General features: G+C 39.8%; 10 protein-coding genes across 23 annotated transcripts in view; 8 read left to right on the top strand and 2 right to left on the bottom strand.

The window, feature by feature from the left end:
* slc17a8 (solute carrier family 17 member 8) overlaps positions 1 to 3,305 on the bottom strand; it is a 10,158-nt gene extending 6,853 nt beyond the window's left edge. The window contains exons 1-3 of the mRNA XM_068723135.1: positions 3,140 to 3,305; positions 1,151 to 1,406; positions 785 to 903 (exon numbers count right to left, since the gene is read on the bottom strand). Of these exons, the coding sequence (XP_068579236.1) occupies positions 785 to 903; positions 1,151 to 1,406; positions 3,140 to 3,240 (476 nt within the window). The 5' untranslated portion in view covers positions 3,241 to 3,305. The remainder of the gene's footprint in view (positions 1 to 784; positions 904 to 1,150; positions 1,407 to 3,139) is intronic.
* Positions 3,306 to 12,710: 9,405 nt separating this feature from the next.
* On the top strand, positions 12,711 to 26,173 carry bmal2 (basic helix-loop-helix ARNT like 2). Of its 3 annotated transcripts, none has more exons than XM_068722682.1 (17): positions 12,711 to 13,058; positions 16,276 to 16,399; positions 16,497 to 16,556; positions 16,674 to 16,715; positions 16,908 to 17,065; positions 18,305 to 18,384; positions 18,731 to 18,823; positions 19,329 to 19,446; positions 19,589 to 19,738; positions 20,229 to 20,472; positions 20,728 to 20,834; positions 21,201 to 21,351; positions 21,461 to 21,531; positions 21,624 to 21,738; positions 21,928 to 22,018; positions 22,795 to 22,894; positions 22,990 to 26,173. In XM_068722682.1, the coding sequence occupies exons 1-17, from the start codon at positions 13,001 to 13,003 to the stop codon at positions 23,145 to 23,147; spliced, it is 1,920 nt and encodes a 639-aa protein (XP_068578783.1). In that variant the 5' UTR covers positions 12,711 to 13,000; the 3' UTR covers positions 23,148 to 26,173. The 3 variants fall into 3 exon arrangements, with proteins under 3 accessions (XP_068578783.1, XP_068578781.1, XP_068578782.1); XM_068722680.1 differs by having other exon boundaries at positions 16,273 to 16,399; XM_068722681.1 differs by having other exon boundaries at positions 12,712 to 13,058; positions 16,273 to 16,399; positions 21,627 to 21,738.
* Positions 26,174 to 26,378: 205 nt separating this feature from the next.
* Positions 26,379 to 29,117, top strand: si:ch211-245j22.3 (uncharacterized protein LOC563798 homolog). 2 transcript variants are annotated; one of them, XM_068722685.1, is made up of 5 exons: positions 26,379 to 26,561; positions 27,215 to 27,347; positions 27,523 to 27,672; positions 27,760 to 27,865; positions 28,243 to 29,117. In XM_068722685.1, exons 1-5 carry the CDS (start codon positions 26,443 to 26,445, stop codon positions 28,377 to 28,379), a joined length of 645 nt encoding a protein of 214 aa, XP_068578786.1. In that variant the 5' UTR covers positions 26,379 to 26,442; the 3' UTR covers positions 28,380 to 29,117. The 2 variants fall into 2 exon arrangements, with proteins under 2 accessions (XP_068578786.1, XP_068578784.1); XM_068722683.1 differs by having other exon boundaries at positions 27,520 to 27,672.
* Positions 29,118 to 29,703: 586 nt separating this feature from the next.
* Positions 29,704 to 51,018, top strand: ppfibp1b (PPFIA binding protein 1b). 7 transcript variants are annotated; one of them, XM_068722718.1, is made up of 28 exons: positions 29,704 to 29,882; positions 35,544 to 35,625; positions 36,362 to 36,567; positions 37,453 to 37,542; positions 37,646 to 37,759; positions 38,004 to 38,135; positions 38,846 to 38,938; positions 39,540 to 39,632; positions 40,343 to 40,460; positions 40,645 to 40,689; positions 42,070 to 42,131; positions 42,214 to 42,298; positions 42,968 to 43,107; positions 43,646 to 43,743; positions 44,580 to 44,640; positions 45,074 to 45,239; positions 45,668 to 45,700; positions 46,338 to 46,479; positions 46,686 to 46,817; positions 47,063 to 47,213; positions 47,359 to 47,470; positions 47,640 to 47,728; positions 48,012 to 48,134; positions 48,264 to 48,389; positions 48,478 to 48,666; positions 49,386 to 49,550; positions 49,874 to 49,939; positions 50,042 to 51,018. In XM_068722718.1, exons 2-28 carry the CDS (start codon positions 35,562 to 35,564, stop codon positions 50,123 to 50,125), a joined length of 2,979 nt encoding a protein of 992 aa, XP_068578819.1. In that variant the 5' UTR covers positions 29,704 to 29,882; positions 35,544 to 35,561; the 3' UTR covers positions 50,126 to 51,018. The 7 variants fall into 7 exon arrangements, with proteins under 7 accessions (XP_068578819.1, XP_068578821.1, XP_068578820.1 ...); XM_068722720.1 differs by lacking the exon at positions 40,645 to 40,689; XM_068722719.1 differs by lacking the exon at positions 45,668 to 45,700.
* Positions 51,019 to 51,941: 923 nt separating this feature from the next.
* On the top strand, positions 51,942 to 54,667 carry endouc (endonuclease, polyU-specific C). The gene is made up of 8 exons (XM_068723132.1): positions 51,942 to 52,045; positions 52,279 to 52,329; positions 52,428 to 52,527; positions 52,608 to 52,719; positions 52,832 to 52,953; positions 53,627 to 53,739; positions 53,914 to 54,064; positions 54,178 to 54,667. The coding sequence occupies exons 1-8, from the start codon at positions 52,035 to 52,037 to the stop codon at positions 54,454 to 54,456; spliced, it is 939 nt and encodes a 312-aa protein (XP_068579233.1). The 5' UTR covers positions 51,942 to 52,034; the 3' UTR covers positions 54,457 to 54,667.
* Positions 54,668 to 55,208: 541 nt separating this feature from the next.
* Positions 55,209 to 77,993, top strand: polr3b (polymerase (RNA) III (DNA directed) polypeptide B). Its single transcript, XM_068723517.1, has 28 exons — positions 55,209 to 55,374; positions 55,696 to 55,728; positions 56,180 to 56,236; positions 56,320 to 56,384; positions 56,508 to 56,583; positions 57,062 to 57,162; positions 57,907 to 57,998; positions 58,109 to 58,226; positions 59,331 to 59,439; positions 60,277 to 60,399; positions 63,207 to 63,323; positions 63,407 to 63,541; positions 64,676 to 64,837; positions 65,443 to 65,643; positions 66,275 to 66,437; positions 67,958 to 68,111; positions 68,411 to 68,485; positions 68,589 to 68,687; positions 68,800 to 68,927; positions 70,599 to 70,808; positions 70,962 to 71,120; positions 72,056 to 72,173; positions 72,319 to 72,461; positions 74,697 to 74,800; positions 75,937 to 76,103; positions 76,848 to 76,961; positions 77,082 to 77,255; positions 77,591 to 77,993. Exons 1-28 carry the CDS (start codon positions 55,303 to 55,305, stop codon positions 77,718 to 77,720), a joined length of 3,399 nt encoding a protein of 1,132 aa, XP_068579618.1. The 5' UTR covers positions 55,209 to 55,302; the 3' UTR covers positions 77,721 to 77,993.
* Positions 77,994 to 81,248: 3,255 nt separating this feature from the next.
* On the top strand, positions 81,249 to 99,848 carry rfx4 (regulatory factor X, 4). 2 transcript variants are annotated; one of them, XM_068723769.1, is made up of 18 exons: positions 81,249 to 81,521; positions 83,853 to 83,939; positions 84,177 to 84,237; positions 87,675 to 87,798; positions 89,142 to 89,203; positions 89,706 to 89,919; positions 90,391 to 90,468; positions 90,625 to 90,788; positions 91,599 to 91,699; positions 91,810 to 91,868; positions 91,976 to 92,120; positions 92,478 to 92,572; positions 93,170 to 93,287; positions 94,698 to 94,817; positions 95,495 to 95,656; positions 95,806 to 95,926; positions 96,009 to 96,144; positions 98,549 to 99,848. In XM_068723769.1, exons 1-18 carry the CDS (start codon positions 81,479 to 81,481, stop codon positions 98,819 to 98,821), a joined length of 2,163 nt encoding a protein of 720 aa, XP_068579870.1. In that variant the 5' UTR covers positions 81,249 to 81,478; the 3' UTR covers positions 98,822 to 99,848. The 2 variants fall into 2 exon arrangements, with proteins under 2 accessions (XP_068579870.1, XP_068579869.1); XM_068723768.1 differs by having other exon boundaries at positions 95,767 to 95,926.
* Positions 99,849 to 102,817: 2,969 nt separating this feature from the next.
* Positions 102,818 to 114,699, top strand: ric8b (RIC8 guanine nucleotide exchange factor B). Of its 2 annotated transcripts, none has more exons than XM_068722763.1 (10): positions 102,818 to 102,974; positions 103,400 to 103,447; positions 103,532 to 104,161; positions 106,320 to 106,414; positions 107,906 to 108,056; positions 108,421 to 108,516; positions 108,775 to 108,919; positions 109,146 to 109,290; positions 109,675 to 109,794; positions 112,117 to 114,699. In XM_068722763.1, exons 1-10 carry the CDS (start codon positions 102,891 to 102,893, stop codon positions 112,220 to 112,222), a joined length of 1,620 nt encoding a protein of 539 aa, XP_068578864.1. In that variant the 5' UTR covers positions 102,818 to 102,890; the 3' UTR covers positions 112,223 to 114,699. The 2 variants fall into 2 exon arrangements, with proteins under 2 accessions (XP_068578864.1, XP_068578863.1); XM_068722762.1 differs by having other exon boundaries at positions 108,418 to 108,516.
* A 1,661-nt stretch (positions 114,700 to 116,360) lies between these two features.
* si:dkey-103i16.6 (uncharacterized protein LOC557125 homolog) lies at positions 116,361 to 125,912 on the bottom strand. 2 transcript variants are annotated; one of them, XM_068722764.1, is made up of 8 exons: positions 125,668 to 125,912; positions 120,437 to 120,665; positions 118,715 to 118,933; positions 118,312 to 118,544; positions 117,838 to 117,938; positions 117,577 to 117,738; positions 117,271 to 117,483; positions 116,361 to 116,971 (listed from the first exon to the last, which is right to left on the bottom strand). In XM_068722764.1, the coding sequence occupies exons 2-8, from the start codon at positions 120,655 to 120,657 to the stop codon at positions 116,774 to 116,776; spliced, it is 1,347 nt and encodes a 448-aa protein (XP_068578865.1). In that variant the 5' UTR covers positions 120,658 to 120,665; positions 125,668 to 125,912; the 3' UTR covers positions 116,361 to 116,773. The 2 variants fall into 2 exon arrangements, with proteins under 2 accessions (XP_068578865.1, XP_068578866.1); XM_068722765.1 differs by lacking the exons at positions 120,437 to 120,665; positions 125,668 to 125,912 and adding an exon at positions 119,647 to 119,733.
* Positions 125,913 to 126,746: 834 nt separating this feature from the next.
* tmem263 (transmembrane protein 263) lies at positions 126,747 to 131,036 on the top strand. Of its 2 annotated transcripts, none has more exons than XM_068723875.1 (3): positions 126,747 to 126,896; positions 128,312 to 128,382; positions 129,409 to 131,036. In XM_068723875.1, the coding sequence occupies exons 2-3, from the start codon at positions 128,316 to 128,318 to the stop codon at positions 129,708 to 129,710; spliced, it is 369 nt and encodes a 122-aa protein (XP_068579976.1). In that variant the 5' UTR covers positions 126,747 to 126,896; positions 128,312 to 128,315; the 3' UTR covers positions 129,711 to 131,036. The 2 variants fall into 2 exon arrangements, with proteins under 2 accessions (XP_068579976.1, XP_068579975.1); XM_068723874.1 differs by having other exon boundaries at positions 126,747 to 126,901.
* Positions 131,037 to 133,091: the final 2,055 nt, after the last annotated feature.

Raw genomic sequence — 133,091 nt, 5'->3', positions numbered from 1 at the left:
AATATCTGATGGCCAAAGCATCTCAGTCAGCCTTGTAATGAGACAGATCTCATGCCTCTGCCTTTCACGCACTGAGATAAAGACATCCCATTCAATCTACAAGTTTTTGCTTCATCACCACTGTGCCGCTTAGCTCCCATCTACTTTCTTCTTCACCCCATCCCTCCTTCCTCCTCTTTTTCCAAAACAGTGTGTAAGTGACACTTGTAATATTCCAGTGGCTGGTGTTTCAGAAAGAAATCAGAGGCAGGATCTTTCATTATTAACTCTGTCAGTGGCGTGTCCTCTTTTCCTGTGAAGCTTTTATTACAGGGCTGCTATCTGCTCCATCAGCAACGCTCACCACAGCGTACAGCTTTAACCCTTTAACCACGCACACTCCCCCCCAAACCTTTCTTTTCCTATCTTTTTTTTGTCTCTCTTGTGATCCTTTCTTAACATACCTGATCATGGCTGCATTGACCATGACCTCACTCAAGAAAAAACTTAAAAAGACACAAAATAGAATCTGTCTAAGCGTGTCACACATGTAACATCGAACAGTTTTCTTTCTCATGGGTTGTCTCTGCACTGTGTTTGGGCTGCAACTGATGACTCTGTCCTAATTAATTAATCTTTTGGTTTTTATTTAATAAAAGAGAAAGGTTAAAAGTGGCTCTCACAAAACATCATTATCAAATTACTTTTCTTACCAAAAATCTAAAATCCAAAAGATATTCAATGACACAAAACAGAGATTACAGTGTCACAGTGGAACTATTGATAGTCATGAAGTGCATGTCACCTGTTGGCAAACAGCTTGTTGGAGATGAAACCACCAGGGATTTGAGTGACAATGTAGCCCCAGAAGAAGGAGCCGTGGATCAGCCCCACTGTCTCTGGGTCCCAGTTAAACTGAGCTTGCTGGAGAGAGAGAGAGAGAGAGAGAGAAAAAACAAACATTTACCACTAAACTGCATTCATATGGTATAATCCACCTGGCTGCATTACAGATACATCCCTTAAAGAGTTGAATGAAATGGTTATATTGTAATCTAATATTCTTCTGTAAGGTCAGACTATCTTCTGAGCAACAAGAGAATATATCCATATTATACAAAGTCCTGCAACATCAATATCCCAGGGGTCCTGTCTGATTTGATTCAGCTACCTGAAGCACAGGAGTCCCATTGATATAGACGGTGTTGTTGTTCACCATCTCCACAATGGCCACACCAAGGTTGCAACGGATGCCAAAGGAGATGCAGAAGCCCAGGCCGCTGAGGATGGCGATGATGTAGCGCTTGGGCAGACCGCCGCAGCTACAGTCCAGCAGGGGAGCAGTACGTGGAGCTGATGCCACCGGACGCCCATCCTCTGTCAGCTCAATGTGGTCCTCTTCTTCTACATTACTACCGTCTATTTTCCTATGACAAAAATAGCAGCAAAAGAAATCACAGTAAGAGCATGTGATCGTCAGCAGTGCTAGTTGTTATCTGTTTAGCTTGAAATACTTTTTTTCCATATTTGTCCTTCTTCTTTATTCTTCCATCCACAACATATCAAAATGTTGGCTACCTAGAATCTTTGATTTTTTTTAGGTTAGAATTGTCTACAAGTCATAAAAATATATACAGAATGTATATAATTTTACAGTCCTCCCACTTTTGTCTGTAAGTTTGTAAAAACTGTGGCAACAGAAATAGCACAGTAACCCAAGTCTAGGGGAAGGCAAGACTAAGAAGGTCACAGCAGTACTGTTATCAGGTTGCTTTCAGGTGCATCACTCTCCACACCTGTTTCACTACCCAGAATCCATCTCTGTCTCGCTGTCTCCCCGATCCCATGAACTGCTTTCATCTGCCTGCAGCAGATCTCTACTGCAGTTCTCTTCCAGCAAGACACAAATCAACCATAAACTGGGATCCGCTTTTGATATCAAGCACTCAAATTTTCCCTCATTTCTTGACAGTTGGAACACCTGGTTTGTCCAATTATATTATGTATTACAAAATAATACACTGCTATGGAAAACAGCATATTTTATATTTATGTTTTTGTCATGAAAAAAAAAAGAATACATAGTCCAATACCAGACTCATTGTGGACATGTGTCATGTCATGAAAGAATAGTTAATATGGTTGGTAGGTGTCATCAAGAATTCTGAACTGCATTAAGATACAAAAGTCCTTTTTACTGTTAATGTAATGCAACCAGTCTCAAATGTATAAGTTGTAAGATGACAACAAAAAAACAACAAGAAACAACAAGGGATGGTAAAGGGTTCATGTCTGGTCACTAATTCCATAGATAAAATGTGGCAAAACATTTCCATTAACCAAAAGAGGCCAACACAAAGTAACTTTCCAACTCCTGAATTGTGAAGCAGGACGACATGATCAAAAAATAAGTAACATATTGATTGACATTAACATTGGATTAGTTTGTTCTTCAAAACGGGTATACAATCCAACTGAAAATGTTGTTACAGCAACAGGTCCTTAAACCCAAACCTGAGGTTTAAGGACCGTGATCGTTGGATCATGACCAAAATGTTATATGTGAACCCCCACACACACATACAGACAGACAGACAGACAGACAGACAGACAGACAGAAAAATATAGTTTTAATAAAAATATCTTAAATTCCCATTTTCCACTTGATTGTAATGTCAGTCAAGGCATTCCTATTATATATGACAAAAATACATGCTCATTAACCATACATTTTTCCAGGAAATTGCCTACTTAGCCGTAATCTTCTTTACAGAATGGGGGCTCCAACACCCCACACACATCTCACTGTTAAGGATGTATCAGATATGAAATATATATTAAGGTCTTAAAATAAAATCTGTGATTACATCACTGGCATTGCCTGGCAGCAAGCAGAAGAATCAAATATTTATTTATCGTCAGGATCTCGGAGAACACGCTGGGCTTAATATGTTCGCTTCCAGGCTCTCCACTACAGGTGTTTCCCTCTTAGTTACAGAGCAATATAAAAAATGAATCTCAACAATACAACAATAACAGTGACACGCTCATTCCATGTAGTCTAAAACAACATCTAAAAAACTGTGGAATGTGGATCAAACACCCTGCACACACAGTTTTTATGTCTCCTTCCCACCTTTCTCCATACAAACCCTCTCACCTTTGCAGCTTTCCTAGAGAGTCCCCCACTGTGCTTTTCACTTCCTCCTTCCCAGGTTTAAGCACCTGTTCCTTCAAACCTGCTAACCCAGCAAAAGGCATTTTTCTCCGTGTATTTTTTTCTTTCCAATGTTATCTGAAAACAGTGTCTTGATACCTCACTAACACACTCTGTTCGGACAACGAGTAAAAAAGAAATCCACTAGAAGCTGTTCATCATCCTGAGTTTGTGGCACCGGGGGTTGGCTCCACCGTTCAGTGGTGCCACGGGTCCCTCAGAAGTAAGACAGAATTTTCCTCTCCACTTATTTCTGGTGTGAGGATTCACTGTTGAAGTGGAAGAAGAGGTGATATTGAAGTATTCCTCAATGTCCAAAGTACCGTTCAGCCAGAGCCTCTGAAACTATTTTCATCTTCTAAAGATCCAGTGAATGAAAGTATAGAATCCAGGTTTTAGTCTCTAGGCATTGTGAGTCCCCTCCTGTCTGCAGCTGATCCGAACGAACTGCTTAGATCTCCTCTCCATCTCATAGCGCATCCATTCGTGGTGATGAGGGGCAAGTGGAGCTGGTTTTCAAAAACCCAGCCCCCTCGCTGAACACATCATCATCATCATCTCCCCAGCTCCACCCCTCCAGCTAGTAAGGCTCATCTGATAGCAGGCGGAACAGTTAAATATGCATGAGCTTGACAAGTGGCATTGAGAAGAGACAGGATAAGCTAGACTGCTGTGGTGTAAAATGGGAGCAGATGAAACCTAAGACAGAGCCATCAAGGTCCAGGTTAAGACTCCCACTTTTTTTCTGGGGGTGTGACAGCAATAACTGCTGCCATGAAGCTGTATAGTTCATGGACTTACAAACAACACCAATCTCTTACCTTTTGACACAGATGGGCATTCCCCTGAATAGCTTGTTTTGCCAGCAGGGCCGAACTCGTCAGTTTTCACAGTGTTCCCTTCATTCCAGATAATCAAATATGCAGCATTGAAGTGAGATTTTAAAGTTTAAACAGAGCGGATGGTGTGGGCCTGAGCCCCAACTGTCTCTTTTAGGGGTGGGCTACTGCAGAGCAACTGCTCAGGGTGATGCTGGTCCTCCAGCTGTTTATGCACTGCATAAATGAACTGAGAGCTCAATTCCCAGTGGACACTCTTTCAATAAATACGTTTTTTTCTGCCAGGAATATCACAGCTCCATTACAGACAATCTGAATGGAACTGCCTTCTTTTTTCGTATGGCACCGGATACATCAGAAATGACTGAAATTAGATGTACTGCATATTCATCTCGTATACTTAATCTATTTAACCATTTATTTAACAAGGAAGTCCCTTGAGACAAACATCTCTGTTTCAAGGGAGACCTGGCCAAGATAACACACCATTACAAAGTTACAAAGGTAAAAGTATGTACTAAACAGATACTTTATGAGGTGTGTATTTACCAGTCACGACAGCAACGCTGGTGTTGTTGTGTGAGTCTGTGTGTGAGGCGTCATGTTAAAACGTGGTCCTGGAGACACCTACTGTAGCAGGAACTACCACAGAGCTGGTTGTCAGTACTTTAACGACTGTTGCTGTCTGTCTGCAGACAGATTTTGTAACCTCAATAGCGTCGCAACCGTATAAGATGCACTTTCAGATGAAACGCTCAACCAAATGTATATCCAACCTGACAGTCTTCTTGTTTCGGTTGGACTCTGCTCTACTGCTTCCCAGGAATTGTAACATTACCACAGTAGTGCGATTACTGAATTTGGCAAACAGTTGGTTTAAAGTAACCTAATGCCTCCTGATGCAACATTATTTCTGAATGTAATATCTGAACATGAAGCCAAGGACGTTTTGAACATAGTCCCTATAGTCTCTCCTTTTCTGAGTGAGTCGTGTCTACCATCTAGTGTTTGGAGGAGAAAGTAACATGTGATCGTCAGGTGATTCTGCAGAGAGACACAGATCAATACACTGTATATACCTCAGTCGTCTACCACTGAGGAACTAAAACTAACTTGAGAAGAGATTAGGCTTTGGCAGTTTGAGATAGAAGGGAAGGGCTAAACACAATAACAGTTACTGCACCGGCACATCTGTTTGTAGTCAGGAGGAGACTGGCTCAGGCAGGACTCACTCGACTTTACATGAGAGTGGATGTCAAAGTTAATCCATCCAAATGTAACTGGTTTTCCACATAAGTGGACTACCTCGGGTATGTCATTCTTGCTAAGGGGAGGATGGCAGATCCTGCTAAGCTAGAGATAGGTAGGTATTGATTGCAGTTACATGAGTTCTGCGTTTTGGTAAAACTCCCAGCATGCACTGAGGTAATAGATTAATGAACATAAGTCTAATTTTATGTTGTCCGGCATTGTTTCTGGTTCTACATTTTGCTCCACAATATTTCCACACTTTCATCACCGTTAAACATTAGATAATACCAGTTAATATGGTTAAACTACAAGTTATGCCAATGTATGATTGGTGCATGATTGTAACGGAGACTTTCAAGTGACATGTGTCAGGTTTAATAACATGAACACTGTTCAGGTATAGAGCCTGATTTTAAAAGAAAGACACAAATTATCGCATCAGAAATAACAGACTCACTATTTTTTCTTATTTATGCAGGGGTGTCTTATGATGTATGATTACCTTATTTAAGATTGTTTGATTGTTTTTTACCAAAAAGGACATCCACTTAAAAAACGTGTCCCATCTGTGCTGGAATAAAAATATTCGTTCCTTAACAAAAAGTAAGATTATGTTATAATCATGAATATTTTGGCCAGAATAATCATGACATGACTGGGATCAAAATGAAATCTTCCACAAAGTATTATGCATAAAATTATTAGCATTTAGCTTGAGAGTTATATTTCTGAGCATATTAAAAAAAATTGGGAAAATGGAGGCTCCACGTTCTGTATTGAACTATTTACATTTTCACAACCTTGTCCTTTCCTCAAATGCACTGTGTTCAGCAGCCTGCAATTCAGTCGAAATTTCACAGAATTTTTGTCACATGACTGTTGGTCTCAGCAAAATCAATCATGGCTTCTAAGTTGCGCTGAGGAACGCAGAATTTAATGGTTTTTACAGGATCTGGTTAAAGCAAAGGGATTTTTCCTGGTGAGATTTGAAATGAGACATGTAGAATAAAATGTTTTTGATGAATTACCACAATTTTACTTACCAAACACTCCAGGAAGAACTTTGTTGGGTCGTCACGGACAAAAATGGGCAGGTCTCTCAGTGCTGCTGTCTTTCACTGAGTCACAATGTCCGATGTCTAAGGAGTATTCAGTGGAAAACACAAAAGCACAACAATTAGTATAGTGCCTTAGTGAAGTTACACAAAATATGACATTATTTATAGTAATGAGGAGGATAAAGCTCAGGTCAGACCCAAGTATCATGAAGAAAAAAAAAAACTCAGGCGCTTCACTCACCTGTTCATCAAGCTTTTCCAGGAGGTCTTCCATCTTCTGACCAAAAGCTCCCTTCCTCATCCGGTAAAGTCTCAGCAGGCGAGACACATATTTTTCAAGGGATGCATTTAAAGTCCCCAGGAGGTCTTTGCTGGTGAACCGATGGAATTCTTCAGATATCTTAACAGAATAACAAAACAAAGAAATACCATGTGTACATAAAATTACTGGGTAGCAGTCTTGTTCAAAGTATGCACCATTTTAAAGGGATATTTCAGATTGTTTGAAGTGTGTTTGTATGAGGTTCTTCTCCATAGTCTGCTGTGGATGTATTTTAGACACCTAAAGAAAATGTTAATCAGTTTAAATGTACGCTGTATTAAGAATATTTTCGGCTCTTTATCCTGCTGTCAGACAGACCTTACTGTAGGGGAAATTAAGCCTTTATCAATGCTCTACTCAAAGCTAGTAGACAAATACTGTAATTTATCTCACGGAACACAGGAGTTGCTGGCCTACCACTGCCTTGACCAGTTAGTTTACTGTGACTTCATAGTTCATTTGGATTAACCAAAGTCACAACAGTTCCCCAATTCTACGAATAACCATTAATAATGACTTCTTTAGATGTCTAACATAAGTTTTGCTGCTGTCCTGTCCACAGCATTACATTGCATTTCTGTCTATACACTGAATTAGCATATATTTGCATATAGAAAACTGTTGGAAGGGCCTGTAGTTGAGTGATAGGACAGTGTATAGTAGAGTTTGCCACTCTATCTGTCCACCACTAACAGCAGATCCTGTATTTATTCAGTTAGAGTCAATGTAGTATAATTACTCCACACACCACAATAAGCATTAAATGAAAACAATAAATGAGGACAGCCTCACCTCCTCAATGGAAAAAAGTGCAGGCCATCTCTCCTGGACTTCTGATACCATAGGCTGCCCCTCTACTACCTCTCTCCGTCTGAGGGAAAAGGTCAGCTCCATCTTGTGCCGGATCAATGTGATGTTCTTTTTCTTCTTCATTTCGTCGAACCATGAAACAAAAAAGACACATATAGGACATATTCTGTTTTTTAAAAAGCATTTAAGCTGCAGACCTTGTAATTTGCAAATGTATAACAACTACCATGATACAGCTTTATCTCATCAATATGAGACATACATGTATCCCACTGAAGCCATAACTACCCCATCCATGTGACTGAATAGATAATGGCCAGGTTGAATCTGTCATACAGGGGGAAGAGGACGTGCAAAATAGCCAACTGAAAACTTAACAGTAAAACATATGCCTGCTAGAAAGGATGGCACTGCAGTATTGAGTGACAGTGATTTATAATTTTCTTAATGAACACAAAACAAACACACCTAACGAATCTATGACATTTTATATCATATCAAATCATTTTAAGAGACAAAAAAAAGGTAAGAACATCGTGTTGATAGAGAAAACCTGCCACAAGTTGTTCTATTTACATGTTTGGGGATTATAAAAAGAAAGACAATTCCTTTACAGATGTTTTAGAAAAATCTTAATCTTCAAAATCTTAATTTGAGTATATATTTTGACAGCCAAATCAAATTGTTTAGGATATTAAACCTGTGTTTCTTAACTTGTATGTTTACAGAGCTTGTACAAAAGGTAATGTAGTCCATGAATAAGAGATATGAGATTACAGATAATTACAATTCATCCTCTATAGTGGAGGTTGTTTTAAGGCTTTTTGCCCCGGTTACACCTACAGTCTATGGGCGTATCTATGAGCTACACTCGTTGTCTTTTTGATTCCTCACAGTTAATTATATTTGTACGTACTCTGGTGTTTCAGAGAATAACGCACATACAGTATAAACGCCTCCGTTCTTGCTCGAAGCTCACACGCGATCTGCGGATGCTCGCGCTACGGCGACAAGCGCGAGAATCAGACCTCGTACATGACAGCAACACGCATGCGCAACGGTCGTTACGCGGTTTTCATCAAGAAAAATAAGGCTCCACTCAGAAATGCTTGTTAACCCGTTTTGAAATTACTTATTAGGGCAACGATAGGGAGGAGTTTACTGGCCAGGCACGTTTTTGTTTGAATATGGCAAAGCTTTGTTTCTGAGTCAGGTTAATCTGAAAACATGTATGAGATCAACGATTGCTAGTTGGCTTTTTTACAGTGTATGCATAATAATATCAACCAGTATATCCCAACAGGTAGCCTATTAAAACCTGTTCTGCACGACGCCCCGAATTCGGGGGCTTGAGGGCTCAGACGAGTAGCATATACCGTCGAAAAAAATGCATTTATCCAGAGCGAATATAATGCATGTATACATATTATATACCAGATTGAAAAAAAGTCTGGGCAATACTATCATGTAAGCCATTTTTACAAACTCCAAACACAATTCTACACAACTAATATAATCAACTAGAAGATTTACCACAATATCACGTATTTTTCGGTTATCAATTGAAGACACCAGAGATATTACTGATATCCATGAGACGCTCAGTTACAATATAGCTTCCCACCACTTGGTGGCGGTAATGCGTCAGTCAGTTGTTTAACAAGCTCCAATAAGCAGAAGAAGACACTCAGCTAGCCGCTAGCCTGTAGCGAACGTTATGGAGAAGTATTTAAAATAGTGCTGGGCAAGTTAACGTGTTATTATCGCATTAACGCATTAATTAAGTAACGCCGACAATTATTTTATCGCGCATTAACGCAGTTTTTTATTATTATTAAGCGGACAGTTTTAACACAAGAACCGGTCAGGGGAGCGGTGAACAGCTGTTTGTGTGGCGTCTCTTCCTGTATATTTCAAATTGCATCTATTACACACATGAAAATAAAGCTGTGAACACCGGCTGAATATCTATGATCAGAATCATTTTAACTGCTACTGTGTAAAGGGAATACTGCTGTTAAAAAGAACCTGATTTGTTTAAAGTGTTTGCAAACCAAATGTTATTGCACTTTTGTTCATATAGCAGTACTTTTAAAATAAAAGTGCACAATACACTACTTTTGAATTCATTATTGAACATTGCGCATAAATCATGCGATTAATCGCAATTCAAATGTTAATCATCATCATGGATTCTTTTTCCCTTTCTAACCTCTGAACTGATCACTTTGAGAACATTTTTTTTCAGACTTCGGGTTAGGTTTCCTGAAATCAACTCAGCAGTGGGAGTTTTTTTTGTTTACTATAGAAGAGTTTACTCACTCCTTTATGAAGAGTTCTTGCAATTCTCCCTCTTCTTGTGTTTGCTGCTGGTCTGAATTTTCTTTCACTTTTTGTGTGTGTCATTTTTCCTCTTTGTAAAACAAAGATCTTCACCAGGGTCTCTCCCACTGGCTCCCTTTTCTTTTTGAAGAAGTAGTTTGCACTACAGGAAGGGAATGTAGAAACTGCAGTGATGTTTAAATATGGACTGTTCGTTTTACGGCTGTGAGGAGTTTTGATATACTGGCTCTTGAAGGCAAGGGTACAACAGGGATTCTTCTTTCGGAAACTGTTGGGCTCCTTTCTGCAGTGACATATTTTAGTCTCTGTCTTCTGCCCCTTTCTCCCTGTCCCTGTTTTGTTCTTCTTGACCTTCACTCTGCAGTGACTCTGATGGTTTGTTAGTCTCACCATTAGATTTTTTTCTTTCCATTACCTGAGCTTCTTTATTCTCCAATGACTTTTCCTGTGGATAACTAATCAAATCCCTCACACTATTTCGATTTCTGGTCCATATGACCCACAGCAAATGACGATTTTTTTTATTATCTTGACCAAATAGAGTTATAGAGAGCTCGTACCACATTTCTGAGGAGTAACCTGTTTCTCTATTTGTAATGTTTGCACTCTTCATTGTTTTGACCAAGGCTGTCATTCCACCAGACATTACCAATAAGTCTTTCCTCTGAGCTCTGTTTCCTTTTTTTAATCTTCCCATTTTCTTCAAAAGGCCTCCAACCTACAGAAAGGGGGACAGACAAAGTTAGAACATTTTATCAAGATAAAGGGAGGTTTTGAAGTAAACTCTTTTGGTAGTAAAATCAAAAAAGATGGCCCAATAGGTAATGCAACAGTTGGCACTTTAAACATAATGCAGTATTTAAACATATCAATACCTAACTAAGACTTAAAAAACAATTAAAACAAAATAACATTTGCCGTTTTACAAAACAAAATATTCCTTACTTTGTAATTTGAGTTATATTTCAACACAAAGGCCAGCATATTACCTTTTATATTTATGCTATATATTTCTCTTGTGGTCATTTTACAAAAGTATTCTTTCAATACAAGCATATTACAGATACATGGTGCCATGGTGTGAAAAGTCCCTCTCACACCCCACAAACATACCTGCCCACGTACACCCACCCACATAGTGTGGTATGATTTGTGTGTGTATATATGTATATTTCAGTTAATCAAATATGCACAAGAACTAGCACACAATATATGTTAGAGTATTGACAGGTATACAAGCATAGCTCAACTAACTGTTAATTACTACAATGAAAAGACAATAAAAAGAAAGGATGACTTACATATAACCATGGACCGGGAGTGTAGGCAAATTGTCAAAGGAATCCAAACGCATTAGGCATTGAAAGATGTCTTTCCCCATCATGGTGGTTTGCATTGAAGACTGACAAACTGAAAAATCACTGCAGGCATAACTTAATTGAAACTTAATTAGTCACCCTAGGCATCCTTCATTTGATTGGTTGAGGGGCTGATGCCATGAGGCAGTCATGAGCTGATCATTAAATAACCTTCTAAAAGTCTGGTGAAACTACAATGCATAAAGAAAGTTAGTCAATATTTTTCATTGATGTATGAAGTGATTTTGGTCATATAACAGTAGAGTTATTGAACATTATTTCCAACAATAATTAACTAAAATGTATTAAAAACATATTTTACCAATATAACAGTTGTAGTACAATAAGGAGGAACCCATTGATGTTGAAGTGATTTTGGTCACACTACAGTATATAACAGTAGATTTATTGAATATTATTTCCAATAATAATTCACAAAAATGTATTAAAAACATATGTTATCCAAATAACAGCTGTAGTACAACAAGGAGAAGCCCATTGATGTGTGAAGTGATTTTGGTTGCATTACATTGCATGACAATGAAGTTATTGAATATTGTTGTATGTATTTTCCGCATTGCACTTTGTAGACGGTCCCTGCGCACTCGTCTCGCAGCTGGCCGCTCATTGAAACCAACGCCGTTTGTCCAGAGGAGCCCGGAAGACGTCCCGTTTTAATTAAATTAATGTTGTAGCTTGTTGTCTACCTCACTACGGTTACAGGGAGGTATCGTTTGTATTTTAGCAACGTTTCACTAACGATGTATTGAACCGGGGAGTCCGAATCTTTGAATATCTTTCCAACTTTACCTAAGTGCTCAGGTACTCATGATCGCACTCACAACCCAACCGCACCAGATACCACTACGGCAAAGTGACATTGACCTTTCCTCAGTTCAGCCTAATAAACTGCCCAGCTGCAAAGATAACCTGATGTACAAAGAGGTTAAATTCAGCATGCAATCTACACTTAATTTATCTTGGAGAAGCAGCCCCAAGGTTGCATTCATTGTTGTGGACACATGCAGTCAGTTTAGTCTCCACTGCGTCAATTAGTTTAGCTGTGAGGATGTCAGGTGAGGTGAGGAGCATCTGATGAAAATAAAACATGTTTGCGAAGTTACTCATATCAGTGCTCGGTATCGGCAAGCACTCAAATGTAATTGCTTGTACTTGGTCTGAAAAAAGTGGTGTCAGTGCATCCCCTCTCTGGAGGGGCGCCTCTGCAATGTCTCAAAAAGGCCCTGCCACAGCAGGCGGGTTAATTCAACACAAGTGCCACAAGAGAGAGTCCATTATTTTAGTTTAAATTATAAGAATAAACTTGATGAGGGAGAATAGCTTTATATTGTTTACCTACTTATTTATTTTACGTTATTGTTCCCAATTCATTTTCTTTATTATTAGAATTAGTGAATTGTTCAGACCCCGGTGCATCATACCACTTGGTGGCGGTAATGCACCACTAAGTTGTTTGCCAACCGACATAAAACGTAAAGAGGAAGAAAGAGAAATTCCATGGAGCTGCAGCGAGCTGCAGTGGTGATTTAGTTGCGGTTATAGGAGGAGACTATTTCCTGTTTTCCGCATTTCCCCCAGTTCTCTGCTCTGTCCTGATTGCACCGCATACGACCTCGTCGGTGCTCCCTCTTCTTTTCTGCATATAGAGGATATAAAGCAGTTGTGCAACATTCTGCCGCCGTCTCGACTCCCCCACAATATGTCCTATTAACACAGCAACATCCCGGAGTAACGTCAGTCGACTGTCTCATCCATGCATTGGAGTCCTGGGCCCCAGCGCTCCCCCGGCTCCGACTCCAGCCATGTCGGCCTGGAATACAGCGGCTGGCGGCGGTGACAGATCGAGAGTTGAACCGGCAGGTAATTAAAATCCTACTTAAGCTGGTCACCAGTTTGAATATTGAAGCTGGGTGAGGCAACGTATGCGCGGCATTGAGATGTATCAGATTAAAGAGAAGCGCAGTGGTGTGTTTATGTTTTTAAAATCTCTCGGTTGACTGTAACTCCGCGCTACTCCAAAACTAGGTCAGTAGATCAGTAGAGCAAACTCTCCATCAGCGCCATTTATGTAACACTGCGCGATGTTTATCATGTCAACCGCGTATTGTGCATAACATGACTAACGTTACATCGCGACTTGTTATCAATGACAACATGAATGACATGTACATCGTATATGGAGAGTTAGTCTTAACCTAAACGACTGAAACACGCAAATGTTAGCCATGGTAGCAAGAGCTGTTTACCAAGTCTGTCAGAGGCGGTTTTACAGGCCATGGTGAATGTCACTGTATATTATTCTTGCTCATGCTTTCCGTACCTATACACAGTCCATGTTTCCGACACAGACTAGTGTCAAACTAGTGCTTGTTGCATGCAATTTCTACTTGTCAACATATATTGAGCTGCCATTTAATTATAATGACTGAAATCACTAAGGCCAAGTCCAACTTCATCTCACTTGTCGAAATAAACACAAGTTATAGTTGTAAACATAAATCTATGGTAATCTGTCAAAGGACCATCCTATATTTATGACCACATATCAGACTTCAGGTTAACAGAGAAATCAAACTGTGCGAATCTATGGCCTGAAGGTTTTCAATGTCCTGTGATCACAATCAGCAATCTTATCCATTATGCATGTTTTAGACATGCATGTTACATTTATGAGATGTATTCAACGTTACAATATTCTTCCTGCAGAAAAAGGCTAAGATACTGTATTTTGCATTAAGACAATGATTAAAGGCTTAATGGTATTGCATGGTAGTTACAAATGTGTAGATTGAACAAAAGGATCATTAACTTTAATTTGATAATTGCTCAGATGGCCCCTTTTTATATACTACTGCCAATTGATTTTTTAAAAACCTCTGACTGACAAAAAAAAAAGCTTGAATCAATAGTGGATAATGTTTTTTCAAGGTCAATGTGCGTACATTCATTGTTAAGGAGTTAAACTATGTATTTTTGTAAATAACACATTGTAAACTACAAAACAAAGCTTAATATGGAGACTGCTGAAATACTTGACAAAATATTAGTCTTGATGGACTAAATGTTTTTGTCAAAGGTAAACACCAGTTGCTAAACATAAAATTGTGGTTAAGGGTACTGATTGAAACCATTTTTGAGTACTAGTCTATCCTCAGAGAGATGAATAAAGTATTCGTGCTTTCAGTAAACTTATGGGAAACTACTGGAACATCAGCAAGCAGACAAAAAAAGCAACAACTCCTCATAATTGAGAAGCTGGAATCAATTAATATTTGACATTTTTGCTCAGTCAAATGACAAATTGATTCATTGTTTTAGAATACTCCATTTTAGTAGGCTTTTAACATATCGTTGCTCATAAAGCAAGCGGTGAGGAAGCTTTGCTGTTAGAGTAATAAGATGGCTGCCACTTTTAAAAGTGTCTGTCAATTAGAGAAGGGTATGTTAGGTGCCCAGTCAGGATGCACCAGTGGACCTTTCAAAGTGACTATATGGAACTAGTAATCTAAAGAGGATCTTAATTTGTATTTTTATATAAGCAGTTCAACACAAATAATCCTATACCATGTGAACAATGTGTCTACTAAAAAGAAGAATATAGTCAATTCTTCTCCTTGTCCATATTGAGATTACTTTTCCATACAACATGGTTTCTCTGTATAACAAAACACTAATTGGTATTAACTAAGCATGCCGTTACTGTGTGTTAAAATAGCGTAAATGTGTTATAGAATCAAGCTATTGTGTTGGCAACCATGAAACACTCTGGTCTTACTGCCCGGATCCCAGATGTTTGTGTGATGCTTAAATAAATATAGATATGTATTCATATTTATATAAATAAATTCCTTGACACTAGTATGTGTAATGTTTAGTGTTGAGAGATGAGAGATGCAGCCAATAAATATCAGCTTTTAGCCGAAATCTACTTCCATTTTCATATATATATATATATATATATATATATATATATATATATATATATATATATATATATATATATATATATAACTTGAAATTTCAGCCAATCAGCCTTTTTGTTGTGATGCTGTTACTGTGTGACACATACAGTATAGCTCATGGGTTTATTCAAGTGCAGCAGATGCTCATTGATGGGTTGAGTTAATGAGCAAGTTAATTAACACGTGAGAACAGGAGGGAAGGATTATGGGAGTTGGCAGAGGGATGTCCAGCCATCTAGTTGCCTTCACTGTGAAGCTTAGTTTATACTTGCGGTAGTGAAATCAGCGCGAGGCGTGCGCCAGAAAATCTTGCTCTAATACATGTAATACTTGACTTTTTTCTTTACAGGCCTTGTACAAAGACAATAAAGTAGGTATTGAATATGAGATATGAGTTTACAGTTAATTACAATCCCTCCTCCGGATTGTGGAGGTTGATTTATGACTTTTTGCCGGTTTCACCAAGTCTATGGGCATATGGGTTACACTGGTTGTCTTTTTGATTCCTCACTGTTCATTTTGTTTGTACGCCCTTTGGCATTTCGGAGAATATATAGTATAAACGCTTCCGTTCATGCTCGGAGCTCACACGCCGTCCGCTGAGGCTCGCGCTACAACTCCGAGCGCGAGTGTAAACAAATCTTAACCCTCTAATCCAACAGATCTTGACAGGGGAAGGGGGATTAAAAATCAGGTTGTTCCTGATCTGTTAATGGCTATTTGGGTCACAGGGTCTGTAGAACAGAGAAAATAGGTGCCATTGGTATCAGCTGTATTTGGTCCGTCTTGTGCCGTTCTCTCGAGTTTCTCTCCCAACCATTCTTCTGAGGCCATGACTAAATCACAGTCACGGCAGCTCCACATTAATCAGAATATACACTAGGCTGCAGTAAGGGAGACAGCAGAGATGCAATGACTTGTCTGTAGTCTCTGACCAGCTCCACCACAGCAGCTTGGACAAGCATCAACATTCAGGCATTGACAGCATGCATGTTTTTGTAGCATACATGGATTGTTTTTAGCTGGGCTGAGACATAGGGCCGAAAGGATTAGCTGAGCAGCTGAGATGACAGCATCGAGTCCTACTGTTCATTGTGTCTTGTGTGTTTCAGAAGAGGTGCTGGTTAAAGAAAACCAAAGTTCAGTTTCTTTGCCCAGCGCGATGACCCCATCCTCAGCTGTTGATATGCCCTTCAGCACAGAGATACCCCGGAAGCGCAAGGGCTGCATGGACAACCAGTAAGTAGTGTGATTGCTCTAATTTGGCTCACAGAAAATCTTTTGAATCAGGTGACCTTAATTGTTGCAAGTTGCCATTGATGAATTTTCTTCCTAGGGATACAAAATCTGTTTCTATGGATATGGATATGGAAGATATGGAAGATGAGCAAAACGGGTACTGTGTGCTAATAAAGAAGTTTCAGAGCTGACCTGTTTATTTTGGGCCTTTCTGCATTTACATATTGTTGCTTTGCATAAATACATTTCAAATGTGTGTTTTTCTGCACTACAGGTCAGATGGAGAGGACCGACATGGCAAAATTAAATGCTTCAGGTCGGTTAAATGTGACACCATCACATTTATAACATTCCTATGTTCTTCTAATATTATCATCAATCTTAAAATATGATATATTTATATGTATTTATATAATATCATGCAATATTTTACAGGTTGAGATAGTCTGTAAATTGAAAGGAGAAATTATTAACTGTCTGAATTATTTCTTATTTAATGTCTCTGCAGAGAGCCGCATAGCCAAATTGAGAAGAGGAGACGGGACAAAATGAACAATCTCATTGACAAACTGTCAGCCATGATCCCTTCTTGTAACCCCATGTCCCGTAAACTGGACAAACTCACTGTGCTCAGAATGGCAGTGCAGCACCTCAAATCTCTTAAAGGTATAAAGAAAATTAGTTATTTTTTATGTGGATGTCCCATCAGTGGTGATGATAAATGTAGGTTATTGTAAAATAGTTAATTCCCCTGTGCTGCCCCGCCTATTTTTTCCCCTTCTGGTTCGAATGCATTTGTGTTTGTTCCCGTTCCAGTTGAGCGCTTATTGCGGTTTAGACAATGTTCATATTTGGGAACTTTCAGCAGCTACAAAGCGGCAATCAGATGGTTTTACAGTACCACATCCAACAGCGACTAGGAAGATGAAACATGAAAATGGCCTGAAATCACATATGAGAACATTTTGAATTACTTTATTGTGTCTCTTGGTGTAGATGCGAGCAGCCTTCCTCTGGCTGAATAGCTGAGTCAGCCAAAACAGACAGGCGCATTTCAGAAGCAACCCAAAAGCGTCTTTCTGTTCTGCTTTGCTAAAAGCGCTATTTCAGTCCAGAAACGACATGTGCCTGAGGTTAGCACAACAAGCCCAGTCCGCTTCTACACACACACACACACACACACACACACACACACACACACACACACACACACACACACACACACACACACACACAGAGACAGAGAGAAAGAGAAAGAGAAAGAGAGAGAGACGGTGTGTCAGCTTTGCTTCACCTTTTTAGGTATATGTATGTGAATGGAAACACTCGGTTAGCCCGTTTATAAACAAACATCATGGCAATTACATTGTCGTGTGGGTTATTATTAATGCAGTATTAATACAGATTTAGCGCCGTGACATCGTCTGCACAGGTAGCTAATATTGGCAATTTTTTTAATTTGCCAAAATATGTCAAAATGACAGATGCCGATTCAGCTAGTTTGCGTAAAATGAAACCGGTTGAAGTTCTTAGACCTGACCGGCAAACCGGAAATCAACCCAACTCTATTTGGAGGAAATTTGAAAGTGAGCACACACACAACTTCATAATAATCTCTGACTGAACAGGAAAGGTATGGCAGGTTCAAGTTGATCGAGGAAGTGTGTCTGTAAACAGTGACGGACAGTTTGGGTAATCATTTTACGATTTGTCTTAATGTTTTGTTTTCACAAATTAAGTTTGGCTAACCCAAAGGTTTCTTCAAAACCTGTCTAATCGCATTAACTGCACGTGTTTCTTGCCCTGTCTAACATGTTTTTTAGCAATTTTATAATAATGCTGAACTGTTATATAGTAATCTCACCTTTGGACCGGCCGTGTAACAATTATTTTCCATGTTTTCAGGTTCAACAAGTTCTTTTTCCGAAGCCAGCTACAAGCCTTCATTCCTCCCCGACGAGGAGCTCAAACACCTTGTCCTCAAGGTAAACAACCTCAGACTTTAATGCCATGCTAGTGACAACACCCCTGCTTTACTGTGGGTTCTGTTCATCTGATACCAAAAAGCATATTGATAGCATGAGATGATACATTTTTTTTACATGCATTATATTTTTTGTTTTAATCACTGTGTAGACTCTTGTCTTTATAATTGATGTGCTGATTTTTCATGATAAGAATTTTAAATGATTCTGTTTAGTTTAAAAACTATATCAAATGCAATAGAATATATAAATAGAACAGAAATCTACTCAATGGCTTCTTACATTTGTCTTGACCATGTCATCACATTGGATCCCCTTATTTTCTCTCATGTTTTTTGTTGTGCAGGCTGCAGATGGGTTCCTGTTTGTAGTGGGCTGTGATCGTGGGAAAATTGTTTTTGTCTCAGAGTCCGTCACGAAGATGTTAAATTATAGTCGGGTAATGCTTTTACATTTGTTACTGTATCAGCAACGTCTTTGTTCATGTAAAACCCCAGACACACCAGATGGGTTGTGTTGTCGTGGCACCACTGTTAATGGACTAGAACCCACCAGGGCTATTATCATAAACTAATACCACCTGCACGTGCATGGGCCTGCAGCACCACATTTAGCGTTGTGTGAAAGTAACCCTCAGCAGACACACCTGGCTCCTTTGATGATGAAAAACACAGACGTTGGGCACAAGAGCACAGTGTACACACCATATTGTTTTGATTGACAAGAAAGTTTTGAGTGAGCTGTTGTATTTTCTCCCTCAATCTTACTTAAATCTAAATCCGCTACACACAGTATCTGGTGTGCTCTGGGGTCGACAGTCCTCAATCAAATATTTTGTTACATTTTGTATTTGTCAGCGGGAAATACCTTACATGCAGAATGGTTTTCACATTTATTTCCATGAGCATAGGCACAATGTTTAGGGCTGTTTGTTCTTTCTACAGGTGGAGCTGATTGGACAGAGCCTGTTTGATTACATACACCCAAAGGACATGGAAAAAGTGAAGGAGCAGCTGTCAGCTTCTGAATTATACCCTCGTGAACGCCTGATAGATGCTAAAAGTAAAGCAATTATTTCTGCTGTCTGTGTTTGTGAGAGAGAGAGAGAGAGAGAGAGAGAGAGAGAGAGAGAGAGAGAGAGAGAGAGAGAGAGAGAGAGAGAGAGAGAGAGAGCACACATGTAACACTCCTGTCATGTCTCCAGCGGGCCTGCAGGTCCAGGCTGACCTCCCAGTCGGTGCAGTGCGGCTGTATTCGGGTGCACGCCGCTCATTCTTCTGCCGCATGAAGTACAACAAGATTTCTGTCAAAGTGGAGGAGAAGGAATTCCAAGCAAGCACCTCCAAAAAGAAAGGTGGGAAAATGATCCAGTGGTCTATTCAGCAGATCACTTTTGTACAGTCAATATCTTTGGTTTTGGTCTAATATGATATTTATCGTACAGTTCTATTCACGAGAAGTATTAGTGTAAAGCAGAGGTTTTCGAACTGTGAGGCAGAGGTTTAGTGGAGGGAGCAGAGGGAGAGATGTGAGGCAAAGATAATTGACTTCACTTTCCAAAGTGAATTGCACAATTTGAGTTAAAAATCTGACGATTCCTCAGTCATCAGTCACTTTGATCAAATCTTTATACACTATGGGATGTCCGTTGTGAATAAACGTCCAGAAAATCTACAGAGAAAACAGAAAAATTTGCTCTATGGCTCTATTACCTGAGAATCATCGTGTTTTGAAGTGATCTTCAGTATCAAAGTAGTTCGCTGATTGCAAAGATGAGCTGCTAATAGCTATATATATATATATATATATAAAAAATTGTGATTTATGTCTGCGTGTTCCTACAGAGTCGCAGAAGTACTGCACGGTCCACTGCACAGGCTACATGCGCAGCTGGCCTACCAGTCAGGTTGGAGCAGAGGGGGAGGGCGAGGCAGACAAGCAGGATAGCTCTCACTTCAGCTGCCTGGTAGCGATGGGACGCGTACACTCCCATTCATCTCCCCAGGTTAATGGAGAAGTCTGCGTTAAACCCACGGAGTTCTTCACACGTTATGCTATGGATGGCAAATTCACCTTTGTCGATCAAAGGTAGAATTTAATTTCAATTAAGGGGTTGTAGAGGGTTGTAATGTCTTGGTGCATAGCTTTGAGAACATGTACAATTATTGAGACATTTTAAATATCTTCCATTTACATTTCAAAATGTCTTTGATACTGATGTCAATATGAAAGCAATTATTTCAAGTATTTTAGATAATACAGTGGTTGTCTAAAAGCAATTCATACGAGCATGAAACGCTTTTATGCTCTTTTAACACTTCCATTTCAATTTTCTTCCTGCAGAGCCACAACCATTCTCGGTTATCTTCCCCAAGAATTGCTTGGGACATCATGCTATGAGTACTTCCATCAAGACGACTTACCGCATTTAGCTGACAAGCATCGAAAAGGCAAATAACACTTCATTGACCTCACACCGTTTATCTTTTTTGTAATTGTCTTGGATCCTTTATTATTATTTTTAAATGTCTGCCAAGATGATACCTACATTCTTGAATTATCTAGGTCTATTTAGGTCAAATTTGAATTCACAATTTAGCTGATGTGTTGATGAAGAGGCAAATCACCTATTGAATTTCTGCACATCTGACGTTTACTCCAGGAGGTCAATATGCTGCAAAATTGTGATGGGTTCCCTTTTGGTGTTTGGCAGAGAACACCTTTTGGTTTGGTGTTCTCTGCCTTAAACAGATCATATTGATGCTTCACTTTATGTTTAGTCCTCTAACTCTCCCTCTCATTGTTTTCCTTCACAGTGCTGCGGAGTAAAGACAAAATAGAGACAAACTGCTATAAATTCAAAACAAAAAATGGCTCTTTCGTCACTCTGCAAAGTCAGTGGTTTAGTTTTGTAAATCCCTGGACAAAAGAAGTAGAATACATAGTTTCAACTAACACGGTTAAATCGTGAGTATATGCTTCAGTCCCTTTGTGCGTTACCTAGATATCTTTGTTCCAAAGATAGACACATTGTACATTAATCTGCACTTCACCTGTGTTTTCGTCCCACGACAAGGTGCGATCACAGTCGAACCAGTTGTTCAGGAAACAAGTCTGAACAGCCGAGCAATTACACGACTTCTGATGGTCAGTTAAAATGAAGAAAGATCTAGTATATATAGTTGCACACTGCAAAGCCCATGTCTGTTCATTTCACTCTTAACTGTCTTTTCTGCTAGAAGATGGCAAGAAGTCCCTTCCAGTTATACCAGGCATCTCCACCACGTCTGGAGCTATGATTTATGCTGGGAGCATTGGGACCCAGATTGCCAATGAGCTGCTGGATTACAACAGGTGTGGCCTCGCAAGAGAGCAAGGCCTCTTTACTTTATCTTACAGCGATAGAGATAAGTAAATCTGACAATTACAAATTAAAGTAATTCAGTCTTTTTTTGCCACAATTGCTGTGCTTATAAGTTGTTGACGATGTTACTTCTGTTACTACTGCAGTTTTTAAGTGGATTTGTGTCCGTGTTTCTTTAGGATGAACTCATCACCTTCCAGTGGTAGCGTCAGCCCATTCAGTCTACCACGCGATAAGTGTCCGCAAACTCACAATCAAATCAGCAACAATGTAATTTCATGTACAAGCATATCTGTATTTGGTGCATCAGTCTCAAATGCTTTTCTATTCACAAAACTGCAGGATGCTTTTCAGACTAGCTCATTCCAAAACTGCTGAGTGTAATTTATGAAATAAAAAACAATATATGTGTTTAGTTGTAGGGGTTTAGGCCTACATTAAAGTGTAATTTGGACACTGCTACTTGTTGGAAATCCACTTGAATTGAAGTTCAGTCAAACAACTTACTACTATAAGTTGAAATGACACCAAATCAATGTGGACATTATTGTTTTTGCCCCATTATTTTTTGCAAAATGCAATAGAAATACCTTTCACTACCTGAATAAGGTGTAAATTATATCTAAAAAAATTGTTGTAGAATGGGAAGTATGCCGAACATTTGATATGAAATGCAGAAATCTAATCTTAAATCCCTCCAATGATTTACACCTAGCTGATTTTTTCTTTTCTTTTATATATATATATATATTTAATAAAACCAAGCACAAAAACATGTTTCAAGTTGGCATTCTGGCTAAAGAAGCTTTGTCTGGTTTTGATGTTTAAACATCTCACAGTAATGGCAAAAGATTTCCGTAGAAAAACCATAAACTAATACAATTACCGCTGTATGTACTGGGGAATTATGGTGAATTTCCTGCAAAGGTTGGAAGGCATAGTTGGGCCTGCACAGAATTTAGTTTTTCCTCTTTTTTTACATCATGACTTCACTTCTGCCATGTTCCTGCTATAGGGTTATAATTTTCTCTTCTTTTGGTCGTAAGGTGCCAAATGGAGAGGCAACAGATATGGAGATTCCAGGAAAGTCCAGCTCAGAAGATGAGCCCCAGGGAGCTGCATTCTCAGGGGCAGAATCACTCATGGGTACTCTCACTGCTCCGGTTGATGTTGAGATTTTAGTTATCTCCTCTTATAAATCCATTCATTTTCTTCCTTTCTTTCACCCTATCTCACATCAGAAGAGAACTCCCAGCTGGATTTGGACAGCGTGGTTGGACCGGGCCTTAGTAGCCTTAGCAATGACGAAGCAGCCATGGCAGTGTTCATGAGCCTCCTGGAGACGGACACAAACTTGGGCGAGGCTGTGGACTTGGAAGAGATGCCCTGGTCTTTATAGAATCTGCTCTTACAGTGTGACGCTGTAGCACTGTGAAAAACACCAGGACATAATTTTTGTGATGGGAAATGCTTCAATGCTTTTCTGTAAGACAGCATTCCTTTTTGTTGATAGTTTTTTAACCTTTTTCCACCTAAGCTGTGTAGTCTTGGCTGCTCTAACAGGGAGCGGGATCGACAACAACAAAAGACACCTTGTTGTTGGAAGGAGGATGTGCCTCTAAAGCCTTACAGCGGTTTGCCTTCCCTGAAACGCTGTTCTTCACCGCTCTCCTCACATCTACTGGCATCCTCTGTTTAACTGAGGAGGGCTCATAAGGTTGAAGAACCCATGAACACAAATGGCATGACGGGACTCTCCTCCACCTACAATTGAACGGGTTAGGAGTGATGACACAAAAAAACAAACACCAAACAATTGCACTGAATCGATTTCATGTTTTTTTTAAAAGGTTGTATTTCGATTTGACCTGGCCCATCTCTGTTACCCCTCAGGATCCAAGCCGTTGGTAGCCAGTGTGTACCACGGCAGACCACACTTCCATAACCTCTAACTTTGAGTCACCTAATGGTGTGACGCTCAGAGATTTTCTCTTGTCAGTATCTGAACATTCGCCATGAAAACAATACAGCAACCTCCTACCTTGTACACTGACTTGAAAAAACTGTATATGTGTGAATTTGGTGTGGTTGCAAACACCATGTCTTCAAACTATATCTGTCTTAAAGGGATAGTTTGTATGAAAATAATATTTTAGTATGTACCCTTGTATAGATATTAATCCCTCAATGTTGGCTGCCCTTGATTGGATTTGTCCTAGCTTTGAACATTAAATATTTATTGGCAGAGATGATCCACCTACATACATTTGTCAGAGAGCAGCCAGTTTTGATGGTTGACCATTCATGAATCAATAGGGCTTTCTGAGCACTATAGTAATACTTCATGTAAAGTGAAACTTTAGAGGTGCTACAATGGAGGTTTGGCATCAAACCCCTTTCACATTTTAGCCATTTTATCAAAACATGTTTGAGGTTGATCTCTGAGTCTGATGGTAGAAGTGTTAACTCAGGGAGTGATGGAAACAGAGCCGCCCCGTTTAAACATAGAATGACACAGTTCTGAGTAACTGTAGCAGTATTTTGTCCTCCAGTTCAACATTTTACATACTTACCTCGAACTGTATATTGATAGAGTCTGTACTTGTTCACCTGTGAATCTGTGTTCTTACATTTATTGTCAGCTTTATACTCTTGCAGGTAAGCCATAACTTTAGCTGTTTTTTCATCATATATGTACTGACAATTTTTAAAAAGACATGGTCCTTTTTAGTTGCTTTCTAACTCCATGCAAGTGTCCCTCCCATAACATGCATGACTCTAAAACTCCAGAAGGCAGACGATTATACTGCTGGCTTGAAATATATCACATTTGGTGAGAACTGTGGATCCCTTTTGCAATTTACCTCATGCAGAATTGTTTTGTTTTTTTCCCTCATTTTTACAATTGTACTTTTTTTACTAACAAAACATTGACAGTCATCATGTCATGATTAATATGTTAGTGACCCATTGTTGAGAATCATGTGGTAGCCAGATGGCCTTATGGGTGAATATAAGGTACAAATGTAGAATTACCCAAGTATGTCACATACACATTTGTCACATCAGCCTTGCTGATGCCAAATTATACGAACATTATATACATCGTTTAAGTTGAAGGAAATTGTTGTATTGGTTTGTTTAAAACTATTTGATTCTGGGCTTATTTGATACCCTTTTGACTGTTTGTTGCATTTATCACATTTCTTTTACCTGAATGATTTTGAGTTTTGTACATTACTGGAGTCTCAGTGGGAGTGTACTGAAAAAACTGAGTACATGTAAGCTTCATTTTGAGATTTTGTAAAAAGTGTTTCAACCACATACCTAAACCAGTCAGTCAAAAATATCTGTTGTATTGCTACCAAAATATACAATACATGGAACTGTGTAGCTTTCATGCCATCATTCATATTGGTGTCTCGGGACACGATTTATAGTCACCTCATGAGGACTGTTAAGACTTTACCAATAAGAACTCTTGAAGACAAGAGTTGTGAATTGAAGAAAACTGTCTTTTCTTTATCTAATGCTTGAATAATGAGCCAGTGGATGGACCAGCTGAGCTCACAAAGACCCTCCTGCCTGTGTCCGAAGTGCCTTTGGACATGTCTGCTCGGACACTCGATAAACCTGTGTTGCTTATGGAGACCGCCTCGCACCTGGTAACCTCCACAGACTGAAAGGAGGGCTAAAATGTATCATTGGATTGACTTGACGCATACTGTGCACATCGTGAATGAAGCGGAAGCCTGTTGACGGATAAAACAGAAATTGTACTGTACATGTTGGCTTGGTAGTGAGCACTCTCTCACTACCTAACCAAACAAACAGAGCTACGGAGTCGTGCCATAGACACAGGCTGGTCTTTTTAAAGGCAACAAGTCCATTTTGTATTGTTATTTTTGTCCCTCTTGTTCCTCTGGTTTAATCATTGTACTGTATTGGTTGTAATTTCCCCCTGAAATCTAAAACATTGCTTCCACTTCGGCTTAATTGGTGGTGACAGAGATAATACACCTTGCTGAGAGGTCACATATGTTTCCCTTCTCTCTCTGTTTGAAATACAAGCGTTTTTAAGAAAGGGAACATTATGTTTTGAATTGATGCCTGGCTTTGTTACTAGTTGCATGAACATTTTTGTACAATGTATTAGTTGCATCAATAGAAATGGAAAGTTGAAACAGACTGATGACACAGGCAACTATCGCTGCACAGGAGGGAGGACATTAATCATATTTTGGGCTGTTGGCAGCTTGTTACTGCCTCCATTGTACCACTTCCTGCCACTCTAAATTTATTCGTGTTTGATTTTTTTTGGCCCCAGAGGAAGCCCTTACTGTATATGTCTATTGCTGCTATGCTATCAACATGTCTGGACTTTCTTATTGTCATGTTGTTAATAAATATTAGTTTAACAAACCATCAACGGGAACTTGGGGCATATTTTCAGATACATACAGTATATTTGAAATTGAACAGAAAGACGGCACACTTTGTGAGCAGCCTCACTGAATTCAAAACATGAGGCCAATTGAGAAGCAGCAGTCTGCTTTATGAGTAATCACATTTGCCTACTTACAGCCTTCCTTTCTGTTCCACCCTCTGAGGAGATTAGCGTGAAGTAATTTAACAAATGTGGTACGGCATTGGTTGGTGCAATTAAGAGAGCATGGCATAAGCTGGGATTTGTTATGTATATAAAGTCAGTGGTAAATACAAAGCTGTTGCTCCTTTACAGAATGGGCCAAGCTGCTACTCTGCCTGGTAGGAGAGGGGGGTCTTATGTCACTGAGCTGTACGAGTGGTCCAGGTAAGATGTTCATTTGGCTTTTAAAATTGCCTACAGAGACGCTGTTAATTAAGTGTATATTCAGGTAGAAGATGCCTGTTAAAGTAAATGAAAGTTTGGAGGGAGTGGAGACGTGGCTCCACTCTGAGCAGTGAAAAGTTGTTACATGGGTAGCTTCAACTATAGATGTAGCTTAAACTGCAGATTTTTGAAGTAACATTCAAAAAGTATGCTACTAGGTCTCCTTTTGTTGTGTAGAATATGGTATTTTCCAGACAAATCTACAAAGCACATCCTTTGCCTTTTGTTTGTTTCGTTCTTTTTTTGTTTGTTTCTGTATTCAGTTGAGGAATAGTGTCTCTAGCCCTACTTTATTTCCGTGACTACACAGTGCTGATTTGCTTCACTTTGCCATGTTGTAGTGAAGTGGTTCAAAATCATTTGGCCTAATTGTCTTTGCACTCTAGTCTCAGGGTGTAAGCAAGCTTTCAAACACATGTAATCCCCACAGAGAAGGGATAGGTTGACCTTAATTCTTTTAATATCAAAGGACATGTTTCTTCTACAGGTCTGACCTTTTATCCAAACTGCCCCATGCTTTTTGTGTATTACAGCAACTGACATTGTTCTTCTCTCTTTATGAAACAAATGTGTTGTTTGTCTTTTTGTTATAGAAAGTTTATTAATGAATGTCCAAGTGGGCTGATCACTCTTCATGAGTTTCAAAGGCATTTCTGCAATGGAACAGTGGGCAGTGAGTCAGCTGAGTATGCAGAACAGATATTCCGCACGTTGGACAATAATGGGGTGAGCGAACTACACTGAATGACTTTACGCTGTATATCCCGTGAGTCTGGAGGGAATACTACAGCTGCAACAGGACAATAATAAATGCTGTATCGTAGTAATGCGACATAAAGTGACAACGATCAGGAACAATGAATAGCCAAACAAAGATGTTAATTGGGGCGCTTCTCAGCAGGACGGGGTGGTTGATTTCAGGGAGTATGTAGTGGCCATCAGCATGCTGATCGAGGGCTCGGCTGTTGAGAAGCTGCGGTGGTCATTCAAGCTCTATGACAAAGACAGAGACGGAGCCATTACCAGGGAAGAAATGCTGGACATCATGCAGGTACATACGATACGATATACTGATCATGAGATGGTACCACAGATGCATCTTTCTGTCCCACTGGTGTGTGTTTCCTTTTGTTCATAGGCTGTGTATAAGATGAGCGTGACAGCTGCTTTAACCAAACCCAACCCTCTTACAGCTGAGGAATGTACCAACAGGATATTTATGCGGTTAGATAAAGACAATAACGGTAAAGAAATGATTTTTCCTTTCTGTATGAAATCATGTTATGTATAGCATATGTATATATGTATGTATGTATATATTATTTTAGCATGGAACCAAATTCATTCACTTTGTATGTTTTCTCTCAATAAGCTGAACTCTTACAGATAATGGTTATGTTAAATGTACCTAAAAAATACCCCAAACACTCCATTATGAAAAAATAAAAACTCTGAAACTCTAAATTGACTTCTAAAATGTTTTTAACAGTTATTAAGTTCAAAACATTTAGCATGTATGCTAAAGCGTAGTGACTGCAAGTAGGGGAGTGAACCAAATGATACTGATAGTCTGTCCTCTGCTCTTTGTCTGCATCACTGTCTGTCCTTGTTATGTCTGTAGCCATCATCAGTCTGGAGGAGTTCATAGAGGGAGCACTGGATGATGATTGGATCAGGGAGATGCTGGAATGTGACCCCAGCACAGTGAAGGTGGAGAGGCCCCTGAGGAGTGACACCGCTTTGGGGGCCCATGGGTGACCCGGAGTGGGTTATTCTATTCACTGGAAGCAGAGGAATTGCCCAGTCAATGTTTGGAGTGAAATTTCGAGGAATCGTTACAGCATCACATCTTCTCTTCCCTATTACATCACAATAACTTAGAGATGGAGTTGAGGAACACTAGACATTTTAGACGTTGTCTTGTTAAGTTATCACAATATGAAAAGCATTCGTTTCTGCCTTGTTTTATTTTATATTATTTACTGTATTTTGGATCAATGTTTTGTTTTGTTCTTTGTTGTTGTTTTATTTGCTGCATTATTTGATTGTAGTTTTGATCGTTTCTGTGTCTCATCATCTCTCTTATAAAGTGGCCATCACGTGACAATGAAATTGTACTTGTCCTACTCATTTTATGTTATTACATATCCATTCTGCACTTGTGTCCAGATTAACTTTCACAAGGCTAAAGACCATAAATCAAATATAAATAAACATATTGTAATGTTTACTGCGCCTCTCAGTTTACCTTGACTGCCCTTTAACATCTGCCCTGATAGACTTGGTAGTCAACACATGTCTGCAGTAATTATCATTTCAAATGGAAATATTGTGCTTTTTACTCCGACACATTTACCAGATAGCTATAGTTACTAATTACTTTGCAGACTAACAATTTACTAACATACCACCAGATAAAAAAAATATGATGCGATGTTCTTAAAATGTAAGTTCTTAAAACTAGCTCTACCTTGATTAAATTTAGATGTATGCATCAGAAACAATAATCCTGCAATATACTATGTAACATAACATTCTGCATATTAAATGCATGTTGCTGTTGATGCTTCTGTACTTTTATTCAAATAAAACTTTGAATTCATAACTTCTAATTGTATTGAACTGTTTTTGCACAGTACAGGATAAAGGATACACTAAAGTCTAAAGACCACTTGATGTCGCCGGTGCTTCTTTTAAAGCTGAGACACAACAGGCTCCTCCCACACTTTGAGGACTATGCTGCTTTCAGGTTTTGGCAAAAACATGGAAAGTTTCCCTAATTATTGAGCTCAAAACGTTTAGGGCCGTCAAGCGACTGTTGATTGTGATTGATCCTGGTAGATATTATAATTTATTGTGATAAACAGACAAATAAAGATTAATCTCTTTTTAGGTAATTTTCGCGCCCTGTGCATTGCTGATGTCAACAGTGAACGGTTTTATACCACTAGAGTCTCTCATTTCCCATTTTCCCCGTGCTACAGAGAAGGCACCAGAACTCCCATCATGCGTTACATTCCTGCTCCAGAGCCAATCCACGCTGCAGCGGGGCGGGATGTTCCTGCCACGACGTCCCAAGTTTTCCAACTTCCATCTCCAACAATCCCGTCACCTCGGTACATCATGGCGTAGCAATGTGGATGAACGTGGGTAGTACTGGTGGCCACGGAGAAGTTCAGAAACCAAGTTACGTTATCGTGGAATTATTGTAAACTATCAACAAACTCACGGGAATCTCAAATCTCTTCGAGCAGACTTTGGGTGAGTCTCGATGTTCGGCTGTGATTTATTATTTACATTAACTTCGGTTTATGAGTTGCTAACGTTTAACTTAGCTAGTCGGAACAAACCCCTGTATTACCAGAGTCCTGGGACAAGTTATCTGGCTCGCTGTTAACGCTAGTTAAGATGTGTTAATGTTACATTTTACATCACTTGTTGCATAAAAATCATTTGAGCGTAACGCTGAATGTTCTTGTATCTTCACCTAATTTAGCCAACGTGAACCAAGTCTCAGTCTGACTTTACAGTGATAGTGGTTTAATCTTGAAGTAACGTTAATGTTTAATTTACACCAAAATATGAGCCCATCACAACGCTAAAGGTTTCTGACGTGAGAGAGTCAGTCTATTGGTTTATGACCATTGTTCATTAGTAACGCTCACAGCCTGAGGCCACCTCTTTTTACACAGACTAATCTGATTTATTGTGGCCTTGAGGTGGTGCTGACTGAGATAAACCTACTTTGGTACATAAATAACGGAGTTATCCGAGGTGGATGGACTCAGACTGTACATTTGGTGACGTTTACTGTCTGTGTTTTTAATCAGCTGTTGCATTGCCCTCCAGTTGACTTCTTTAAACTGTTTGGCCTCCCTTCAGAAATTAATTTTGTGAAAACCAAATACTAGATAATGTCAAGGTAATTACTGTGCCGCAGAACTCTCATATACCCACCAGTCTAATACTGTTGATCTAATGTTAGGCCTTAGTTTATGAAGTTGTGTTGTGTCAAACTGTGTAATTTTAGGTTTTCCTTCAAACTGTTAATTATTGTTCAGATTTTAGGGAACCCCCTAAGGCTCTTCATTTCACCTTTTTTACAGTCTTTTCTTGAGCCAAGAATGCTTAAACATATTGGCTTGTTAAATTGCAACAAGCTACTGTTTTTAAATTGTTGTCCAGATATTGAGCGAGTCTGGGTAGGCTCACACACAACAAAACAAATGTGTGTGTGAAACTTTTTTATTTACATAACCTAACCCTCTGTACCACATGTGCACTGTTCAGTGTTGTATTTCTTTTTGGCATAATGTTAAAGATGAATAACTTCTTCGCCAAATTGAGGTACAAGCAGTGCAGCCATGAGTAATATGAAAAGAATGTGTGCTGCTGTCCAGCATACATTAATTGCAGCCATGCGCTTTTTCATATGTACGAGCAGGAACAATCCTTGAAGATTTGAATCACATGGTTTATTTAAAAAAAACCTGAATTTCCATCTTTTGTTCAGCATGTAAACACTGCATCGCTCAGATACCTAGTTGGTTTCTTACTTTTAGTTCCAGCGGGTCTAAAGAGGGAGAGGTTTTCATATAAGCCAGCGTAGTTTGGTGGTATAAAATTAGTGATGATGTATTCTGCCTGCTCACTCGGGTTGTAAATAGCTGCAGGTTATACGAGAGCAGCGCCCTGCCGGCGGCATGTGCATCGTTCTGCTCACTACCACTCATGCACCCTTAAACTTGAAGACAATAACGTAAGCTCTGTCACGAGAGGAAATCACAGCAGGCAGGTTCGCTCGCACTATAACTATTTTAAGCATGTTTTTATGGTGTGGCACAACACCCTACATGGTTAGTGCCCAAACACACTTGGATGACGTTTTAAAGAAAAGCTGAGTTTCACAGTTCAGAGCTGAATAGTGCATTCATCCAGCTTTTCTCATGGAAACATTGTGGAAAGGTAAAGACTGAGTCAAGGCCTGCATGACTCAAGACGTGGAAAGTGTCCTGATGTGGTGATACTTGGATCCATCCCCTTATGCCCACACCTTTCTTTATGTTACCTGGGTATAAAAAGAACAAGTAAAGCAAACAGCTGTATGATTTATGCCTGGATTGTAAATTCTTCTCTCCTCTGGCTTTTTTTTTTTTGTACCCATAGTAGTACAATACTAGCTGTTAGAGCCAGTTGCTTGGCTGCTGTAAACACTTTCCCCCGTCACAGAGAAGTGGCCCGGAGGCTTATATTTTGTTTTCTATTTTCTGTGCGTGCAAGAGTATAGTTGGCTGGTCATTCAGGACTGAGGAATTACAAGATCTTCTTTTTCTGTCGCGTTCAGTGAGGGTGGGGTATGGTTCTCCCTGCCTGAAGGGAAAAGCCATTATTGTGGTCCACTCTCCCCCTTGTATTCATTATTCTCTACATGTCTCAATGAATTATATGGCTGCTTTCACCAAAGGGCAAGATTGATTTTTGCAGGATTTTTCTTCTTTTTTTTGGTTTTGTTTTGAGGTGCTGAGGTCTGAAAAGAGTATGCAGGCAGGTGTTGTTGCAAATGCAGTGTGTACTGTAGCAGAGCTTAGCATTTTTTATTTTTTTTTGTCCTCTCATGCCTCTCAGTCAAAATACCTCACTATCATGAACAAAAGCCCTCTCTGTGTGTCTTATGGTTGGTGTAAGTGGCGCTTACAGAGGAGCAGACAGTGACACTTTGTTTTTGAAACTGATGCTTGCTTGTTGGGGATTTTTGAGATGTCTCCTTGAATAGCAAGCTTGAACTGATGAAACACGGGTGCAGATATGTCCTCTGTAATGCATTCTTAACTAAGCAAAGATTAAAATACACACATGATTAGTGGAGTGAAAAGAAAATGCATCATCTGCTATAACCGTCTTCGTGATCAATGAATCGGTTTCCCAACATTCCAATGTGAGGATTTAAAATAGTTATCTCAATATATATATATATATATATATATTTTCAGAACAAGCAATGTGAAGATACCCGTTTATGCTGTCATAAAACATGATGGGCAATTTTTTTCACTATTTTCTGACATTTTATTGATACACAATTAATGGATTCATTAAGAAAATAATAATTTGTTGCAGCCCGAACACTCTGATCCACTGCTTTTGTTTAGTGTAGACAAAATAGGCAAAGTCACCCTGCTGCTTGCTAGACAACCCTCTTTTGTTATGACTAACATACCATGGAGGCATCCCAGGACCTGAGGACACAGTGCACTTCTGTAATGAGGCATTCTTTTTGCTCAGATCTTCTGTCCACTGAATCCAGGATGAAGCCGTGGAAGTGCTCAGAGACGGTCTTTACGCTTGTTTAGCATTGATTGACACACGGACGGCGGGTCTCTGAGCAGCATGTTTGGTCTTGACCTGATGCGTTTGAAGTCTTGTTTGCTGAAAGCCACGCGTTAACCTTACCCATATTTGCCTCTCTGCAGTGAGAGAAGAGCTGACTCAGGTCTTTTTTTCAGGGGGATGCCCTGCAGGCCTTCATTCCACTTTGAGTCAATGCCATTAAAGACTGACTTTCTGCTGTGCATTTGTTGTTGAAGTCTAGTGATTTATCAACAATGACAGAGGTATTGACCTTGCAGTTTCAGGCTTAGATAATATGTTAGAGATCCCTAAAAAAAGGGTAAGTGCAAGAATACATGACTGTAAAGCTTCCCTCAAAAACATGAACATTACAAAGATTAGGGCTGACCAGGAGGTGAGCTTGAAAAGGACATGGATGAGGACATTTGGAACCATGTGAGGGAATGACAATAAAGTAAAATACAATTAAAGACCAATATCAACCTAAAGTGGTCCAAAGCAAGACTAACTCTAATTTACCCTATAACAGACGCAAGTTGCGACAGATGTCGTAATACCCCCGCCAATTTAACCCATATGTTGTGGTCATGCCCTGCTCTTGCAACTTGCTTGTCGGTGATCTTTAAAACACTATCGGAGGCACTTAATACTGATTTCCAACCCAATGCAGCAGCAGCAGCCATATTTGCTGTCACAGATAGAAAACAGTTGCATAAAATACGAAAAAGACGCAAAAACACTTTTTACTACACTGCTTGCGTAGAAGATTATTATTAGACAGGACATCAACAAATCCTCCTAAAGTGTCTATGTGGTTGAGTGACCTGATGCAACTCATACAGCTAGAGAGCATAAAATAGTCACGTAAAGGGTTAAGAGACAAATTCTTCTCCCTATGGGAGGCTTTGACTTATTTAGGTAGACTTATGGTGCTTATTTTCCTGTTTTCCTTCTTTATTTCTGCCTAATGTTGAGTGTATTTCTGGTAAGATTCCATGTGGGACTGCTGATACTAGGTCTTGCACCATTGCTGGTTTTACAGTGGGCATGATATTTTTAGGTTCCCTCTGAAAACACAGCCATTGACATGTTATCTTTTGAATTCTTCAAGTAATTTGAGTACATCGTTTTTAACCCAAGTAAAAAAACAAACCATAAAAAAATGCTCGCAGAACATTGGAGTTGCCTTTTGGAGATAACTGTCAGATATGGTTTTCTGCTCTGCATTCTGCTTCTCCCATTTGTATAAGTGACACAAGCAGTCACTGTAGGCAGCCTATAAGAGGAGCATTTTTACCCTCATTCAGGGTTTTACTGTTGGAAACCACTCAGCAGTTTACTATGGAGCTGACTGGTGGCATGCTGGTTCCTCTCATCTCTTCGTGTGTGTGTGTGTGTGTGTGTGTGTGTGTGCGCGCGCGCACACGCGTTTGGTGATTCTTGTGTTTTAGTGCATGCTTATTTTACACATAATGGAAAATGTGCCCACAGAAATGTTGAAATAACAGTGTTAGGTCTGTGGGTGGTTTCCATAAAGTTTGTAAATGGTGGTACGTCCCAGTGACGGGCACTCCCAGGATATGAGGCAGCTGATTTAAAGGAAGAGGTGTGTGTGTGTGTGTGTGTGTGTGTGTGTGTGTGTGTGTGTGTGTGTGTGTGTGTGTGTGTGTGTGTGTGTGTGTGTGTGTGTGTGTGTGTGTGTGTGTGTGTGTGTGCGTGCGTGCGTGCGTGCGTGCGTGCGTGTGCGTGCGTGTGTGCGTGTGCGCACGCGCACGCGCACACACGCACAGATGAGTGCTTGTGCATGCATGTTTAAGCATGCGTGAATATACAGCAGAGCCTTTTGATTAGATGATAATGGGTCTGTTGTGCCGCTGGGGCAGATGTCCAAGACCGGGACACTAAAATGTAACTCTGATCCAAACAGAGTGTCCAGTGTCCTATTGCCAGGACATTCATTCTGCCTATATTTTAGGTAAATGGCCTGATTTGATATTCTGAAATGCATTATTCATCACCTGCTCAGGGATCAGAGAACAGATCAGCCGAGCACATATATAATTTTAATTTTTTTTGCTTTTCTGTAATTTTGCTCAAAACGGTCAGCTCTATCTCACAAACATGGTATTTTAGCAGTTAATGTCCCTTTTTAGGCATAGAGGGTTGTTGAGGATGTACTGCAGTCACAGCCTAATTCCTGGGTGGGAACCTTTTGTAATCACACGCTTAATGTCAACATTACTGCGCGTTGTGCCTGGAGAGCTGAACACCACTGTAACTGGTTTGCCGGATTTGTCCTCTTTCTGTTGATATCCAGATCTCGAGCACACAGTACAGCTGTCATTGTATTCCATAGACTAAACTGTAGGTATCGCTGCACTGGCTGAATTGTCACAATAATCATGGATGTTTTCATTGTAAATTCCTCTCAGTTTAATGTGAGATTCCTTGTTGTCGTTTTATGTGTTACTGCCTGGTACACCATGCAAGTGTGGAGGGTTTTATGAAGCTTCTCTACAAAAGAGATAATATTAAAATGCATTGTTTTTTAACATGGTATCATTGTCCTTCCAGGTTCATCAGTGACTAAAGATGATGGCGGATGCCAGCGACATGTTGGCAGCTGCCCTAGAGCAGATGGATGGCATTATAGCAGGTATAGTCCTCCTATTGCATTACACATCAACATAATATTTTACAAATTTGAGCAGTCATTTTGCTTTTTTACAGCTGTGTCAAAAGCATAAAGCAACAAAGTCTCTATACGACCCTTCCAGGTTGAGTAAACATTGATAACACTTTATCTCATGTAACGGTTTGTTGCAGAGCTGACATTTTAAATAGACATCATGTAATGTGTGAAAGGCTTTAGCATTTATTCTGTGCTCATTCAGGCTGTGTGGGTTTTAACTATGTTCACCAGTGTAAACACCAACGTGTGCTCAACAGTGACCGTTGCCATTTTGAGAAAATGGCAACCAGCCTGACATTTTAACAAATAGGGACACAAAACAGCAAAATGTGTACCCCAAAGTAAAGGAAGGAAATGTGTAGAAGTGTTTTGATAAAACACTTCTACAAAGATGTTTTGCTTTTTCATTATTAAGCTGACATAACTACATACTACCCTATATGCTCAAAGTATAAGGTGACAAATGGCAACCATATTTTCAGTTTTGACAACACAAAGCTGATGCCTGGTTGCCAGCCTGGCAATCACTTTTAAAAGTGAGTGTTGAGCTCTGATTGTGTCTCAATGGAACATTTGATTTAATTTTCCCCATACTGTTGTTGTTGCAAGAAACACGGGATGTGGAATTATCCATCTGTCTTTCTTTGGGTTCTAGCTCCTCATGTTGGTCTCTCTCCTCTGTTGTGCTTCCTTCCCTCAGGCTCCAAGGCTCTGGACTACTCCAACGGGCTGTATGACTGTCAGTCACCCACCTCTCCCTTCATGGGCAGCCTGCGGGCGCTTCACCTTTTGGAAGACCTCAGGAGTGTCCTGGAGTTGATGGACACGGAGGAAAGGGAGAGTCTACGCTGCCAGATCCCCGACTCTACGGCGGACAGTCTGGTTGAGTGGCTCCACGGTCACTTGGTAAGATGTAGACTCATACATGTTACGAGAGACTCTAAGATCTGTAAAAGAACACAATGTTCGAGATGTTACACAGATACCGTAATCGTCATCAATTGAGAGCAACAATGCGTTTTCCTGTTATTTTTTTAGTTTAATAACTGGAACTGAAGATCATGAAGTATAGTCACATTTACTTCTTCTCCTCATCAGAATACTGTAGCCTCGGGTCAGATCAGTGTCACATAACTGGATTATCTAAACATAGAAGATGTAGAAGTGAAGGAAGGAACACTTCCCATGTCTGAATCTGTTTACATTGTGCCACCATGGAGGAGGTTTAGTCTGTGATGGGAGGACAGAATGTGCTGCGAGCAAGCTTTAGCACATCTGGTTTGCTTCTGATTGTGCTCACTCTGTGTGCTGCATTAAAACTCTATGAATGTAAACAAGCATGGGCAAACAGTGCTAGACGTAGACGACAGACTTGTTTGCCAAGCAAAAACACGAGTGTCCTCCTCTGCCGAGTTCACTGGGAATACACAATGAAATACTGGTGTGTGGGGGGGCTGGACTTCTTGGGAACCAGAGTGGTGTTTGGGAGCGATGGGCTGCAGGCCAGATAAACGCCAGAGTTTTTGTACAGTGCTGTAAGTCACTCTGTGCACAGCAGCTTGAACGTGAGCCTTCCTCTCAGCCATGTACGGTTTGGTCAGTGCAGGGTAAAGCAGTGCAGCCATACTTTGATGTGAAGCATTTCATCTGAGATCATTATTAGGTGCAGGTTTTTTAAGATCAGTGGAATAATTAACTTACCTGTGCCGTTTACCCATGTCTGCACTTTAATGGGTCAAAGATCAGTTCCTCTCCTTTGTCTAATCCATATTTTGTCTTCTGTCCATGCAGTCCAACGGGCACATCTCTCTGAGTGGGGCTGACCACTACCAGGAAAGGCTGTCCCGAATAGAAAGTGACAAGGAGTCACTGGTTCTTCAGGTATCCATCCAGCCATTCTTAAATAATCTTACCAGTTTCACAAAGACACATTTTAAATAGAGATGAAATCTCTTTCTAAAAAAGACTTCTTGGTTCCTCGCAGGTGAGCGTGCTGACAGACCAGGTGGAGGCTCAGGGGGAGAAGATTCGAGACCTGGACTTGTGCTTGGATGAGCACAGGGACAAACTCAACGCCACTGAGGAGATGCTACAACAGGTGTGTGTGTGTGTGTGTGTGTGTGTGTGTGTGTGTTTACTTGTGTGCTTGTGTTGGATGTAGCAGGAGCTTCTCTTGTGCAGCTACTGAAATAATGCCGTCTAATTTCCATGTCTACCTTGAGCACGAAGCACTGAATAATCGCTGTTATTATTTTAAGTATTTACAACAACAAGAATGCCAATATTGACCACACAGCAACCAACCTATTTTTGTGACGTTCCTCTTTCTTTTATCATTGTAGGAGCTTCTGTGCAGAAGTGCACTGGAGACCCAGAAGCTAGATCTGATTTCTGAAGTGTCCAACCTAAAGCTGAAGCTGAACAACGTGGAGACGGACAGACTTGATTTTGATGATAGATTTAGGGATAGTGAGGTATGTGAGCTGATTCTCAGGACAGGAATTCTCTTTGTTTCTGCCTTTTGTCCTTTCTCTCTCACCTCAATATACACACACACACACACACACACAGACACAGCAAACTAGGTGGGACATCTCATTTTATTTCAAAGCAGCTGTGTTTTGAGTAAGAAAAAAAGTCAATGAATGTTCTCGCACTTCAAGGAAACATCATCATTCACTGCACCATGCGTGGGAAATGTGCCCGATGTGTTTTTTAATTTTTTTTTAATCATATTTAGATTTACTGCCCTCCGGTCAAGCTTTGCAAACATTAAGATGCCAATCTGTGGTTGTTTTCTGCTCCCAGAGGAACCATGCAGAATACTTGGACAGCTTTCAAACACGTCATGTTGTTGTTGTTGTAGCAGCGCTGTCGTCTCTTCCCCCCCACTGGAACAAAAAGCTGCTGTTGATGTTCCGCCTCACAGCACATAAATCACTTCTCATCTACAAGCAGCGTTCTCTTGTTTTATCACCACTGCACTTATGAAGCATCCACTCTCCAAGGAATTCAGTCCCTTCAAACTTATCTAGAGTTACTATATACTTACACTAAAATTGTTGAATGACAGATGAAATTTAGCCTGTATGGCTAAATCTGGCTAATGTTAATTAATAAACATATTTCAAAGGTCTGCTTGCTATTTTACTACAATTCTGTGATATGCACTTTCTATTTTCAGGATTTCATTCTTGAAATTAATGAACTGCGGTACAGATTGACAGAGCTGGAGAGTGAAAAACTACAGTATGAAAAGAAACTTAAATCCACAAAGGTGAGTTGTCACAGGAAAGTTTTCTGTGTTTATGAAAATAACTTCATGGCTTACATCTCATTATTTCCCAGCTGTTCATGTGTCCTCAGGAGTGGTCTTTTCCAGCTAAACACACTTTTTCTTTTGTTATCATTTTACACTGAACTCCCACTGCTGTCGAAATAGTTAAAACTGTGTGGGACAATTCACAAGTTAACCTGAAAGAAGGTTGATGGTCTAGTGAACTAGTTAAAATATCCTCCTGCTTCTGTAAACGGCTCCCAGTATGATTAATTCATCTTATTTATATTTTATGGTTCAGAGATTTTAATGCTGCTTTCAAGATTCTTTTTTTTTTTTTTTTTTTTTGTATGTAAGGGTGTTGGATTTTATGTCTTATCTTGGGTGAGACCTCAGGAGAAGTTGCAGTTTCCCATACAGCTAAAATCAGAGCTTTAAGGTTTCTCTCTGTTGGTCAGCTTTGTCTATTTTTTGAATGTGCTTTGTTCTGTAAATCTCTTGGTTTGAATCTTGGGTATTCCATCTTCTTGACCTCTTCTCTCTTTCACATCTTGCATCTCTATATTCTCTCTCTTTCCATGGCTTGTCTCTCAACTGCTAGTCGCTAATGGCCAAGCTTTCTAGCCTGAAAATCAATGTGGGCCAGATGCAGTATGAGAAACAGAGGAAGGAGCACAAACTCCAGGCTATGAAGGTTGGCTTTTGTCAGGACGACTGTTTTGCTTGCTGTATGATTATGGTTTTTGACCTCTCCCTTTGGCTCCTCTTCTGTTTTTATTTTTGAGGGTAAAAATCATTACATCTGGTTTGCAGTATTATTTTAAGCAAAATGATGTCACTTTTTGTAAACGGTGAAATCACTTGATTTACTAAACCATGCAGCACAGTAAAATGTATAAAGTCAGGATTAGTCATAAATGCCACTTATTTAACTCTGCATCTATAGGGGACCACTTAAAGTAAACATTCACATTTTTCAAACCACAGGCATGCTTTAATTTTGGGGGTTTTTCTTTCGAGAGTTGGCAGCGTTCTACTTCTCTGCATCTTTCTTCATCCCTCATTGCACTCATTTCTTTTTTCCTGATCATCTTCATTAAAACCTCTTATAGTGTATTTTGTCTGTCTCTAAGCTTGCTTCCTATTGTGGTCACTTAAACATGTCTTTTTTTTAATTGTTTATAATGGCCTGTATTTGTTATTGCCTCAGCCCTCCCAGTCACAAGTGCTTACCCACCCACCTCACACATGTCGCCCTCCAGAGCAGGTGTGTCCTGCGTGCCTGTACGTCACGTCAGCATCTTTGAAACTCTGTGTTGTGGTTTGTTTGTAGCGTGGAGTTGGGGTGGGGGAGGTTGTGTCTGTGTGGAGGAAATACCCTCACTGTTGTTCTCTGTTGGACAGGAGGAGCTAGCCATACTGAGGAGGCAGCTGGAGGGCAAAGACGGAGAGATGAGGAGACTACAGGATGAGACAGGCTTCAAAGCCGTCGCCTCGAGCAGCTCAGATCCCACAGAGAGAGGTGGGAAAACCAGTCGAAATCACAAGCGTTACTGAAGATGAGCATGCATGACGTTTCAACTCCTGGTCATATGATTGAGTGGTAGTATCGAGGGATAATTAGCAAAGTAGTAGGCCAAGTTCTGCAAGAAGTCAGAATCTGCAGCCAACCAGTTTTTTGTTTCATAATTCTTTGTCCTGTTTAGTCTCTCATCCAGATGAAACTCTTAGAAAGAGGCTGAAAGAAAAACGTAAGGGGGGTTTTTCTACTTATTTTTATTATTGCACTTTATTACTGCACCCCTCTCAACCCCTGTTTGCATGAACGAGCATGAGCCATCTGAACTCAGCTTGTCCATTATAACCCATTGGAGTGCTAATACCAGACCACAAAGCATCACATCACCAATCTGTAAAACTTGATGAACTGAAGACCAAAGTCATCCGTAAGCTGTGTGTTTGTAATGCCCAACCTGGAACAGCAACAAGGAATGTCTGCTTTGTGTTTTCAACAGGAATGAAGGAATGAGGAATGAATTGTGTTGTTTGTCATAACCATTCAGGCTGCTCACTCATCCTCCTGCCTCATGTTCTCCAACAATAATCACCTCCTGTACCCGTCGATATCTCTCCTCAAACTCCTCTGAACCTTCCCTCGCTCACACCAACAACCAGTGTGTCCTGCTAACCTGTCATGTTGTTGTCAAGCTCAGTGTTGTGTGACAGTTCAATATCACAAGTGCTGTCTTCATATCTGTGCCTTACCCCATCAGTGGTCTTTCACTTATGTAGAACAATTTCATTTTTCATTCAGTACGCAGATTCCCTCAACGTGACCGCACATACAGTCCACTGGTATAGATCACTAGGATTTGCAACTAAGGCTGCATTCAGACTGCTGGCAAAAGTTGCCCAAATCAGATTTTTTTGCACATATGTGACTCAGATCTTTTTTTTTAATTCATAATAGTGTGAACAACACACATCACATGGAATCTGACCTTTTAAATTTTTATCTTTTTGCAATTTAATATCAGAATTCATATCGGAATTCTTGCGACTTTTATGTCACTCTAGTCTACATCGACATTTGTCACAATTCTGCAATGGCACTTGTCATTTTGCGAATGCAAACAATGAAGAGAGGCGCTGACAGATCTGGCTCAGACTCCACATCTACGCACACACACACACCCATACAGAAGTAGCAGCCATTGCTCCACAAAAAGCCATAATTAAGAATACGGCTCTCTATCTATGCTCAAAAATTTGCTGTCTTTCACTCAACTTATCAACTTATAAATGAAACCGTAAACACTGGCATCAGCGGCCTCCATGTTTACTTCCATGCAACAGCGTGCCGCATGTGACGTCCTTGTTATAATTCTTAATGTATAATGTTCTACCAAAGAGAAATATGTGAAAAATCGGCTCACACAAGGATACGATTAATTAATTTGAAGAACTCTGAAAAACAAAGAATGTGGCTATGATGTTACTGGAATGACAGTCAGCTGATTGTGTTAAGTCCTCTAATGTGTGTTCAGGTTCATTATCCATATCCTCTTTGTGCCTTAAACTTCACCCAACACTACAGTTCTTCGTCTGTAATAATTGTCTCTCCTCACTAGATGTGGAAGTGCAGAGAATGAAAAAGGCAGTTGAGTCGTTGATGGCGGCCAATGAAGAGAAGGTACAGTTGACACGTTGTAAAGTGATTCAGCTCTCGTGGAACATTTGCCTCACTGTGGTTTTAATTGTCTTTGACTTCGCAGGATCGTAAGATTGATGAACTAAAGCAGTCGCTGCTGCGGTATAAGAAAGTTCAAGAGATGGTGATGTCAGTGCAAGGGAAGAAAGGTGAGATATCTGTCAGAGTAAATGAGTGGTATTTATGTGATGTCCGAGATTAAGATCTGCCTCAAAAGATATGTTGATTTTGAATGGTTTAGCCCATTACCTGCATTTTATGTGTACTTAACATCAAGCAATTTGTCACAGCATATCATATGTTGTATTGTGATATCCAGTCTAGGTGGCCACTGGATTTCTTTCAGTACAATAAGATAATCATCTCGCAGAGATTCAAACTTGAGTTAGAGATAATCCACCACAGGGAACAACTGGTTAGCCTTTTCTCAAGGCTGTTCGGCTGAGACCAGGGACTGCTTTGAAAACTGCCCTTGTTGGTGTGTTGAAGGACACTCTAACATTTGAAACTCGAGACAGCTGCCAAACAGCAACCCTTTTTTTAATTTATATGGCTGCTTGTTTTCCTATGGGTGTATTTGTATTGCCCTGAGCTTGCTGTTTGCTGATACACTCGTTCGGTCGTCTTTCTTCTGTCTTCTGAACACGTTTCATTTGAGCTTGTCTTTTAAAATCTGTCTAGAGATAATAGCCGAGGTTAGTCTCCTCAGATAGACTTTTTTTCTGTTTTGAGGTTTGATCAATGCTAAATAAAACAGCTGATTCTGAAATTGTACATGTCAAATTTTCATGTGCATCTTCATCAAATGTCTACTCCAGAGAAAAGCAGAGATACCGAGCACATCGAGAGTCATGGTGAAGAATCCATTGCATTCTTCTCAACCGACCCTGTGTTTGCGGAGTCAGAAAAGTATGAAGTTACAGATGTGGAACAACTGAAAAGGAGGAGCCCAGATGAGGTTTGTGTGCCATAATGTGTGTCACAAATGCTAGCATCTAAAAATCAATCTAACAGTTGCTAGAGTATTTAAACAGTATAGCAAATTAGATACTTTAAACCTTAATATCACAAGAAATGTCATTGTTGATGTAGAGATGTAAGATGCTAATCTTTGTATTAGAAACCTCAGATTATTGTAGGTTGTGTTATCTTTCTAATTTATTGCTAATGAATGCTATTAACTCTTGTACTGCAGGTTTTTTCAATTGTTTTTCCACTCAATAAACTTCAAATCTCATTAAACTCTAAAATGCTCACTAAAACACCAATAGCTCACATAGATTTCACACTTGTTAAATGAGTGTCGACGGGTTCGACATCCAATTAAATGAATAACATCGGCTGTCAGTTCTCTAAGCATGTGTGGAGATTAATAGTGTCTGTAGTGTCATGGCCGCAGAAGAATATGCAAGTTCATTTTTTAAGACTTTGATTTTAAAAAGGGTATTTTCTTGTGTACATTTATGTCCTCTGTCCTTGCTCCGATCTGTGTCTAGTTGGAGATCCTCAATGGACTGAATGAAGAGCCTTCACCCACACCAAGCCCTTCAGATCCAGAAGGAGCATCAGAGTCAGCACCAACCGATGTAGAAAGGTTAAATATAAGAGACTGTACCCCCTTTCACATGCATTGATTTACTGCAAGTCAAGTTCGATGTAGGGTTTGGCAAATGTAGGTTTTTGTTGAGTAGATACACTAGATATTTTAAGTCATCTGTAGCTTTCATCAATAACATATCAAAAGAAAATTTCTATCATTGAAGGTTTTACTGATAAATGTGACCTGAAGGCTTTTCAGTATAGTTGGTGACACTTACTGACACATGTTCATTTGGTTTGGGGCGAGTAACATGCACATGTGGTGTTGTGCAATGAATACAACGGTATCCATGCATCAAAGGCACAGTAGTGTGCACTTACGTTCAGTCGCACCACTTAAGGCAGAGGTTTGCTCATCACCTTTTGTGCAACCGGACAATAATTCAAAAATCAAGAATAAGACCTACCATTGTAAATATTTGAAAACCTATACATTTTGAATAATACAGATTTTATTTCAGTAAAACAAGGAAACAACAAGAACAAACAGAGATTTTAATGCATACTTCCAAGTAAATATTGTAACATACTGCTATAAAGATAATGCTTTATATATATTTTGCCTATATACCATTCACATTTACTACTTTGTAGCTGAGAGCAAAACCACAAACTCTTCATAAGCAGTCCGACACCTCTTTTGTTAAATTGCTTCAGTCATACAGAGTGTTAGAAGGTGTCTCAGTAGCGTTCTTTAAGTTCCACATGATGAGAAGATTTGTGTAACAGCAGTTCATATCCTGTAGCCCCAGACTGCTGCTTCTAATGGCTCACTCTCTCTACTACACTGCCATGAGTTCAGTGTGCATTGTTATGGTTTTGGCATTTCAGCAGCCAAGATGCTACAAAGACTGGCAGCCAGGACCAGCTGGATAGGAGCAATAATCAAAAGGTAAAAGGTACTAATTTTAAAAGGGGGATGATTATAAAAGAATTTAAAAAGTCCTTTTTCTGTGAACTTTGGCAAAAACGTTAATGCATACCATTACTTCCCAGGAAGTTGTTTTGTAACAAATACAAGTAGCCTTTCACCTTCACTAAAACGTCTCTTTGTTACATGTCTTACTAATTCGCTCTCGTCTTCTCTTTGCCTCACACTGTTTGTCTTATTAGTCTGTAAAATGCACCGTAGCATCCGTAGTGTTTGTAGCCTTTTAGAATATCCTACATGTGGTGTGCAGTCCACATACTTAATTCTGTTTCTTTACAGTAAAAGTTACAGTTTACAGCTACAAGTGTAGCATGTTATTCTTGACCAGTACTTGTAGGCCAGTATGTATGAACATGACAATCCTGTAGGAGTAATGTTTTATGTCCTCTTCAAGAATGTCAGGGAAGAGATCAGGGAAAAGCCGCCCATGAGTCCCTCGGCAACCTCGCCTGCCACCACAGAGGATGACAGCTTTGGCTCGAAAAAGGCTCGTTCATCCTTTGGAAAGGGCTTCTTCAAGATCCGTGGGGGCAAGAAGACAGCCAGTACCCCTAACCTCGGTAATGATTTAGCAGCTAGACGAGTCCTAAAAGTGACTCGCTCTGTATTTGATGACATTCCGACATTAAGATAGCAGCTGTGCAAAATTGAGTGACTGTTTACTAGAGAGTGAGATTTTCTTCCACCATGAACGACTTTTTTATTTTCCCAAGCCACACCCATGGAACGTACTATATGGACCAAGACCATAATTTGCAGCCCACACAAACTGTGGTCCCCATTTAATTATGGAAGTCTGTGTCTGTGCTGGTGTATTCCCTTCCTTCTGTCTGGGTGTTTTGTGTGTGTATTGTACACATGTAGGTCTGTGTTTGTTCCACCTCTACAGTCCTGTTCTTATTTCAATCATAATGTCTGCTCTTTGTCTTGTTCTTTTTCTGTCGGACCCTGTCGTGTGTTGTGTGTGTGTGCTTTGTAACACATGAAGACCGCAACCGGAGTGCAAGTGCGCCTATGCTAGGTACAGTATAGACCACAACTCGTGGAAGGGTTGAAGACCGCAAAGGAAATGGCTGAATATATCCTATATTGCTGTACACCTTTACCCTTTCTAAACTCATCCATCCAGCTGACATCTTTTTATCGTTCTGTCTCGGTGCTTCAACAGCCACACCCTTGTCACTACCCATTGTTGCACAAATGTCCAACACACAGAGAGTCTGTTGTTCATTTGCCTGTGTGCCTGCATGTATTTGTTTACACTCTTCTTTTTCCGTCAAACCCTTCCCCAAACACACATCTGTTTCAAGATCCAGATTATCAGATCAAATGATTTATTTGGATCTTGAAGGCCTCCCACAAAAAAAATCTAAAACAAAACTAACGAGCCTCCTTTTTAATCTAATAAAATATGACTATTTTATTCTAGACTTAGTCAGACATCGTCTGTGACTGATGCATGCATACTAGAGAGGGTACTGCTTTTGATGCCCACCACCGTAACCTCTCATAGATCTAGGAGACATCATGTGTCCATCTGTGTTTTTTGGGTCTCTACACTGACCCTGTGCAGCAGCTCCGTCTCTGCTGATCCGTGTACGTCTCCCACACTGATACTCGCGATGCTGATTATTTTCTGTGGGCATTTGTTTGTACAGCTGAAACGGAGCGGCAGGGCACGGACCATCTGGATCTGGCCGGGCTGCCACAGAGGTCGGCTAACAGCGACAGCACCAACACACTGTCTACGACCCCAGAGAGCAGGAAGAAATCCAAAGGAATAAAGAAACTCTTTGGGAAGTGAGTAGAAAATAACATATAGAATCTTAAAATGCCTTTTTAATTAATAGAAAAAACTTTTTTGAATGCATTTAGAAAAATGCCTATAAATGTTAATGTCCAACACTTTAGAAATATGAAAAAATGTGCAAAGAATTTTATCACAAAGGCCATAATTTGATTGTGGGGATGTTTTAACATGTGGAATTGAATGTCATATTTTTAAGGCTAAAAAGGAGTCAGTCTACCACATTTAACCTGGATGACAACCAAACAGAAGGTGACTTCAAGAGAGGTGGAGTGCGAGCCACAGCAGGACCCAGATTGGGTTGGTCTCGTGACCTCAAAAGAGCAAACAAGTAAGTCTGTGCATTCAGCCTGAATGATGAGACTCAGTGTGTGGTTTGCTTGTTTTGAACCTCTGTGTACAATGAAATTCTTTTTTGATAAAGCAGTTTTGGTTTGCATAACAAAATGCATATTCTATTCTCCCAATTTAAACTTGTATGTATTTGTTTGTTTCCTTTTTATACCACTACAAGGGTGTCCCTGTGCAAACCTTTGTGAAAGTTTTGACTTTCTATTTATTTACTTCTTTCATTAGTGATGTTGATGCTCCTTTTGCACGCTGGTCAAAGGATCAGGTGTGCGACTGGCTGCAGGGCCAGGGTCTCGGCCTTTATGTGAACATGGCTCGTGTGTGGATCTCCTCCGGACAGACGCTGCTGCAGGCCTCACAGCATGACCTGGAGAGGGTGAGATGAAGCAGAAGAATTTAATAAGTTTAGCAAAGCTGACAGACTGGCCAAGCATTCTTGTTGTTGAACTTACTACAGAATGGAGTACCTCAGATGATGTCTGTGTAGTCTTTACTTTACAAGTCTTCTTGTGGATGTTTAGGAGCTGGGCATCAAACACCCGCTGCACAGAAAGAAGCTGCAGCTGGCTCTGCAGGCCCTAGGCTCAGAGGAGGAGGATAATAAGGGAAAGCTGGACTACAACTGGGTGACGAGTGAGTACCAGCGAGTTATCAATGATCTGCTGGTCAGAGGAACTCTGGAGCCATTTTGGGGCCATTTTTCTCTGTTTTTCTTCCTTATGACCAATTGTACTCAGAGTTATATTTAACTGTTAACTTGATTTCTTCCTTATGACATTTTGCTCTTTCTGTTCACTGTCAGGATGGCTGGATGACATCGGTCTGCCTCAGTATAAGACCCAATTTGATGAGGGGAGGGTGGATGGTCGCATGCTGCACTACATGACAGTGGTGAGTGTTGGCGAGACACATGGGCTGTCTGCACAGACCTGACGACTCCAGTGCCATCTCGCATTAGGATTATTGCATACAGAGTCAGATGAGCTCCACCGGGGATGGCCTGGTCTCATCCTCCCTATTTGGGACAATGCTGAAGTCACACCACAGTATATACCTCTAGTTTCAGGGAAGGTTCATTTTTACGGCAAAAGTCTATATCGTGCTTTTAAAATATATATGCTTATATTTTTTTTAATGTTACATTAAGTCATTGATGTCTTACTTTGTTCCTCAGGATGACTTGCTTTCTCTGAAAGTGGGGAGTGTCCTGCATCACCTCAGTATCAAAAGAGCTATCCAAGTGCTCCGACTCAACAACTACGAGCCCAACTGCTTGCGTCGTAGGCCATCTGACGAGGTGCCTTCACTTTAACATTACCTGAGTAATAAGCAACCTGTTTCAAATTGCACAGCTGTGTGTGTGAGATCATAATCCGTTTCTAATTAGTGTTTGTTTGCATCCTTTTTCTGTGAATTGTGCCCGCAGAACAATATTTCTCCAGCAGAGATTTCCCAGTGGACCAACCATAGGGTTATGGAGTGGCTGCGATCTGCAGACCTTGCTGAATACGCTCCCAACCTGAGAGGCAGCGGCGTGCACGGAGGCCTGATGGTGAGAGAGTCTGGCGCTCAGTCTTCCTGAGGGAACAGAGGTTCTCTTCTGAAAGTATCCACTCCTAATACATTTCCTCTCTCTTCAGGTTCTGGAGCCACGGTTCAACGTGGAGACCATGGCTTTGCTGCTGAACATCCCCCCAAACAAGACGTTGCTACGCCGCCACCTCGCCACACATTTCAACCTGCTCATTGGCTCAGAGGCCCAGCAGCTCAAACAGGAGTGTCTAGAAAACCCAGACTACACTCTGCTAACTGCCACCACGAAGGTCAAGGTAATGCAAGCCTTCTCGAGGATAGACTAGTCTGTGCTTCAAAATAGTACCGCTAGAACTTCTCTTACAGTGGTTACAAGGGTTACCTTTTAATACAAAACTTTGTATTTTACATAATGATTTAATATTTTAGACATTTTAACAACGGTAAATTATTCTGACTCTTTAAACTCTAAACCTAACTGAACAACGTCTGATTACTGGATGTCCGATCAGTTTTGATGGTACAACAGAACTTCCTTGTTATGGAGGATACATTTTACAGTGTTTTGGCTGACTCAGATATTCAGCAGAGTTTGAGCCAGATTATGCGGCTGAAGAAATGCATGGGAGAGCTAGTTGTGCCAGAGGATATGGATGGGGGACCCCTCCAATCCATCTTGGTACATATAGGCACTGCCGGCACGAGAACTCAGATTTCTCTGTCAATAAAGCGTGTACTAGCAGGAATTCATATTTTTAATTGACTACATTTAAAATCAACCCTGATTGGACATGCATATATAAGGTGGCAAATTTTCCCTTTTAAATTTTAAGTTTGTTTACATTATACTGCAATTGGGTATTCACAACAACCTGGTAGCAAGTTATTGAAAGGTTTAGGATTTGAATTGTCAAAAAGGAAACTCAGAGGAACATGTGCATTCCTGTTTGTATATCTAAGGGTAGCTTTATAAAACCTATATACTTTATTTCTTCTCTCTCCTCGTTCATACCAGCCAAGAAAACTGTCATTCGGTAACTTTGGCAGTCTGAGGAGGAAAAAACAGGATGAGACAGAGGAGTACGTGTGTCCGATGGATGTGGAGATGCCAAAGGGACGAAGCTTTCAGAAAGGCTTCGAGCTTCAAATCTACGAGGACGACCTGGACAGGCTAGAACAGGTGAGCTTGTTCTTCAAAGGGACTGATGATTTTATTTATACCTAGCAATTATGTAACTAATTGCATGTAAGTATATCTTAAATCTATGTCAAAGATATTTATTGTGTGCATTATATGGATTAAAAAAACACTCCCAATTTTAATGAGGTTTGGTCTTATGTTGTTTTTATATTGTGTGTAAATTGTCACCAGTGTTTCTTAGAAGGTGGGGTTTGTTTTCCCAGAAGATCTTTACTCAGTAGTAGAGTCTGTACAACTTAAGTTTCCATACTGTAGTGGGGGTTTCCGTTAGTTCATTTTGAAAGCTGCTTCTTGTTTCACAGATGGAGGACTCTGAGGGAACTGTTAGACAGATCGGAGCTTTCTCTGAGGGTATTCAAAACCTGACGGTAAGAATTTCACATTGACCAGGACTCATAGCACGCTGTACTCATTGATAGTATTGTTTCACAAGCTTATTATATTGTTTTCTATAATGTGCCTTTTATCAGAGCATGCTGAAAGATGATGAATTCTTCAAAGAGGCTTCAAATTCACCAAACCCAAGTGTAACGGATGAGGACTCCACCGCATGAGAACGTCGGCACCATGAGACCGGGTCCTGCTGTGAATGAAACTCTGTGCCAATCCTCTCCACTCGCACACAGACTTGTCTCGACAAACCCCAACAATGCTCCCACATTTCTTCTTAGTGTTACATTCAAAGATGAGCCAAAAGTATTAGTGTTTTTTTCTATATTTTTTAGTTTTAAACGATGGTGTTGTGACAGCCTACAGTCCAGTAGCCACTATCACTCCTGAACTTTGTCTCCGTTTCTGTCGTCTGATGACAGCTAGGGAACATTTAGGGCAACACCACTGCTTGCCTACCAGCTGGTTTCTGGAGATATTTTGTACTCAGTTGTGTACTGGCACATTTCTATTTATGATAGAACGGAAGTGTCAACCAGCAGAAAAAATATGCCAATATAGATTTTAATATATGTCTTTTAAATTCCTTTCTGACTGTAGAAATATTGAAAAAAGAAGTGATATGCTGAGATTTTCCCATTTTTTTCAAGTTGGTGTAAAGAAACAGCTGCTATGTTTTCTACAGAACTAAACCCTGCTAATAACACGGGAATTGTCATATATTTTATCCTAGACCGAACATTTCACAGGTTTTCACTCAACAGTAATATTATAGTATTTGCACCAATGCATATCGTACAATACAATGCCTAATGAATATCATTGCATGGTATTGGAATTCAACACATTTACAGTATATTTTTTATTTTCTACTATAAATTGATTTTTAATGGAACCCGTATTTTGGAAAGCATTGTTGCATATTCAGATTTGTGATCTAACATAATGTCAGATTTATTCGAAATAATAATGTTATAATGCAACCCATGACCATACATGTTTTGTTTTTGTTTTTTACGTTTATTAATTTCTTAGATCAATAAAGTTATTTAAATCATTTGGGATTTTTGTCAAATGTAGAGGTCCATCTGCAAATAGTCGCCGGTTGGCGTTTGTTTCAGAGAAATTGTCGAGTGAAAGTATAAATCTTCTGATTATCAAACAGATTGTTTTCGTTTAAATGAAGATCTAAATGATGAACCTGGGGACAAAACATAGCAGCCTTGGAATCATCAGGTCCTTCCTGAAAGCATGTGTAATCTCAAAGTTCTCATTGAGTCCAGATCAACCAATGCCATGTTTTAGTCTTTGGCAATTTAATTAAAAACAGCTTTTTGGGGAAAATCAAGCATGTGAGCACAACATTTGCAAAAATAATACAAATCTCAAAGTTGGATTTTGGCTCAAGGTCTCATGACATGTTTGTAAAGTTATTAAATAAATTCATAGATGTGCACACGTGCAAAGTTTAACCAGTACCATGCAGAAGACACTGCCCATATGGGTCATCCACCACAAATAGGGTAATGTGAAATGGTACAGAAGTGCGTGTAAGCTAACGCGCTTTGAGGGTGACCCTAATTATATGTTTCTCTTGTGCCCATAGAGTGACAGCATCCGGGCCTGCTGTATTACAGTTTCTCTCCATTGATTTGATGCATTTAACGAGAGCCCGAATTTAAGTTGTAAATGTTGGACTTCCCTGCATTTAATTAATTGACCAAGGAACGAGATGGAGAAACCATGCTTTCTATGTTACAGCGGTACAAGAAACCTGTGTAAAAACAGAAGATCATTCGCTTCTATCTTTTTGAAGTTGTGATCACTGCGTCACCATCAGTCGCCTACATTTGTATTTTATTAAACACATTTGGCAGAAGAGCATCAAACAATGAGATAGAGCGCCCTCTGATGGCTATACAGTCAAAACGTAAACATCAGAGCGAGTTGGTTCACATTCGCCCATGCGCAATTAATGGACACGGACAAGCCCTGCAGGATATGAAGAGCGGGTTGAGACTGGACTGGAAACAGACACGCGAGCAGTCTGAGCTAACGGAGTGAAGGAGCATCATGGCTGCAAGGTGTGTACTTTTTTTATAGATATATATTTTTTTACCAATTACTAATGAAATGAATTTCATCTCTGTAGTCAAGTTAAGTTTCATAAGTTATTTTATGACCGTAGAACATCAACAGGTATTTTTTATAATTATTATTCATAATGCTATAGACAATTAATTGTACTCTAATAGTGTTCTTTTATTTCCACTCTTTGGTGTATTTATAGAGAATGTGTTTAACGTGTGATGTACAGGTTCTGTGGACTCCTCGCCCTTGTGTGTCTCAGTGGACTGGATGCATCGAGGTACAGTAGACAATCGGAACGTTTCTCATAAGTTACTGTGTTTATTCAGTTTGACAGTATTTCTCAGTTTTTCTCTCATACCTGACTTTGTGTAACAGACCAGCTGTAAACCAGGAACTGTCCAATATTTTCAATGAGCTGTGGGTGTTGGATGTGAACCGCCTGACGCCTGCGACGGACTACACGATCTCTGTTCAGGTACGAAGCACCTTCTTATTCTGACAACACTCAGGCTGTCTCCTGTTTTCACAAAGGTATTCTGTGTTTGGACTGTCTAGGGTAGAGCCAGTTTTGTAAACCAAGGCAGCCATGTTGTACGGGATCACGCTTCACAGCCTCTGTTCTCCAATGTTAACGAGAGCAAACTAACGAACACAACCACCTACTCCCGTAAGTGTCCCTGTAACAGACAGGGGTCTTTTTTATCTTTCTGGCCATAAACAAAAATCCAGCTCATTTGCAGACTTCACTGTGATAAATACAACTTTTTTTTCCCCGGCAGTGTTCATAAAACTCCTGGACAACTTTGAGCGGTCCACAGGCGTGGCTGAACAAGTTTCAACAGAGGAACTGACAGAGATTAATCTCTTCCTGGATGCTGTCTTAGAGACAGAAGTCATGAAGGTACATTTGACATGTTACAACCAGTTGCATCTACCCAGCCATATGTTTTGACTACTCTGTTACTAGTTTCTGTTGCACAACACCCACTGCAGCACTGCACACATTACTTCAAGATGTTAGAAAGAGAAAAACATCTGTATGCAGCTGTGGAATGCTTAGTTGGCCTCAGCTGGTCTCCCCAAAGAGGATTGGTTGGGAAAAACATGCAGTACTTGTTAGATGGACCTGACGGCTGTAGTTGACGTCAGGACTTAAGCTTTTTGCAGAGGACAATCATTTTCCAAGGGCTGTGTATACCAGAAGTAGAGTAGTACTGTGTCTAAATACTGTTAAATATACTAAGTATTTCCTCAGTGAGTGTCAGTAATTCTGTTTCTTGTACATTGAATAAGTCCTTCAACAAATACTAAAGTTCAATACATTCTAAATCATGTTACCATGTTAACAAAAGGCTTATGGTTTAGTTAAAATTTTCTTTAAAAGTCTGACAAACAATTTGTACTGTTTTTAAAAGATTTGAGAAGAGAGAAGTTAAAATGTGTATCACAAGGTTAAAATTAATTAAATATAAGAATACATCTGAATGTGGATTATGTTTTTCCTCATGCATGCTTGTTCTCTGTATTGGGTCAGCTCAATAGAGCTGTACGTCATAATTGTGATTTGTCCACAGAGGGCTCATCAGTACCTGGTGAGCAAAGCACAGTCCAGCTCTGACCTGAGGCACTTTAAGAGTCAGCTGTATTTGATCTGGTTCCACCTCTACCACAGGCATAGAAACACAGGGTGAGATGCCCAAACAGCTGCAGATGATCGTGTCTGATTGTTGAATTCATCAGAGAATCTGTGTGCGCACCGAAAGCAATCAAGGGATTTTCTCTGATTGTGTAAAAAGTTATGTAATTGTGTCTAAGTAATATTTTATTTTCTTTGGTATCTCTAAACTAAAACATTCACCAGCCTGGACTCCTGTGGATTCGAGCATGTGTTCGTTGGAGAGACAAGATCTGGAACGGAAATCATTGGTTTTCACAACTGGATCCAGTTCTACCTGCAAGAAAAAAGCATGCTCTTGGACTACAAAGGATACAAGGCCAGGGAACATGACTTAGTGAGTATAACAGTTCATCAGACAAAGAAAAGCCTTTCTTTCTGTAGCAGCTTACAGGGTTTTCTTTATTCCTTTATTCTACTAAAGTAACGTTCATGTGTTTCTGCCCTCAGCCCGATCAAGACGACCACGTTCTGAACCTCCAGTTCAGCTGGCACGGTTTGGTGAAGCCCGTTGGCAGCGCCTTCATCGGGACAAGCCCTGAGTTTGAGATGGCGCTCTTCACCATTGTCTTCCTCATGAACACAGAGAGGAGCACCACAGTGCTGGTCAACATCGACCAGTGTCGGATGGAGCTGGTGGTCATCAGACATGGACGCTCCCTCGGGACGGCGTACCCAAAACTGCTCAGCAGCAACGGCAGACATGTTAGGCAGCAGCAGTCACACTGATGTGGACTATCTACTGACCCAAAGTGATGCTTGCATTATAATGTTCATGCCCAACATGCTTAGGCACAAATGTACTGTGGTTTAGTTTAGATGCCACAGACCTTAGTGTATGACATGTGTAAACATCTGTAATTTGTATCAAGACAACTGTAAACTTGATTAATTTGTCATAAAAAAGCTATTTCAATAAAACTAATTGATGGTTTTGAAAGTCGACTATTTGGTGTATTTATGAAATGTCCTTTATGCTTTGAGTTTATATAAAGTTAAGTATCAAGTAAGTCAAATCCAAGTCCAGCTCTGACTGAGTTTCTGGAGAAGTGCAGTGGCAGCAGAAGTTTCACCAACCTGGACAAATCAAACAAAGTGAGAAATGTTTTTCATTTATTTTAATTTAAATGTTTATGTATTTACTAATTCTGTCAATTGGCTCTTTATTTGGTCAGTACTAGTAATAAACGAATACATTACCACAAATCGAAATACATACAAGTAAAGCACCAGTACTTTGAATCCACAATACCTGACTAAATGTGCCTAGATTTACCAAATTTGTTTGTGCGATGAGTTAAGGCTAGTGTTCACAAACATTTGCCAGATAACTATACCTACAAACATGCATACATTGATCTCTATGACCGATTATTGCAGAAGATCGCGCAACTTTTTTCAGCAGACGAAAAAGACGAAAGGCGGAACACTTTCTTTTGTTCCGCTCACACGGACGTTTTACAGTGGAACACATGAGAAGTCGCATGCTGCAGCGACTTCCGACGACACACTTATATCAACATTGACAGTATGAGCAGAGTCTTACATGTTTGCTGTTGAACAGTAGAGATAACCATGGAGGTGCTTGGAGGAGAGTTTTGTGACATGACTCCTCAGGAGCTGGCGGCTCCTGTCAACACTATAGCGGTGAGTCAAGAGGAAATAAAGACTGAAAGTTTCACACCACGAGTGTAGAAGCTAACGTTAGCATGGTGGCTATCACGACAGACAAAACATAACAAACAGCTTGTGGGGAGCTATATGAACCGAAACCACAGACAGGGTGTCAGTTATAGAGTCACACGTATTCACATTGTTGTCGGGGGAACTGTCAGTTTCCAAATTGAAGATATTTTGGTAACTTTAACTTGCGGTTGCTGAATTTAAAGTGTTTCAAGCAATGTGTTCCCACTGCAGGTTAATGACAAGAGTCCAGTAAAACCTGACGTGTTTTATGTCTTTTTACAGGAAAAATGGAAACTGTTACCGGCCTTTCTAAAGGTAACAGACCAACCTTCATCCACCTGCTGTTTACCCTAAATAATGAATAGTGAATGTTATCCTACATGTAGTCTATAAATCCTCTATCATGATATATGGAGTCCAATTTTATATTGTCATAAAATAGTAGATTTTCTGGGAAATCAACCTGTCTGTCTTTAATCTAGTGAATGAAATGCTTCATGCTAATGCAGTAATTACACTAAAATCATGGATTTGCAGCCTTGCCTACAATAGCCTGACACACTCAGAAATATTATATTAGATAGTTGTTAATAGTTTGCAATTAAATGGTTTTATTTCCATCTTTTCTGGTCACTGAAAGGTACTTGATCAACTAATCAGGCTAATTGTTTCAGCACTACATGCATCTCAAACTGTATTTATTTCACAGTGGACATTTTTAAGTTTCCCTGTCATTTCTTGACCTGTTGTTTAATCCGTTCTCCAGGTGAAAGGGCTGGTGAAGCAGCACATCGACTCGTTTAACTATTTTATCAATGTTGAGGTAAAACACAACTCCAACTTGAATGTGTGTACAGCTGTATCTTTTTGTATATATGTTCATGTTGTTTATGTCTGGTTTTCCAGATAAAGAAAATAATGAAAGCAAACGAGAAAATCACAAGTGATGCTGATCCAATGTGGTACCTCAAGTAAGTTCCGTGAACATAATCGTTTGGGTTAACCGACAGTAATCTAACACTACAGACATACATGAAGCAGCTTGTGTTAATATTGAATGATGTTACTAATATGTATGAATGTTTTCCTTGCAGATACCTCAATATCTACGTTGGCATGCCCGATGTTGAAGAAAGCTTCAATGTAACCAGACCAGTATCTCCTCATGAAGTGAGTTTAGTTTGTTGTCTAATATTATGAAAATATTATGAACCTTTGTTGGTAGAGAAGTTAGTGTAGCTGCAGTTTAACATCTTAGTTAAGCTAATTAGAGACAATCAGTCAGCCAATTTACAGATAATTAATGGTCATCAATTTTCATAATTGCAAAAATGTCAAATATTTGCACCTTCTCACATGTGAGAATTTTCTGTTTCTCTTCATTATTAATACATTTTTTGTTTTGAACATTTGATCAGACAAAAAAGTAATGTAATGACAAATATATGGGTTCTAGAAACTTAAAGTATGATGCACATTTTTCACTATTTTTTGATATTTCATAGATTAGGCAATGAATCGATCATTTAAAAAAAAAAAAATAGTTCTAGCCCTGATAAAGATATTTGGTAATTATGCAAAAACGTCTTAACCTATGATGACATCAAATGTCAGAACATTTCACTCATTGTTCCTGTTGTTTTTACAGTGTCGTCTCAGAGACATGACCTATTCAGCTCCCATCACAGTGGACATAGAGTACACTCGTGGCAGTCAGAGAATCATCCGCAATGCACTGCCCATTGGAAGGTATCGTAGTGTCACATCCTGCCCAGATTTAATTAATTAATTAAATAATTAATTTAATTTCATCAGTCTGGATACAACATCTTTTACTCACCGTTAATACTGGGCTCCTTTCTAATTTACCTTAAATATATACTTCCACTCCCAAAATGACCATTTGTATGTCAATTACTCACCCTGTGTTACCATAAATTCATGCCTTCACAGTGAACAAAGAACCCAAAAACTGAGAAGTGTTGATGAATTCCTCGTTAGTGCGAGGAGAGCACCCGCACAAGCATGACACTGTTTGTGCGGAAGTGTTGTAAATAGTAGGGTTTTAGCAAAAATGCTTGTGTTTGAGAAGTAGTGAGAATACGACTAGATAAATGAGACTTGGATTATACTGCATGATGTTTTAGTATAGTTTTATGATGTTATACACGGCCCCCATTTACTTTGACTCATCAAGACTCATCTCGTTTGTTTGTTTTCTTCGTTCACCGTGGGGGCATGCAACTAGTGTTCTTTAAAGTAATACAGGGTGAGTAATTGATATACAAATGGTAGTTTTGGTGCTGAAGTATTCCTGTAACTCTTCCACCTGCTCTGTTTGTTAATGTTAAGCTGTTATTTCACAGTTTTTGTCCATAATGGATACAAAATAATCTACAAGCATATACACTATAATATAATAATATATAAAGTACTAGTATAAAGTCATTCTTAGGCTCTTGGTATTAATGTATTTAACTCTGCTTTTGTCAGGATGCCAATCATGCTGCGAAGCTCGAACTGTGTTCTCACAGGAAAGACGCCCATGGAGGTTTCTAAACTCAATGAATGTCCTCTGGATCCAGGTACACAAAGGATGACACAGAATGAGAGCAATAACACATCCTCACAAATATTAATACTGGTTTATTTTTGTACGAGTGATTTATACGCTCCATGTGGTATTTCTCCACAGGGGGTTATTTCATTGTAAAAGGTCAGGAGAAAGTCATTCTGATCCAGGAACAGCTGTCTAAGAACCGAATCATTGTGGAGCAGGACAGGAAGGGGGCAGTTGGAGCCTCAGTTACCAGGTATTGTAACAACTTCTTCCCTAATCATCCATTCAGTGCAGTGACAGAGTTCAAACTAATTGCATTACCATTAATAATAGTAGCACAGATTGCAGGATTTATAGGCAACTGCTTGTGAAACACACAAAATCTCTACAGACAAAAAACCCCGTCAATAGATGATATCAGTCTCAAATGATTTCTTCAAATGTGGTCATTCATTTTTAGCTTCATTTTCATTTTTAATAATCTACATTCAAAAAGTACTCAGAGTAGATTCTTTACATTCCAAGAGGTAGAATGTGTGAGTTGTGTGTTGATTTACCTTCAAGAAATAAATAGTTTTGCTTAAAGTTGAACTTTTACCAATGTTACATTTTTTTTATTATGATTTCTAAATTTGTATTTATCATCAAAATGTCTCCTCATGTTATTCTGAGCTTTTAGTTAAAAGCTAAATGGAAAGCCTGGAACAGCAAAGTGATTCTTCTGACCTGTTAAAATGGTTTATTATTTGAAGTCAGTGCTTTGTTTTTTCCAGTGATGGATTAGGTCAGTGGTCAGGCTGTTGGCAGGTTTTGATCTAATTCTTTGAGGTTTACCTGCAGCCATGCAGCATAGGTTACCCTAGTGATCTATTCCTGATGAAACTGAGCCGGCTCTGTGATACAGGAAAACTTGAGTTGAGAACAACAACAAATGTCTGTATAGATTCACTGCTTCAAACCCATTGTGTGTATCTTTGAGATCCAACAAACTTGTTGATTGCAATTCTTCTACAGAAAGCATTTGCAAAGCCAATGTTATTTTTTAACATTTTGCGGTCTGCATTGTTTGCATCCATATCTGTAGATGAGTGAAATAATGGGAAACCTAGCATGTGCACGATAAACAAAGCAGGGATCCACTCATAAAAAACTGCTCCAAAGCGCTATTAAATCTCAAATACTCCACGAAACACCTTTTAATACCTAACACTGCCACTTGTTGCAATTACAAGAAAGATGTAATTACATATTTTCCTTTGTTTCCATTTCTTATGTGAAATATTTCGATTTCTTTGTCAAACCTTCTGGTTCTTCATCTGCTCTGATTTAATTTTTGAAATCTTGTCTTCCGTTTCAGCTCTACTCATGAGAAGAAAAGCAGAACTAATATGATCGTCAAACAAGGCCGATTCTACCTGAGACACAACACGCTGTCAGAGGACGCCCCCATTGCCATCATTTTCAAGGTGAAAGAGTTGTTTATTAAAGTGACACAGAAGAGTGATACTAGACTTCCAGTAGGGGGTGCTACAAGACAGCTCCATGAGTTGTTTTTACTGATTTTGTTGCCTGAGGCCAAAAAACGGATTGTTTCTAAAGAAACTTTATCAGATGAAATAACTTTTTATAGTTCGCTCTGTTTTACTGCAGCCGGAATTATCTGCAATAGATGATTTCACACCGCATATATAATGCATATCGCATTTTGTGATTTTGTTGCAGGTTAGTGCAGTTAGAAGTCGGTAGTTTCAGTAATTCTTCATCAGATTCATTTTCATGTGTTGCCCTTTGCCCTCAATGAAAATGTCAGTTAGACAGCTGGCATCATTAACTCCTTTCCCCACTGAGGACAAATCTCTCTAAACATGTCAACCTGTGAGTGTTGAGTGTTTGGAGCTGAAGTCATAATCCGCAGGACACCGTTTGCACGCTCGCTCTGTTTGCAGTGCACTTGTACATCCTGGGTGACTTGTTCCCCGTCCCTCCCCGTGTTTGGCTGCAGAAACAACCTTCGATAAAGTGTGGGACAGACGGATCAGTTCCCATAGCTTCACATTTCCATAAACAAATGTCAGACAACCTTATGACTCCCAGTTCACTCTTCCCTCCGTGTACAAACATAGCTCCTCCTTATGCTTCCTGACTCACCTCTTCTTCCAGCTACTAGTTGCAGAATGTCTACTTTGTGTACATTTCACTTCATTTCTAAGGTCTTTATGTAGTTGCATAAATAAAATATTTATCCACACCTGTTCCTCTAATCTCACTTCCCATCACACACTCTCTGCTGGTCGTCCACACAGGGTATGGGCGTAGAGAGTGACCAGGAGATAGTGCAGATGATCGGTACGGAGGAGCATGTCATGGCCAGCTTTGCCCCGAGTCTGGAGGAGTGTCAGAAGGCCCAGATCTTCACACAGACTCAGGTACCTCAGTGGTTGAAATAATTATCATAACATTATAGGAATACTCCACTGATTTTTACACTTAATAGTCAGTTTACTAGTTAAAGGGAATCCTACTTTGCCTTAAATTCTCTTTTTATTTAGATTTACAAAGCTAACAAAACATACATGCCTTGATTGAGCATTGTTTGAAAAACAGACATGAGCAAATTATGAAATTGCATTTGCCAATTCTAATAGATAATAATGCATAAATAATGAAGTACATAGAAATAAGAGGACAAAAAAGAGAGCCCACAAAAATTGAAAGTGCATGATTAAATAACAAACTCTGAGTAGAACCATAACTTGTACCATGATTATTTTCAGTTCACTAAAGAAAAAGAAAAATCACAAACAAATCTGAGAAAATAACTCTTTTCTCAGGCTTAACTTGAGAAGTTAACAGATCCTCTGTGCTACAAACTGTGGATGTGGAGTTTGAGGGGTGTGTGTATTTACCAGGCAGGATGGTCAAGTAAATGAATGCAATTTGTTGCATTGTGGGAAATGTAGGATCCAGTATTTAAATGTCAGGCAATCTCGACCTCAGCTGCATTGATTTTGACCGTGTATCCCTTTTTTAAACTTGTTTGGAAAAGGAGTTGTTCGACATATTGGGAAATCCACTTATTCGTTAGATGAAAAAATTGATACCACTCATGTCTCTGCTGTAAATATAAATTTACAGCAGATTAATTTAGCTTTTCACAATGACTGGAAACAGGGCTAGCCTGGCTCTCTCCAACGATTAGAAAATCAGCCTACCAGCTCCTCTAATGCTGAGATCACACTACAAGCGACAAAAGCAACAAAACGACCGAGTGTGGCAAGCTACAATGTCGGTGAGTCGCTGTTAAAGTGTCGCTCAAGTGCTCTTTGACGTAGTTAAATAGCACGAGGAACCGGCTGAAGGCAATTTTGTAGGTGGAACGGAACAAGTTTAAACAAACGCATGTGATTGGCTGACGTTTCACCGCGTCATTGAAAAAAAAGTTAAGACCAGCTTACCTTTGATCTGTAGCCCGTCACACACCGCCTCGTGGCAGGCGTCAGTTTGTAGCTTTATGTCAAAACATTGAAGATAATTTTAAAAGAAAAAAAAGTATTTATCGTGACTCAATGGATTGAACAGACGTTGAATGCAATAACTGTCCCTCTGTTATGTGTTACATGACACTCTCCAGCTAGTGAACTAATTCCACTAGGTTTTAAATTACAGTGTGCTCAGTATAGATAATTTGGACAACAGAATACGTAGAATGATAGCATCATTACAGTATGATTAAGATGGAAGTCAATAAACGGCGTGATTGATTTATCAGCCAGCCCTAATATGCCCATTACCTCCGTCTGAAGAGGAGGATGTTGTTGTTCAGACACGGGAACAAGCGGCTCCCGTCTGTTGACAGAAGGTATTTTCTTTGTCTCTCTGTGATCAGATGACTAAGGTTCTGTCTTACCAGCCAGTCAAGTAATGCTTTGGGTGGTTTATTCAGCAGGCCCGCATGTTTTCTTTGACACCTACAGATGAATGCAATCGACCAATTTGTTTTTCATAAAGATTATGTTGTTAGAGGAACCACTGATGCATTGATGAGGCCATATTTGCTTCCTAGCAACCAGCCTCCGCAGCTCTCATGTTCCTCTGTCTGCCAGCCTCCATGATGCCTTTTCAAGGTATTCATTGGGTCATTGTAATGTGCACAATGAGGCCTAAATCTATATAATTAAAGGCAGATGAGGTTTAAGAAACATTGTTATCAGATTATGATAAGTAATCTGCTTAAACTATATTTGCCTGTCATCTTTTTTTCTACTGATCTATACTTGGATATATTTGAAGATTTAATCAATTAATAAATATGAATATATGATATTAAAATATGTGTATATATATCAAATTTTGTATTTCTCTAAATTAGACAGGGTATTTATTATGTACACATAAATAATATATATATATATATATATATATATATATATATATATATATATATATATATATATATATATATATATATATATATATATATATATATATATATGAGATAGAGAGGGAAATTTATCTAATGCAGGGTGGGTGGTCTTGCAAAAAGTCTTAAGTCTCATTATCCTCTGACCTTTTCTATAGTTCAGTAGAGGGCTCCAGAGAAACACTGGTGTGTGTGTGTGTGTGTGTGTGTGTGTGTGTGTGTGTGTGTGTGTGTGTGTGTGTGTGTGTGTGTGTGTGTGTGTGTGTGCGCGCGCGGCGCGCACGCTCGTTTCACTTGACCTCCCACAAGCCTGATACATGTGTTTTCTGTGCGCTTTTTCTTGAAAATTCCACACATGTTAATCATTTTACAATCAGCCTCAAACACACTTGCACCAAATGCCTTTAAATACAGAACTATTGACCAGTTCTGGGTAGTGGACCTCAATACATTTTGTATGCCAAATAAGGTTTCTTCTTAGCATTGAGTATCAAAAACTGTCAAGTATTAAAAGTTGCGGTGCTTCAACGGGAGACAAAAACAAGGTGCTATGCCCCCAAAAATACCTTAATAGAAGTACAGAACGTTTGGATTAAAAGCCTGATCAGGATCATAGACTTTCTCACTAATTCTGTCCTTGATCCAATATTTCTTGAAATAAATCTAATTTCAGAATATATTTTATAACTGCAAAGCTCTTTTTGTTTAACACTGAAGGTTTAGCCCCTTCTAGATCACATATAATCTATGACATCATACAACATCATCACTCGGCTCTCCCTGACCTCGGCTGTATCTGCTGCTCTGTTTCAGGCTCTCAGGTACCTCGGGAATAAAGTGCGGAGACAGCGCATGTGGGGAGGCCCCAAGAAGACCAAGATGGAGGAGGCCAGAGAGCTTTTGGCATCTCTTATCCTCACACATGTGCCTGTATGTTAGTTAACAGACAGACAAGAATCACAGTATACTCAGTATATTCCACAACGTGTAATCCTTGTGTATGTCGTCTGTAGGTCAAGGAGTTTAACTTTCGGGCAAAGTGTATTTACCTGGCTGTGATGGTTCGGAGGGTGATCCTGGCTCAAGGGGGTAACAAGGTGGATGACAGAGATTACTATGGCAACAAACGTCTCGAGTTGGCTGGACAGGTAAGCCTCTGTGCTCCATGTGGTCTCATTTACTGCTGGTGTAATACCATAATTAATCCGTCAGTCAGACAAAGACACGCAGGTCCATTTAGTTCATTTTATTTGTCAACGGATCAACAGGAAGTCAGTTCTGACATTAAAATTCAGATATTGTTTATAGCTGAAAGGTGTTTTCTACCGTTTCTTTACTCACAAGAAAACAAAACATGCTTGATATGGATTAATAATGTGTGGAAAAGAACAAATATCCCTCAAATGCTTTAGTGTGAATGGGTCACAGCACTGGACCAGAGGACAGCGGCTGCTCCAGCCCTGATCTCTCACCTGCATCTTTGTTCCTGCCTCCTTTAGTTAATATGACTCTCATTATTTCTATTCAGCTTTGTTTTTCCCTGTTTTGTTTTCAACCCTCCCCCTGTATTTCAGCCTGGCTTTGTCAGTAGAGAGATATGCAGTGGCACCAAAATCCAGAGGCAGTGGAAGCATGGGGATTTTTCAGCACCGTGACAATAGAATTGCTGCCTTGACTGGAGCGATTGAGCTAATCCGCAGGCCCGGCTCTGATAATGTAATTACTGCTGTCTTAAGGCCTTTAATTTCCCCCCCCAACCTGCTCTGTATAAGGAGCAGGAGATGGAGGAGGGGGGGGGCACAGACCCCTCTTTCAATAGGGGGCTTACACACTAACAACGCCAGCAATCTCTCCTCACTCTCCAATTATGGTTCCCTGACATTCAACTAATTGGCCTGGCTGCGCAATGGAAGCTTAATTTCTTTATTAATTTTAAGCAGCGCTGCCTGTTTGTTTTTGATGTATGCTAATGCACAGGGTGGGTGGGGGGGGGGTGAGAGAGGTTGGCCTGCCAGAGGAGGACAGGGACCTGGGACGGAGGCCAGGTCAGGCTTATCGGTGAGCCGGCACACCTGGTTATTAAATCTGACTGTAAACACACCTCGGTACTGATTAAAGGCAGGAACATATGTGAGGTGCCAGTAGATCTGAGAGTCTGACTATGAAGATACAATGACAACTCTCTGAAATGACTGTTCTTACCCAACATCCTTGCTGGAGATTTGACAAGTGGATAATATCAATCAAAAACGTTCTTACTGATGATTGTCTCTCTATCTTAGCTCCTGTCTTTGCTGTTTGAAGATCTGTTTAAGAAGTTCAACTCTGAGCTGAAGAAAATCGCTGACCAGATCATCCCCAAGCAGAGAGCAGCTCAGTTTGATGTGGTGAAGCACATGCGTCAGGATCAGATCACCAACGGCATGGTCAACGCCATATCCACTGTGAGTGTGCGCCGGTCAGAGACCATAAATAGAAAGAAATGATTAAATAGAAAGGAAGAACCTCAACCAGATCTAAAACCTTATGCCAACAAACTGAAGTGTCTTGAAGCAACAAACAGAGTCCCTGTCTGCTCTGTCTCTATGAATACTCAACGCTCAGACTACTATTTTGGTAATTAAGATACTTTCACAATCCATAACTTTTAAATTATCTTTTACTTTAATGTAAAGTGCTATAACATTTCTAAATTAAAGGTGTACTTGCTTAGATATTCTCAGAGCTTCAGGCATATCTCATGGTCTTCTTCAGAGCTAAGATTTTGAAATTGCTAAGTAAGTGTACATTGAGTATAGCTTTTACGAAAAAAAATATTTAGTGCATACTTCAGATTCACCAAATACACAAAACCTTTTTCTGCCATTTGAACAATGATTAATATGAAATTACTCTCATGAGCTCCTCTTGGATAAATAAAGAAGTTGTAACTTTAGTAGCAGGTAGAGTTAAAGCAACAGTATAGTTTAGTTACTCCAGCACTACCTGTGTTCATGAAAAATGTATTAATAGGCAGGTTAATTAATAATAGTGAATTTTCTGTCCACAGGGCAACTGGTCTCTGAAGAGATTCAAGATGGACCGTCAGGGTGTCACCCAGGTCTTGTCTCGTCTCTCTTTTATTTCGGCTCTTGGCATGATGACGAGGATCTCCTCCCAGTTTGAGAAGACCAGGAAGGTCAGCGGGCCGCGCTCCCTGCAGCCGTCACAGTGGGGCATGTTGTGTCCGTCTGACACACCCGAGGGAGAGGTGAGTGAGCTGCTGCAGCCACACCTCACCTGTTCCTGCAGGTCCAGTGACGAGGTTATTCTAACGGTTCTCCATGTTGAAAGCAGAGTTAAAAGTATGAATGGAACATGCAGAGCTGAAATGAGCCACAAGGTACAGTATCACAGCTCTTGTTGAAAACATCATTAGATGTCCACTAAATATTGTTGTAGATTGATTTGGTGTGGTTTTCACAAAGATGCGTGGCTCAGTGTTGTTGTTTTGTGCGTAACATCTAAATTAGGGCTGGGCGATAATTCAATATGTCAATTAATGATGAAAATTGTAAGAATATATCGAGATATTGTGATACTCAATCTCGTTCACTTTACTGAAAAATAACAAGCACAAACTAACTAAAATTTCTCAGAAAATCTGATTATTTTGCATTTAATGAGAACATTCTCAGTACTTTTCATTTGTCAAGTAAGAGTAGACATATCATGTGGTTATTTCATATGGACTTTTTATTTATTGAGTTACCAGAAAATGACCTATATCGTGATAGAAAATGTTTGCAATATCGCCCGTCCCTAGTGTAAATACAAAGAAATGTAACCACCTAAATAATATAGTACTGTTCATGGTTTCTATCATTGTTTTTGGTTTGCAGGCCTGTGGTCTGGTGAAGAACTTGGCTCTGATGACCCACATCACCACCGACATGGAGGACGGTCCGATCATCAAACTGGCCTTCAATCTGGGAGTAGAAGACGTCAACCTGCTGTGCGGAGAGGAGCTCTCCTACCCGAGCGTCTTCCTCGTCTTCCTCAATGGTAAAGCCTAATAAATAAATAAACACAAAGAGAACTAACAGTGGAAGCTGTTGCTTTAGATCACTTGAAAAGAAAGTTTAATCCTCCCTGTTTTGAATGCATTGCTTCTGAACATGAAGGGAAAATATTCTGTTTAGTTTACAGAAAGCAATTTTGAATTTTGCAGGGAGGCTGATAAGTCATTAATTTTATGGCAGCGGTAGGTATTATTCTTGAGTCAGAACTTGGCCCCTTAATTACTGTATATGTTTGTCTCACCACTGATAACTGTCAAATTATATTAGCTGCCATACCATTTAATTAGTTGGTAGCAGCAGGTGTCAAAGCCCTTCAGAGTGTGTTCACTGCAAATGTGCCCTCACACAGAGGCAGAGCACAGTGTTCTCTGTTCTCCACTCATTTGTCTGTCAGACTTGATATGAGCAAACCCCTGCAGGCAGCCTGAGCTCTGCTTTCACCAGCCGTGGAGGTTCAGAGTACACTACTGTATGTATACACATGCTGTTTCTCTTTTTCTTTCCATTTAAAGTTTGCGAATGGGAGTTTTGGACTCACAATGTAACCCATAAGTAGAATTTGATCACTGTGCGTTACTCAGATAGTAACATCAGTTATCTGCTGCAACTTTTTTGACTTGTGTTTTTTTTTCTTAGACTAGAGCTAAATCAAGCAGTCGATTGAAAGAAACATTATTTCTGTAATTTAGAATCATTTTTTGAGTCCTATTACAAGCACAAATGCCAAACATTTCTGTGTTCCAGCTTTTCTTACTTTGATCTGATGTCAAACAATATATTTGCATTTCAGACTGTTGCTTGGACAAAATGTAATTTGAAGACGTCACATTGGTTTCTGAGTCATTTTGATGGCCATTTTTCCCCATTTTCTGACATGTTATAGACAGGATGATTAATTGAGAAAATAATGGAAAGATGAATCAATTATGAAAATAATCATTAGTTACAACCCTACTTTACGCCTGGCCGTGACAGTTACCTCGCTGAAGTGCTGCGACTTGCATGCGTGTGATGTTCACACAAACAGCTTTTTCTGCTGCCGCCAGCACTTTATTTCTTTAGATGGTTAGCCTGTCATAATGGCCGACAATAATAGATAATAAATGTTAGTTTTACTTGATTTTAGAAAGAAAAAAGGTTGAGAAGAGTGTACTCATTTGTAAGTAATGATTTTAACAATTAAAAGGCAGTACTCTACTCATTTATGGAACTGTGCAAATCCTTATATTTCCACAAACTGTCCTGCAAATAATTCAGAATAAAAGCTTTGTGTTAACAACTGAAGGGATTCTGTCCACAGAAAAACACTAGAGCTTTTATTTTGAAACGGAAACAGGAGTTACTCACTTGCAGGTTGCAGGACAAAAAATATCTTCATGTCCAAGACTGGATACCAGGATATGTTAAAAGGCGATGGTGGGGAACAGTACTTGAGTGTTTGTGTAGTTAAAGTATGTGCATTATCTTTGTCCGTCTGTCTGTCTGTCTGTATTATGTCGTCAGGTAACATTCTCGGTGTGATTCGAGATCATCACAAGCTGATCAACACCTTCAGACTGATGCGCAGGGCAGGTTTTATCAACGAGTTTGTGTCAATCTCCACCAACTTGACCGACCGCTGCGTCTACATCTCTTCTGATGGAGGACGTCTCTGCAGGTGGGCATGTTTAAACCTTGACTGATACACAAGGCATTCAAAAAGCATTAAAAATACATGCTATGGGACGCATTCTGTAATAAACAATTAGTCTACATCAGCCAGGTCTTTATACAACACAATCACATTTACTTACACAGGAAGTTTGAATTCTTTGCTTAATTTAAAGTGGCAAAATGTATTAAGATTTCATAATTTGTCCTCTCAATGTGTTGGTGTTTAATAACAAAGAATATGTAAAACGTCGCTCCTTAGTAGTTTGACAGCTTTCTGCTCCGATCTGTGTTGTTCTCCATCAGGCCGTATATCATAGTGAAGAGGGGACAGCCCATGGTGAAAAACAAACACATTGAAGACATGTCACAGGGCTACAGGTGAGCCTGGGAGCCTATTTGTTTGCAGATAATCATATATATTTAAAGAGCAGATTTTTATATATATATATGTATAACTTAAACACACTCTTCTTGCCTCTAGAACCTTTGAAGACTTTCTGCACGAGGGCCTGGTGGAGTACCTGGATGTCAATGAGGAGAATGACTGTCACATCGCCCTTTATGAACACATGATTAGCAAGTGAGCAGCACCTGATTCTGGGGAAAAAATTTGAAAAGGTTCTCCTGATTTGTTTCTGTCATTCAATGCACTGGTCTGACTGCCTCCTCTACTTTGTTTCTTTTTTCTGCAGAGACACAACCCACTTGGAGATCGAGCCCTTCACGTTGCTCGGGGTGTGCGCCGGCCTCATCCCCTACCCGCACCACAACCAGTCACCCAGGAACACATACCAGTGTGCTATGGGCAAGCAGGCCATGGGTAAGACTCAGCTGAGCAGGTAGCTTCAGTCAGCAGGCAGGTCTTTAAACTGCAAAGATCTCAAATCCTTTCTCATACATCTTCCACACAGCGACAGTGTTCACTTCTGTGCATGCATACACACAAGCACAGATACTGACAGTAATTTAATCTTACATCAAGACTAGTCTTCAGCCTCCTAAATCTGCTGGTTCAGAGTTTAAAGTTTTATTTGGACAAGTTAAAATCATTCAAAAGGACATTAGAATAACAAACAGTGTAGATACAAGCAGCCTGCTGGTTCGTCTCCCCCAAGACTCCGCTCCTGCTCTACTTCTTGTCAGAATACATTTGTATGTGTGATTGAGTGTTTGTCTTATGTGTGTGTGTGTGTGTGTGTGTGTGTGTGTGTGCGCATGGACATCAAACATGGGGCGCTTGCGTAGGTTCTCCATTGTGCTGTGTGTGTGCGGAGGCCCTTTCCCTGCCAGTCACCCAGAGTGTCATTAGCAATTCATTGTGTCTGCTCTGGCTGTGCTCAGGGGGTCAGTGTGCTCAGCTGCGAAAGACCACAGAGTGCGCACCCACAGCTCCTTGGTAACCAAAACTTCCCCAAACGGCCCTGCTAACATTCGTAAGAGCTGCGGTCACCCCCACCCCGCCGCTTCACCTCCGTCCGTCACCTCCTCCCTTCCCCCCGTTATTACAAAAACACAGACTGGAACTATATTTGGCCCAATATCCTCTGCCTTGTCTGTTTTGTGTAGACAGCCCTATACATGTGCAAATCTGGTTGTGTGGCTCGGGCCTATTATCACAGACTGTGCTTGTAGCCTGATTGTGAAGTAATAGCATCTGACAAATGTCAAGGCCTCCAGGGAGGCCAGGCTTTATTCCATAACACAGCCCGCTCCTCCACTCCGCTGCTCTGAGATGGTACTAACCAGGCGCAGCCCCGACCCACCCAACAGGAGGATTTAACACATATTATCCACTCATAATTGATTCATAGACAGTTACTAATTGTGTGCATTGACATAGCCCTGGGCCAATTTCTTCTATCACAATACAGGTCGTATCATATCTCGATAACGATATACAGTATATCACTACATAGCAAGTTTTCTGGTAATACTATTAGATAGATAGATAGATAGATAGATAGATAGATAGATAGATAGATAGATAGATAGATAGATACTTACTTTATTCATCCCCAGGGGCAAATTTGTTTGTAGCAGCAGCAAATGAAGTTACAGAGTAAACATAAAAATAGTCTATATGAAATCACCACATGGTTTTGTATGGTCTTGTGTGAATTTAATACTGACAAATGATAGGTACAGAGTATTTTCTCTTTCAATTATAAACTTTAGTGCAAAATAATCAGATTTTCTGGGAACTTTTTGTTAGTATGTGCTTATTATCAATTTAGACAACGTAATTGTGTGTCACGATATCTTGATATATGATTTAATCACAATACGGTTATATTTAATGAAGATAAATTATCATATTGGATTATTGCCAAGCCCTACATTAACACAGGGACTTTAAAAATAATGATACACATGCAGTAGACACTAACAAGATAGTTCCATATATCCATAAACGTATCCGTACAGTGAGTCACAGAAGTAACTTGTCCATGCAAAAGCAGAAGTCATTCATCTCCTTGTCCCCTCTCCTCAGGTACTATTGGCTACAACCAGAGGAACCGTATCGACACTCTGATGTACCTGCTGGCGTACCCTCAGAAACCCATGGTCAAAACAAAAACCATCGAGCTGATTGACTTTGAGAAGCTGCCTGCGGGTCAGAACGCCACTGTGGCCGTGATGAGCTACAGCGGCTACGACATTGAGGACGCTCTGATCCTCAACAAAGCCTCGCTTGACAGAGGTGACGGTGCATGTTGTCAGTTTCACAGGATATTAGCTTTTTTTTGTTTATCTAAATGGATTGTACTTTAAAAAGTCCTTTATTACAATATATTTGTGTAACAACAAGTTGTTCAGGTCACAGACACTTAGTAATACTGATGTTTCCCTCCAGGATTTGGCCGGTGCCTCGTCTATAAAAACGCTAAGTGCACGCTGCGGCGTTACACCAACCAGACCTTTGACAAGGTGATGGGGCCCATGCTGGATGCTGTCACACGAAAGCCAATCTGGAAGCACAGCATCCTGGATGCTGACGGCATCTGCTCCCCCGGTGAGTACCAGCAGGACTGGAGGAGACCCAGGATGCCTTGCTGCTCTATTCCAGGCTCCACTGCTCCAATAATGTGATTGACTGTATTAGGAATACAACAGGATTCATCTATAACTTACACATTCATTTGGGATGATTTGATGTGCAGTCTTTTACAGGATGTCAGTCTATTTTGCTGGCATTGGCTTGTTACTGATCTTTTACTCTGATCTTAGTAAACTATTTTTTAAGTGTTTAAGGCCTCATGAAATTATAACGTTACTTAATGTTTTGTAATTGCTGTTGAAACATGTTGGCGTGGGACATAATTGATCAATCAATCAATCAAAGTGATATAGGAAAGAAATGTTCAATTTGATACAACTTATCAAAATGTTTGACGGCTTTATTGGTGGATTCTGTTCATGCCTTTTTACAAAAAATCACTTCAGGTCCCAATTACTGTTTTACAGGGAAAGAAAGGAGCCTGACGTCTCCATTAATTGGGTTCTTTAAAATCTCTCAGCCTAGTACTGACTGACATTTCAACATAAGCAAAGTATTTAGCTTCCTTTATCACGGCTTCAGTTTGTGTTGACATACACACAGCACGACCCAATGAAGGACACTATCATGGTGCAATGAGTTAATTAGCACACTTAATGCGCTTTCGTACAATTAATTGTTTGGAAGTAAATAAAGGGGAAATGTTCATTGTTAAAAGAGATTAAGAAACAGGCTACAATTAATTAAAAAAATAAAAGTAATGCACATGTAGCTGCACATCCTGGTGCATGTCTGTTCTTCTAGTCATTCAAAACTTGATCTACATTTTAGACTGATTGTTTTCGTTTCAGAGAATTCTTAAAAGGAGTGTTGGGTAAGAGCCGCATCATATACCATACCATACCATAACCCTGTGATGAACTGTGTGATTTTTCTTGTGTGGGGCACAGGTGAGAAAGTGGAGAACAAGCAGGTGTTGGTGAACAAGTCCATGCCAACTGTCACCCAGACACCACTGGAGGGCAGTACCCAGCCAGGCCAGCCCCAGTACAGAGACGTGCCCATCAGGTGAGTGCGCTTCTTCCCCCAACATCACACCCACCTCTTCAGCTTCTGTATGTAAAGAAGAAACTGCTCAACTTTTTTTTTTATTTGTTGCAAATCCTGCTATAAAGAAAATCACTTAGGCCATTCTTCCTCATTCTTTCTGCAGCTACAAGGGCACAACAGACTCGTACATCGAGAAGGTCATGATTTCATCCAACGCTGAAGATGCTTTCCTCATCAAGATCCTCCTCAGGCAGACCAGGAGACCAGAGATAGGAGACAAATTCTCCAGTCGACACGGACAAAAAGGTGCCAACCTCAGCGCTGTCAGACCGTATTCTCAGCATGTTGAGCTCAAACCTAAATGTGCAGAATAAAGAGCACTGCGCTAATATCCACCACTTCAAGCCCCCAATTTGAACCTGTCATGAGAGATTGTAAATGACTGGGGGAAAAAAAACTTTGCTCGTCTCTGTGCCGGAGCATTTGTTGAGTCAAGTCTCAGTAGCTGTTGCTCTGTCACTGCCCCCCTGTCCTCATCTTTCAAGAGCTCTTTTCAATTAATTGGCTCTTTGTCCTGTGCCAGACTATGCAAATTTATTACACCCCAGCAGTATTCTGCTGCTGCTGGAGAAAAAGTGTTTACAACCTCCATTGTTTTGCAGCACCTCCCCTATTGAGGGCTTGTATGATGTTTTAATCAAAAAGCTAACTGGCGCCATGCATAATTTACTCTCCTCATTAACGCAGTGGCCACTGGGCGGTCAGCTCGGGGTGGGACAATGTCTTCTGTCTCAGATAGTGACGAAGAGAGAGGGGTCGCCGCGGGGTTAGCTGGAGATCTGGATGGAAACTCCCAGATGTGCAAACTGATGTACGGCTAGTCAGGTTAATCAGAGCTCCATGCAGTCATGTTGAGGTGTTCACAGACACTTTAGGAAATGCTCGGGAACCTTTTTTTTTGCTCCAGTGGGCTTTTATTTGTATGTAGAATTTACCACATAAATATTTTAAACCCAAATCAAGGTTTTATTATTTTATTAGATTTTAACTGCAGCAATAGATCTTACAGCTACTCATGACTAGTCTCATAAGTCCTGGTCAGCAGAGCAGAATAAGTTAATTATTTACACACACACACACACACACACACACACACACACACACACACACACACACACACAGCTGTGGAGGTGGGGGAGGAGGTGGAGGGGTTGTCAGTAGTAGGGGCCCATTGTGCGAGCCGCCAGCGTGGGGCTGTATGAGCTGTGATGGAGGGCTCTGGACCCTTGCTGTTGTCTTGCCTTTCTCTGCTGATTTCATGCCTCTTTTATCATTCACTTTCTCACAAAACAAACAACACCGAGGATGTCTGCTATGGGAACTAGTGTCTCTCTCTCTCTGAATCTTTCTAATCACCTTCTCCTCCATTTTCCACTTTCTTTCCTCCTGCTCTCTTTGCTCTTTTATTTTACTTTTACCCCGATATTCAAACTTTTCTTTTTACTGCCTTTTCTTTCTTTTTTCTTTTCCCCTTTTACCTTTTCTTCTGGCTCAGCCGTACTCGCCTTTTCTCTTTTCCTTTTCACCTTCTTCCTGCTCTTGGATGACTTTCCAGCAACTTGCTGTACTTGTTCCCAGTCAACATCCTGCTACTACATCCTGTATGGCATCAACAGTCTGCTGTGTTGCTGACTGGTCGGCTAATAGTGAATTTTTCCCACGTGCACGGATTCAATTTCTCCTCTCCAGTTGATCCCCTCCACTTCCTCGGAGTTAAACTGAAAGTCATGGAAGTGTAATCCCGGTCTCCCTGTCAAGCTAAGCACCTTTCTCCACTTCCTGCTCTCCCTCTCTTCTCTCTTTTTTTCTCTTTTTTACATTTGCAAATGGGCCTACAATCTGTTTACCCTGGCCAGGGAAGAGTGCCTCGGCCCCTCAGCAAACATTTGCACTCACACTTAAACTCCTGGCTACCAGAGCGCTTGTCCCCCACATCATGTGAATCAAAAGAGGACCCTGTCTGTCCACATGAGTATGGAAATGTCATTTTGTCAGAGATCCAGACCAGCAAAAGGTTTAACTAGAAGTTGTCTTATATGTTTTAGTCAATACTGTTTGATCAGTTAAGGCAAAGCTGGTTTGACTCTGTGGTTACAATTGAAGATAGTACAGTTATATTTCTGACTTTATATTGATTCTTTTTCAGATTTATCTTTAAGTCTTAATGAAAAATGCTCATCATGAGTTCTGAGAACCCAAAATGGCGTCTTCAAATTACTTGTTTTGTCCAACCAACAGCCCAAAGTCCTCACATGTAAGAAGCTGAAATCAGCAACTCGTTCGGCATTTTTGCTTGATATATGACCTAAACAATCAAGTAAATGTTTTATAGTATTATAGTAAAATGTTTCTTGATCAAAAGATAAACCACTTAAAAGTGCTTGTTGTGCTTCATCTGCATTTTCGACAAAAGTGTAGTCGTTCTGCTGTGTGTACAGATGTGTGCTTTGACTTTAATATGTTGTTGTTTTTGTGAATCAGGTGTTTGTGGCCTCATCGTTCCACAGGAAGACATGCCGTTCTGTGACACGGGCATCTGTCCAGATATTATCATGAACCCTCACGGATATCCCTCCAGAATGACGGTACGAACTGTGGACCAACATACTTTGTTGGGTTGAAACTAACAATCATTTTTTTAACTGTATTTTCTCAATAAGTCATTTCATTGTTTTAAATAATAAAATGTCCAGAACAATTTAAAAAAAGCTGATGTATTGAAATTAGGGCTGCAACTGATGATTATTTTTACTCTTGATTAATCAGATGATTGTTTTTTTGATTAATCCATCAATTGTCTGTTCTATATAACATCACAAAATAGTTTTTTTTAAAACATGTCGGTCATAATTTCCCACAGCCCAAAGTGATGTCTTTAAATGTCTTTCTTTGTGTGACCTACAATCCAAAATTCGAAGATATTCGGTTTTCTATCATTTATGACCAAAAAAAAGCAACAAATGTTCACATTCAAATCAACTTGCATTCCGTTGAAGATTCTATAATTTGACACAGAGTTCAAAAACTGTAGCCAGCTGAGTTCAGTGTGAATCACCTCCGCCTCCGTGTTGACCGTCGCTCTTCATAAGTTTGTGTCGACTCTTCTGAGACAACACCGTCATTATCCCTGTTCCTCTCCTCTCTGGGTTATCATTGGCTTCCAGAGCACACGTCCATTGACGGCGCTAAGCAGCAATCTTACTGTTCACAAACAGATATTTGTTGCTGTGGAGACGGCTGCCAGCGAAGCCGCCGCCTGTAGCAGCGTGTGGAAGTTTTTATCAAACATGCACAGTACATCTGAACTGCAGGATGGGGCTGAATGTGAATGACATGAAACTTGGCCCCGTTTCCACCAGCTTTTTGTCCCTTACACTGTAAAAACTTGAATGATCTTTACTGCTGAAGTTGTCAGTGCCAGTGTTTGCGCGCTGTGGTTGTCATGGAAAAGACTCAGAAATGTTTGGCTCGGGAAGATGTTTCTGTGGCCTGAGAGTGAAATGAGAGTAGGTGTTTCCTTTTATGTGATGGGGTCAGGGGTCCTCTGGGTGGGACCTCAGAGGAATTGTTGAAATCAGTCATCCTTAGAGTGCCGGTCCCACCCCATGGGGTACATGTGTAATCTATTCTCACCCACAATATCAACATTTGGTGCCAGGAGAGAGTGTAAAACACAAAAGATTTATGTTATGAACCGAGCCATTGTGTCTGATTCTACCAGGTGGGAAAGTTGATTGAGCTGCTGGCTGGGAAAGCCGGAGTCCTGGATGGACGGTTTCACTACGGTACGGCGTTCGGAGGCAGCAAGGTGAAGGATGTGTGCGAGGATCTCATCCGCTATGGGTACAGCTACCAGGGCAAAGACTACGTCACCTCAGGAATCACTGGGTAATAAAGAGCTCATGTGTCATCCCATCAACACACTTCACATTACTGGCTGCTTTCTTAATGGCTTGTTTACATTTTTCTTTCTTTTACCAAGCGTTTACGAAGACGTGGAACTAGCTTGTGATAGAAAATCATTATATCTGACATACATCAAAACCTTTCCTCAGAGTGATTTCAATTTATACATCAACAACAAAACAATAAATACATTTTCATACAATGTTTTTCCCTTTATCAGCTGTATAAAGCATTTGTACACATAATATTCAAGTATTAAAGAAGATAAAACAAAAAAAAGCATAGGTAAAGATACAGGCCTGATATTTACCCTGCAATGTGATATGTATATCCATTTAATGTTAAATTGAGAATGGGACCAAAGAGCTGAGCATCAGTGGGTAACAATCCTCATGGTTTAAATAAAGCCATGACAGGGCTGCTTACAGTCGTGTGTTTTTAACTTAACTCAGTGCATACCGCCGTTCAGGTGTCCTGTGATATGACCATATTTGGTTCTGCTTCCCATCTTTGCTTTATCTGAAGGGAATTATGAGGATTCATAGATAAAAAATGTGATGAGGAAGAAGTTTCCTATTGGAGTAGATTTTATGAATTTTTGTCACTCCTTGGTGTCGTCAGGAAAGTTCTTAGCCTTCAGTGCCTGGTGTTCTGAAATATTCTGTATTGTAGTGTTGACTAAATCTTTACGGATGCATTAGCTTGATATCTACGCATTTTCCTCAGAGAACCTCTGGAGGCTTATATCTACTTTGGACCGGTTTATTATCAGAAACTGAAGCACATGGTGCTTGACAAAATGCACGCCAGAGCCCGAGGCCCCAGAGCCGTTCTCACCAGGTAAAGATCAATAGTCTCATTGTAATTGTATAGAAATAACAAAAATAGAGCAGTGCTGCTCTCTTATACTAATACCTCTATTACTCTGGCAGTATTATAATGCGTCTGTTTCGTTATCAGGCAGCCTACGGAGGGCCGCTCCAGAGACGGAGGTCTGCGTCTGGGTGAGATGGAACGTGACTGTCTGATCGGCTACGGAGCGAGTATGTTGCTGCTGGAGCGCCTCATGATCTCCAGTGACGCCTTTGAGGTGGACGTGTGCGGGCAATGCGGCCTGTTGGGATACTCCGGGTGGTAAGTCGAACACGCCTGTCGACTACTGCAGATCTGTTGATCTGTTTCTCCTGGAAGCCAACATATAGGATAACCTTTAGAGATCTGAAGAGGCGTTGTGAGACACACCTGGAGCAATGGACGTCAGGTTTTGAAACTGAGAATTTACCAGTTCAATTTTAGGACAGATATCGTGGAGCCTGGATGTCGAGATGTTGGTTTGTAAATTTCCAAAATGTCTGATATAATTACAGGAGGGGTTACAGATTGAATCTCTAAACTCTAAAATCTGATGGAAGTTCAGTCGTTAGTCCTCTGGTTTGTCTACAGTCTGATTCTCACTCTCAATCTTCCAGGTGTCACTACTGTAAGTCTTCCTGCCACGTTTCCTCCCTGCGTATCCCGTACGCCTGCAAGCTGCTGTTCCAGGAGCTGCAGTCCATGAACATCATCCCCCGACTCAAACTGTCACGCTACAACGACTGACAGGGACAGGGACAGAAACGCATGTCTGTGTGAGTGAAAGGTTTAGAGTTAGAGATTTAATTTACATGTCTGAAAGTGATTGCATTGTAAAAGCTGTTAGAGCTGTGAATGAGAGGTAATAGGTTAAACCTTTAAGAAATTAGTATATTTACATTTTTCGTTGGTGTTCACAAACAAAAACAGTGTGAAGTTTCTCATTTATGTTCATACTTTCTCACCAGTATGTTTTTCTATGTGTATATAATAAACTAAAAAAAGATTATTTCACAATCAGCTGCTGTGTGTGTGCTGCTATTTGGTTACTTTATTTCCTGTTTAATTACAAATATTTAAATAGATGCTTTTTGAAAAATGCTCTCAAATCTAAATACAACTTCTGTTCATAAATAATAAGACCTGGGGGGACAAAACAGCAATAGTCCACGAACACTTTGACTTCTTTTTCTTTTGTTTCTTAGAAGACAAAGCCATTGTGTTTGCATGTTTTAAGACTACAAATTACAAGTTACATTTTGAATTTTTTCTGAAAGATTTTTAAAGCAAAAACATGTAATTTTTAAATTGTTATATGGGTTTTCTTACCCTTCAGGCACCCACTGGTTTTCAAATCAGAGAACTGAAACTTTCTTGAGCTATAGGCAGCAAAGAGGTTGTGTCTTGTTTTATTTTTTCCAAAGTTATCTTCCTGTTGGGACGTCAAGGTGACGCCCCACTTCTAATCCAGCCGCAGATCTTCATTACATGTTACTTCCTGTCTGCTTCTCTGCTTTTCTCTACCTAATGCAAATTGCCAAAAAGAGTAATCCCTAAAAACAAAAGAAATCACTGTTAGGTGGTAATGGAGCTGAAGGTACAAACTCAAAGTAAACGTTTTTGAGGTCACTTAAGATGTTATTCGTGTGTTGATAAAACTGTTATTTTGTTATAAATCCTTCTCGTCAATTCTGTTCAGCTGTCACATGTTGGCCTTTTATATCACATGTTGGGTGAAAGTGTAGAAGATCCCAACAGGAGCAACCGTATCAATGTCAACAGTGTAAAAACACAAATAATTGTATTTTCTTTTAGTCAACATAGAAAATATAAATTGACCTCACTGAATATTTAAAAATCTGATAATAGTGAGAAAACATCTACATTTTCTGGTCTTGAAAAGTTCAGAGATCATAAAGAGATGCAAAATGCACAAATACACTAAAATGCACAACTTATAGTGAAATGTCAAACTATGGTTGAAATTTCACCATCGTAGTTATGAAATAATTACATATATAAATATATTGATTGATACGTGTAATGATTTAGCAAACAAATGGAATTAATGTGTTCCACTGTAATGCCCAACATAAGTCCATTTGTATTTTCATTGACATTTAATCTGTTGATTATTTTCTGAATTGATTGATTAGTGATTAGGTCTATAAAAAGTTGTTTTTTTTTGATAGATGGCCATCCGTTTCACAAAGCACAAGACAATTTCATCAAATGTCTAATTTTAGTTGACCACAAGTCCTAAATCCAAAGATATTCAGTTAAAAAATGTAGAGGAACAAACACAACGAAAACAGCAAATCTACACATTTGAGATGCTCAAACCTTTAAAAATAGACTCAAAGCGATTGTCAAGGTCGTTGCCAAATAATTGTCTAGTGGATTAATCAACTAATCATTGCAGCACTTTGTTTATTTTACAGCTTGTGATAACATTAGATAACATCATCATGATATGATTCTTCTGAATATCAATGAGCGATAATACTGAATTATCAGCCAGCTCATATTAAACTACTCAGGTAAAATGTTTCCACATATTTGCTTCCTGGTTAAGTCCATTAGAAACTAATTGGATGCTCATTAAACCATCAGAAGAAATGTTGTATTTACAACCTGAGATTGTTTTAGTTTCATAGAAGATAGTTAAGAACAACTCTCATATAGATTTCATGTGATGAGCAGACAGCTGGGTGTTCAGTGAGGACAAATGGAAATATGCAGAACGACAGTCATTTATGTCAAGAGGAAGAGTCATACGGTTTCCTCTTTTAAACTGAAGCCTTAATACCACCAACATTTAGTATGTAGCGTAACCATACCCCCCACTCACACATACACACACAACTCAATTGGGGCCTTTTCACTGAACAAAAGCAGTATACATCCGTTTGTGCCGGCAGAGTCTGTGAGAATAGGAAGGGTGGAAGAGGCTCTTTTGGTGGCTGCACCTGTCCTATTTTATGAGGCTCTAATAGGCAGATAACAGGATGAAAAAAAGGATGTCGTCCACTGAGGGAGATACAGACTCCACCTTCTCCTTATTTGACTGAAATTAATTAGATCCTCCTTTGAGGTCACGGCTCTGCAGTAGCCACCATGTAGGCCTTGAGATAGTGTGCCATTAATAGGTTGTCAAAGTACATGTCTTGTTTAATCTGAAGCATTAAGAGGCTTTGCAGACAAGTCAAAAATGAATAAAATGTTATGATTATGCTGCTTTTGCTTCTTTTTTTGTATATATATTTCCAAATTCCTTTTAACCTTTCATTCATTCCAGCAGCTTCTTTCTTCCCACTTGAGTGTGAATGGATGCACAGACCTGCTCCAACAAAGTATGGACCTGTGCACCGTGTCCCATGTGATGTTGCTGCCCCCTGTCCCACACGTGCTCCCAGGTATCTGCACGGTGTCCGTCGGTGAGTAGTAGCAGTGGGGCCCACGCCTGCGCACTGGTGGAGAAAGTCCTCCTTTGCTATCCATGGTGTGGTGAGTAATTCAGCCATAATCCGCCTTTCTCCTCTCCCCTCTTCTTTCCCCTCTCCTCTCCCCCTCTCCTGTGGTTCCATTCATATTCTAATCACAGCTTTCGCTTCTCCAGCTCTCAGGCACTCCATCAGAGCCCTCCCAGCCTCGGGCTTTGCACTTTTACTTCCCCCCCTTTGTGACCATTCCCTCTTCTCAGAGGCACACCAAAAATAAGGTTGCCACTGCGAAAGAGTGAGCGAAAAACAGGTGAGAATTCCACCAATACATCCACACTGGTGCATTTTTTAGCATGTTTGAATGTGTGTCTGAGCACACAATTTGTCAAATCTGTGACAAAGTTACCACAAAGATGCTTTAATGGTGGAGTGAGGTAATAAGTACACCAAATGCAGCAACAAGTGTCCGTGGGATGTGAAATGGGAGTTAAAATGAGAAGCAAAGGCAGGAGCAGTGGTTGTGTAGGGATGTATGTTTATATGGAGCTCTGGGGTGTATAAAAACGTATTAAATGCCATAATGGGAGACGGGGAGGCCACAGTGTTAGGACTGCGTAGATCTAAGCCTCTTTTTTTTTCGTTGGGAGGGAGCTTTTCTTATTCAAAACAGCCCCACAAAAGACTTCCAGTGAGCCTTGCCACATCCCCATCTGACTTGGGGCCATTCATCAGCCTTCCAAGCCTATCAATGACATGTCCCCATCAGGGCTCCTATAAAATCAGCCCCTTTCCCATGAAACATCAGCAAACATTTTGACGGGTCTGGCTTTCCCCCCGCTGGATTTCTGGAGTCTCTACCCCCCTTTCCTCCCTTATTCCCACCTCCCCCCTTCTCCTCCGCCAACACCACCCCTCTCTGGGCGAACCTCAGATCCTCAACATCTCCTGTGACGGGCAGTGGTCACGGAAACACTGAGCGAGACGAGGGGAGAGCCGCCGAGGAGGGGGAAACGTGCACTAAGCCATTTTCTTGGAGGAACCAGTGTCGTTGATGGGAAGAGGATGCATTGCGGGCTGCTGGAGGAGCCTGATATGGATTCCACAGGTCAGTCCTGTTAATCTCTGCTCGCTTTGCTTTGTCTGGATGTGTTGAGAGAACCAGCTTCTGTTCAGAAACAGTGTGTGAGCTTCTGAATCTGCTGCAGCTCTGGAAGTCTCAAACTTTATCTTCAGTCATACAGAGGAAGTGTCTGGATGCTCTGGTTGTTCATTTTTTCATTACTTATTTCATTTTTTTTTATTTCGGAAGTTATTTATAAATGTGTGTTTTTGGTCATGCACATTTCTGAGGAGTGCTGTTATGTCATAAGTGTGTCATAAGTGTGACTTATAAAGTCACAGATATCAGGGAAATAGCCTTTGAATTTTTTCAAGATTGGCTCGGTCAACTAGCTTCTTGCTGTTTTCAGAAAAAACTAATTGTAAAATTCTGGATTCATCTTTAGCAGAGAAGAAAAAACAAAAGAAAGTGCACATCATGGTGGCCTTTAAAGTATTATGTATCTGCACTCAACAAATTGTTCTGTTTATTTTTAGTCCAAAATTGGAAAACTAAAGCTTTTATTCAACTTAAAAACTGACAACTAAACAAATTATGCAACAGTTCTTTTTATCACAATTTTTTAAAATTAGTAAATGTGATTGATAGAATTAAATCATTAGCTAAAGAATATAAATTAATTTCTCGGTGGTATGCAGGTGCAGCAGGGCAGACTAGTTTAGCCCTGCGTGTGTGCAAATAAATGAGTGTTGATCAAATTTAATCCAATTATTTAGATCCCCAACTTATCTGTTCCTGTGGCAAATGAAGCTTGAGATCTGAGCCTCTGTGGAGAATTAGCTTCACTTCAGTGGATTCACTTTTTCATTTCCAGTTTTTCTGGTGTTTTTTTTAGTTAAACAGAAGCAAATGCTGTCGGCAAATAATGAGACATGTCAGAAGGCCGTCAGTGACACTGGTATTCTTTTATTCAGAGTTAAAATTCACAAGCATTTTAATTGACATGTAGAGTATTATAAATCAGGTGGCAATATTAAAGGTGATGATAATCATAATCACAGCAATTAAGACCATTAAAGAGCTTCTAATGATATTATTCTCTAGCATAGAAAACAATAAAACTCCTTCCACGTCGGTTCAGAGGGCCGTGAGTTTGTGCAGCGATGACGGGACTCTTAACTGCAGTCGGACGTTTTCTATCAACACATGACAAACATCGAGGTGTAGATTCCTCATCGCCTGTAGACTTTTAAAACTTTTGATTATCTGTGACCTCCTCTCAATCCCCTCATGTGCTGCACCAACAGGTCGTCCTGCCAAAAGTCTGTCCTAGCAACAGCTGCTATGGGGATTGTTGTCAGTTGGCATGCAGGAAAAAAAAAGATGAACGCATTTTAAAGAAATATTTAGTTGAGAGTTTTATTTTGTTAAGTTACTAGTCAAGAACATTTTTTACTTAGGTAGTTTTGACTGCTCATTTCTATTTTAGGTTCCATAAAGCTTTTATTCACCAGATTTAATGGAAAATATTTTACTTTTTATTCTATTGCTCTGCTTAGTGGGTCAGTTAGTGGCTCGTAAAAAAGATGTAGCTTATTATTAAAAAAACACAATTTAAACTCAGAAAACGAACAAGATATATATCAATAATGTGCAATGTCTTTTTCTTAATTACATTAATCAAATACTAAGTACCTTTCTTGAAAGAAGAATTTTAAATGGATTTCCACTCTACGTATCAGGCTGTTTCTACATGAAAGCTTTGGTGTTTTGCTGCTGCTCGGTCACAGAAAGCACACATGTTGAGCTATTTCTAAGTAGAAATTAAAGCAGGACAATGGCCTCTATTCCACCAGAATGCTTCAGTAATGTGCACAGGCTCTTTTAAGCGAGTGTGTACGCTCGTAGTCTCCTGGGAACAATGCTGGATTCCTGCCGTCTTGGTGAAAACATCTCAAATAGAGCCATGGCTGCATCGCTGCCCATACAATCGATTGTAGTGAGCTCGCCTTGTCACATTAGTGACATTTAACGTGTATAGGCAGTGATTTTCACTGTTTATGTAAATACAGCTTTGGCTCTATTCTGCTGCAGGACAAAATGAGTTCACTTCAGAAAGTGAGTTTTTAAATGAACAGTTTCTGTTTCAATTAATACAAAGAAATAGACCCAAACTGCTACAAACTTATCTTTTAGCTAAAGCACAATTAAGGCCCACGGGTACATATTTAAAAAATCATATTATTTTTACAAGATTTATAATTTCATAAATACTTCTGTCCAAACCCAAAAAAATATTTTCCTGAGTTGTACTAAAAGGCGTCATATTACAGTTTGTCCGGCTCTGTGATCTGTGATCCATCATGTCTTTTGTAGAGAGTTGGATTGAAAGATGCCTCAACGAGAGTGAGAGCAAGCGATATTCCAGTCACACGTCTCTGGGGAACATGTCCAACGATGAACGTAAGCAGGCTGCTACACTAAACCTACTGACTTAACTGTTGTTAAACATCATTTATCAATCTTACAGTTAATGGGTTTAGTTCAAAAAATGTAATTTAACAGTTTTTCAAAAAGTTTAGGTTTTGCCCATTATTGTGTCGGTTATATGAACTTTCAGTAGTTCCACATTTGAATGTCTCATTTTTCCTGAATCACCTAGTTTTGCCCCTAAAATCCAAAATGTGTTGTATGTTACAGATGAAGAAAAAGAAAACAACAGAGCCTCCAAACCGCATTCGACACCGGCTACTCTGGAATGGTAAGTTATCTTAAATATATTTGTATATTGTATTTTTCTTTAGTCTAATCAAATGCAAGTATTGTGAATAATGTAAAAACGAAGTTGCCAGTCTTCTAAAAAAAGGCCATAATTATTAGTAACCCACTCGCCGAATATCAAGTCTACAATTTCCTTTATAGGTTCACATTTGATACGAAAATTGCATTTATTTGAATAGTTTTACATGACACACACAGATGAACACAACATTCTCTACACACTGGTTACATTTCTGGTCTTATTACATCGGTAAAGGGAGGATTTACATTACATACACACATTACATTTACATCTGAGCCACAAGCACAGATGTAAGTGACGACATGTTTATTAAATGTTTCTTTTTTCCCCTTTGTTTGAACACATTTTGTATTTTAAGTAACAACATGTATGATCTTTTTTTTTTAAATTGTAGGCTTGCATCTGATCATGATAAACTGATCAAATAAGAGTTTATGTTTTATTTGTCCTCCCGGGGAAGTTTGATTGGACTCCATAATGCTGTTTAACAATAGAGACATCTAACACAGACAGATTTAAACAGTGGTGCAGCTTCGTCATGTAACAGATCTTTCATATCCTTCGCATGTATTCAATTCAAACCCCACACATGCCTCTAGTTCTAAAGTGCCTGCCTATTACACAGCCCCATGACCAATGACCCCATTTACTTAAGCATTCAACATGATCTTAAATGAATATTTATACTGATTTAAGCTGCGCTGTGGGGGCTGAAACCCAGTGTGAGGAACATTAGTTGGGTCAATGTACTTTTTTATAGAGAAGCATTATAGACATAAATGATAATGTCATTGGCCTCTGTAATAATTTCACTATGTATATGGAGAGTTTTTCCCTTTGTTTCTAGGGAAATCTACAACAACGTGTACTTACATTTTAGCACAATGTAACAGTAAAAGTAACCATAGTTATGAGTTTTTGATAGATTTTTTGGTTTTCATTGTTCAATCAGGAAGAATATGTTTGGTCACATGACTGTTTGGCCACAATTTGCATTTGATTTTCAGAGAAGTTTCTAAAATTAGCTTTATATATTTAAACCAGAGAGGCACAGAACAACCATTTGTGAACTATCCAGTCTTGAAAATGCAGTTATTGCTAAATAATGTTGAATGGCTGTTATTTCACTGAAAATGAAATGGCCCTAACCCTTTTATGAATGTAATTCCAACGACAGCTTTCTGAGTCAAAGGAAGTGTAAGTCAGGTCATAGAGATCATTTCCCACGGCTCACTGAAACAATACAGTCACGGCTCGTAAAATGACAAGAGCAGGCTCTCACAGTAGCCATATAAATTCTACAAGAATAATGTTCAATATAAGAGGCATTTATTTAGTACTGAGAAATAAGGTTACAAAAGCTCAGAAAGTCAAATAAGTCAACATTAAAAGTGAAGCAGTGGGTACAAGCTAAATGTGATAACAACTGAATAAATATCAGAGAATTCACAAGTGTTTTATAAATAGAAAATATATATTTATTTTAGTTATGATGCAGGGTGAATGGCGACAGGATTCAATATGTAGTTTGTTGACTCTGTGAAGGTCATTCTGGACCTCATACCTCTTTATAATCAATCAGTTTTCTGTTCAGACCATCAGAGAAGTGACCTTGTACAAACTGCACAGAATGGTTTCCGCTGTTGATTTATTAGTGATGGAGTTATTCCAAACAATTGGAAAACAAATGTTTTCACTTATTTTAAAATATACACTAGTTTTTAAATATGGCTGTCACGTTATAGTCATCAATAGCACGTACAGACCTATTAGCATATCATTCTTCTTTTTTTCTCATTGGTAAAAATCGAATTACCTTAATATCAAAATGTCCCACAAAACAGGTGAGATAGTACCTCAAACAGGAAATATTGTGTTGTCATGGTTAAAACCACATCAGGAATCACTGGTAATGATGCTGGTGTACCGCAAGGCTCAGATTTGGGTTCATTCTTATTTAGTTATTTGACCTTTGGTTGATACTTCTAAGTTGTACACATTGAGATTATATGAATTCATACTTTTTTTTAAAAGTGTGAATGCTTTTATTAGCAAACTATGATATACAATCTGATGATTTATTGGCAGCAGAGAGGCTTTAAGTTAAATACTCCAACACAAACTTAAATCCATACAGCACTGACATGCTAATGGATTATCAAGTTACAAAGGGCTTTACAGTAAAAAACAAGGAATAAAAAGTATATAAAATACAAAACATGAAACATTAAGCAGAATAAAATTATTAAAACAGTTATGGACAAATTAAATATTTCAGAACATTTAGTTTTTAATTTGAGCAAGGCAGAACACAATAAAGGACACGATAAAGGTACCAGGCTTTATCGGGACGAACAGTTGTGTATCATCCACTTAGCAATGAAAAGCAATATTATACCTTTGCATGACTTGCCCCAGGGGTAGCTTGCTCATGCTTAATAAAGTCTGACCCAGAATAGACTCCTGGCAAACCCCACAAAAGAGAAAGGTGTAAGAGGAGGAGGCATTTTTAAGCATGAACAGAGGGACCTGTTGGACAGATAAGAGATGACCCAATCCAATCACTGATGCCAACATGACCTTTCAGACAACTGATTACAGCCAGTGCGTTAGGAAACAGAAGCCTACATACACGTCCAGCAGACAAAGCAAAATGCAATTTAGAGACACTGACAAATACAGAAAGCTGTGTTTTGATTTTCAGTAATGTAAATCAATTATACAGCTACATGGCATATGATGTGCATCGGAAACCATTTACTGAGTCTTTTCCACACATAAATTACTTTAACCAAGTGGACACAGTCATGCAAGACTAGACTAAAACCAACGCAACCCTTATACAGGAACTGAAAACAGGTCAAAAGCTAAACATAGCAGATCAACGTAAAACTCTAATGAAATACAACCACTTATGTTGGGAAAATTACACAAAAATGCAGGTATGTGGAAGGCTTGGTAGCCAAGTGGTGACACGCATTCCATATAACTGCAACAACTCCGCCTCCAAAACACATCAAACATTTTGCGCTGCCTAGAATTTATCATCATTTTTACAGTGTGGCTGTTAATTAGACAAGATTGTTTACTATCATCAGGAAAATTATCTTTGGGATTTTTGGTCTATTATATACGTACATATTCCCCCAAGAGCAGTTGTTAATGTCTGTGTAATTGTGCAATCAGTGGTATCAGTGATGTCATGCTAAGTGTCGGGTAAATATGACACATGTCTATGACTACATTTATTAATGTAGCTGACACAAATGTAATCTGGCTTCTTAAAAATGTACACCTTAAATTACTGCCCATTTTTCACTTTTTCTTTTTCAGTAGTTATGTCACAACCATATTAGATTTTTTTGTGCCCTGACAATTCCCATTATCATCTACAGGCTAGAAGAGAACTATGAGATAGCTGAAGGTGTGTGTATCCCCCGAAGTGCCCTCTACATGCATTACCTAGACTTCAGTGAAAAGCATGACACACAACCTGTGAACGCAGCCAGCTTCGGAAAGGTAAGATTCAAACATCAGTGGAAATGAAGGTTGAACAGTCTGGCAACTTATCTTTCCCTTCAGAATCCAGTTTAACTCAAAATCATTTTTATTGTCTTGAAAATGCATGCAAGCCATGAACTACATCTGTAGTCTTTTTAGGGTTTAAATATACATTCATACATGCAGGGTAAGTTTAAATTAACCAGAGCAAAATGACTCAACAGAAGAAGATACAACAACAACATGTGGATGATGTATGAAAGCAATAATCTCATGCACTAAATCAGCATTAGTCTGACCATTTCATGCCTGGGCTGTTTTTTATTTTTTGTGCTGCAACTCTGGCTGCTGTTGAAGTAATATCAAATGCAGCTCAGTGTGAAGCGAGCAAAGCTCTGCGGCCGTTCACTGAACACATAATCTCGAGCCAAAGGAGATGTGCTTTCGTCTGTTCCCACAACCCCAAGAAGTTCCTCAGCCTTCCTACCCCCAGCCATCCCCTGTACCCTGGACTCCGGCCCCAACCCCCAACCCGGCCCACCCCCACCCCTTCCGCAGCTCCTGTCGGAAGATATTGAAAAAGAGAAGGGGCCTGGATTAATGTGTAATTAAAGGAAATTTGGAAGGGTGAGATGTTGCGGAATGTTAGATCAGTGGCTGGAGCAGTGTGGGGTGTCCTTTAGGAAGGCTTCATTGATTCAGGACAAAAAAACGAGAGAGGGCCCGGACTGCCTCCCTGTCTGCTCATTTATCAAGCGGGGCCTGACAGAAACTTCACAGCTTGGCCTCTTTTTTCATCCCACACAATGGAGAGCTACACTGTTTGCTAAAGTTTCTGCACCAGGAGTTGGACCAAGGAGCCAATCTCTTTGGACAAAAAGAGAGGAAAGGAAGAAGGAGGGAGTGGAGAGGAGAAAGAGAGTGAGAAGAAGAGAGGATGGGTGGGTGGATATATGAGGGGAGACTGTTGATATAGGACAAAAAAAAGTAATACCCCTGGATGTCATAAATGGATGGCTCTCAAAGCTTTTTTTTCCCCCGTACAGACCTCCCTGTGAAAACGGCTATGACACTTTCTCGTTGTTATATTGACAAACTTTATAAAACATTTCCCCCATTTTTTCCCCCTGAAAAATACACAAGTTTATACTTTATAAAGAGCTTATTTGGTACCTTGTGTCACCTATTTGCATATCCTTTTCTTTTTTCTCTTTACTCAAATTAATTACTATGACATGCTGATATATACATTATATAACACCCCCCCCCCCCCCCCCCCCCCCCCCCCAAAAAAAAAAGTTCAACCTCTCACTCTTTAGTACCAGAACACTGACTAATGTTTTCTCTCCTACACTGAACAGATCATAAGGCAACAGTTTCCAGCGTTAACTACCAGAAGACTTGGGACAAGAGGACAGTCTAAGTAAGTTGGTTTGGTTTATTCTTTTGTGAACTACCTACATGTTACACACATATTCACAAACCCTCTCCCCCCAAAAAACCCAAACAAAAGAGAAATTTGGAACATGGACATGCAGAAAGAGAGTCTACTAAATGAAACAGCCTATAAACAGCATATAGCACAAACAAGATTGAAGCATGAATCACTAAAAGTTAAAATAACTTATTTCCATTGGGGTCCTGAGTTTCTGAGACTGGGATTCAATATAGTCTGATAGTAGTAAACATCTGACTATATATACCTTTCAATAAGATTGTTTTCTTCTTCCAAACTATACAAACAAAACACAAAATCAGAGAAAAACATGTTCAAATCTGATTAACCTTTTTAAGCAATGTCTTTATAAATTGTGTTTGAATTTGTTTTCATTCCAAGTTTTGCTTTCGCAGTTTTCTATAGCTGTAGTTTTAGGTCTTTGTACTGAAAAGATGTTCTTCACCCGTTTGCCCTCTGCTCTCCTCAGGTACCACTACTACGGCATAGCCGTGAAGGAGACCTCTCAGTATTATGATGTGATGTACTCCAAAAAGGGAGCGGCGTGGGTGAACGAGACAGGGAAGAAAGAGGTCACGAAGCAGACAGTGGCGTATTCACCGCGCTCCAAACTGGGAACGCTCCTGCCAGAGTTTCCAAATGTCAAAGACCTAAATTTGCCCGCCAGCCTGCCAGAAGAGAGGGTAAACAGGAGTTTTAAAAGTCCATCCTTACAGCCACCCCCCTTCCCACCTCTCCCTGCCATCTCACCATCTCTGCGCCCCCTCTGGCTCCAGCCTTTTATCTGCCTGGGACCTTCACTGGGTTTGCATTTAGAGAAGGACCTTGAGGATTTATATGCTGGCTCTTCACTAACTCTTAATCTTTTGGGGGAGATAATAAGATCTAGCAATGGACAAAGGACAGGCACTAGCTGTCCGGCTTTTAAAGAGGGGCCATGATTTTAAATGGTTTGTGTTTTGCTGATCTCTAAAGCTTGTTTTATATTACTCTGCTCCTGCCTAGACCTGTAACATGTATTTATTGGTTCACATGCTTTTTACAAGATTTATTCTCTTGTTTTTGTACCACTTTGTTTTTTTGCTTTCCCCAAAAGAGAAAAAAAGCAGTTACGTTGTGATGCAATTACATTAATACTCTGTTGTTGCCCACAGGTGTCAACCTTCATCATGATGTACAGAACGCACTGTCAAAGGATACTGGACACTGTTATCCGAGCCAACTTTGATGAGGCAAGTTTCTTTGTTTTAGACCATTTTACAGATCCAATTCTGTTTTACCAAACAAAAAGTTTGACTGCATGTAACTAGCTCCTATAGCTTTTAAAATGGTAAACAAATAACTTTTATTTCCTGTAACATTGAATGGTGTCTGTGTGGTACTTTCAGGTCCAAAGCTTCTTGCTGCACTTCTGGCAGGGCATGCCGCCCCACATGCTGCCTGTCCTCGGCTCCAACACCGTGGTAAACATAGTCGGGGTTTGCGACTCCATCCTCTACAAGGCCATCTCTGGGGTGCTGATGCCCACCGTCCTGCAAGCACTGCCTGACAGGTGAGCACCTGCTGTACCCTTAAAATGAATGAATCTATACCATTTTCTTATCTGTTGTTACTGAGATTACATAGGATGCCATGTTTTGTTTATTGCGTTGAGGTTACAACAAATGTTTATTTTTGCAGTATGAATTCAAGCTGCTACATGAACACTGTCAGTTATCATTTAGTTCAGGGAATATAGTTTCATTATTATTAATAATACCATATACTTTAATGGTTAATGGCCTTCTTGCTATAGTATACTTTTGACTATATTTGACCTCCATATAACCAGCATAATTTCTGACTATTATTGTGTAGAACTAATTTTGCAGTTCCACTGCATGTTTTGCACAATGATCTACATGAGGTTCACTCTAATTAAAAAAATACTTTAAAGGTTTTGCTTTGGTCTGGATGTTTAAGCACAATTTAAATATAGCTTTTATTTATTGTAAGTTAAATGTCAGACTGAAATGGTGGGTCAACTTCTCAGTTAGTCAGTTGACAAAATCTGCTTATCGTCAACGGGCAAAAACATCATAATTTATCTGGTTCCAACTTCCCAAACCAACCATTTGCTTCTTTTCTGTTCTTCTAAACAGTGATTTTGATCCACTTACTTTTAACCACTCCTCAGATTGAGGTTGCTCCGTCAATAATGCTCAGTTGCTCAGTAATTTAAAGACCTCATCTTAGTTTCTGGGAACTTGCCATTTTTTATGCATTTTATTGACTAAACGATTAATTGTTTAATAGGATGAATGGTAATTATAAATGGTGTCTAATGTACTAATTATGTTCCTGTTTTCTTTTATCCACACAGTTTGACTCAGGTTATTCGAAAATTTGCCAAACAGCTTGATGAGTGGCTCAAAATAGCACTTCATGACCTTCCTGAAAACCTGAGGAATATCAAATTTGAATGTAGGTATAAAATTTAAATATCCTATCTTGAAAATTGCAATTTTTAACAGAAAGTTTAAATGATGACACTCACAGGACTAACCATATTCATTCTCCTTTTTTGTTTCCAGTATCCAGGAGATTTTCTCAGATTCTAAAGCGGCAAACATCATTAAACCATCTATGTCAGGTGCCTATCCTGGTCTGAATGTTTTTTAATAAAATCCATATGAACAAACACAGCTGATAAGGGATATGGGTATGCTCTTGTAATATTGTCGATTTATCTGTCCCCAGGCGTCACGGACTGTGATAAACAGTGCCGACATCACCTTTCAAATGCTGGAGGACTGGAGGAATGTGGACTTGAACAGCATCACCAAGCAGACACTTTACACCATGGAGGACTCACAAGAGGAGCACAGGCAGCTTATTATCCACTGTAAGTCCTTGCTTTTAAACTGATTCCACTCAAACACACCCAGCCAGAGGGAGAATTACACTTTACTGTCACGCAAACGACACAACGAAGGACAATCATTCCCACGACCAGCAGAGTCAAAGCATTAATGATGGAGACCAAGAGGTTAAACAAGTTCACACTCCTCTGAAACACCCTGCGGAGCATCTCCAATTCACTCCAGTCTCACTCCTCTGAATCAGTCCTGATGGGATCAGAGGTCACTGATACGTAGCATTTCCCGCATAAAGACAACATTTGCATTCATATTTTTCTGTTTTTTTAGTTTTCAAGTGACGTAAAATACAATATAACCTGACGTTCTCCCTCCTGTCACAGTGTATCAGGAGTTTGACCGTCTATTGGAGGAGCAGTCTCCAATCGAGGCGTACATCGAGTGGCTGGACTTGATGGTGGATCGCTGTGTCGTCAAGGTCAGACAGCATTTACTTTTTTTGACTCATTTTGGAAAAATAGGTCTTTAAACCTGGTCTGACTCCGCATTTTTGCATAAATATGTGTCTTTTGTTAATTTTGCACTGATAAAATTGATGTATTTTCTATGTTAGATGATGAGAGGTGATTTTAACTAAATGTTTCAAGTGTTTGCGCAGCAGAAGTCTACTTATTTTGCCCTTAAAAATACACCTGTGGCTTAAATTGAAATTGAAATTTTATTTATTGTCATATACATTTTTTACACATATACGAAATTTTGCCTAAAGCGACTTGTCTCTGCACACCGAGGCACTTACGTTGCAATCCTCTCAGTTAATGATGTCTTCAAGCTTCCCATTTGCGTCCATTATGTGCCAGATATGGGCTTGTAAAATTTGGTCGCCCTGGCAACGTCTTGGACTGCCCAGACAATAGTTCAATAGGAGGGCGTGTCTCTGGGGGCAAATTAAATAGTTGACTTGTTGACATGTTTTTCGTTTCTGAGGGTTAAGCCCCAATGTGGACCCAGGGGTTAATTCTACGCCGGCATCCCGACCCTTCCCCCTCTTTTCACATGGAAATGTTCTCTCTAGGTGGCAGGGAAGAGGCCCGGGTGCCTGAAGAAGGTGGCCCAACAGTTCCTGCTGATGTGGTCGTGTTTTGGTACCAGAGTCATCCGGGATATGACCCTCCACAGCGCGCCGAGCTTTGGTGAGCTGCTAATGCTTTGTCATCATTCCTTAATGCAACACAACTTTGACAGTGCTTCATGGGTATAGAGAAATGTAATTTATTGTGTCATGCACATAGAAGGGTCCACACAGACTTCTAAGGTACCACAGATACCATTGTAGTGGTGAAACGTGTGTCAGATAAAAACATAACTTCTAAAAATAAAAGCTCCTTTCGTAACTTACAGCTCAAGCTTTTTATTATTATCCATCCAGATGAACTCATCATCACCAAGTGTAGCCCTTAAATAACAATATAATGAGAGAAAAAAACATGAAATAGACTTCAAATCACATCATAAACAAAAGAACATTAAACCTGATTGTTTCTGTAGCTCCCGTAGCTATAGCTGAGTTAACTGTGCACACTATGACTTTTTGTTAAATCCTGCCTCACATTAGTCAGAAGTTTGTTGTTTTTCGCATGAGGAATAATTTGCGCTGAGCATAATGAATAATGCACACAATAAAGAAATCATACCAAAATAAAGATTTTGCACTCTTTAATCCAGAGATGTTCATGTAAAATGTCCCATTTAAAGATATTCTAGTGAGCTGCGGTTCCGACATCTGAAATTGATGTCCATATCACCACTGAACTGAAAACTGGTGTACGTTTATAAACTTCATACAGGGTTCAGTGCAACCAAATAACCATTTCCAAGTATGGATCTCATGTCTAAAATAAAGAGAGCGGAAAAACAAGTAAAATGGCCACTTTGATAGATTGTTGTGCACCCCCAAGGTTTGCAATAAGTGAAGAGTTGTAAAGATGAAAGAAAAGAAAATGGCTTCTCTTTCCTCTACTTGTGTCCTTTGGCCCTGTCTGTGAATATCAAAGACACAGCTGGTTGCAGTGTTTTGATAAAGCAGGTCTCTGTGCACAAACAGCTAATTAACAAAAGCCTCCCCTCCCCTCTCTTGATGTGTTTGCCTGTCTTTTCCATTTTATAACCGGTCAGTGTTACAACCCGCTCCCTTGAATAGCCACAAGTGTTTATTGTACGCACGGCGGCAACAGCGACCCGCACAATGACACAATTGTGACACTCCCTCACATGCCACGGTCTCATCTTCCGTGCGACCCCGGGGTCAGCTGACATATTTCTGGCACTGACTCTGTACACGGAAACAAGCGCACTCGCTTCTTTTTAATAACAGCGGCCCTCCTGTCAGTCTGCAGGATGTGATGTCATCACTCTTGCTTTAGAAATCCTTCAGTCTTAACGATCATCATCTTTTATGTCCTATCTCTAAACACAAATAGCCCTTTGGTTTTTTCCACATAACCAAGTCTCACTGTCAGCATGTGCTTCCCCACAGTAACTTCCATATCACCTCAGAGTTTTCTTTATCAGTAAAGAACTCATCCTGTTTTATCGTTACGCAGGGTCTTTCCACCTGATCCACCTCATGTTTGATGATTATGTGCTTTACCTGCTGGAGTCCCTGCACTGCCAGGAGAGAGCCAACGACCTCATGAGGGCCATGAAGGGAGAGGGCAGCACAGGTAAGGCCGCTACCTGGAGGTCTAATCAGTAAATAATGACAGTACAGCTGAAAAATGTCTTGTGTAGTAGTAGGAGGTTTCCCAGAATTAAATAGTGTTATTTCTTTTAATCGTTAGTTCAAGCAAAAATCCCAATATATACAAGTATATTCACTTTACCACTTGAAACCTCACTTGAAACATTGATCTGTGTGTTTAGTGCTCCACTGAGTTCATTTATTTTATTTCTGTGTCAAAGTGTCCCTGAGCAAGACACTGAACCTCCAACTGCTCCCCGGGCGCCTGTCATGGGCAGCCCACTGCTCCCTATATACAGGGATGGGTCAAATGCAGAGAAAAATTTCACCTTCCGTGATCAATATAGTGTATAAAAAAACAAATATATATATATATATTCTTACTTGTCCAGGATTGTGCTATTACTGTTTACTCATGTTGATACTGACATACGTTGTGTCTCTTTAACATTTATAAATGCACTGTTACCCCCGCTGTGGGAATAATAAAGAATCATCTTATCTTATCTTATAACAAATAAAATAATTAGATGTCAGCTTTTTTTTTACTTGTATACATTCAGGTACAACTGACAAAGAGTTCAACCCTTCGAACATAACTGCATATTTTCTTACTGTATTAGATTGTGTAATGGTCTGCTCCTCTCTTTACACCTTCAGCAGAGAGAGAGGAGGAATTCTCGGTGACAGAAACCACCCCAACCTCCCCGTCTCCAGGATCTTACTCTCCCGCTCGGTCAGTCCACTCCGTGGCCGTTTCCTCGGCCAGCTCCCCCACAGCAGCCGTGTCCCCGGAGTACACCGGAGTCACCCCCACCACAGGTAAGACAGGCCTCACAGTCACACAGACATCCTAAATAAGCAGAAGTCTCACTGCACATAGTTTCTTTGAGCCAACACATTCTCTTTGTGTCCATATATGTGTCTACCAGGCGCTGTTCAGTCATATACCTGGTCCCTTACATACACAGTGACAACAGCCGGCGGCTCCACTCCAGAGGCCGGACAGCAGCTGTCCTGTATGAGGAACAGCGCTCCAGTCCCACCACCATCCTCCACGCCCCGGATGCCTGTCTACAGAGAGGAGCATGGGTAATTATGATTTTGGCATTAAGATTAATTTTCTTTTTGTTGGAGAATTTCTTTGATGGGTTTTCTACCTCCTCCATTCTAGGTATACTGGTAGCTACAACTATGGCAGCTATGCCAACCAGCATCCTCACTCCATCCAGAGCCAGTATCCCAGTCTGGCCCATGACCCGGCGATCACAGCCCCCCTCCACTATTCCGCCTACCGGTCATCTGCACAGGTCAGTCCCAGTCAAGAACTGAGGTTTAATAGCATTTTAAATGAATGTAAATCAATTAAGGAATTTTCTAAGTGAATGTGGATCAGTTTGAGTCTTCTATCCAAAATTGTATATATTTAAACATACAGAAGTATTATCCGTGAAAATGAACTTAAACATTCAAAAGTTAAAATAATCTTTCTGCAAAATGAGCCCTTTTGTTATTATGTTCAATATGTTTAATAATTACCTCTGATATATATATATATATGAGATCAGCGTGCAGTGAAAGCTGCAGATTACGCTGATGGCCATAGAGACAGTGTGTGTGTGCCTAAACTGTAACTTAACTGTACGCATCCACAATGCAGAGCTGTGTGCAGCTGTGTGCAACTGTGCCATGTTGGTTATTTACATTGTAAGCAGTAGAAGAAGAAGAAGCATGTGTGCATAAATGTACCCAGAAAGAGAGCATTAATAGGTAATAGGCTATGTGTGAGATGCTTGAAGCACGTCTTGGTACACTTTGCAGCAAAGTAGAAGACTGAAGATTTAAATCTGAGAAAAAAATGGTTGTTAGGATTTGACGGAGTCACTGATGTTGCAGCTTGTGTAGCGACTGGTGTGAGTTTACTCTTTTGATGGTAATTTCCTGTCAAGGGCCCTCCAGCCTCTTCTGCCTTTATAGTGGGAGGAGATCAGCTGGGCCTCAGCGGTCGCAGTGTTTCTAAAAGTCTCCGAATCACCCTCTCCACACAGCGGAAGCAGACAGTGAAAGGTGGCTCGGCCGGGGCCAAGAGGGGCCCTGCTCTGTTACTCCTCTTTCCAGCTCTCAATAGTCTCTTCATCTGTTTGAGCCAGTGGCCACAGAGCAGGGCAAGGGGGCGTTTATTAAAATATTGTTATTCAATGGTCTCTTTTCTGCTTGTGAACAAGAGGCAGCTGAGCCGTCTGTTCTGCTCTCTGACCTGCACTGACTGTCTTTTTCCATGCCGTGATCCCTCATAATGGAATCGACTGTCGTGTTTATATTTAGTGAGAAAAGGGAAATAGGGTCCTACTTCCACTTTTTTTTTTAAGCCTGTCTGAGCTTAAATCGGGCACAATGCCTGCGCTTTGTCCGTGTGAGAGGTTGTGGACGGAGCTGAGACGAACACAGAACCTCGTCGGATCCCCATCTGTCCAAAATATTTTTGTCAACAGGCAGATTTAGTCAGAGCTGTTTGGGTTCAGTCACCATAGGCAACACAAATAACACAGGAAAACCACTGATGTCTAATTTTCTTAAGTGACTTAATTTTCTATTTTGACCATTGTGGTCCATCTTTTGAAGCAATTTCCCCTGACAGGAAATTACCATCGGCAGGGTCAGCTCACACAATACACCGCTACAGGTCTAACGCTGCATCAAATATGATATCAGGACGGCTATAGCTTCCTTTGAGGACACCGAGGTCATGTCCTCTGTACATGTTCTGGGAATGTGCTGGATTCAGCGACCTGGAGTGAGTTCAGATACTACAATTAAGTATCAAGTAACAAAAGTTACACATGGTGGATATTTTATATAAGCTGATTGAGAACTGTCCTTAACAGTATTTAATCAGCAGGTTAGGGTTTGATTTCTTTTAACCCAATTAGTCAATAAATGAGTCAGTATTTCTCCAACAGTTTATTCCTTGCAGCATTTTTACCTTAATTAAAGGAATAATTTGATATTTTTGGAAATGCACTTGTTTGCTTATTTTTGCCAACAGTTAGATTGATTAAAGAGTGATACCACTCTCATCTCTTTTCATGGAATATAAGGCTATAGCCAGCAGCTGATTAGCTTAGCATAAAGACTGGAGACAGAAAGAAACAGCTAGCATGGCTCTTTCCTAAGGTAGCAGAGACAGGTTATGTGCACTGGGACAGAGCCACTCTGTTTCTAGCCTTTGTGCTAAGCTAAGCTAAGCTAACCGGCTGAGTGAGCCTCATATTTAACAGACAGATTTGAGAGTGGTTTTGAACCTCTCATCTAACTCTAAAAAAGAAAGCAATTTTCCTTCTTCCTTAACATTTAAAGAAGATATCATTTAACAGTCAACTGAATGATTAAAGATATAACATATTACTTGATTAATTAGGCAAGTCACAAACTATTGTGATAACTGATACCGATTAATCGTCACTTTTCAAGAATAATACCAAACATTTAACAGTTCTGCCTTCTAAATGCTCTGATTTTATACTTTTATTTTGTGTTATATGATAGTAAACTGAATATATTTAGATTTTAGGCACAATAGAGACAATAATCAGCACATAATTGGCTATGAAAATAATCGTTAGTTGAGGTTTTAATGTAAATTTGATGCTTCTCTCAGTAGTTGACATTGCTGCATCACCATAACTTCTTTCCTCTTCTTCTTCCCTTCCCCAGTACCAGCTCAACGGCCAGATGTCTCGAATGGAGCCTTGCTTGATGGGCAGCACTCCCCGGTTACACCCTGCACCCGTCGCCCCCCGGTGGCCAGATGTGTCGCCAGCTAACACCTGTTACACCAGCCCACCTATGCATTCATCCCGCTATGCCACCTCTGGGGACCTATACTCTCCCCTGGGCCCACGCAGGAACTCAGAGTACGAACACTCGCAGCATTTCCCCGGCTTTGCCTACATCAACGGAGAGGCCACCACGGGCTGGGCAAAATAAACAATGCTCTGGACACCTGTGTAAAAGCTCCAGGCCTGCCAAACTGGTGGATGCAAAGTCTCTGAACACTTTCAATCAAGTACATGAAAACGGAGGAGCAGAGAGTACATAGTAATAGGAATCATGGTATGGACGTACTGACAATTTAAAAAGTCTCTGAATCACTGATGATTGTGATGTAACTTGTGCAGAGGTTTATTAAAATAGATGTTTTTGCTCACTGCTGGAGGAAAAAATTCAAATCATATAGAATGAACTTGCAGCAAAAATCATTTTAGGAGTGCAATGCTGCTGCCAAGCTGTGCCTTTGTTTTAAGGAATGTACACCTCTGTTTCCCTCGTCAGTCTCACAAGTCAGCACACAGATCATCCCACCAACCCTCAGTTTTGTCAGTGACTGACGGATCAGGGTGCTGTAAGCCTTCACTGACATCAGTACAATCTCAGTGACACCGCTGTCTCCTCTTGTTGCTCAGCATTGTGCAGCATCTTGTCATGAACTCGCTGCAGCAGCTTTGTTTGCTGCAGGATGTGGATGAACTGTACTGCCTTAAAGTTCTTCTGGGACACCAGTTACATACAGTGGCACAAAGCCAAAACATAAGACAGATATAAACTCCTTGATTGGTGTGTTAAGGTGTCTCCATCTTTATAGTTTTTTAAACAATTGAATGCAGTGACTCAAAAACAGCTGTGCGTGTGTATTCTGTTGCAAGATTTTTTGCTGTTTTACTGTGACTATATATACATATATATATATATATAGTATGTATTTTCTGTAACTTTGTAACATGGTGTATCCTTTATTTTCTATGTTACAATTGGTACTTTGTTCTCTGTTTTGTATGGTAAGTGAAAGACGCATTAACCCTAGGGTTGTGTGTTTTATAATGCACTCAAAGCTACTGAGGACCTATTACCCTATGGGTATTTATAAAAAGGGAAATTATCAAAGTGTACAGTAACATGAAGTCTAGTCACTTTTCTGTAAATAAAAGCACTGGAAACCGTCTGTGGTGACAATTTAGTATTTGTCAACTTGTCTTCCTTTTTCAACACTGTCTTTATTCTTTCTGTGTTAAAGTTCTCAAATCATGCTTAGATATGTCCAAATATTAACACAATTTAATTAAACATATTTTTTCTATTCAATATTCATAATCAATGTAGGCACTGGAGCAAAGTTTGCTTGTTGATTGATTAAGTCCTGCTCTTTTTTTACTTTCTATGTGGTAAAAGTCTTTAATAGAATTATTTCAGGTAGATTTCTTTAATTTGCTAAATAGATTGACTTTATACCTACTGACATGTGTTACTTCTGAAAATGCATCACTCCACGTTCGCCGTTCATCGAATCTCCCGTTTACGTTTTGGAAAACAAAAAAAATGTTCTGAAGTAGTCTGAGCTGATTGTTACTTCTCTCTCCATGCAGTGACAACACAGTGGGGGGTTGGGCCAGTCGCACAAGAGCCACACTGCAGAAAGAATTACATTTCTATAGAGAGAATGTCCTGGTGTGCTGGGGTCATTGTACCTCAGTCCCATAACCTTTGACCTCTGACCCCTGCAGAGATTTGTTTTTATTGGAACATAGATCCTTAGTGTTTTGTCTTTCCAAAATCCTGCAGGATTCTCAGCCGAGACTTTGAATCCACAAAAACCTATTAAGAACAGAAAAAATGGCAACCCACTATTGTGGTTTAATCATCTGACCTGAGTGTCAATATCTGCTTAAGATTTCAGAGAAAGATTGGTGATCCTGGGTGTATGCACGCGGAAGTCACTTTTAGCTGTGAGAAACCTGCTGCATGACCTGAAGGTCTTATCTCTGACATAACCAAGACACTGCTTACACTAGCGTATGCCTGCCTGCTTACACAGTGGTTACAACAAGTAGCTCCCTTTTTATCAGTGGTGGGCCGTCAGGGCCAGCAAGGCATTTTCTGCTGGCCTAGACAGAATCACAAAGTTATAGCTATTTTATAATTTAATTATTTTTCATAAATACACAACATCTAATATCTAATATTTGTTCCCAGTAATAATAATAATACATTTTATTTGTATAGTGCTTTAAAAGGTACTCAAAGACACTTTACATGGTAAAAACAGAAACAATAGAAGAAATTACAATAAAACAAAATAGATGACATAACAGTAAGGAACAACACGTTCCGTGTTCCGTTCTCCGTTCCGTGTATCTATCAATTTGATTTCAACTTTCATGCTGGGTTACCATTCCTAAACTCACAGTATCTATATGTATACTGTAAGATTTGTGAGTGGCTATATTATTGGATTATTGGAAATATTACTGTTCATGGTCATGAAGGGAAAGTGACCTGTGGGAACATTTATTAGGAGGAAAAAGGACATATCTACACTCACAGCTATCGGTAGTTTAGATTCTCCGATCCATGTGCATGTCTTTGTACTAATGAAGGAAGATTACACCGACAAAGAGAAAACATACAAACTAAGGTTCAAACCCTGGAGGTTGTTAATGTGAGGCAACTGCAGACAACATATATCCTGAGCCCAGTTAATGACATGGATAGTGGCAGTGATTCACCTGTACGTCCTGTAATGGTAATTTTTTACGTAGTATATATTTCTACTCAGTATATTGTATTCATGCATAAGTAATTTTGCTCTGAACTTTGTTGAACTTCACCGTGTCTCTGTTGTGCAGAAGAATAATTCTCCCTTGCCTGTTCACATAGATAACTGTGTTGTATGAGAATGTTCCATGCCAAGGCCTTTGGGCCGCTTGTTTTGGTTGATGGCTGTTTGTTTTCACTTGTTGTTCCCATCAGTCTGAGACCAAAAGTCTGAGACCGAGATGTCTGTAACATTGGCCATCGGCCCGCACCTTTGCTCATTCTGTATAAAGAAAGCTTGCTCACTTTTTTCGAGGTTCTTCCTCACTGAGACTGTACGCATTCTGTTGTGATGATTGAACCTTCTCTGTGCAGAGAATAAATACTTAAAAGACAACCTGGTTTTTGGTATTATGTATTTCAGCATTAGAAGACTCATGCAAAGCGGGTATAGGATTTTTTTTCCCACCACAGTCCTTACGAGGGCTACTTTTGGATCAGTAAGTGGTTCCAGCATCTGTGATTGAGACCTGCCCAACTGTGTTTTTTTTCTCTGTACAGACGGATCTGATGCGTCATCACCTCACTCACTGTATACAATCAATTCTTCTATTTTCTAAGTCCACAAATCAATAAAACAATTCAGATTAATATTTTCTTAATCTGTGATGCCTCACAAATGTAACAAAAACACCATTGGCAACCCTCCAGTTGTATGGGTATATGTTTGTTATTCAAATAAGCATAAATGTGGAAGTTAACCTTTTTTTCATAAATAAATAGCTTTGTATAGGCCACATAGTCAGTTTCACAGGCACGACTGACTCAGTAACACCAGGGTGAACATGATATTCCTGACTGTCAAAGAAGAATTTACAAGCAAGCTTTTTCCATTAAAAAAAGGCTTTTTGACACTTGTTGACAGTTGCAACCCAAACCTCTGACATGACATGGTATAATATCTTGTCAAGGAATAATACATTATTAATGATCTCCTTCATTTTCAAATTCCACAAAGGAGATACTAATTGCATAGTCTCATATTAATATGTTGCATACAAGTTAAATGTTTTCCCTGCATGTTTCCTGTCAAATACGTTTCAAACTTGTTGCCATATTGAAATATTTATATATTCAATAAAATATATCAAACATTCAACCATGTCTTTCCGTCCTAAATATTTCAGACATATAAAACTGACATGTAGTCCCTATACAGGCTTATATACCCGCATATTTACATCTCTATATATATATATGTATTAGAAAACGGTATATTTGTAATGTCAGTAGCAGTGAAGAGCCCTGAAGTGATGGAGACAGTCAGACAGTCAGGGGAGTTTCCCTGTTGACAGAAGCAGACCTCACTGACACTCTCAATAGGAGCTAGCCTGCCAGCTAGCTAGATAGCTGCATCGCACCCATTGGCCACGTCCAAACCAAGCTACTCTATCCTCCGATATCCACCATGGATCTGAATACTATGTTGTCACAGCTTGAAACTGCCGACGAAGAGGCAATCGAGAAGTTTCTGCGGCAGTATATTCGAGAGGTAAATCGCGGCTCTGTTCGTTTTTATGTCAACCATAACAAACTGCGCTGCTAATGTTAGCTAGCTAGCTAAACAACTAGCTTTGAATTAGCCAAACATCTTACCAGCCGACTAAGTTAAGATGTTGGCACTGTCATATTGTATCTCATGTTGCATCGTTAAACACAAACCTATGAATGAGACAATCAAAGCCTTAAAACGTTGTTTATAACGCCAACGTCCTAGTGCTGATAATGCTAATGCTCCCTAACTAATCATGTTACTGCACGTAGAGTTATAGAGCAATATTAGCATACTTTAGCTATATGTTGGAGGTATTTGGGAACTAATTAAATCCTTTTCCAAGAGGCTGGGGTTTATTTATAATAGGGACTGTGACATGTCAGGTTGTTTGGTGTCCACAATGAGCATCTTATGTGTTTCAGAACAGTCACACCTTCAGTTTTGACCAAAAGGAAGAATCCCTGCGCAGTGTGAGTACTAGTTATTTGAGCAGTTGGTTATTATATGGTCAGGGTAACCCACTTAAGTTATTATCTATAATATCTATATTTCAGAAGCTGTGCCAGAGTGTGTTGTCAGTTCTTGGGAGGCGGGTGAAGCCTAGCTGTCAGAAGACATGTCTGGAGACACTCCGCATCCTGTCCAGAGACAAGCGTGTCCTCGCACCTGTAGCCACCAGGGAGGGCATGCTGATCCTGGGAGGAATGGCGAGGCTGAGCGCTGGAGAGGAAGGCGATGACAACCAGAACATCTCTCAGGAAGAAACCCAATCAGAGGAGGAGGAGAGGGTGGTGGTGGAGGCCTTGAAGTGCCTATGCAATGTGGTGTACAATAGTCCTGCTGCTCAGCAGGTTAGTGTAGACGTACAGCTGGTTCATGGCCTTTGTGCCACCCTGCGTACAGCCCGTACATGGCACCATGAGGTGGGCCTCTTCACACTGCGCCTTCTCTTCCTGGTGTCTGCACTAAGACCTGATGTGAGAGGGGTTTTGAGGAGAGAATGGCATGCTGTGAGACTACTGACGGAGGTCCTGGAGCACACCCTGGATGTGAGCTGGGTTGGTCCCTATGAAGCTGCCGGTCCAGATCCACAGGCTCCGCCCATGCCTGCAGAGGACAACGAGAGAGCAATGGAGGCGCTCAAAGCCTTGTTCAACCTCACACTGTCTGACACTGGTGGGGAGGTGAGTGTGTTAAGGTTCTATCTTGTAAGTCTGTTGCAAGCGAGTCATGTGGGTTTGCTTTCTTTGTATGCATTAGCAGAAACCTAAATGTTTCTGGCTCAGTCATTTGGTCAATTACCGATCCGACTGTCCCACAACAGCCAAATTATGACTATATATAACCATTTCAGTGTAAATGTGACATAAAATAAATGTTGTCAATTTACATTGTCAGTAACACAAATGCAATTTGTGATGAGCTGTAACCAGTGTGGCATTTAAAGGGTCAGCGCAAGACAACTCAAAATGTCTTTTTTCTGGACACTTCTAAGTCTGTGATTGAATAGTCAAAGAATGACGTCCAAGTGTTTTCCTAACCACTTATCCTTTATGGCAAAACGTCATGAGGTCAAGGAAGATGTGAAGGAGAATTCATAAGAATTTAGGAAATCCACAACTGTGGTGCTAATCCAACTGCAGTAACACAATGGCCGACAAATGTTTTCTTTTAGTTATTTTTCTAGCAACTTTAAGTATAACACATGAGAAGGCTACAGTGACAAACCCAAGGCTGTAAAACTCAAGAAAGGATTCCTGTCTAGAACAGAATCACACCTCTTAAGAAGGATGTTTTATTTGTTTGTCCATAGTGTACAATTACATAGCAATGGCAAATGTTTTGAGGGCTAAATTTCGCATTGCTTTAAATGTTGCTGCTGCAAGGGCGGCATTATCTCCTTTCCTTTTGTAAAGTGTACCCTATGCTAAAGGAAAGCTAAGAAAGGTAGCATTCAAGCACCTTTCCTTAGCATTTAGAGAATGCAAACAGCACATACCATTGCTGCCACTTAATTCTTCTGGGTCACAACTCTCATGAACCTTCCTAAGGAAAAAATACTTTTTACCTGGAGCACAAGTGCCTATCAGCACTGAGCCATCAATTATTTTATTATTCACACTTTTGCTTTTCCTGCTGTGACAAAATGTCTCTCTTTCATAGGCTACACACATGCCAAAACAATGGTATCATCTTATCCTGTGAATGAAATGGGAAGATATTTGGTACATAAGCTTTTGGACCATGTGTCAAGTGTTACATTTGGTTGTGGTTGATGTCATTCATGATGAAGTTATCATGCAATAGTTTGTATCTAAAGCTGATTTCTGAAAATTACTGTCAAACATTTCATGCAATTTTGACTGAAGCGGACACATGACTGCAAGGGCTACATCTGACACAGTGTAAGTCTTAATGACACCAAATTCAGTTCTTAGTTCTCAAGTTAGACCCTGCTCTCCTCTTTGACTCTGTAGAAATCCAAACTTCCTCTTCCTCCTCTGTTTTTTGAACCTAGACTTAAAGCTTTGATCTCACTCCATCCCTTAGCTCTCCTCTTTTTGCTCAGACTGGATGTGACCAGTGTGCGAAATCCCCTGTGGCAATCCCCCCCTTACCTAGTGCTCCAGTGTTACGCTGAACTCGTACACAGACTCAATATAGACCCACAGGATTTCGTGGATGTAAGCCAAGGCAATCAACTGGGCTATACACACCATGCACACACTATGCAGGCTAGATATCTTACTTTACAAATGCATGGTACACAATTAATGAACTTTGCTTTCTCTTTGACATAATTCATACACTTGATGCATACCGAGTCACTATTTTTAACCAAGTATAACCATGATGTAGAAGCAGAAAAACCCCACTGCTTTCAGGTTGCACAGAGTAACATGATGTTTTCTAAACTACACAACATTTGTAACACCGTCACCGATATAAAAAGGCCTTACGAGGAACAAACGGGTGATATAAGAGGAAAAAACACACAATATTTTGCAGTTTGAATTATGAATACTGTTGGGAAAAATAAACTTTTAACATTTTTAGTGACAATCTTACATATGAAAAACAATTGTTTAATGATTATTACAGAACTCCCCCCCCCAAAAAAAATTTAGCTGTTAGGCTATCATGGGGTGTCTGGTGTTAATCAAGTAATTTGCACACTGGTAGTGACGCCTCACTGAATTTTAAGGCAGCTCATTTTGCAGTTAGACCTTTGCTTCCAGGTCCCTGTCCTTGTAGTTTGAGTCTCATTGTTTTCCTTTACCTCTGAACAATTGAACGGTCTGCATTGGAATTCACTTTTTTTGTACATCCTTAATTTAATAGGAGGACGACCACCATTTCCGACTCATCGCTGCCATCTTGCGTCATCTGTTGATGCTGAAAACTGAGACCGAGGAGAAAACAGAGGAAGCACACAGGTGAGAAGTCTGTTCTTCACTCTTAATATTTTTATCTCTTTTAGTAAGCTACACCATGAACATTGGATCAAGGCGCTCTGCACTTTGGCAACCTGTGAAACAAAGTGCTTCCACCAACTTGTGTCCATGTTCTGCTGTTGCCTGCTGTGATTTGCATGTAAGCAAAGTGAGTGAGAGAGCTGCCCCTGTAAATCAAGACTGGTGGCACACGGTCCGATAGCAGACTGGTTTGTCGTGGGAAAAACAGACATGTTTCTTTGGAGCCTCGCTGGGTGTTTCATCTTCTAGATGCTCTTAGCTGTCGTAATACTGCGGCAGTGTCTTCTTCTCATGGTAATTTAATGCAGGAATGCCAAGAATCCAGAGACTGATATTTAAACAGTGTCATGTAAAAGAGACTGATGTTTCTCTTGACCTGTCAAGTCATGGGTGTTTGGCCTTTGACTAACCTAACTATTGTTATTTGTTTGAATGTGAATACCGGTTTAAGTGGAGTAAGGGAGTGTGAATGGATAAAGTTGTATTTTTAGAGAAAACAGCAAAACCACATTACGGCAGGTTTGAGGTGTTTAAATATAGGTCTAATCTGTAATTGATGCGTTAGGATTATATACACACGGATCGTGTTTCTGTTAGTAGAAGTCTTTTAAACTTGATTTTCAAACTGTTTCTTTATCACCCCATGTTAACAGTACTTTATGCACCGCTGCCGGTAACGTTACTCCCTGTGTCATTGGACAAACAGGGTCTACTATCTCGTTACATTTGGTTGTTTGAATAAAATAGATCATTAAATACAGTAATGAAATATTGATCAGACAAGTTTTTGATGTTTATTTTCGGTAAATTAATTAAACAAATAATTGATGAATTAGTTATTAGATTAATCCAAAAATAAAAATAATAGTTATATTAATCAATAAAAAATGTCATTAGGTGCAGCCCTAAAATTGAGAAACCAACTTTAAAATCAGTCTGCATCCATCGCACAAGTAATAAGATGTTTCAGGTTACTGAGATCTTCTCTTAAGGTGGAGCTACACACCACTTTTTTCTTCTCACAAATATGAGTTCTGTGCTTTGGAAGAGCTGGGATATTTGGCGTTGGCAGTAATCACCAAAAGAGCTTTTTACTCCGTAAGTATTATATTAAACTCAAAACTCGGGCAGCCTTAAAGAATCCCTCAACAGTTTATGAAGGTAGACATTTCCAGTTACTAAACACAGCTGGGGTTGTAGTAGTAGTGAACACTTCAGTTATACAACTTTATTTCCTGTACATTGCTCTCCTGACAACATAGGTTTGTGTAGCTTTAACAGTTCCAAATGTTCCAAATCTTATCTTTTAATCATCATCTTCACTTATAAACTCTTTAACCCAACAGATCCTTTTGGCAGTCTCATCTCAGAAACTGCTGATTGACTGTTAAATATCAAATATTTTGTAAAGACATATGTCATTAAGAGATTGTTTTTTAAATGTATTTCCAGCCATGCCATCAACCTGCTGAATAACCTGCCTGTGTCCTGCCTGGATGTGTTAATCGACGTGCCTGTCCAGGGCGGACTAGAGATATATGGTGGGAAAAATATGGATGCAGTCCAGATGTTAATAGACTTCATGGAGAAAAGGATGGACAAGGTAAAGTTCATCCTCTGCAGCAAATCCATAGAGAGAGCTGGCTGTGTACACACTGAAAATCACATTCAATAATGTTTATGTATTTTACAGTATAGTCAGTGCAAGTGATACTAGTGTAGTACAATTACTAGTTGGATTTGACACTACAGGCCTTGCAGAACTAAAATACACTCAGAACCAGTGCAGGGCCCGTTCACAGCACAACATGAGACAACGCTTTACTGCACGTCATTCACTTCTTCATCCACTCATCTTGTCTTTACCTCATTATTCTGTATGTCACCCATATGTGCTCCACTGATTAAAACCTACCCACAGCTTGTGCAGCTTGTGAAGTGTTTGTGGTTTGTGTCACTCCAAGCAGGGCTCCAACTACAAAGAAGGTTTGACTCCGGTGCTCAGCCTTTTGACTGAAGGATCCAGACACCACAGGGAGATCCGCAGATATATCAAAGCTCAGGTACAGTAGCTGCAGACTGATTCTAATAAAGTACGTGACATTTCTCATGTGAATGACATTTCTCTCTTTTCATGTGGAAGGCCAGAATCTGCACGCCCGAAGTTTTAACCAGATTTTAATGACCTTATAACTATTTAATAATGTGTGTGTGTGTGTGTGTGTATGTGTGTTTTCATTAGCCAGTTACTATGTTTCTGAGGTTGGTTAAAGTGACAGAAAAACAATAATCTGAACTTTGTATAATGTCTGCACCCTCAGGTACTTCCCCCACTGAAAGATGTAAAGATCAGGCCAGAGATCGGCACCACCACCAGAAACAAGCTGGTTCGCCTCATGACACATGTTGACATGGGTGTGAAGCAGACGGCTGCAGAGTTTCTCTTTGTCCTCTGCAAAGAGAGCGGTGAGCAGCGGTCGGGTCATGGGAGGAACATGGGGTTCAGCACAATCGGATGAGAAAGTATGAGAATGAGAGGGCAGGAATGGCGTCTCCAGTTGGGTGTAAAGGATGAAGGCGTGAACTGCCAGATGCATGATTGCTGCATAACTATAACAGCAGCTGGGCTCGTGATCACACGTGAACATTTATATGTAACTGCACAACCTTTGGTCTTTGTGGTGTCTTTTAGTGGACAACCTGTTGAAGTACACAGGATATGGAAACGCAGCAGGACTCCTGGTGGCTCGAGGACTTCTCGCAGGAGGGAGAGGAGAGACTCAGTACTCTGAAGATGAAGACTCCGACACAGAGGAATACAAATCTGCTAAGCCATTGTGAGTGCTCTGCACAGGTCTTAGAATAAAGCATTGACAACAACTCTGTATACATTGATCGAGTATGAATCTGTTTGCAGCTGTTCATTAAATGAGCTCTATTTAACGTTCTAAACATTAATATAGCAGCAAACAACTCTTTGCTTTGTAAAGATATAGTAGAGTAATGTCTACCCGAGCAGAGAATGAAGTCGCTCTTCCTCTGTGTGTTGTTATCCGAGCTTCTCCTTGTTTTGTCGACATAGCCGGTTGGCCGTGCATTCATTTAGTACATGTTAGTGCATGTGAGCCCACCCCACTGGTTTGCTCACGGCTGCATGTTGAGAGCCTTTGAGAGGCAATCACCTTTTGCACCTTTTAATCTCCCACATCTGCTTGTTCCAGCATCAACCCTATCACCGGTCATGTGGAGGAGCCGATGCCGAACCCCATCGAGGAGATGACCGAAGAGCAGAAGGAGTACGAAGCCCAGAAACTTGTCAATATGTTTGACAAGTTGTCAAGGTAAATACACAAACTAGAACAGACGCAGAGAGCAAGTAACTGTTTAGGGACTGCAGAATTTATATTAATAATAATACTGTAAATGATTAAAAAGTTTTTTACAGGAGCACTTTTTTTTGGGGGGGGGGGGGGGGGGGGGGGGGGGAATAGACAGTAGAGAGTTGACAGGAAATGAGAATAAAACAACAGGGACAAAATGCAACAAAGTTCCCAGACTTGAATCGAGGATGTTATGATACCGTAGTCAGCATCTTAAACTCTTTGGTCAGAAGAACATCCCATGTTCAGAACATCCCATGTTCAGAACATTTTAGGCCCCACCAGTATCCTAATCTGCACATAGAATAATAATAATAAAATACACAGTGCACGACATATTTCTGTAGTTCATGACAAAAAATGGTGGAAGAGTTTAGTTTTGTCAAGAAATAATAGTTCTGCATTTGTATCTAGAGCCACACAAAAAAACTAATTTAATTTCAATCTGTTGACAGGTTTTTGAGAGCTTTGATGCTCTATTTAGCATAGTTTGGTGTCTGTATAACGGAAAATTCAATACAATCTGATCAACAGAATCAATGAATAGAAATCAATATATATCTGAAAATCTTCTTTGTTGTTAGCAATCCAAACAACAAAAATGTATTTACAACTTAAGACACCACAGAAATCTTTGCACAAGAAACACAATCCAGTATTTGTCAAAGGCTCGACTAAGATCATTAACTTTGTCAGTTTGAACAACTTCCCCTCCAAATTATTCATATTATCCATTGTTTCCTCTGCAAACAGCCCTGCTGTATTTGTGTTGACCTTTCCTTACTGAGCAGAGGCTCACGTTAGTCGAGCACAATGCCTGTACAAAGGTAACAGTGAGCATGCTCCCTGCCAACTGATTTATCAAAGGAAGAATCTCTTGCCGTTAGCCGCAGCTTCAATTAGGCCTGGACTTCCTGCACGCCGTAGCATTCAGCCAGAGTAAATGGAAGCTGCCGGCACGCCGCTGCAGCATCATTACCACAGCTCCGTTAATTATCCCCTAATTGGGACACAAAGTCGGCTTGACGGTCCTGGTTCCTTTTATCTGCCACATTCAGGTTTTTGATGACACGTGTCTTGACTTTATTGTTGTCATTCTGAGGAGCCCGTCATTGGCCAGACAGGGAGTGGGCTGAGACAGAGGCACAACTAACAACAAAGCAATTTGGGTGGAACGTGGACGAAGAGACGGGGGTGAACAGACATAAGTAAGCTGACCTCGTTATTGTTAAGCCAAATAGAGGGTTGAGCTGTAATGAGGCACGTGTGCCCCGAAGAAGAAGATTCCTTTCTGAGGCTGCAACTTCTTTCTTCTCATCCTGATGATGACGGAGAGGTGCTTCCTCAGTACAGGCTCTAAGGAGATCAGGCAGAGCCCTGTAAGAATGTGCTCCCCTAACTGCTTAACTGGTCCTCCAATTAGCACATATTCTGCACCCCAACCCACCCCCTCTCACATCTGCCGGTCCTCTGTCACTGCTGAGTGGGAGAGGAGGGAATATTTGTGCGCTAATTGGGAGAGATAATGTAACGTGTTTTTGTTTGTGTTGTCTTGTTAGTCCTCATTTTACCTGCTGACTCTAACCGGTGATATAAGACTGTGGACTGGTGGGGCCCCTCTGAAGGTTTTATCACTGAAAATATTTTTTTCTTCTAAAATGCTGGAATAGTTTCAGATGTAACCACACAACAGGTCTCCTGTGAATTTAGAACTTAACTTGCAGTTTTCTAAGGATAAGTTAAATTTAATTGGAGGAATCAGTGGGAATTACCTGGCCATTTAAATTTGAACTCTTTACAAATTAATGCAAATGGTTCCTTTTTTTATATCTGTGGTAGATAATTCTCTGATAAATCATCTTAGAGGAAGTGGTGACACACAGAACAGGTATAATTGGATTAGGATGAAGGGGCAGCCGTGGCTTTGAGGAGATTAGTTTGAGTGCTGATCCTGTAATTAATCTCCCAGAAGGAGGAGGAGGAGGAGGGGAGGAGGGGGGGAGGAGGAGGAGGAGGAGGAGGAGGAGGAGGAGGGAGAGAGAGAGGATGGCCAGACGGGGGCAAGTGTCCTTGAAGGGGAAGGGGGGGTCCTTGAGTTCTCGATGTAAGAGAGTAAAGATGTAAAAGTAAAAGCCCTCTTAATACTGTTCGATGACACAAAGGGTTGTGAACAAAGTTAGGTTTTGTTTACATTGGAAATTGCATTGATATGTTTTACCTTCCTATCTAATCTTTTTCTATCCAGCAGGGGGAAACCTGATGTTTTTCTTTTTGTGTCCACAGGCAGAACGTGATCCGGCCAATGGGGGTCAGGCCTGACGGGACGTTAGCACCTCTTGAAGAAACTCTCTGTGATCCACCTGAGGACTCAGGATCAGACTCTGACTAGTGCAGTTCACATTGAGGCCACATTTTCCAGGCTAAGCCCACTTGGCCCCAAAACATCTGGAGCTGTGTCCTATTTCAAGGTCTGGACCTTTTTGAAGGAAGGTGCACATGACGGTGGGTCAGCCAGAGGCGATAACATCTGGCTGAACCAGTCTACCGTTACTGAGCAAAAGTAGCAGAAGTCAGTCAAAAGATCCACACGCTGTACCGATACCTCCCAATAAATTATACTCTATTAACTTAAACATGCAGATATCAGTACAATGTGTGGATCTATAGTCCAGACTACTCGAGGGGTGACCCCGAATAGTCGACGATTCAATCTAAGGAGCCTGGAGCCGTCGTAGTGACAGGAAAATGTGGTAATGAATCAGAGGCTCTTTTATAAATAACAGAACAAAGCACTATTAACTATGAACGATTCTCTAAAATCAGCCGGATGAGGTGCGTTTCTCTCCCGTTGACTGTCCCTTCACTTCCCTGTCTTTTCACTTCTGTCTGTGGATCAATGGAGAAAGAAATTCTTTTTTCAACCACAAAAAGCAAGCAGGATAAGAAACCCTGTCTCCCTGTCTATCGATCTCCGCTCCTCGTCAGTTCTACATACAGCGACATTATATTTCTATAGATACATAAAGTTTAAACAGTGGGTTCAATGAGCAAGAAAAGAAAGACATGATTTTACAATCAGTCGACTAAGGATTTAATTTACTTTGTCAGGGACAACCTTAGACTACTGTTACAGAAAACCCAAGTAATGCTGGAATTTAGGATGAATACCGGCAACTGTGACAAGTTCTGTGATACCTGAGTTAACATTTAAAAGTTTTAGTGTACGAAATGCTGGCAAGTAGTGTTTGAGGTTGATAATAAATGTATCCGCAAGTTTAGGTCAGGTCTAGTTTAAGCAATGTTTCATATATGTTGGCCCGTTATGACGTATTCAGTCTAGAAATGTGACTTCTGGTGATCCAGCTCTGAACTGGGACACAGCTCATCATGTCCCAGTGAACCTTAGAGCAGGAAGACGTTCTCCAGAGTGGACTTGATGCGCGGCAGAAAGTGGCGTCATGATGCACAGGAGGCCTCCATGGCTACTGTTGCACCTTCCGCTCCCTAAGTTGGAAATAAAAATAGCTTTGCTGGATCGTATGCATCTCACTGAAAGCACTGTTGTAGTGGGTTGTTAAGTGTCACTAGGTCTGAAAGTCATTCCTTCACTTATGCTCTAGTTTTTCTTTTCTTTTTTACGTTTCACTTATTTTTTCTGCTTGTTTTAAAATCATGGGGCCTTTGTTCTGTATGGACCAAAGGATTGATGTACAGTATATTTAGAGATCAGGTCCCTGTGGACAGTTTTGACTTGCAGCTCACGGTATCGTTTCCATTCACATATTTCTATGAGCATTTTGAAATTCGATAAAACTTTAAGTCTCAAGTTTTACACTTGCATGAGGTTGTTTCTACCTTTGTCGGAAAACAGTTAATGTGATAAACGGATCATAGAAAAACTATTGCTGAATAATCTTTGACATAATTAACTTAATTCACATGACTGATTGGCTGTTTCCACTGTCGGTGTCTTCTCGGATATTCCCATAACGTGTTAATGCTAATCTTTCTTTATCATAAAACATGGAAATAGTAGCTGACATGAAAGAACAATTATGTGCCCAATTGAAACAGATTCCTGTACTGTATATCGTTCTACATTTTTCATTGTAGGTGGGTTAGATGGCCAAGGAGACTTGTTTGGTTATCGGTTCGCAAAAGTCTTCTACTTCGTTTACTGGCACATTACAGCCTCGGGTAGCCTGTGGAGCCAACTTCTGACCAAACTACATTGTAGCCGAGTTTATTTGCTCCAAACCAGTTAGTGGAAACGCTTGATTAACGCTTGATTTGCTGTTCTCTTTTTTTTGAGAATTGAATGGAAACGGGGCAGGTTGTTTGGTTGTGTAATTATCAGTTAGTCGGAAACCTTCTGAATTCAGGGCTTGTTGGTTTACTGTTGGTGTTTTTTCATTTTGTACTTTGTCTTTAAATAGAGAGATTCAGAATTTGTGGTGTATGATCGTAAACAGATTGTTTCTGCCTGTTGTGGACTCTCGGCAAAGAGCGTAAACTGCAAAGATTGTTTTCTAATCCATTTTACTTTTGCCAAATCTGCATGCTGTTAAATCAGTCTTCAGTGACAGTTTTTTTTTCTAGATTTAATTTTTTTTCTGCTAATTTTATAGAAATCCACTGGTATAAACTGTATTAATATTCTACAGATCCACTGTCTGTATAAACTGATTAACATTTCTTTGTGTTGGTACAATTTAATTTAATGTAAAAGCTGCCAGTTTCTGAAAAAAGCTGCATGTTTGTTACAACTTCACAAGGGTTTGTTGTATTATAACAAATTGCTGATTACAATCCAGAGAAAATAAATATTGCTTTTACCAGAGAAGATGTCATTATTACAAGAATCTGTGACACTTCATTCCTTTTAATAGTGAGCAATCATGAGCACACTTTCTGCCTCCTCAGACACGCAATACACCGTTAAGTAGAATAACAGGAATAATTAAAACACAAACACAAAGACTAATTGACGCACCTTCTTGAATTTTATGATTTCATGCAACTAATCAAATGTTTTTATGCCTTTAGCGACAGCCAGGCGGGAGACATAAAAACACAAACGTCTGGATTGAATTTCTTCAAATTTGGCACAAATTTGGCTCAAGTCCTGTTCTTGTGAACGCAATATCTCCGGTCACAGTGACCTCAGAAAAAACATTTTTAATAACACAAATGTATACTAGGATAAACTAACTAAGGAATGACATTCTGGACAGACATGGAGGCAATCTGCAACTTGACTGGTTGCTGAAGGGATCAGCTGTGAGGTGATAATTCTAGTACGACATTTTATACTAATATAACTTTTGTGACTTCTTCATGGCATGCTATACTGTGTTTATGACATATAGTATGATCCTTTAACATTTTTATGGCATGCTGTACTACAATATTTACAAAGATGTAACAATTACTTTTTTAGGACGTTTTTAATAACTACTTATATGGCATATTATGCTATGATTTTTGTATGACTGTTACATACACTACCATGACTTTTTAAGACATTTTATATCTTTTCATGAATTTTTTTTGTCTCAAAACATACAATACTATGACTTTAATGATATTTTTGTGAAATACAATACTGTGCTCATTTGATATTTTATGATAAAGTATACTATTATTTTTGACATGTTCATGGCAAACTGAACTATGACACATTGTCACGTACTATACTATGACTTCAAATTATGACTGACGTTTTTGTGACTTTAAAGCACTTTTTTAAATTACATACTAAACTACTCGGTATCATCTGTGTGCACAATATTTTTACAATACAACCAATTATGAAGACAATAAATAGCTTTCAATAAATTGGACATCGAATGTTAGAGCTGGACAGATAGTTGCAATTATGTGTTAAGTAGCAGGTGTATTCAAAGTGTACATTACAGCATGAGGAGCAAAAACCTTTTGGAGTCCAAAACATTTTAGGCTGATCCAGCCCCAAACCCGTTCCGGTGATCCTGACTGGCCCTGGGAGGTCCTCGAAGCATTCGCCAGACTCGTGAGAAGATACCCAACGTTTCTTTGGGCATTGTTACCACCATGGAGTTTCAGAAGGAAGCGTGGGTCTCAGAAATGTTGATCCCCAAAGCTGCTCAGAGCCACCAAGCCTCAGCTACTCAGCTCCACAATCAACACCCGGCCACACCCAGTTCCTGAATCGGGGGTCCCAGCCGACATCAAGCCTGTTCCTGAGTCGGTGGTCCAGTCGACACCTGTTCTGTTGAGCTGCAGCAGTCAAAAGTTCCCTTTCTGCCTTTCCCGGCCCTCAAGTCTCCATGGCCATGTTCCTACAGTGCTTCTCGCCTTTGGCGTCGGCCACATGGATTTTTCACATTAGAATTGAAAGCTCCACTTCACTTGAAGTAGAAATTTGAATGCAGGACTTTCACTTATGTAGCAAGGCTTCCAATGAAACGTTAATAAACGGGAGAAGAAGAATAGTTGATGTTTTTGGACCCAAACTACATGAACTTTATTTAAAAATGGACAACAGATTCAATTTACACAATACTTTTATTAAATATTGTTTAAAATACAGTGTTGTGCTGATATTAAACATTAACACGTTTACTGAAAGGACGTAGAAAACACCTGTAGAAACATCAGGATTTGTGGGGCCTCATATATATTAACTAGTGTTCTGGATGGACCCTACCTCTATAATAAGTGCTTTAAATATGGTTGTTGACATATTATTTGGTTTACATATGAACAAACAACCATGACACAGAGGTAAGATACACTTTCACTCCAATGCACACAAACAAAAACATTTTGCTACTAGCGGAAAATAACCAGACGAAAAGTAACGTGTATAGAAATACCAGAGAACAGACTTGGTGTAAACTAAGGAGAGAAGAAACCGTCTCAAACCTTTCCAGTGCCATCGTTTATGCAACATGCAGCATCAGTTGCTCTGGCAGGATGATGCGGAGCTTTTGCTGTCGGTCTCTGAGTCGGTCTCCTCGCCACCGCTGTTGGATGCTCTTTGACCTTCTGGTCTGGACTTGAATGTTTCCATTCCACCTGGAGGCTCTAGAGCTCCTCTGCTCTGACAAGATGTCTGTCTGCTCACTGATGGGCTACTAATAAATGGAGGGATGCTCTGCAGAAAGGGAAATTATGGGTGTAATGAAAAAGATGATATTTCTACTTCTGCTGTACCGACATCAATAGCATTTCTTTATCTGTCCATTGTGAGTCTGACAATGTTATAGGAGTGTAATGCTACATCAGTGGAGTACTCTTAAGTATCTATATATGTAAACATCACCAGTGGGCTGTGGTCCCCACTTTCCCTTTCACAAAAGGTACAGTTAAGAAAGAGCCCACAGACTTATAACTTCTTGCATAACCTGCAACAAGTTTTTGTTAAAAAGGCCTAGTGTTTGAAATGTAACCCACCAGTGTTTCCTGACTCCTCATCAGCTCCTCAATCTCATCGTTCCAGTCGAGCATTTCAGCAAACCTCCGCACCGTATCCTCCAGGTCACCAAGCTCCATGTGGTCTCCTCTCCGCAGTGGGACCTTCTCAAAGGGGCCCACAGCGTGTCGGTTCAGGAGGAGACGTGGTACAGTGGAGCGCACCGTGTTCACCAGGCTCGCAAATGGCTCAATCTGAAACAATGACATTTTGTAAAGATATTTCTGAGCTAGGGGGTTTATCTGCTCACCAAATGTACTTGAACCCAGATATTAGAAGACGTTTACCTGTAAAGAGGTGCCCATAATGATTAGCAGGTCTGCTTTGGGGAAATCTTTAGTGTGGAGGAAATAATTTTGAGGAAGGTCCTCTCCAAAAAATACAACGTCAGGTTTGACTGTTGCAGCACAGAATGTGCATATGGGGACGTTGCCATTCATTATGGCATGCTGCAAAACAAACGAAAGAACAAGACGTTACTCCGGCAACAAAAGCAGGTAATTATTGTATTAAATTTGAATGTTTTTTGAGCATGTGTTCAGACATGCCTTAGCCTCCTCAGCAGGGTATGCAGTGTAGCACAGGTGACAGGCAGCCGTGGCAAAACTACCGTGAGCTTCCACAAGTTTGTCATCTGGGAGGCCACACACTGTGAACAAAGTTATTAAATATTACAACGGACGTTAAGAGCAAACAAGGAGGTCCATTTTGGGAAACAAAACAGACCAACATGGATAGGGTAGCTGTCAGTACTACACTACTGGATGTGAAAAATAAAAACTTTGCTCACATCCAGTATGTCTCTTGGTGGTGTGTTTGGGGACATACTGTACATAGGACTGCTGTCATGTTTTCATTATATTGTCCCTGATAAATAAAAGTAATTATTTTCAGTGAAGGCAATGTTTTTGGATCTACATTTACATTGTACTATGTGTGTTTGCAACCATAACATAGGCACTTTCAACTAGCCCAAAGTTTAATTTCTTTTTAGTTTTCGTTGCCATTAAGACCCGACTCACGTTTCTCCAGTCCGTCGATGTTCTGGGTGTACATTCGGAGCAGCAGGCCTTTGTGATGAAGCATGCGGACAAAGTAGTGTATGTAGTTTGGTCGATGGCTGCCAGGATACAGAGCCTTGGCAAGGGAGAAGAAAGGCTGCGGGTCGTTGGAGAAGTAATCAATGTTGAAAATAGCTTCTGGGTAAGGGATGTTGTACTTCTCCAAGTTGGCGTAAAGACCTGTTCCTGGAGTTCTGAAAATGTGGAAATACCGGCATTTTGGACATTAGGATGATGGTTTTATTAAAGAGCAGCTCATGGTAAGTGTCTTTCTCATAATATTTTCCTTGACGGTTGCTATATCCACTTAACAGGTTTATGGGAGGATGAGGGTGTGGAGAGAACAAAATCCACAGACACCAACCTGAAGTCTGGGATGCCGCTGGCTGTGCTGATTCCTGCTCCGGCCACCACCACCACGTTCTTACAGCGGCCGAGCTTCACCAGCCGAGCAACAGAGGCTAGACCGCCCCGGGATGAGGACTTGGCAGCTAATGCAGACGGAGTGCCCCGACCAGATCTGGACCCAGAGGACTGACCAGCCTGCACTGGGTCACTGCTACTTTTGGACATCTTTCCTTTACTGGAGAGCAGGACAACAGAAGACATAAACATCTTGATCCCATATGGGACAGTCCTCAACATAATTATTTTATATTACATAGTTACTGTATAACCAGAGACATGATCCCCAAAACAAGATTTATTTTTCAGTTACTTGGGAATGTACTGCATGAAGAAGGGTAGAACATTACTTGCTGATTGTCTGTCTGTTAATCCATTATATGACTAACTCAGGTACTGCATGAGCAGCAACAGTTTAAGAAAGATGTGGACGAAAAGAGCTAAATACTGAGATAAAAGAGATGTGGAAAGAAGCCTGAATGTAATGCACTTCTATAAAAGTGTCTCTAATAGGACCAGGGTCATTTATCTTCAAGTCAGTGCAGTAAGTTGAAGGCAGACTCCTCATTATGTCCTCAAAGTAGAGTTATAGCCTCACTCACTGCTTGTCTTCAAATATATATTAAAAAAATGGCATGATGTCTCACATGAACCACAAGACCATGGGTTTAAATGCAGGACTGAGGAAAAAAAAACAACTTTTAAATTCTTTCCTCCTGCTTAAACTTTTTCATTTTCAGCCATGCTAGTAGTGTGGCTCTTAGGATGGCAATGTCAGTTTCGGTCATATCCTCCACCTCTTTGATCCGAAGTGAAATATCTAAACAACTTTTGGATGAATTAAGGCACAATTTTGTACAGACATTTGGTAGACTTTGGTATTCCCCTGACCTTCCTCTAGCACCACCAGCAGTGCCACTTTTCATGTGAAATGTTGTACTCGTTAGACTGGCACAAAATGTTGTTCAGACATTCATGGTTCCCAGATGGTGAATCCTATTGACTGTTGTGGTTCCCTGACTTTTCCTCTAGCGCCACCATCAGGTCAACATTTGATTTGTCCATTACTCTGGCTCCAACCAGATAGCTGCAAAAATAATGATATTCCCATCAGTCTCAGCTGTACTTTGTGTTTGGTGCCAATAAGCAAATGTTGACAAACCAAGATGGACAGGAACCCATGTGTAGCTATCCGGCACATAGTTATACGAGAACATACTGTATGTCTCTTGACATATGTTCAAAAGCTTATGATCCTCTAAAAATCTGGAACGATTTTTTATATATATATATATATATATATATATATATATATATATATATATATATATATATATATATATATATATATATATATATATATATATATATATATATATATATATATATATATATATATATATATATATATATATATATATATATTGGAGCAGACCTTGCTTCCACTCCAACCTGGGGATTTGTACCTGAGATGCCTTTGTTTTGTTGCAGGTATGTACAAATGTTTGTGGGTATTCATTTATATGTAGGTGCGTGTACTTATTATTGTGCATGCGTGTCTTTTTGTTTGTCAGTGTGGCCACCTGCTCTTATTATTGTTCTCATATTTGTTTGCTATAATGTTTCCTAACCCTTATCATTTATAAAAAATAAAGTAAAAGTTACTGCAATATGTCCCCACCTTGTAGGTAAACTGTCCTGTCTGCTCACACTCATCTGACTGAGGTCCTGGGCCAAAGCAGAGTCCGTCTGCTTCCTTCGTAGCTTTCCATAGGGACCGGGCCCAGCATCCTGGGTCTCTGCAGGGTCCGTGTGCCTGGTCTGGGAGCTGGAGCTGCGGGTCATCCTGGTGACTGAAGACTGGGGGACTTTTTTATCCCAACTGGACTTGGACCTGTTCATTCCAACACCTGTTGACAGCAAGACAAAACAAACAATTCAGCCTAAATTAAATATTTATCTCTGTGTAAAAGCTTTTATACACGTTTGATGTCCTCTGTATTATCAGCACAAAGTGACATTTGTCCAAATGTCATTTGAATGCTAGACATGAAAACAATGTTTTATTTTTAGATGTGCAGAATGGAAAATATTGTAAATTTCCCTTCTTTTTTTTCTAACCCCACTAATTAGATATTGACTTGTTTTCAATGATTTGCTTTCCATTTGCTCTCCCCCCTTTCTCTCCATCTTCAGTGTCCCATATTTATTAAAAAGCTGTTACACTGAAATCATCCTTTTCTCTTCACTACCTTTGCACAGAGAGGAGCTGAAATGTTTTAAAGCTGTCAACTGTTGAACAAAAGCTAATAGCTGCAATATATCTAGCAACCCCCCCTCTGCTCCTCAGCAGCTATGCTAATACAGTCCACAGCTGTGGCAGCTTTACTGTTCAGGGAAAGCGGAGGGCAGAGCTGAGGGGTGGGGAGTTAAAAAGAGCGGTGGCAGAGGTGAAAGGGAACCGTAGATTGACTGTGTGTCAACAAACCCAGCTGGGTGAGAAAAGAGGATGCCCCCTAACGGCCCCCTCAAACCGAGGAAAAAGGGGAGGGGGGTTTAGAGATAAATGATACAGAGGCGGGATTCAATAAAGATGGAACAGAAGGAGGAGGACAAGAGGAGGAGGGTTTCTTTTCCAAAGCTATTCTAGGCCTTCAAAAAAACTTCCATGAGGAATGAGTGCGAGTGATCAGGCCGAGGCAGCGGACAAGGAAACAAAAGAGCTACAACCCATAAAACATGACTGCTTCAGAGGGCAGCAGGGAGATAAGACAAGCTTTTCTCCAGAAGCACCTTATCGTCCTCCGGAGGGGAGGAGAGAGGGGGTCACTGAAGGCTTACGGAGCAGACGAAAAAAAATAAAGGAAATAGCAGCCTTTGGGACGATGTAGTATCAAAGCTTTTCTTTAAAATGTGTTATTACGAGGCTTAAAGCTGATACAAACTTTGGCTTCTAACAATAGACAAACCTTTGAACCATCTTAAAAATCTAACATTCTCAGGGCTACTTTTATTTTGGCACTCAATCTTCTTTCACTTTGCCTCCTTAAAAAGGCTGAAGCCCCCACATTACTTCTGTTTTTCCCTCCCTGCACATCCTAGAGAACCATTAACACAGCGGGGAGAGGCTCTCTGCTTTTGTCTGGACTCCTCTCAAAAAGAGACTGCTGAGTAAAGGCAATAAATCACCAGCCATGTTATTAAGGTCTCACTCAGATGTTGAAGCGTAGCAGCAGATCCTCTAATCAGATCTGGAAAAACTTACACATGCAGAAAAAAAATAAAATAAATCACGCGTACAAATCACCAACATGACCTGGAACAACAAATATGGAACACAGGTGTATTCCTCCTTGGATATTATGGATTTACTAAATTAAGATGGAATGGAAAATAAGAGGAAAAACTTAAATGTCTCGAGAAAACACAACAGTCAGTGTGTCTGCAGAAAACTGTAGTGGGGCGGAGGAAGCAGCAGGTTTTCATAACAGAGCAGCAAACGTTAAAGTTGGCAAAATAGTGCTCACTTCAGCAACAACCTAAAACTAATTAAAGCTGATATTTACATAAAAAAACTCCCATGCATAGACGCACACATTTCTACGAGATCAAACTGCTTTTCAGTGTGTTAAATGTCCACTTCTTTTCTCTGATAATAGTCTAGATGTGATACTATTATCATTCTTTAATGACGAATAATTCCCTGTATGAATGACAAAAGGCTTAAAAAGGATTTGAGAGCCCCCCCCCTTTTATTTGGCCTTTCACACTGCTTGGTCTCGCAGCTCTACCCAGTCGAAAAGATGAGTGTGTCCCAGTGCCGGACCACCAGGAGTGTAGCTGCTCATATGAGGGTTACAGTTATCCAAGTAGGACAGTCCAACAACACTGGGAACACCTCGGTGCTCGCCATTACCACACCAAAAAGTCAGGCTGATGGATAATCCTTTTACAACCTTAGAGGCTGATGGGAGACAAACGCCAGCTAAGAGCAGCAGGAGAAACGTTTGTGTTGAAACAACAAAAATGCAACAGCAGTTTCTCATTGACATGTACCGCTCAACACGGAGCAGAAGAAGTTCAATTCAATTCAATACCCAGTGAAATGCCCTTTACAATGTTACAAAGCCCAAGGTAACATTTCTTACTACCACTTGGCCATTTAGCTTTTTTACTTTGATAAACTCAAATTGTTATTTATCAAAATTGTTAAAACAATTTTCAGTTGATTGACCAATCAAAATTTTTTTTTTTGGGTTAACATATGAAAACAACAACAATACATCCACAGAACTGATTATTAGGAAATAAAATAAAATAGAAAATCCTCTAAATTAAATAAATAAATAGTTGTTCTTATGTTAATAAGAATACCTTTCCCATGTAGTAAATCTTTTTTTCTGTGAACACCAAAAGCCATATTTCAGAGACTTGTTTACATTTTGTGGTCCTTTACTAAACTGAAATAAAGAGTTGAGAAATCCAACATCAGATCCGCATTACTAGAGAGTTGAGAGAGTCAGGAACGCAGGTGGGTTGCGGGAGAGTTTATTTGGGTCGCCAATAAATTTGCTTTAATTCAAAATGAGAGAGGCTGAATGTCTGTATTGTTCTGATAATTGTAGCATTCGTATAACATTCTGTTTGTTTGGCTGATGAGAGGAAAGAAACAAGAGCCCGTTAACTCTGTCTAAATGCATTAATTTAGACTGTCTGGTTTAATATACGGTGATGGAGAAATGGCAGTAAAAACTGCTCAGGAATGTTCATTTAAGGACAAATTCGCTCTTCTCACCGTGTACAGATGAGGTCTAACGTAGATCAGGTCTAATGTGGATCAGGTCTATTGTAGACCAGGTCTATTGTAGATCCGGTCACGTTGGTTTGTCATTTATAAAACGTGGGTCCCCGGGAAAAAATTGGGAATCACTGGAGATTTGGTTAAGTTAAAAGACGTAACCCCAGCGTCTAACCCTCCACCTACAGTGGAAATGAGGACAGCAGACTTTGATCTCTACCCCCCCCCCCCCATGGTCTCCATGGGGACCTCCTCATAGCTGGAGAGGCGACAGCTCGATGTCGTCCTTTCCCACCTGCTCACTAATGACATATCACTCTGTGTAGCATCTTTGTTGGACTCTCAATTGACACAAAGCAGTAAGTCCTAATTTGTGTTAGTGTATTGTTTGCTCACACAGAGGGGAAGGTGGGCGGTGGAGAGCCGACTCTGCACAGCGGGTCGATGGTTAACTAATGTCTCCTCTTGTCCCGTTAGTCCTCTGAGGGCTTTACCAGCCCTAAATTAAACACCAGTCTACCAATAATGGGCTGTGATGTTATTGTACAACCGTGTAGATTCATTGAGAGAACAGGATGTGAAAATAAACACTGAGAGCACAGGTCTGCTCTCACCCTGACAAAAACCTTAAGTCACCACTGATAATAGCAGATAATGACATTCATCAAAACAAGCAATGTAACAGAAAAAAATTAAAGAATTAAAGTTATCTAGGGCTGAAACAAACTTATTTTTTTTTCATTAACAAATAATCCGCTAATATGTTTTTAGACTAATCGAGTAAACGTTTAGTCTCAAAAATGTAAAATGTTGTTTGTTTTGTTAAGCCCAATGATTATATTATTATTATTGAGCTTTACACATGATAATCACTGATATACATTTTAGATGGTATAAAAACAGGATAAAAGCCACAAATCAAAAATGTTTGAAATGATTGTTTAATAAATGCCTTTAACAATAAACTGTTAATTCAAATATTTTTTTAAAGTTGGGTTTAGTTGTCAAATGACTAATTGATTAATTAACTAATCCAAGGCTCGTACTTGGTTACAGAAAGGCCTTTAACAGTTTTAATAAGATAAAGGGCCATCACCTCGCCCGTAAGCAAAGCTTGTTGTTAAAGGCCGTAACAGTGTTTCTTAACTATGTGTGACAACATCTTGTTTTTTAGAAAAACTTTTGGATGTGGTGCTGAAAGAAAAGAATAGAAGTTGACTTGCAGTCTCAGGTCTTACAGAGGATTTAGTAAAAGTGAGGCTACACTGACACCCGCTGGAAACGAAATGTCATTACACTTGAAAACCATCGACCCATTTTGGAGAACAACCAATGCCACATGCTCCATGGTAATTGTAACTGACTTACATATGATCACTCCATTCATTACATTTATTGTGTATATTTCATACATTGATTTAGTAAGATAATGTGCATTACTGGATCCAGCTATATCAAAAGATCCCCTCCAGACACAGTTTAAGACATAAACAAATACTCTTTATAGAATAATAATTGTTGTGTGATGTGTTTTTGTTATCAACAAGTTAGATTACCTTGTTAAGATTTCTTAAGTTTACATCTTCTATCTCATTGAAAAAATCCATGATCTGAATATGCTGTGCTATAATTCAAACGTTGAATTACTAGTTGTTATGTCACAAATCCCGCTCGTGCCTACATGTCTGATATTTAAGGCAAGCACAGAGAAACTTAACACTTTCAGCATGCAGGTGATATGAAAACAGTCCTCTAGTGTCAAACTCTGCTCATAAAATGTTAGTGCACAATGAAGCTGAAAACTCCAAGTGAAACACAAATAAGAAAAGCACATTTCGTAATGGAGGGACTTTAAACTTAATGGGATAAATAACAGCTGATCATTAGAGGACTGTGACTGAGTCACGTGAGGTAAACAGGCTCAGGCTCAAACAATCAAAACATGAAATAAAAATAAATAAAATACCAGGATCTAGGAAACCTTTAAAGACGTATGTGGGCTAAAGTAGCTCCACTCTGACGAAGTCATTGTTACTAAAAGGTGGTTCGTCCACGTCCTCACATCTATAACAACAGGTACAGAGAAAGGGGTTCACGTCATGGTGATTAGCTACCTGTCTGTCCAGACGGCGGTACTTTTGAATGCTGAGCAGACGACGGCGACAGACAGACACACAGACAGACGTTTGTTGAGCCGCTCGAGATGTTTCACATCCAAAAGGAAACTCGCTGAACTTCTTTATCACTAAACTCTGAGCTTGGAACCCCACAGCCGCTGCAGTCAGGTCAGCGTCCGATTCAGAGGAAATAAAGGTGTCTCATTCTTCTCAAATGAATGCGCCTCATCTACATGCTGCCTACATTGGGAGTTTTTATAAGAGAGAACTGTCACTCTGCTAGTATTTCCGGGTATCAAATAAATCATTGCAAATACAGGCGGGAAACAAGATTTGAAGTCACGTGGTGCTGAGTTTCCGCTTTCCAAAATGTTATTCAAATAGGCCTTTTTCACAGCAGACATTTTGACTTGTTGTAATTTCATGTGTATTTTTTTAATATTTTTTATAGAATTCATAGTGTATATATTTTCTATAAAGTGTGTATTTATTTGCATGCAGTATGTATTTTGCATATACAGTAGTGTGTGTGTTTTTGTATGCGGTTCTTTTGGTCGGTAATCCAGTCATCTCCACATTAATACATTTTCCTCATGAAAATACACCTCAATTCTACATATCCAGATGGTATTTGAGTCTGTTCTGTTTCTTAAATACTATTCCGTGACACCACACAACAAAGAGACGATCTTTGATTTAGAGCGTTCCGTGGAGGATGTACGTCACTTCCGCTTTGAGGGTCGGATGTTGTTTTGGTGTTTTCTGTCCAGTGTTCTCTCCCGCCAAAGGGGCCCTTTCCAAAACAAATGTTATCTTTTCTGATTACTACACCCTGCGATAGTTCCCACAGTTGTTCCTATTCATCACCAGAACATCTATACTCATTCTGAATTAAAAAAAAAAGTACAATAAAAGCCCCCGTGTTAGTGCATGATCTAAAATATTTAACAACAATAAGCTAACCAGACAATAACAACTATACAGTGGTTAAATGTACATGTGGTTTTGTAAAGGCAGCCAGCAGCTGGAGCTTCGTCCTCTGTGTGTTTTTATGGGTGGAGACTGAGGTCCTCCCTCAAAATACAGTCACACAGACAACACAAGTCAGCGTAATTAACAGCAGCTACATTATTAGAGGCCGTGTAGCCTGATCATTATTTTTTTTTGGGGGGGGCCGAAAGTACCGCACATAGCGCACAGTAACGTTACAGTGGATCAGATAAAAAGTAAGGTAAGTGCTAAATTAGCTAGTTTTTGGTTCACTTTGCGTAATGAGAGTCAGCGATGAGAGCTTGCAGAACCACACAATACTGAGCCATAGTATCTTGATAATCAGCTTCAAAGCAAACTTCCTCGGTCATGAGTGTAATTGGGACAGAAATGGAAACACTGATGAATGTCGATCGAGCAGTGGTGGAAGAAAGATCGTTAAAGCGCTGTTTAGTGTTTCAGGGGAGACGTGACGTGTCTGTGTGTCTCAGCTGCAAGATAAGACGAATAAGTTAATTATGGCGACTAAAGGCGAAACAACCACATAGTTTGGCGTGTTGATTACAAGTCCAACCCTTCCTAGCTCTCACAGTGAGGCAGCACCAATTGTTACATATTACATTGTATAGTAATCCGACAAACTTTTAAGCAAGTATCTGTTTTAACTGCCTCTCGGTTGACGTTAGCTCAAGTTAACGTCTGCCACGAAACTAATGCTGTAGGTTAGCTAACGTTACGTAGCACAAGTTTTACATGCCAACTACTTATATTAATATATTTAGTTTGAACCTAACAGGGATGTATACATGGTGAGAATGTTTACCCATCCGTTAATTGTCCCCGCAGCTGCCACACGCGCTCCTTTGTTCTTTGTTTACTTAATAAACGCTATGACTGAAGGAATAACACTTTCGTCTGAGCAGTTTTCATAACTTCATAACAAGGCACTATTGACTTTGCAAGAACAAATATGATATGGAGATAATTCCTTCAAACTGTCCGTTTATGTCATTGTTTATTTCTGTTTCCCAAAGTCCAGAAGATGACTCCTATCTTCAAATGTTTGTTTTTCAGCATCAGTTGTTTTAAGTTGAGATATTCTGTTTGTCGTGTGTTTTTAACCTGTCGTACAGCTCTGTGGCAGATCGTGAACAGGTCTGCCTTGTTTAAGGATCAGCAGCACACATAAAGCAAGCTCCTGTTATTGTCCTTACACACACACACACCCCTCCCATCCCTAGCTATTTACTTTAAAAAGGCTTTCTCTACAGACTGTCAGCATTTTCTCTTTTAATGACATATAGAGCTTAGAGCCACACTTGGTGTGAACGTTAAAGCAGCTCATACATGTACCAGGTAGAACAAGGAGCACATTTTAAGGGATAAAATACAAACCAAAGTCTTGTTTCTTTGTTCTACTGTTGCTCTCTTATCATACAATACATAAATAAACACTTAAATATATGCAAAAACAAGCACTGGCACGTCTCTCTTACAGGGTGAAGATCATAACAGAAATTACACAAAGATGCCAGGAGGAAAACCATTTCATGTTACACAGAATCTCTTTCCCTATAGTTCCCAACACTGCATATTTTTGTTAATTATGTATCATTGTGTCTGTTGGTGATTGCGTCATTTATTTTTGCAGAGAGATGAGTCAGGCAGAGCAGGTGCCTGAGGACGTGCCTGCATACCTCAATGATGAGTCAGTAGCTACAGGTAAGTTTAGTTGCAAAGGTCCTCTGACAAATGTCTGTTTATTGACCAAGGTCTTGCTTTCAAAGGTTTTGGATCATGTTTTCCAGGAAAAGCCCTAGACGTGCGACAAATTTTATGGAAACACGATTATGAATTTTTCATAGGGATTAGCTGTTTCTGCAGTAATCAGCTTCTGGGAAACTTAACTTTATGTGTCCAGATTCAATAGTTTGGTATTCCTATAAGGAAGAGCAGTGTCCTTCCCCTACTAAAGACATTTGAACTGTTCTGCTCTTTGGCAACTTATTTATCAATATTGAAAATAATCGTCATTTGCAACCATACACGGCTGATTATTACTTTTATAAAATGTTTTTTTACATTCATGCTTTCCTCTTTAGTGACCAATTGTATTGTAGATATGGTGTATTGCAGCGAGCATGCGAGCATCTAAACTGAGTAAAGAAGAAACCTTTTTTAATGTAGCACTGGAATGAGCAGTTGATCAATCGAGTTGTTGATTGACAAAAAATTAAACAACTTCTATTATCGATTAATCATGAAAGTCATTATTTGAGTAAAAGTACTAAACATTTCCAGCTTCTCAAATGTGAGGATTTTATAATTTTTTTTTGTTTTTATGTTATTGTAAATTGAATACCTGAGTGATTTGGGAAAAGCTCTGGGAAATTTTGGTTTATATTTTTCACTGACATTTCAAATTTATAAACTATTATTTAATTAGTCAAAAAAAGAGAGAAACCGATTAGTCAATGAAGATCACCCATAGTGTCATGGATAGTTTGGCAGAATCTTGTTTACCACGTTATATCGTTATCATGGGCGACAGAGTTACAATATCAATTAGTCCATCTACAGATAATAAATCAGCAGCTATTTAGATATCACACTAGAAAAAAATCACAGTTAAGTGAAAAGTAAATAATAATTGGTTGCAGCCCTGGTTTGGAGCATTTCTGTCCTCTTACTTTTATTCAGAAGTGAAATATTGGCTCTTAAAGTGTTGCTGTTGTTGTTTTAAACCAGATGACGCCAACAAGGACCATCCACAGGTGCAGCCGGGCATGTTCGGCAGGTTGGCGGGGGGCTTGTATGGTGCCACCAAGGGAGCTTTAGGAGCGACTGTGGGCGGTGTGGCGTGGATAGGAGGAAAGAGTCTGGACCTCACCAAGGCCACGGTCAGCTCTGTAGCCGCTCTGCCTGGGATTGGAGTGGGTCTGGTTAAAGGAGGAGTGTGTGCTGTAGCCGGAGGAGTGACTGCTGTTGGTTCTGCAGTGGTCAGCAAAGTTCCCATAGGAGGAGGCAAAAAGAAGGACAAGTCTGACTGACGGAGAGAGGAGAAGAGTGAACGCACACAGCTGAGGTGTTATGGTTCACGTTGTTTCCTGTGTTAGCAGTCATGAGCAGGAAAAGAGCAACAGAGGACTCAAACGTTTAGTGTACACATTTTTGGTAAAGGGAGTTGTTTTTTTATCTTTAGTTTCTCTTTTTGAATGTGGTTGTTGGTAAACTCATGTTCATATACTTCAGTAGCTAGGACCCACAACGCATGAACTAACAAAGACTCTCCTGCTCTGTTGTTAAAGGCAACACACTATTATCACCAGTGCCTGAAATTGTTCAAATATAATGTCCATGTTTCCATTTTTTGATAAAAAGTGACAACACTGTTTTTTTTACGGTTGTACTTGCCACAAAAGTTAACTTTACTACCAGAGGAGAAAAGCTCATAAAGAGTGTAAATGTACTTAAATTTCACTTGCAAAACAATCATTGATCAACTGTGATCTGTAAGTGACAAAGAGGTGTTTCACTGTCAACTGACATGGATCAGAAAATGTGTACATTGTGACTAAATCTGCGTTTAGTTAATCGCCTCTGTTCAGCTTGCACAAATGAACAAACACATGTGATCAAAGCTGTGATCTTTAACGTAGAGTCCAGTTTAATATCTAGACCACCTGCTGACTGTGGATAGTTCACTGGTGAACTTTTGTGACAGTTTCAGTTTTTCTCTGAATTCACATTGCCCTTTTGTGATTATATTGTCACCTCAGTGGAAAGTGACACTTTTGATACAGTATCTGAATTATTACAATAAATATTGTCACAATATGAAAGCTAGAGTATTTTCATTGCAATTAACTTAACTTCCAATTGTAATGTTTATTGATTCACTATGAAAAACATTTTATACATGACATATTTTTCACATAGCTATATATTTTGATAGTTACTGTGATATGTTGCTTAATGTCACTCTCAAATCCAAGTATGACAACATCTATCCTTTGGGCACAGTTGCTTCATTATGGCATAAATCTCTCACAATGTATCAAAGCATTACTTCTCAACCCGAACATTCCCCATATGCTTCTCCATGTTGCTTAGCAGATCTGAAGGCTGGAGTTTTGACATTACATTCTGAGTTTCAAGTGTCAAGTGCAGCTCAGAAACATGCAGCACATATAATAAAAAAATCTACCTTAAACTGTAAAATGCCATTCAAGTCTTGCATGTTGCAGAACTTAGCTTTCAAAGCTTCTGTTTAATCACTGTTGCAGGATGTTTGAAAGTTTATTGAACAATGACAACTTTTTGAAACATGGTAATATTCAGGACTTGTTTAAATAAAACATATGCTGAAGACTGTATACAGTATGTATTGGGTTGCATCAGTCACAAAACAAGTATATTTATACTTCTTTACTTCTGTTTTTTCTTTTACCATAGAGATCCCACTGTTCTGTACTTTAAAGATTCACTGCTCTACTTTAGACAAAATTGAGACTTGAGATTTCTTTAAAACCTTTGGATAACATGAATTCCGAAAGATTTTTTTTTTTGAACCCCAAAATGGTTCAGTTAATTTTAAGTAAAATGAAAATGTGCACAGTTTATAATTTGGTGCTATGCTCAGTGTACTGTATTTATTTGAAATGGTGAGGTACAATTTGTTGTAATGGAGGACCATTGCTATATGCAGGGTTACAAATGCTAAATACAATTAAAACTGCAAATATATCAAACATTTTTACATAGAAAAACATATAGTCTCTTACAACCCCTCGAAAGATAACGCTTCATCCTAACATGATTGTTATTATTTATTGCCTCATGATCAACACATGCTTGGTTCTTAAATTACATAAATATAGCAAGTAAATACATGATGTATACAACTAGTTTGCAAATTGACCATAAACATCAAATATCAGATGAAATAAACAGCATTAAATACATCTGTATCAATAACCTAGATAACTAACAAAGAGACAGGTAAATATAACTAAATATATGGTTTAAATACACGTATACTGCCATCTACTGGTATAAATGGTAAACACTCACTCTGCAGCTCCTTTTACAGGCTATGCTCTGCCTTCACTCAAAGTATTTTCTTCAAATGTTGATGATCCACAATATCAACTAGTTCTCACTCTTTTTTTGGCCATTTAACAGTTCCAATGTTTAGTCTGTCGGACGAGGATGCAATTTATTTGTGTAGGGATTTCAATAGCCTAGACGAATGTATAAAGGATGCGGATATTATTCGTAACAGGAATAATTTATGGGGAAATAATAATTGAGTTCTTGAGGGAGTCAAAATGCTGTGTGCTAAATGGGAAAATGCCTTTGAGCAAGGATAACTTCACTTTAGTTTCAGTTAAAGGGAAGGCAGTGGTAGATTATATTATTGCCCCACATGAGGGCTTAAATAATTGTGTTAGGTTCTGTGTCTTTACCCCAAAAGAGTTAATTGAGAAATTAGGGGGAGAGGGCTTCTCTTTACAAGGGGGATAGATGTAAAATATCTGACCATTCTTTAACAACGTTAAAGTTTCAAGTAAGACCTTATTTTGTGAAAGATGATTCACATCTTACACCAGAAAAACTGCATTACAAAGGCAACTCCCTGATTAATTTTTGTCCGCTAACCAATGTCATATTGCCGGACCTTATTGAGCAGTTGGGATGTATTGAAAACAGCCAAAGGGATCTGGACACTTAGTATGATACATTGAGTGACTGTGTCTATACAATGTTGAATACATGTGTTAACAGAATATGCAATAGCCATAAAGGCTTTAGAAATCTTAGGAACCAAGATTTGCAGAGTTTATGGGACAATCTAAGAACAGCTAAAAAATAATTTCTAAGACGTAAGAACAAATTCCTGTATGAATGGCTGAAGATAGAATTCAAGGAAAAGCCAAACAAATTTGATAAGATGTTACGTGCTGTGAAACCTAAATTTATAAACGAGGCCTATTTGCAGGCCTCAGCTCGAATAAAGATAAGAAATACCTAATTAAGTGTATAATTAAATAAAAAAAACAAACAAAAAAAAAACAAAACATTTTTTTTTGAGATGAGAAAAATCATGGAACTATCAGTATACATGTTACAGGTTAACATAAGATAAGGATGGAACACAGCACAACTTGGAAAATTCAAAAGCTCGCAATTTCAGGATATTGTTTTTTGGAAAGTATGGAAATCCAAGATTTTAAATATTCCCAGCTCTTATAACAACTGATAAAGGCTCTATATACACAGTTATACATAGATACAGTGAAACATTTATAAAATATAGAGCATATAAAATTAAAAAACTGATTAAATATTCCAATATTTGAATAAAAAAATATTTTTTAAATTCAAAAACACTCTATATCACTTCTATGTATCACTCCTGATGTTCAATG

Source organism: Cebidichthys violaceus, unplaced genomic scaffold (genome assembly GCF_023349555.1).
Source record: "Cebidichthys violaceus isolate CVI_PGR_0920_01 unplaced genomic scaffold, fCebVio1.0.p SCAF_3, whole genome shotgun sequence".
NCBI classification, from domain to species: domain Eukaryota; kingdom Metazoa; phylum Chordata; class Actinopteri; order Perciformes; family Stichaeidae; genus Cebidichthys; species Cebidichthys violaceus.
The sequence above is the reverse complement of the archived record's forward strand: the minus strand, read 5'-3'. Positions and strand labels throughout refer to the sequence as shown.

Bases quoted from the DNA above. Each gene is read 5' to 3' on its own strand.
- bmal2 (XM_068722680.1), top strand. From the start codon at position 13,001: ATGTCGGCCTGGAATACAGCGGCTGGCGGCGGTGACAGATCGAGAGTT. The intron at 19,739-20,228 runs GTGGGAAAATGA...GTGTTCCTACAG, and splicing joins AAGCACCTCCAAAAAGAAAG to AGTCGCAGAAGTACTGCACG. The intron at 21,532-21,623 runs GTCAGTTAAAAT...CTTTTCTGCTAG, and splicing joins CAATTACACGACTTCTGATG to AAGATGGCAAGAAGTCCCTT.
- si:ch211-245j22.3 (XM_068722683.1), top strand. From the start codon at position 26,443: ATGTATATAAAGTCAGTGGTAAATACAAAGCTGTTGCTCCTTTACAGA. The intron at 27,348-27,519 runs GTGAGCGAACTA...GGCGCTTCTCAG, and splicing joins GCACGTTGGACAATAATGGG to CAGGACGGGGTGGTTGATTT. The intron at 27,866-28,242 runs GTAAAGAAATGA...TTATGTCTGTAG, and splicing joins GTTAGATAAAGACAATAACG to CCATCATCAGTCTGGAGGAG.
- ppfibp1b (XM_068722718.1), top strand. From the start codon at position 35,562: ATGATGGCGGATGCCAGCGACATGTTGGCAGCTGCCCTAGAGCAGATG. The intron at 46,480-46,685 runs GTGAGTAGAAAA...CATATTTTTAAG, and splicing joins ATAAAGAAACTCTTTGGGAA to GCTAAAAAGGAGTCAGTCTA. The intron at 48,667-49,385 runs GTAATGCAAGCC...CGTTCATACCAG, and splicing joins CTGCCACCACGAAGGTCAAG to CCAAGAAAACTGTCATTCGG.
- endouc (XM_068723132.1), top strand. The intron at 52,720-52,831 runs GTAAGTGTCCCT...TTTCCCCGGCAG, and splicing joins GAACACAACCACCTACTCCC to TGTTCATAAAACTCCTGGAC. The intron at 52,954-53,626 runs GTACATTTGACA...ATTTGTCCACAG, and splicing joins TAGAGACAGAAGTCATGAAG to AGGGCTCATCAGTACCTGGT.
- polr3b (XM_068723517.1), top strand. From the start codon at position 55,303: ATGGAGGTGCTTGGAGGAGAGTTTTGTGACATGACTCCTCAGGAGCTG. The intron at 56,237-56,319 runs GTAAAACACAAC...CTGGTTTTCCAG, and splicing joins ACTATTTTATCAATGTTGAG to ATAAAGAAAATAATGAAAGC. The intron at 68,112-68,410 runs GTGGGCATGTTT...GTTCTCCATCAG, and splicing joins GATGGAGGACGTCTCTGCAG to GCCGTATATCATAGTGAAGA.
- rfx4 (XM_068723768.1), top strand. From the start codon at position 81,479: ATGCATTGCGGGCTGCTGGAGGAGCCTGATATGGATTCCACAG. The intron at 91,869-91,975 runs GTGCCTATCCTG...ATCTGTCCCCAG, and splicing joins CATTAAACCATCTATGTCAG to GCGTCACGGACTGTGATAAA. The intron at 92,573-93,169 runs GTCAGACAGCAT...TGTTCTCTCTAG, and splicing joins TGGATCGCTGTGTCGTCAAG to GTGGCAGGGAAGAGGCCCGG.
- ric8b (XM_068722762.1), top strand. From the start codon at position 102,891: ATGGATCTGAATACTATGTTGTCACAGCTTGAAACTGCCGACGAAGAG. The intron at 104,162-106,319 runs GTGAGTGTGTTA...TTAATTTAATAG, and splicing joins TGTCTGACACTGGTGGGGAG to GAGGACGACCACCATTTCCG. The intron at 108,920-109,145 runs GTGAGCAGCGGT...GGTGTCTTTTAG, and splicing joins TGTCCTCTGCAAAGAGAGCG to TGGACAACCTGTTGAAGTAC.
- si:dkey-103i16.6 (XM_068722764.1), bottom strand. From the start codon at position 120,657: ATGAACAGGTCCAAGTCCAGTTGGGATAAAAAAGTCCCCCAGTCTTCA. The intron at 117,939-118,311 runs GTGAGTCGGGTC...CTTTGTTCACAG, and splicing joins CATCGACGGACTGGAGAAAC to TGTGTGGCCTCCCAGATGAC. The intron at 117,739-117,837 runs GCATGTCTGAAC...TTTGTTTTGCAG, and splicing joins ACCCTGCTGAGGAGGCTAAG to CATGCCATAATGAATGGCAA.
- tmem263 (XM_068723875.1), top strand. From the start codon at position 128,316: ATGAGTCAGGCAGAGCAGGTGCCTGAGGACGTGCCTGCATACCTCAAT. The intron at 128,383-129,408 runs GTAAGTTTAGTT...GTTTTAAACCAG, and splicing joins TGATGAGTCAGTAGCTACAG to ATGACGCCAACAAGGACCAT.